Here is a 144,179-nt window from a genome sequence, read left to right on the forward strand (position 1 = left end):
TAAATATGTCTAGTGAAAGAGCATTGGAAAAAGAGATCAGAGATATTTTCTTCACTAGTCCAACATAGAATGCACATTGAGGGTCCTTGGAAGCCACAGTTGCATAAATTATCCCACATAAGACATCAGTTATGGACCACCAACCACATAAAAAAATTACATTTGGGCCACGAAAACTTGTACCAGACTTGCTTCCACCAAGGCATTTGAATGTCCCCCATCGTCTACCAAAGAAGCTCAACATATCCTACAGACACTAAATTTTTTCCAGACAAATCTTCACTGTCCCAAGAAAGAACATCATTACCAACCAAAGTAGTACACTCACAAGACTGTAAAATCTAAAACAACTCCTTCCTATCGTCCTCAAATCCTCCTAGAGGCCATTCAGAAGGGTGTTTCCAATGAAAGGAGGGAGTCAAACCTCTAACACACCCTATCTTATAAAAATCAACTTTGTCCCAACCAGCAACACTAAAATTTTGATAGAGGGCATGTAGCTGAGGATGAGTGGTAAAAATAGGAGGGTGCCTATCCCAAGAGTCAAGCCAAAATAAAGCTTGTGATCCTAAATGAAAAATCCAGAAGAGACCATCTTTAACCAACTGAGCTCCAAATTTTAGTGTATTCCAAATCATGGATCCTCTCCCTTCTAGAGGAAAGCAGTGAACTTCCACCACATCAATATCTGGAAAATACTTATGGGTGAGAATACGAGCCCAAAGTTGATGTTGGTTAGTACACCAACGCCAATAAAGTTTTGTAGTGAGAACCTGTCCATTTAAAATAGCCGATTATAAGCCAAGGCCACCCTTCTTCTGAGGTCTACACACTGTTTCCCATTTAACTAGACTCCATTTAGAAGTTGAAAGGTTCCCACTCCAAAGGAATTGATGGGATAGAGCACCAAATTCCTGAAGAAAATACATAGGAGCAGCCTAAACAAAACACCTATAAATAGGAAGGGCTTGAATAGCTGATTTTAATAAAGTCAAGCGAGCAACAGTTGATAGCCATCGATGAGTCCAATGATTAACCTTTTGCTGTAGTTTATCAAGAAAAACTTGCCAGTAAGATCTAGGATGTCTACCAATAGTAAGATGAATACCCAAATAAATAAAGGGAAGAGACCCAATCTAAAACATCAAAATAGTAGCAATACGCCTTTGAATAGCCTTGGGAGTATAGAAGAAAAAAATGGAGGATTTGCTCTCATTAACTTTCTGTCCTGAAGCTGCAAGATACACATCCAAAGCATGCCTAAAAGAAGTAGCTTCCTAAAGATGAGCATGTCCCATAAATGAAGTATCATCCACAAACTAAAGATGCAAAATAGGAGGCAAGCCAACAACCCATTTCCACCCACGAATCAAACCTTGGTGAATACGAAGCTTAAGAAAGTGGTCCAAACCCTTAGCTAGAATGATAAAGAGATAAGGTGAAATAGGATCCCTTGGCGAAGTCCTCTAGAGGCACCAAAGGGCTTTAAAGGAACACCATTCACTAGATTAGAGAAAGAAGTTGAAGTAACACAACTCATAATCTAGTTCATCCACTGTTGGCATAAACCAAAGGCCAAGAGGCTCTTCTGGAGAAAACTCCATTTGACTTTGTCATAAGCCTTAGCCATATCCAAATTAATGAACATAGCTTGCTCTTTTGATGTTTGCATAGAATGAATAACTTCAGAAGCAATAACAATTCCATCAAGAATTTGCTTACTAGCCACAAAATTGCCTTGTTCCTCTAAAATCACAACTGGAAGGCATATCTTAAGTATGTGAGCAATCAATTTGGTGATAATTTTGTGCACAACATTACAAAGAGCAATGGGATGAAAGGATTCAAGATTATCAACACCTTCTTTCTTAGGGATAAGAGTCAGTAAAGTACAGTTCAATGCATGAAACATTTGCTTATTCTGAAGGGATTCCTTAACCACCTCCAAGAGATCCATATTAATAATTTCCCAAAATTCCTGAAAAAATTCCATAGGAAAGCCATCTAGGCCTAGAGCTTTACCTTTATTCACCCCAAACACAACTTCTTCAAGTTCAGATATCAAAATTGGACGAAGAAGAGAATCATTCATAGCATTGGTGATAAGAGAAGCAATGCATGAAAGAATTAAGTTCTCCTCCTCAGCTGCAGGCTGAGAATCCTCAGTAAAAAGGTTAGAATAAAATTAAAGGGCTTCCTTGGTCATAGTAGATTAAGAAAAAATCTTAAGTCCTTTAGTAGTAACAAGAGAAGAAATATACCCTTTATTACGACGAGCCTGAACATAATGATGAAAAAAGCAATTTTTCTATCCCCTTCCTACAACCAATCAATTCGAGCCTTTTGTTTCCAGAAAATCTCTTCTTTAAGTTCCCATTCTTCCACATCCCACATAGCCTGGGATTCGGCCCTGCCAAGAACCTCTATAAGCCCAAAGTTCCTAATTTGGCAAGTAATCACTACAAGATGATCTAGAGCATTCCTCTTTCTAAATTGAAGTTTCTCAAAGGACAAAGTATTCCATCTCTTAAGATGATATTTGACATATTTAAGTTTCTTCTCAAAGACAAACATAGCCGTGCCATAAGATGGGCCACCCTCTCTCCACCACTTAGCCACCAAATCATAAAGGGATGAGTCTTGGAGCCACATAAGTTGGGATTTAAAAGAAGGGTTCTTAGGGAGTGCAACAAGAGAAGAAGATAACTTAATCAACAAATGATCAAAACCTCTCCAATTAAGAATTTAAAAATGCGTAATTAGGCCACTGCCAACCCAATAACATGAAACAAGAAACTTATCCAAATGTTCTGAGATAGCTTCCTAACCATTTCGTCTATTGTTCCAAGTGAAAACCCCATTTGAAGGCTTAACATCAATAACAAAAAGAACATCCACCTAGGCTTGAAAAAGATTAGAAGCAGGGCCAAGCCTTGGCCAACCTCCTCTTTTCTCCTCAAGACTTAAAATAGAATTAAAATCACCTCCTAAAATCCAAGGAAAATAAGGAGCACAAGAACACACATACCTAATGTGATCCCAGAGATGAATCTTCCCACGAATGTCAATAGGGGCACAAATATTTGTCACAAGAATAGTCTCACTAGAGTCCAAGGCAGTAGCCACCATAGAGATTGAATAATGACTAGAAATCCACCAAAGGGGAGAAATATTTTGAGGGTCCTAGAATAGAGTCAAACCTCCAGAATTCCCTTGTGAACCAATACTTTGACAATGACCAGCATACCAAATGCATGGAGCATGTTGATGCATAACCTCAACAAAAACCTTAGTCTCTTGAATACTAAAGACATCTAGAGAATGAATTGCAATCAAATCATGAATAACTTTTTGACAATAGGTGCTATTCAAATCCCTCACATTCCAAGAGAGAATGATCATTCAGGGGTTTGAGAAAAGTGAGCATCAATAGGTTTAACAAACCCAAATTCCACCAATATATCTCTAATCAATTTTATATTTTCAAGGTTTGTCTTCCACCCTTTTGAGGAGCTATCAACAGGACCTTTCTTAAGGGGTCATTGTTGCGCTCTCAATCTATGAGATGAACCCTTATTTTGAGATGAAACTAAAACTTCTCTAGCTAAATCTGCCAAAACAATGTCATCCTCTATGGAATTATTTAAAGTCACCTGAGCCACTTGTTGTCCTTGAATAGCTTGAATTGGTTCTAGTTCAAGAGCTAGTACAACCTCCATATTGACCCCAACATTATTAGAAGTGACCACATGCAGGACCCCTTCTTCCAAAGCTAAATTCTCTACCACCCCAAACCTGTTAAAGCTTCCATCTATCTGTTTATCTTTGAATGGCCTCTTCTGACCTCATCTATTAGCCTTAGTTTCAAGAGGTACAAATCCTTCCTTGTCCTTTCCCTGATCTTTAGCCATCATGGGAGCTTTCCCTTTGTCCACTTTACCCAGAGAAGGAGGTGTTGAAGAGGGGAATGAGCTTCCTTACAAACTTTAGGACAATGTCGTAGGAGATGGCCATAATCATGACAAAACTGACATAAAAAAGGTACAGATTCATAATCTAACTGTTGAATCCATAACGAAGATCCCAAACAAATTTCCTTCGAATCTGACAAGGGGATTATTTAGATCTATCTCAACACAAATCCGGGCAAAATAAATAACCTTTTTATTAGGGTTTGTGTAGCAACTGTAACAGGCTTTCCCAAGAGACTAGCAATTTTATGTAAAATGTCTTCTTGCCAAAACTCCAAGGGGAGGTGAGGTAGATGAATCCAAATAGGAGCTCGAGAAGGCATCTCTTTAGCTAAATTAAAACTTGCATGCCATGGTTTAATAAATAATCCAACCTGATTATAAAAATATGGGCCACCTTCAAAAACTTTATTGCAATCTGCAATATTTGAGAAAATAACCATAAAATAGCTATTTGCTGCAAGCATAATGTCATATCTCCTTCAATCTACCAGGAACACTGGATCCAAGCCTCAAGAGTGGAAAAAGGAATACGAATACAAACTTATAAATTAGAGCATGTCTACTCCAATATGAGACATCTTCTTCCACCAAATTAGGAGGAATGACCAAAATTGGGCGATCCTAGGTTCCAAGAAGACACCCACTAACCTTCTTCATATTAGAACTAGCACTCATATAAAATGTATCTGCTTGTTGTGCATGCATGCTTGAAGAGGACCCATTATGAGCCTTGTCAATGCGAGAAAGATCCACAATTGATGCCATAGAAATCTCTGCCATGGAAAGATTGAAACCTAGAAAGACAAACAAAAACTAGAACAACTGCTAGCAAATTGAAAAAGTCCCCGCAAATGCCAAACAGAAACAAAACCCCTGCATGCAAACTTGTAACCAAGCTAGGGCACCTCCATCTCTCCCTCCTGATCAAGTTCCAATTGTCTCAAAAAGTACTATCATATTGGTTCCCCTATAGGCATGGATTTAATCAAGAAGAAAACATATAATATATTGAGAACTTATAATAATCAATGTTCTAATACAAAATTCATAATTCAATATATTAAACCTAAATATATAGAAAACACAATAAGTAGATTGATACGAGTGGATATATTCTCTTGTAAATGTATATGGTCACTTCTGTTAATATCCTTTTGGTTGATCTTATATGGGTAGGTATACTCATTGATTTGGGAATTTGGCATGGTCTTTATAAACACACTCCTTTTCATTATGATATAATGTTCATAATTAAAATTGATACACAAAGTTAGTAATATCTAAATTTTCTTAATCATACCCTAAATTTATATCTATTTACTACTTGATTCGTGGATTTATTTACTACCAAGATGTCGAGAAATATCTTTAGTAAATCTTATATGCAATTTTTTGTTATATGGTACTAATAAGGTTGGCAAGATCTTTGGAAGTTATCTTTTAGTCATATGCGAGAATTGGGAATGCCTTAAAAAATGGTGGTATATGAGAAGGTTTAATGGAGACTCCAAAGCAAGAAATAAAGAATGAGAAAGATGATTGTACATCATACCTCTCATGTATGCAATATATAGCAATGATAATTTTTCTACTTGTAATTTGTATAACCATCTTATAATTATATAACGGGTCCAAAGTAAATATGGATTTCTTTGTAGTTTGGGCAATGCTGAAAGGTTTCTTCACCCAATTCTTTCTTAGTGGCATGCATTTTTAATCGTGTTGTAAAAATTTAAAAAATTAATAAAATCAATCGACTATGACCTATTATCTAAAAAAATGCTTTATTGTTTTAATTGTTGTTTATTATTAAATCCCATTTCAAAATGGGGACATGACAACTTATTCCAAATTTTCAACGTCCTTAATCCACTTTAAGGACTCATTCAAAGAAATCATAACATCTCCATCATGACAACTAATGTGGCCACCAAATTTGTACCAACACTACCAAGTTCTGCCTAAAGTGAAACAAACATTTCCCAAAGTTTTTGTACCCTCTAATGTTTCAAGAACCACTCCATTTCTCATTCCTTGATCAAAGTTCATGTCCCAAATTGATTCTACTCCTATTTTGTTGGAGATCTACCAATAGAAGAGTTGTCGAGCGTGTCCCTTTTCAAAACCTTTGAGACATCACTGCTCAAATCTTGTTGACCCATTGTTGATCCCACATCTTCAATGACCTTTTGTACTTTTATGTTACATAGTATAAACCCCACTTAAACAATGAAGTAACATCTTCAAGAGCCTCAATTGATTCTCCATCATCCTCTTTTTCCAATGAATAAGATTGAGGGAAGACTTCCTTCCACAAAGTCACATTTTTATGGAATTTCTACTTCAAATAGTTTACACCCACATGCTTGGGCAAGAATATCTTCAACATTTAAAAGGTATTTTTTTTTTATCCATCGGTTGAAGCCACTCACAACTAGGAAGCTTTAGGAATAAATCTATTGGGAGAGCTTTGATCAAGTCCATCTGAACCAGATTGCAGGTGTAAGTAGTATGATAAATTCTTGGGGTCCCTTGTCCATCCCCAAAAATATAACCAAAGAATTTCCATTAGCTTCAAAATAAGAATCAAACCAATATCAAAGTGGGAGATCAGAAAGTCTTACCCAAAGAGGAATCTTGTCAGAGGACTATAAAGATGGATTGAAAGCTAGGTACCAAGGTTTCAACAAGAATAAAAACTTATTCTCCTAATTCGATTGAGAATTACTTATGATTTTCTTCCTATCTTGCTCATTGTCAAACAACACCACAAAGGAACTCCATGCTTCACAATAGATTTCAATATTCCCATAAAAAATGCCCCCACACACCTTTGATGTCCATTAATGTAGCTTACCTAGATTAGGCTAGAAACCCATATATCTCCCTATCAAGCTTGTCTAAATGAAAAAAAAAAAACATTTATGCTATCTCTTCTTCGATCTCTTCCAGACAAGCTGTTAGCTTATTTGCAAAGGGCTCAACCCATTTTGTGCTCATCTTCTTTACTACTTCCATATATAACCCTCACTCCTTTTCAGAAGTCGTCTTCTCCTTTTTCAAAGCTCTTGAGGTCAAAGTGTCATCCTTAATGACGTTCAAATTCACCACTATGGACACTCCAAAAACTATCATCCACACCATTTGCAAACGTATACAAACGACATTCAAACTCACCACTATGGACGCTCTAAAATCTATCTCCTCTTATGAAAAATCCACCATAAACATTGGGGTTTTTTTTGCTAGCCTTAGGAACAACTTTTATGGTCAATGAGGTCACCTTAGGTGTCCCTTGTGAATAACTGTACCAATCAACATTGCAATGTTAGAAGGCAAAAACCTCAACCAAAGAGACAAAATCAGAAGAGTGCTCCATAACCATCAAGGATGAATTTAACACAACTATATATCTATTTGTATCTTGGATAATCAAATTAACATCTAATTTATATAAAATTTATAATAATTTTAATTTGTGATAGTGATATCAAGATTCAACAATGTGATATTTTAAGTCAAACTCATTTACCTATATTTTATGAATAGCAATTCACACATACCCATCTCTCATAAGAATGAATAGAATAACACTCATCACATCTAAATGATATTCACACAAATAAGAAAATAGAACTTCTTAAAAGAAATCACCCATCAGTTTTAATTCTAATAATTATTATCCTAAAAAATACACTCTTGTAGTTATTCCTCTACTACCTAGAGTGTTGCTACCAGTCCGCAATGGTTAGGCCAGCTTGTAACCGTAGTAACCACCATACCCTTAGGTTAAGGTTCCGTTAAAAGTCAGAACTTGCGGTTGCAACACGCCGTTTCGTTCCGTCAAGTGCTTTCCTGGGGAACGTTAGGATTTTTATTCCAAATTTCTAACGGCAACTCCAACACAAAAACAAAATAAACTCTTCAAATTTTTTCCTCTCTATCCTGAAGACACAGCAGCCTCCATTTAGCTTCCAACAGGTCTAGAGATCGAAGCCCTGCAAAGCGCAGGCGGCCAATAAAAACTCAGGTAAGCTGGTTTTGGAATGGCTCGAGGGTTTGGAAAGACGTATCGAGTCAATTCATTAGTTAATTAAAATTGAAAACATTTGTTATTATTTGTCGAGGAGCTCAGCTAAACAGCTCGTGCATTGAAATTTGCCCTAAATTGACTGAGCTCTGTGCGTGCGTCGCTTTAAAAACAATCTGTGCTGTTTGTCTTGGAGCAGTTAATTTGGTCTGAGTTTGATGTTTGCAGGGTGCAGCTTGGCTCTCTGGTGTGTATGTACATTTTTTGAGGTGTATTTAGCTTGTTTATTTTGAATTATTATTTTTAAGAAGGATTTGGGTAGAGATGTATTTTCTGAAACTGTCGTGGATAATTTGGGCTGAATTATTGGTATTGTTGTTTGATTAGGTTTTGTTTCTTGGAAGGTGTTCTTGTGGTTATTTATATAGTTTTTTGGTTCGTTTGCTTTAGGTATTGTTAGTTTGGAACGAGGATTCGCACAAAGAGGCATATGTTGAAGCTATTCTGGACATTATGTTTTGAATTATTGTTATTGTTATTTGGTCAGATTTTGTCGCTTGGAGATGCTTGTGGTTTGTTTTTCGGATGTTTTTGGTTTGTTCACTTTTGATTATTGTTATTTGTTGGAGCTGTTCTTGATAATAATATAATTTAGTCAAATGATTGTTATTGCTATTTGATTAGATTTTACAGCTTAAAAGGTGTATTTGTGGTTCGTCTTGGTGCTCTTTGGTTTCTTGGCTTGAATTATTGTTATTTTAACATGAGGATTTACATGGACAGCCATATGCTGAAGCTGTCATGGATGATTTTGGTTGTATTTATTGTTATTTGTGTTTAGTTAGATTTTGCAGCCTGTAAGGTATGCTTTCTGTTTTGTAGAGATTTCATTCTGTACTTGCTGAATTATTGTTATTTTAGAATGAAGACTTTTGATGGAGTCTTTTGTTAAAACCTTTCTGCAATGATTTACTGCTCTTAAAATTTAGCTAGGTTTTGCAATTTGGAAGAGGTTTTCTTTACATTCGGCAGGGGCAGCTCAGCACCTAACACCTTTTTGGTTCGTTCAATGTTTTTGGTTTGTTCTCTTAAAATTATTGCTGTCTTTGAAGGATATTTCTGACAAGAAGGCATTTGTAAAAGTTCCTTTGGATCGTATGCATGTAATTATTGTTATCTAGTTGGATTTGACCCTTAGATGGTGTGCTTGTGGATTTTATTGTGAAATATTGGTATTCTAATATATTATAAGCAAAATTTTCTTAGGAATGCATTTGCCAAAATTATTTTCAATAACTTGGGCTGAATTATTTCTATTAGGATTTGGTCAGGTTTTTGTAACTTGAAAGGTTTTTTTAATTCAATTTCTGGGGGCATCTTTACATTTGATGTGTTTGTGGATGGTTTAGTGTTATTGGTATGTTTATTTTCTATTATTGTTTTCTTGGAATGAGACTTTTGCTGGAGAGCATGTGCCAAGGCTTTTATAGATTGTTTGCATCAAAATGTTGCTTTTAATGTTTTTCTGGTTCAGTCTTGTTGGAATTACTCAATATTGTTGTCTTAGAACAAATATTTTCACCGGAAAACATTTGACAAGTCTCTTGTGGGTGATCTATGCTGAATTATTAATATTGTTATATGTTTAGTTTTGCAAGCTGGTTGGTTTACTTCTGTTTCTTTTCATTTGAAGCGCTGTTAGTTTAAAAGGAAGGATTTGGCAGGAAGTTATTTTGAAAGCTGTTATGAATTCCATTGTATTATTTTTAGTGCTATTTTATTGGGTTTTTTCACTTCTGAATTGTCTGCAGCTGTGCATCTGGTTCTTTTGTATTTTTTTTACTCTAGAAAGAATATTTTTAGAAGAATACTTTTGTCATAAATGTATTTTGCATTGTGTTATTATTGTTAGGATTTGATCAGGTTTTGCATCTTGGAAGAGATTTGCAATTTGACTTGTGGGAACAGCTTAGCTTTTTGGTGTGTTTTGGTTTATCTTGTTTGAATTGTTGTTCTCTTTTTCAGGAAGACATATGCAAAATTCATATATGTGTTTTGTGTTGAATTATTTATATTTATATTGCTATTTATTTAGGCTCTGCAACTTGGAAGGTGTACTTATGCATCATTGACGTTCTGGATCATTTCTTTCAAATTATTGATAGTTTAGAAGGAAGGTACATGGAGAAGATACTTGTCAAAGTTTTTTTGGATACTTTTTTATTTGGCATTTTGCATAAAATCATTGTTATTGTTTATGTTATCTGGTTAGGTTTTGGAGCTTGGAAGAACGAAATGGCTGGAAATTGGGGTTTGGCTTTGAACTAAAATGATTTTATCAATTTCCACAAGAGTATGCTGGCGTATGGAACCCACAAAGCGAAAGATGCAGGCCATTGGCACTTAAGAGTAGGGAAGAGAGATTGAATTTGTTGCCATACAGATTCCTTTTGGAGGGCATACCTTCTATTGTTAATTTTGGTGTATGGTTAAATTTCAATTTCAGATATAGTTTTGTGTAGGTCAGTTAATATTTAAGAGGGCCTGTGTTTGACTCTGTTGACTAAGTTCAGTTGGAAATGAGAATTGAGGTGGCAAGGGGTAAGGGAAGGAGAGCAGAGATGGAGGTGGAACACGAACAGGGGCTAGTGCAGGCAGAAACGAAGAAAGTGGCAGCTGAATTGGACAAGCCACTAGTAGCAGCAGTGTTGAAGCCAAAGAAAGGAAGGCCGAGGAAGGGTAAAGAGCCAATGTTGGAGCAGGGACAGCAAATAAGAATGGATCATGGACAGAGATTGGAAGTAGGAAAAGAAGAATTGGAAAGTGTAGATGTGCACAGAGATGGTGAAAGCTGTGCTAATAATGATAAAAGTAATGGGGCTTCATGCTCATCTCAATCAGTGGAGAGTCTTGAGAGTCCTGTGAAGGGGTTGCCTCCAGTTAAAGGGTATGGGAATTCATTTACCACTTAAATGCAAGGTTCTGAATTCACTTTTATATGAAAGCCCCTGATTTCACTTTCATTTAACATCTTCTTTTTTGAAAAATGCTCTCTTATTGTACATCAAGAAACTTGATATTTATGCAAGGGAAACAATGGATGGACTAGGGAAATATTGTCCTATGAAAAGTTGCCTAGAAACAGGATTATCATGTCAATTGAATAACGAAGGTGTAATAAGAAATGTCCAATAACATCTGCTCCTGCCCCAAGAGGGGAGGAATTGACACTCCATGAAATTAAGCAAGTTGGGGTTTTTAAAGTGTTGTCAATTCCTGCTTTAAAAAGCTCAACTTTGCTAAACTAAGTGTCAAAATGTATTCATAAAAAATTTCCTTAGTTTTCATCTTCTGAAAGAATTAGTTTATTCATCTCATAGACTACTTGTCACATGCTTTTCTTAATGCTATTGATTTGCAAAAGGTAGCAATTCTTTTCATTTTTTCCCTTATTTATTTAGTTACTAGTGATAATTGCCAGAACATAATATTTAATGGCTGTGATAGCTGTTAATATCTGACATTAATAAACTTTTCTCCTGTTGTGGTATGTGTTGATAGATTGCCATAGAATTATGAAATCTTAATTCTATCTGGTATTGTTGTCAATATTCTAGTTCTGTTTAATGCATGCAGAATGCCACCGAGCTAGCTCTTATGATAGTAGCCATAGTTCTGTTTTATCAACTATTTGTTAGTGTTCTCAACTCACATTTCTTTTTCTTGGCACGTATATTTTTTAAGTATGGCTTGCCTTACAATGGTGATGGGAATAATAACTTGAGTTGTAATCTTTTGATATGATGGTTAACATCAATGGGCCTTCTTTTCTTTTGATTAAAAATTCACCATACTTGTGCTGAACATATTTGGCCATTTACTAGTGCTATTGCTGCCATACCCTTGCGTCTGTCATTCCTATCATAAGCAACTGGTTCATTTCTAAGTGTCCTTTTCTCTTATCCAGATTTACTATTCCTCGAGCTTCATTTTGTTAGTTTCCTAAATTTATTTTCAACTTTTTGTCTTCCTTCAGTTTTCATTGAGTATCTTTGCATATATATTTTTCATGAGTTGTGAATCAATAACAACCTTCTTAAGCTCTTCTGGAATTGATTATATTTTAGGGGCTTCTTTGAAGAAGCTTATTGTTTCATGAATGTGTCTGTGTGCATGATTTTCATGTTTGGGTTTATGTTATTATTAACATAAAAATTACTTTCCAGGCCAACAGGGGGTCCTCAAAGGCGGTCATCCAAGGGAGGCTGGACAGAAGAAGAGGTGAGGCATTGGTTGTCAAATCATTCTAAATATAGGCTTTGTTGTAGTTATTTGGGCGATGATGCTAGAATGCTCATCTGAATGGTTGTGTGCTATCAACCATCAAAATTCAACTACACATTGAGAAGAGTTTAGTAAACTCTTGAATGCAATCCACAGGATATGGATTTGTTAGTTTTTGAAATTTGCTGAAGTTTGTGCACACATGTTGATGTAATACAGGACATCTCATGTGGAATATAATGCTATAAGCAGTTTAGAAGGTATCATGTAGTGAAATGTAAGAGATCCCAAGTTTCTTCTTCTGAAGCATTTTGTTTTCACTTAGCTTATGTTTATAAAATTGCAGGATGAAATTTTGAGGAGAGCTGTTCAGTGTTATAACGGCAAAAATTGGAAGAGAATAGGTAGTTTTTCAATTTCATTCCCAAAATATACCTTATTGAATATATTATAATTATATTTGTTATCATTGCTTTACGTTCTATTTGAAACAGTGTGAAATATTGATAGAAGAATGCCAAACATTAAAAAGAAAGAAGTACATCAAATAAGAGTTTGCATCTGTAGAAGATAAGATTTATTGATTTGTGAGTACTAGGATAATCTAAGAAATCATTCTACATTAATGCAGAAGCATTGCTCTTGTAGATTGTAAATGATATGTTGAACTATTGAAGGTACTGTATCTCATTATTAAGACTCCTGTCACTGAGGTTTCAATATCTCACTAGCTGAACCGGAAGACCAGCTGAAACTAGCTTGAAGAAAGATGATTGTAGATGGAAGTGATAAAATACCTGACAACTTCAAATTTCCATTTGTAATGGTAGAATATTGTGTAAACTAATAGAAATGGAAGCAATGAACAATTTGATTATGAAGGAGGAATGCAATATCAGTGAAAGTCAATCATAAGAGTAATTGACCAAACCAGGCATACTAAACCAACCAGCGAACTACATTATGCTAAAATTAATATCTATACAAGAGTCGATAGATTATTAATAATTATATATGTATAATAATATTCTAACAATTCAATCATCATTACATCACCTTCTTAAGAGTACAAATCAACATCTGCAAAGCATTGAACTTCATGATGGTAAGTTGTTTGGTTAAGATTTTAGCACCGTGTTCTTGAGTGGAACAATAAGGGAGCTCATTGTGAGTGGCACTGAAACTCATGTTTTTAGTGTGTTCATAAAAAAATGGAACATGAGCAAACTTCAACACTCCTTGATTGCCTCAATACAAAATTTTAGGTTTCAATGGCACCCTTTTCTGTCAAGATGCAACATAAGCATATTGCTTCACAGATAGCCCCCCTGCAATACACTATTTTGCTTTTGTGGAAGAGCGAGCATCAACTGTTTGCTTTTTACTCCAAAGTCGATCTGAAAAGAAAACAAAGCTTGAAATAGACTTCTTGTCCTCCCAAGTTCTTGCGTAGTTTGCATCTATATACCTTTGCCAAAAAAAATCTTCAAATGTTTGGGTGCACTAGAATCAATATACCAGCTTGGTCCATTTAGGTCTTATTTAGTGGATGTTTGAGTCTCCACAACAGGCAAAAGACCTTCATCAGGAACACCCATCTATGTAACATTTCCATTTTGATCCTGCCTTTTTGGCTAATAGGGATTCTTCTCTCCTTTGAGGATTCCGATCTGGCTTTTTTTGGGTCACGGTTCATTATAGGCAAAGGAATTATATCAGTGTTCTTGGAGATTATGCCCCTATTTACCATAAATGAAATATTTTTAATTTTTTGTGTAGATGTATTGTCTTGTTTAGATATTGATGAAGGACCACTCTGATTTTTGGGTTTTTCCCCTTATCTTGAGATAAGAGAGTTTGATTGTGTTGAGTTATGAGGATCGCTGCAAATGTAGTAGCACTGCTTGTACAGTATGCGTTTTCCAAGGGCAACAATCTCTTGTATTTATATTGAAAAATGAGTTAAGACGAGACATGTCCCTTCATGGGACATGTCTATTCATTATTATGTGATTAATATAAATCATAAATGACAATCATAATTTTATATATATATCTCTTGAGTCATTATATTAATTTCTCTAATAGTTTCATAATATATATATATATATATGTATATATACATCTCATATATACTATCTTCACAAGTTTTGATTCATAGGTTAATCCAATAGAAGCTACCAAACATCAACACTCCCTCTTAGCTAGGGAGGATAAACACGACATTACCTCAATGTAAAATCATGAATCGCAAGTTTTAAGGATATTTTCGATTAGAAGATATCCACCATTTAGATATCATCTGATGATATCAAGAGTAATGGCCTTGGTATATCAAGTCACATGATATTGACCAAGTACCAAAAAATTCCATAGATAATGTATCCTCAATAATACTTATCATAGAAACATGCATGGTTTGTTTAAGGAACTTTATCAACAATGAAATATATAATCTATCATGATTTGTCTCAAACATCATAAGATGTCCATCACAATAGAAGGCCATGGTCTAATTAAGGATCTTAATCCATCATGCAAGTTATCATCTACCATGATTTGCTTAGACATCATAAGATGTCCATCACAATAGAAGGCCATGGTCTGTTTAAGGAACATAATCCACCATGTAAGTTATCATCTATCACGATCTACTTAGACATCGTAAGATGCTCATTACAATAGAAGGCCATGGTCTATTTAAGGAACTTAATCCACCGTGCAAGTTATAATCTATCATGATCTGCATAGACATCATAAGATGTCCATCATAATAGAAGATTAAGTTTTTTAAAGATCGTCACCTTTCAATAACCTATGTAAATACAAGTGATAATCATTTGGAAGTCATCACTTCCTTATGATGTACATAGGGGGTAGACCCATTAAAATCATGCAGTTACACACATGGATTTTCTAGCTCCCTCTAGATATCAATCTTCTGAGCTCCTCATCCAATTTTGTTTCTTGATGAAGTGTCAAATTCCCTCTGAATCTGATATCAATCTTCCTTTTCTTGTAAGAACATCCTAGGAGGAAAAGGTCAAGGCAAATAGCTCTTCTAGTACATATTAAAATAAAAAAAGAATGACTAGTATAATACTCAAGGATAATAATTTTGCATCAATCCAGTATAATATAGATAAATATATACTTTGAATATATATGGATATATTCCATATTCTTTAATCTATGTTTTTAACATATTAATTTCTTATTAATGCCACATATAATGATCTAAGATGACCAATTTCCCCAATCTATATTCACTTATATTTATAAGAAATAAGCAATTAATACTTATCTCCAATTGGTACCTATTTGGCTCCCTCCTCAAAGACAAGTCGTCAATGGCAAAAATGTTCGCTATTTCTTCCCTTATCATTGCTTGCATCCTTTGACCTGTATTTCATATCTCCTTGTGTTCAATGTTGACCCTGTTTCCCAATTTATTGGTTGACAATAATCCTTGCACTATTAAAGTAATCAATGCAAAAAATCATAGCCTTTCTCGATAATATTAATGCTCTTTGGACTTCGGCATCATTATAATCTCAAATCATTTGATCAAACTTTATATAATTAAAGTCCATCAAAATAAAGTCTTATCAGCTCAACATAATATCGAATGCCCATATTATAATAAAATGTTCTATGCTATTTCCTATCTTATATATCTATGTGCCTTGTGGGGTCCAATAACTCCCCCTTGAAGTGACCTCCGCCATCTGTCAATTCAAAAATCTTTGACAATGAAGTTTATTACTATCCCAATGCATTTCCACGTTAATGTTTTGCGATTACCTCATTTGATCTGCTTTTCCACTCTACATTTTGAGATTGCCTTATTTGTATTTAATGTCTCATCTGTGCCTATTTGATTTATGTCCGTATCGTTCCCAATAATCTTAATGAAACTCTGCCAATGTTATCAGTTACTGAGCAGTAACAACTTGCCATTGAGCTAGTATTATTGGGGTTCAACGTGGATATTCGGATCACATGTTGACTGTTTTTCATACTGTAGATTCCTTTTTTTTCCCACTTTACTGTCTGTAGACCGTTTTATACTTGGACTGTAATACCTCTTCATAATTCAAATAGGATGGTTGGTAATCATAATATTAATTGTTTTAATGATCATCTGCCTTGTATTGAATGTATATGAAACTTGTTGCAACTATCAAACATGATAGATTGGAGCAATATCATACCTACCTTAACGTTCTGTATATAATTCTCATATATATCCCTCCTTTAAAATTTTTTCTTACATTTGCAGCTTGGCTTTGATACCATGTTGAGTTATGAGGATTGCCGCAAATGTAATATCACTGCCTGTATGGTATGTGTTTTCCAAGGGCAGCAATTACTTGTATTAATATTGAAAAATGAGTCCAGGAGAGACATGTCCATTCATGGGACATGTCTATTCATTATTATGTGATTAATATAAATCACAATTATATATATAAATATAAGCATTTTTTTACATCTCATATTTACAAAATATATATACATATCTTCACAAGTTTTGACTTGTAGGTTTATCTGACTGAAGCTACCAAACATCAATAGATTGTATAGAAAATTCAAATTCTTATCATGAATTGCCTCTTCTTGTTGACGCAGATTCACCTAATTGTCAAATGATTCCTTTTTGTTAGCCACATTGAGACGAGACAAAAAATCAAACAGTAGGGGGCAATGCTATCAAGACAGTGGGTACAAGAGAGTTGTCTAAGTTTTTTCCTCTAACACTTGTTGGTGATGTCCTTAATATTACAATTTTTTGGAAACATTCCCCAATTTTTCACCATTATAATTGCAAACAATGTAATTGATGCTACAACTAGAGGAATTGATTTTGACTCTAGGATTAATATATTGTCTTCAGACAATCCCAAGCCTCTTTGTTAGTTGTGGTTGTTTGGATGTGAGGTTAAACCTCATTGGTAACACCAAACATGGTTATTATTTTGGTCATATTATATTGTGTTTGTTCATCTCCAGCTTGTGTGCATTAGGTAAATCTTCTAGAAATTACATCCCACAAATTGTCAAACTCAGATTCTAGTTTTCCATGATGAATAATTATCACCTCTTAGCATCCAGAATTTGAAATCAATATTTCAGACTTTGGGAAGCAATATTTCTTCTTAATATGAGGGGTCCTTAACTCTTCAAAAAGAAAATTTCAACTGTATTTCTCTGCAATGATTTACCGGTTTGATGCCACAAATGTCGTTGTTGGTGACATTTAATGTGTTAGATATAGTATTTCGGCATGACACAAACTAATATTAATAATGTCTTTCAAACATTTGGAAAAATTGTTGGAAGCATGAATGCTGATGATACTTCTATGGGGGAGTATTGTAGAAACATGATTAGATCATTATCATGAGGATATGTTACATTCATGACTGTGTTTGTCATTGATGTCAACATAGCAGTTTTCTGTGGTATGTGACAAAAGAACAACGGTAAAGATCAAGTTGGTACGAATAGATCGTTGATTATTTTCACCGAGTGAGGTTAAAGAGAGATACTACTAAGTGTCTAGTATATGCAGCTATCCTTGGAAGCATAAGATATTAAGTTTGGAAGAAGTTATGCAAGTTTTGGTGAAAATTGTTCTGAGATAGAGTTTACAGAAGCATGTTCTGGTAATCTTGTTATATCTCTTAGTAGAGTTACTATTATGAGAAGCAAGGTTAAAGACGTGTGGAAGACATGTTGGAGATGACGTGGCTAAGCTCGCTCGTCATAATATTACATGTATGGAAAGTTATTCAAGTTACAAGGCGACAGATTAATTTTATTGCTAAGTATAACGTGTTCTTAATGAGGTCTTATAATAATTAATTGAGAAGGTGTAATAGCCAACTAAGGGAATTGTTTTATGGATTCGGTATAAAGGAAGGACATTTTTTTTTGTTATGTATGAATGAAGGAACGATTGCAAGTAGTACAAAGAACATAACAAAAGAGAAACAAGTTGATATGCGAGGATAAGCAGAGCAGAGCAAAGTTGGAGAGAACTTCGTTGTTGAGGTTTTATTCTAAGATCCAAGTTTGATATTTGGATCCGAGGTTCGTGACCTAGTCTGCAAGCGTTGACAATTATTGGTCCGGTTGACAGGACAGAGGAAAGAGGTTAAAGCATAGTACAAACAAGTATTCTACAAGGAATAGTTGAGAGATCAGTTGTACAGTAAAGTTCAGTGGTTTTTCCCTAGAAGCTATTTGGACAGTGGGTCCTTCTGCCTTCTACAACTCATAATAGGGATTCATAGTCTCCTAACAGGGACTCTTATGTATTGAATGTGTTTATAGACTTCTAACAAGGTTCATCCTCTAACAAGGAATATATATATCAGTATATCTTTGTGGGCATCATTTTCATTGGGGTTTTCCCTCTGATCAAGGGTATAACAAATCTGGTGTAATTGTGTATGTGCATCTTGTTATGGTTGTTTATTTTGATTAGATGGTTAAGATTAATTAAGGTTGATAAATGTTTTAATTGGATAACTGATTCACCCCCCCCCGCCCTCTTAGTTATCTTGGTGGACTATTATTTCTAACAATTGGTATCAAAGCACCAGGTCCTTGAGGAAGCAGCAGGTCCTTGAGGATAAGCTTAACAACTTTGGGAGATCAGTGGCGAGTTATTTAGAAAAGTTAGTCTTGAATCCGATGGAGGAAATTTCGACACCCAGAAGATGGAGCTTCTTGGTGAGAGATCAAAATTGTGTACAGAATTGAGCATTGAGTTTCTGGATAGAGGCACAAGTAAAGATAGATCGAGATCCAAAGAAGATATAGAGATCAAAAAAGGTATTGATCTGCTTATGAATAGAGAGCTAGAAGGTATGGAAGTTTTTGCTTGTTGGACATGTAATGAGTTTGGTCATTTTTTATCTACATGCCCTAAGGGAGTAAGGAAAACTAGAAAGAGTTTGCTTTCTGATGAAGATGAAGAATTTAAAGCAAGTATGGAAAGATTCATGAATGATTGTGATAATGAGCTTGGATTGGTTAAGGAAAATGAAGTATTAGAAGTGATAGCTTTGGTAACTATTGTTGATGATGAAGAAGAGGATAATTTTGGAATTGATAGATAGAATGATGAAGTATTCTTTGAGACTAACAATGATTTGTAGAATGAAGGAGAGCTAAGGCAGGAGCAAAGTTTGGAACCTAGAACATAGCTAAGAGCTGAGATAACAACTCCTACTTCCAGTAAGAATATGACAAAGAATCATCCACCAGAGCATATCCTCGGCAGCAAAGATAAAGGTGTGATGACAAGAAGCAAAATCAATGAAGAACTATGCCTGATATCTCAAGTAGAACCAAAGAATGCAGATGAGGCATGTAAAGATGACTATTGGAAGCAAGCTATGAAAGAAGAATTGGATCAGATAATGAAGAATGAGACATGGGAATTGGGCCCTAGACCAGTTGACAAGAATGTGATAGTAACAAAATGGGTATTTAGGAACAAGATGAATGAACAAGGTGAAGTTGTAAGGAAAAAGCAAGATTGGTATGTAAAGGTTACTCACATCAAGAAGGAATATATTATGACGAAACCTATGCTTCTGTGGCAAGAATTGAAGCAGTAAGGTTATTCTTAGCCTATGCAATACATAAGAAATTCAAAGTGTATCAGATGGATGTTAAGTCAACATTTTTGAATGGAGAACTTGAAGAAGAGGTATACATAGAACAACCTGAAGGTTTTCTTTTAACAGATGACAAGGACATGGTATGCAGATTGAAGAAAGCATTGTATGGCTTAAAACAAGCACCCAAAACTTGGTATGCAAGGTTGGACATGCATTTGACAAAACTTGGATTTAGCAAAGGTATGGCAGACATTAATCTATACTGGAAAGAAATAGACAATGGATTAATAATTTTGGTAATATTTGTTGAAGATATGATATTTGGAGGAGATGACGATGAAAGTGACAAGTTTGCAGAAGAAATGAAGAAGGAATTTGAAATGAGTATGATAGGAGAAATGATATACTTCCTAGGATTACAAATTGTGTAGGATAAAGAAGGAATCTTTATTTCTCAGACTAAGTATTTGAAAGATCTATTGAAAAGGTTTAGTTTGGAAACATGTAAACCAGTTGGAACACCTATGGTAATTGGACACAAGTTATCTACAAAGGATGAGACACTTACTGTTGAGCAAAAAAAGTACAGATCTATGATTAGAGGATTGCAATATTTGACTCACATGAGGCCAAATATAGCAAATGCAGTTGGAATTGTTGCAAGATTTCAAGCTGATCCTAGAGAAGTACATTTTGCAGCAATTAAAAGGATATTTAGATATCTGAAGGGAACACCAGAGTTCGGATTGTAGTATGACAGATCTAATGATTTCACTTTATATGCTTATATTGATGCTGATTGGCCAGGCAATATGGATGACAGAAAGAGCACCAGTGGTGGAGCTTTCATTCTTGGAGGAAGATTGGTTTGTTTGTTAAGCAAGAAGCAGGACTGTACCTCATAGAGTATAGTAGAGGTAGAATATGTTGTAGCAACAAACAATTGTAATCAAATTGTTTGACTTTGTTGTCATGCATTGTGATAACACAAGCATAGTAAATATGTCTAAGAATCCGGTGTTGCATTCTAAGACTAAGCACATTTCTATCAAATATCACATGTTGAGAAAGAAAGTTGCAGAAAAGGAAATTAGATTGTAGTATGTAAGCACTAAAGAGTAGATTGCAGATATTTTCACCAAACCTCTTCCCAAAGAGACTTTTGAGTATTTGCGAGGTATGCTAGGGGTTATGCCCCTACCCACATCAGAGTAAATGATGCAAGAGTGCATTAGTCCAGTGATAGAGAGCACTATTGTTTGTCTAGACTGAATGCTGATGCTTCCTATATGGGGGAGTATCTATGATGGACAGAGTCATCTAGGACTCTTGATAGGTGTTGTTTTGAACAGTGCCTTCAGACGCTTGATCAAGTTAGAGACAATTGTTGTAGAGATAGATGATTGCTGAAACCTTTGACATTGATGTCAATAGGGGAGAGATTACAACATGAAAAACAATTTGATATAGAGTACATTGAGTTATATCAATGGGGGAGAATGATTGATGAGGAGGATTTGAAAAGAAAGGATAACAATATTTTACAATTGGTATTCTTGGAACTAGATTTTTTCATCTATGTGACCATCAATGCCAAGGGGAGAGATTGTCGAAAGCATGAATGTTGATGATACTTCTATGGGGGAGCATTGTAGAAACATGATTAGATCATTATCATGATGATATGTTACATTCATGACTATGTTTGTCATTGATGTCAACATAGCAGTTTTCTGTGGTATCTGACAGGAGAACAACGGTAAAGATCAAGTTGTGTACAAATAGATTGTTGAGTATTTTCACTAAGCGAGGTTAAAGGGAGATACTACTAAGTGTCTAGTATATGCAGCTATCCTCGGAAGCGTAAGATATTAAGTCTGGAAGAAGTTATGCAAGTTTTGGTGAAAATTGTCCTGAGATAGATTTTATCGAAACATGTTCTGGTAAACTTGTTATATCTCTTAGCAAAGTTGCTATTCTGAGAAGCAAGGTTAAAGGCGTGTAGAAGACATGTTGGAGATGACGTGGCTAAGCTCGCTCATCATAATATTACATGTACGGAAAATTATTCAAGTTACAAGGTAACAGATTAATGTTATCACTAAGTATAACGTGTTCTTAATGAGGTCCTATAATAATTAATTGAGAAGGTGTAATAGCTGACTTAGGGAATTGTTTTATGGATTCGGTATAAAGGAAGGACATTTTCCTTTGTTATGTATGAATGAAGGAACGATTGCAAGAAGCACGAAGAATGGAAGAGAAGAGAAACAAGTTGATATGCAAGGATAAGCAGAGCAGAGCGAAGTTGGAGAGAACTTTGTTGTCGAGGTTTTATTTTGAGATCCGAGGTTTGATATTTGGATATGAGGTCTACAAGGTCTGACAGTGATTGGTCCAGTTGATAGGACAAAGGAAAGAGGTTAAAGCATATTACGAACAAGTATTCTACAAGGTATAGTTGAGAGATCAGTTGGATAGTGAAGTTTAGTGGTCTTGCCCCAGAAGCTGTTTGAACAGTGGGTCCTTCTGCCTTCTATAATTCCTAACAGGGTTGGAATTTCCTAACAGGGATTCAAGGTCTCCTAACAGGGACTCTTATGTACTGAATGTGTTTATAGATTCCTAACAGGGCCCATCCTCTAACAAGGAATATATATATCAGTATATTTTTGTGGGCATCATTCCCACTGGGGTTTTTCCTTTGATCAAGGGTTTCCCTAGTTAACAAATCTGGTGTAATTGTGTATGTGCATCTTGTTATGGTTGCTGTTTACTTTGATTGGATGGTTAAGATTAATTAAGGTTGATAGATGTTTTAATTGGATAAGTGATTCACCCCATCTCCCCCCCGCCCTTGGTGGACTATTATTTCTAACAAAAACGACATAAATTATTGAGCCAGTTTTTCTCGCTCATAGGTTTGTAGAATTGGTAGTTTTCTTCACACATCAAGCTTATGAATTGTTAGCAAAGAGCAGCGTGTTGGACATTGCCACCAGACTTTCCCTCTTTTGTGCAGATGCTTTCTCATGTTTTTAAACCTGTTATTTGTAATTCTTTTGTCAATTGAATAGAATAGCACGGCCTATTTCCTTGATGTGTCAAGGTTTTAAATTTCCTTTGAGCAGCAGCAGTGAGAACGTATTGGCGGCAGGAATAATTCCTGTGCTTTGGATGGTAGGATTTTAGGAAGAATATCCTTCTATCTTGGTCTGCACTTTGAGAATGCTTAATGAAAAAACTTCCATATTCTCTTTGACATGAATACTCTATACAGCAATGTGTGGCATGGGCACAACACTCATCAATAAACTCTCTGGTGTGGGCTGCATTTTGTATTCTTCAATGAATCAAAGGAACTTGATTCTTCTGTGCTCTGATACCAATAATAGAAATGGAAGCATTGAGCAACTTGATTATGAGGGGAAAATTCATATATACAAATGAAACTCAATTAGAGGGGTTACTGATCAGGTCAGGCATTCCTGACCAACCACCAAACTAGCATATGTTAACATATTACATATTAACATTTACACAATGGTGTAATAAATTTTTATTTATGTATTAGAATGTTCCAACATATACCAAGAATATTGACAGAAATTGCGTTAACCCAATTCAACTGTTATAACAAGGCAGTAGTTGCTTCACTTGCCATTTATATGCATCTATATTAGTCAAAAGTCTTGAAGATATCCGTTTCTGAGACATCATGGATATGGGATTACTGTTGAGAACATTCCTAATTGAGAGTTTGAGAGAATTCATTTGAAAACTGCTTGCTTCATCTAGGAATGTATTTTTTCATATATTTGAAATTGGTATGTACTGAACCATAAGTTGCCGATGCGGGTTCCATGATGGATTTGGGTTTAAGAATCCGATTCATGGATTTGTGAATTTTTTCCCCCATTATGATTCGTAAGGATTCGTGCGTGTATATATATATATATATATATATATATATATATATATATATTAAAAAGAAGAAGAGAAACATACATAATTGTAAAACTAAATCATTACATTGTATAAATCTATGATACCTGATCATTGATCAATTCCAAATGTCAAAGATAAACATTATGATTCAAAAAATTATCAAATCGAATTACTTCAGTACAAAATGAAAATTCAAAATACACATAATTGCTCATTAATGTTTGAAACATGATTCAGTATTCACCTCACTTCAAACTTGCAAGATGGAGAGAGAAAGTGAGTGATGTAATGTGTTTGTGAATTCTAAATAAGTGTCGTTTTAGGGTTAGAGCAAAAAAAACAATAAAAGAATTGAATTTTCCAAGTTTCAAACACAGTAATGTTTGAACCTGGTAAAGATTGTACAATAAACTGTACTACAGTGCAGAGTTAACTCATGCTTTTTTCAGAAACTACTGTAACATCTGAAATGTGGTTGCAATTACTTTGCACACATTTTGGAGTAAGAGTGAGGTATAAATAATTCATATTTCTTTGGAAATGGCAGTTTGTTTTACATTTTGTGTAGCAGTCTTATGTATGTTGAATTAGTTGAGAAGCCTCTCAAAGTGAGTCATTTCCTGAACACTGAGTTGCTGCCCTATAACGGACTGAATGTAATCTGCTTTAAATCTGTATCCATGTTAATTTTCTATTAGGAATTCAGTGAAGGGTAGCGATTGATGAATAATTTTAGGGAAAGTGTCATGAGCATAGTTACTTGCCTGTAGGTGCTTTGTGCTTAATCCTTCTCCCTTACTTTCCAAGCCATTTTCTCTAATAAGATGTAATTTCATTCATGGTAACTAGAAACTTTCGTGGGAAGAAACTGGCAATCCCAAAACAAATTTTTTTCAATTATTGTGAAGATATTGACTTTAGGGGTTAAGGAAAAATCAGAAGAAAAAAATGTTCATAGATCAAAAAAATCCCAGAAAAATTCATCACTTTGTTTATAAAACTGGTTTAACTAATAAATATGAAAAACTTGTGATTTTTTAAAGAATGGCACAAAGGCTAAATGATGATTAATTCCGTTTTTTTTCTGTAATTATGCTTTCATCTTCTATTCATTGTGTCTGGCTTCTAGGCTCTTTATAGTTTCCTGATCTTCTTCTAGTTTATATATAACTATGCAGTTTATTTTAACAGTGCATATGCTATTATGAATGTGAGTTGTGCCTGGTGGATAAGCATTTGTTTGAACCTTTGAATTATTAACTCTGGGTACCCTTCTTTTCCATCCACAGAGACAGCACTAATCTCTTTATTAGATTTTATTGTTAATTGTGACATGCATCATGTGTTATTGCTAGGTAATATATGTTCTTATTGATATTTGTTTTGAATGTTTCAACAGCCCAATATTTTCCAAACCGTACAGATGTACAGTGCTTGCACCGGTGGCAGAAAGTTATCAATCCAAATCTTATTAAGGGACCATGGACAAAAGAGGTCTGTACAATTTAGTTCTCTCACTGGGAAGAGTGGACTCTAGATATATTTGTTTTAATTCATTTTTATAATTTATTGTATTTTGATGTCCCTTTCCTGTGTCTCTTGAATAGGAAGATAATAAGATAGTAGAGCTTGTACACAAGTATGGGGTAAAAAAGTGGTCTTTCATTTCACAGTTTTTACCAGGTCGCATTGGAAAACAGTGCCGTGAAAGGTATCATTTAATACCTATGTCTATTGCTTTCCTTTCCTTTGAATGGTTGTGGAGGCTTTGGTCCTGTCTAATTCAAATGCTATGGTATTTTATCAAAATATATTTGTCCTTTTCTTTAGTTCCCGCTGTTAGCCAACAGTTCTTTAGCTTCTTTTTCTGCATGAGAGATTGACCTGTTAATATTTGGTGGAATATGCCTTGCCAGAAGTGTTGAGCTTATTGTTTATTTTCTCTTGGTTCAATTATAAATATACTTTTGTAAAATACTCTGCAGTTAATGTTGGTTATTTTTTCTTTATAACTGAAAACTCTCATTATCCGAGAATATAGATTTTAAATAAAATACAAGGCTTTATGAATCCAAGAGTGTTTCGAAATCTTGGCACACTACATGTATGATTGAGAAACTGAAGCAGGAAAATGGAACCTCTTCAAAGGAATGACACAGGTTTCGAATCAGAGCTTATTGTTAACACAAATATTAGAATGAAAGTTATATTCTATAAAAGCTGAGTGGACAAAATCACAGATACTTGGAATTGTAAATGGACTAAAGCAAACAAATATAAAGAACATCTGAAGCCTTCAAAAATTTGAAAAAATAGACATAACCCTGGATAACTATAAAATGATATAGGGGAATGGAATCCACCACAAAAAAGAGGACTCTTCATGTTATGAGGCTCTTCAAACCTATATTATAGCAGTGACAAAGATATTGCCATAAATTGCCAATGGAGCTGCATTTTGGATCTTGACCATTGCCAATGACTATAGATAGAGAAGGAAGGAGGTGAGTACAAATGCCAAACTTACAAACATGATACAGATAAGGTAAGCTGCTTGGTAGTTTCAGGGAACAAAGAGAATAATATACAATTACGATAGAAATGAGAGGGTTGTCAAAGCATACCACTGAAAGTGCTAGCAGTATTAATTCTAGAAAGGGTATATTCTAATTTCTAATACATCAATTCAGGGGCTTGAGAAATAAGAGGGTATTGAACTGAAAAATAGATGAATCTCAACAATAAAATGCTTCAGTCCCAAACAACAGAGCCAAGTACTACCAGATCTCATTATCTTACATCTATATAACTGACCATTTTACCTGATGTGCTCCTGAAATAGCAGCATTTAGTACTGAAATGAATGAAAAACTTCAGGTAGTGGATAAGGCTGTCTTGATGTCAAGGTGATTATTTTCCTTTTTTTATTTATTTTTCTACTTTCTGTGTTAACTGTAATGTATTTCACTGTGCAATTGGGAAGTTATGAAAAGACATACGACCAGTTTTGCAACTTAATTTATGCAAGATTCTGACTTTTACCTCGCTGAATGTAGTTTTCAGTACTCTTTAATATATGAGATGTTTTTCTTTGTATGTATGTGCACTTACAACCTGACTGGTATTCTACTTTGTTGCAGCTATTGTTTTTCACTTCTTTGTAGTTTGACATTTTCATTAATGGAATGCATTGTTAAAATTAATTACTACAAAATATATCAACACATGCTTTGGATAGAATTTAGGCAGTTGCGTATACTTGCTTGGTGTTTATGGAGTGCATTGTTAAAATTAATTACCACAAAATATTTTAACACATGGTTTGGATAGAATTTAGGCAGTTGTGTATACTTGGTTTGTGCTGGTATTGATTGTCCGTCCGAAGCAGTTGCCTTCGTCTTGATTTGTGAATGCAAATTTCCTTTTAGGTTTGGGATCTTAGCATCATGTCAATGACTTCATGGTATGGTGTATCAATGTATGGATTTATTCTACCATGGAGTTTTTCACAATCACTGTGGCAAAAGTTCCATAATGTCTTGCCTAATTGACTGTTTTCATGTGAATTATGTAATCTGGAAAGAGAGAACTTGCTCCCTCCCTCCATGTGGGAGACAACTAATCTGGCAAAAGAGAACTGTACCCTCATAATGGAAATATTAGAAATTAATACATATATATACGCTTTGAGAAATCACTTGTAGAGTACATGCATATGGAGAAGAGATGTAAGCGGCACAATTATGAAATAATTTAAGACGAATAGGCAAAATATATTAATCTTATCTTAAGCGGCTACCTCTTTTGCATGAAAATTGCTCTAGGCATACACTTTCCTTTATATAAATATAGATCCTATGATAATCCTCTAGGATGCCTGCAGATGCTCATTTTTTAACACTTGCTACAGATTTCATTATATTTAAAAAAAATATGTAAGGCTTGAGAAACAATAGCTTTACGGTTTACCTTTTTTCATATAATAATTCTAACATTCTGTGAATTGATTGTCGTTAAAGTTAATTTTTTCTGTTGTTGGATGATATGCATTTCTGACCTCATACATAATTGTTTGGTTAATCATAGTTTATACTAAATAACATATTGAACTGCATGTGAATTTTGCCTCAAGTCAGAGGCTAAGCTGGGGCAGAAGAGAGGAGTTTTCTTGTCATCTAATGAAATATTCAGAAAGACAAGTAGATGGTTCACAAATCTCCTGCTCTAGCTCATCTGTATCTATTCAAACAACATATTCAACATTCCCTTTCAATTCACTTGCTGTTTCCCAAGCTACCATAGGCTGATTGCAGCTGGGGACAGCCCTTTCCAAAGGGCTATTGGCTTTCTCCCAAGATCTTTTCCCAGAAATTCCGAATCATAGCTTTTGATCTACTATATCCAGTGTACTACCACTGACAAGCAAGGACAAACTCAACAATTTTGTCTATTATTATTCACAAAGAATGAGAAGGCAGCCATCTTATCCCCCATGGAAATGACAGATATCTTATATCAAACATGTAATGTATTATTCTCTGTGTAGAATGGAAACAAGGCTCTGGTTACTCAAAGAGAATGCCTTATATGCATATTAATGGGTTCTTATTTGGGGCTAAATCTCAATCAAGTTCAATGGACCCTAGCTTGTTAACCCTGAAGTGTGAAACACAAGTTACCAAGTGTTCAACTGAGTTTGCAAGGTCAGAGACTTAACCATAGTCAACTGTCAAAAAGCTAGGTCCAAAATATAACTGAGTCCAGAGTCATCCAAGAATGATGTTAGAAAGAGGATTTGAAGTATATAGAAATTGAGACAATATTGCAATCACAAACCATAACGTGGTCTAATTACCGTTTGGGTCAAGAATCATTTGGCATAAGATTTTAAATTTTGAACCTAGAGTTGAGGTTTGAAAGGATATGGAGCTAAAGACAAAGTTAAACTTGGTTATAAACTAAGTTGCTGGTCTTGGTTTGGGTCCAGGATTAGATTTGAGGTTCAAGTTTGCAGGTTCAGTCAAAATCTTTTTGGGGGGTTTGGGTTTGTCTGTACAAAAACATATAAAAAATAAAAAATAAAAAATATATACATGTATGCAGCTGTAATTGAGTTCATAATACACCACTATGCTAATTGTCAAGTAACATAGAAAAACAAACCACCATATATATTAATGGTTTTGTTCAAATAACATGGAAAAATGCCAAAATACACCACCATGTTAATATTTTAGTTAAAAAGTATTAATGCCAATTGGTAACAATCTGCCATTACTGATCATATATCGTCAAAAATATCATTATCTGCCATATCAAAATACTATGTGGTAAATCAGAATTACCACAAATGGTGCCACTGCCAGTGGCATTGTCGCCAGCACAAGGATTGGCAGCAGTACTAGTGATCTTAGATGCAACTTCATGATCACTAGGTAGCTCATGGTCATCATCAATTCCAATTGCAGCAAGGCAGACAACCAAATCATCAAACTCAACATGCTTCTGATCAACATCATGCTTCTTTATTTCTGCTTTTTTGTAGTTATTTTCTGTGTGAGTAGTGACAGGTTTGAATGTTCATAATCCAAGTGTTTTTTCTTCTTGGAGTGTAATCTGTTTTGCACTTTATTGAGTGGATGGAGTATGTGCATAAATTCCTCTTAGATGACAATGAACTAGCAACCTATCAATATTTTCAACTTTAAATTAGAGAGTTATAGAGTTGTGAATAATTTTTTTAACTATAAATTCATCAACAAGAACCTCGAGAGTTAATTAGAAACTTATGATAAAATTTTGATGGCTATGATCCTCTGTGGAAGTACCACCATTTATAAGCATCAAGCTTACGCTTGTCCGAAAAAGCTTCCAGACCATAATTTTTTGTGCATGCAAAACTCATGATTTCAGCCCTCAGTACAGGTTGTATTTCTTCATGAAAGAGTCTATGATAGGCTTTGTACTCTTAAGAAAATTCAAGATCTCTATATGAGGCAACTTTTGTGTTAGTGTCATTATGAACCCGCTAATTGTTGTACTTGGGACTTAATGCAAAGGCCATGAGATGCAAAGGAGTAGTCATTTGTTTTACCTCTCACCATGATTTTTTGTAGTTCCTTGAAGAATGTTTTTTTAGGACCTTGCTCTTTTTCATTTATGATGCCTTTCATTTCCTCAATCATTGGGTCAATGCCATCATATACCTCACCCAAGCAAGGCCTATCCATGTTAAAATGTCAGATCGTGTTCAACACAGGCCTAGTAAATTATAGGAGGTATTCAATACGATCTCACAGAAGTAATCTAGTATTGCTGCCCTACTATTTGTGGCTCTTGTAGTGCTAGATTATGCTCTAGTTAGCATTGATTACCTTTCTAGAAAACGTCTCATGAACCTTCAGAAGGCATCTTAAAACAATTGTGTTGGAGGTAAAATGGCTTTTGACAACCAATTTCAAAATTAAAATAATGATACTAAATTAAAAAAGTATACTAAAGTAAAACATATATAAATAATTTTAACTCAACTTTAGCAGCTCCAGTCTCAAGAATTATCTAAATATGCCTTGTAACATATGTTGGTTGGTGGTTAACCATTGAACCTCGTGGGCATCGGCATACATCATTTCGATCCATTCAACTTTGTTCCTATTTTTTTGCAGCATTGGGTTGAGTGAGCGTATAGCACAAGGTGTCCAAAAAATGTTTGAATAGCGCTCCTCAACCAATAACCCAACAGGCCAAAAATTTAAGCATTGTCTGTTACAACTTGAACAACATTTCAAGGGTCAACATGCTAAATGGCTTGGAAAATAATGTTGGCAGTTATTGGAATGTTGTTCATCTGCCCTTCATAATCCATTTCTCTCAAAAACAGTGCCCCTTTTGTGGGCATTGTAATAACATTGATCAAAGTGCGATTTCTTGCATTTTTCCATCCATTGGATAGTATGGACACACTTGTTTTGATCCATGAATCCCTCATAAGCTTAATGTATCCAATATGTGTTTCATCTCTTTGTCCAATAAGGATGTACATACCTTCTCCTAATTCAATCCCTTGAACCTGTTTTGAGCCTCATTAATCAATCTCAACCAGTAACCCAACAGGCCTAAATTTTTGGCATTATTTGTTGCAACTTGAACAACATTTCAAGGGTCAACTTGCTTAATGGCTTGGAAAAGAATGTGACAGCTAATGGAATGTTCCTTATCTGCCCTTAATAATCCACTTCTCTCAAAAACATTGCTCCTTTTGTGGGTATTGTAATAACATTGATCAAAGCTTGATTTCTTGCATTTTTCCATCCATTGTATAGTATGGACGTACTTGTTTTGATCCATGAATCCCTCATAAGCTTAATGTATTCGATGTGTTTCATCTCTTTGTCCAATAAGGATTTACATACCTTCTTTGAACTCAAGCCCTTTAACCCCTTTTGAGCCTTATTAATCAATCTCAACTAATAACCCAATAGGCCTAAGTTTTTGGCATTGTCTGTTACAACTTGAACAACATTTCAAGGTCAACTTATTTATGGCTTGGAAAAGAATGTTGGCAGTTAATGGAATGTCCTTCATCCGCCCTTCACAATCCACTTCTCTCAAGAACATTGCTCCTTTTGTGGGCATTGTAATAACATTGATCAAAGTACAATTTCATGCATTTTTCCATCCATTGGATACTATGGACACACTTGCTTTGATCCATGAATCCCTCTTTAGCTTAATGTATATGATACGTGTTTCACCTCGTTGTCCAATAAGGATGTACATACCTTCTCTTGACTCAAGCCCTTAACCCCTTTTGAGCCTCATTAATCAATCTCCAATTATTTTCTAAGAAGGTGAACCAATAACATTAAATACTAATCCATTAGCATATATACATCTAGCAATTTCTTGTTCAACAATCCAAGAGTCCCTTTGCTCTACTATGTGACGTTAGTTGTTCTCGAGGAATATGCAAGAATGGATGGCCCTTGACAAGTTCAAGATGGGAAATTGATGGGAGGCTTTGGATAGTTTCTTAAACTTATTATTGTCCAACAAGAGACCACAAAGGCTCAAAGGGATTGCTAAGAACAACAAAAGGGGGCCAACAGCCTAGAGGAGGGACACCAAACACTAACAGTGCCCAAAGAAAGAAAGCAAAAACAAGTGAAACAAAAATAGAGAGGGGTCCAAAGGAAAATCCCTTTTGAACCTCATCAAGGTTTCAAACAACTACGAAGATCCTCCAAACTAAAGGATAAGCAATAGGACTAGTCAGAACTCTGGTCCTCCTTAGAGTGGTCCTGGAAGACGAATGTTGTTGCTGATAGGAGCCTGTCTTGGGCTTCATTGATCTAGAATAAGAGGCGGGGCCATGATAATCCTTGGTGTTGCGTGCTAATTGGAGCCCTTTGAAGGAAGTAACAAGATGACAGGGTAAAGGTATCACAAGATGCTAGTGTTGGAGTGTGTGGTCCTAAAGCTTAATGACTTCTCGAAGATAAAGGACAAAGCAACTTTGGTTTGTATATCTGAAGAAGGCGGAGAGCAAATGCACCTCCCTGAAGAGGTAAGAGAACCTCCCTCTGATCTTGTATTTTAAAGGGGAACGAAAGATGAAGTGCTCTTCCAACTCAACATCTCCAATGTTGCAAAGTTGACAAATCCCATGCACTCTGTCAATATATCGGTTGGTCTTGCATCGGGGTCGATGCAACAGTCTCAAAAAGAACCAAGGGGGAGGATGAGGTAATGAGACTAGTGGTAGGATAAGTAGGAAGAGCGAACAATGAAACTGTCTTTCAACTCCAAAATGTTCTCCTTGTAAAAGGCAATATTAGAGCGAAGAACCTTGTGGAAGTGAACCCAAATAGAGTGAATGAAGTGACTGTAAATCTTATCTTTGATGCACCCATTCAGCTCCTGGCAGGGAGGAAGAAGATGGTGGGCATCGAGATAATACTAGAAGGAAGGGAGGTGATACATTTCAATCCCAATAGGCCCAAGAAGGGTTGAAGTCTCAAAGAACCATCCATTTCCTTAGACGAAGGAGACAACAAAAGTAGTGATAGACTCCAAAGAATTATAGGCAAGGTAAGGCTGAATCAACATAACCCCGAAGACAGTAAAGGTACTAGACTAGATCAAAGATGACCTCAAGCTTGAAGGGACGAGTTCCAAACTCTGCAAGAGTAATGTTGTGCAAGATGGATTGTTGGCACTAGATGATGTGTTAGAGGAGGAAAATCTTAACCTACTCTGTAGAAGCCCAATTAGAATCCAACAATGAAGGACCCAACACCACTGAACCATACAAAACAATAGGTCTAATAAGTGTATCCATAAATGTCATCTTGGACATAGTGTGATGGAAGTGATGCAAAAACATTGTTGTTCAAGAAGTGCCAACAAATCATACCCGTTATTTATCTATGGTTGAAGAGGTGGTCTCATGGTAAAGTGGGGCCGAAAGAATTTGACCCCCAAGTATGTGTTCGAGGAAGATATTATCACTTCCAAACCTCTAAAGTAGAAATGGAGGTGAGAAGTATTAAGTGAATTGAAGACCACCACCTTGGTCTTGTGCAAATTAATTGCAAATGCCTCAATGTACAAAAGGACACAAGATCGTCCAATTGTCTTTGCAAACCCTCCAGAGAGGAGGCCAAAAGAACAACATCCATAAAAGCAGATTAGTGATTAGAACTTGGTGAAGAAGGAAATTGTCTCCTTTTCAATACAAGGGGACGATTAGGACCTGGTGAAGAGTATGGTTTTGAAGATACCTCTCCAGCTTGTCAATGTAGATAGCGAAATGAGTAGGAAACAAGGGGCAGCCCTGCTTAACTTCAATAGTGCTTCTTATGAAGTCCAAAATATCTGAAGGGGTCTACTTAAGACACGTCACCTCCATTTCTTCTTTAGAGGTTTGTAAGTGGAGATATCTTCCTTATACACATACATGGGGTTCAATTTACATGTGTTTTTGCCCTGTATTTTGGGCATGACATTTCAACCACATAAATAAGGGCTATGGTTTGTTGGTCCTTCTTGAGCGACAATGTTTCTAGCATCACTTCCGACACACTATGTCCAAGATGACACTTCTTGACACACTTATCAATTTTTGGACTTAATCAAGAGCACTATTGAAAATAAGTAGGATATCCTTTTGTTTCCTACTCTTTTCAATATCTACATTGATGAAATGGATAGGTATCTACAAAACTATACTCTTTTGAGGGATGCTTGCCTTCTTCACTTGGTTTTAATCACTATTTTGCTTTTGACGGATGATGTTGTTCATTTGGCTGTCTCCGAGAGGTTTGGAAAGACAATTGGACGGTCTTGTGCCCTAATGAGATAAAGAGATATGAAGAAATGTAGATATAAATATCAGTCTCGACTATGATGCTTAATGAGGTACTCATGTACAAAAGATCCGTTCAACTATAAAAGGAGAAAGCTCCCATGAGAGGATGAGTGGAGATCAAAGTGACCTCCAAGAAGATATTTTTTGCACCCCTTAGAGAGATTGGAGATGAACATATTTGTTCTCATGAAAGAGTTTGGTGAATATATATAACCTAACCTACTATAGGATAGTAACACCAATTAGTGACCTACTGCCGAATCAACTACGAAAGAAAATGCGTGTGGATCTCAATGTGGTTTGGTCCATTTATGATGAGCTTGACTTTTTTAGATTTGGATGGTGCTCTGGCTGTCATAGTAGATGACTAATGTCGCTTTTCAAAAGTGACGTCAAATTCAATGAGGATATTTTGAAGCCAAATATAGCCCTAGTGGTGGCATTCATCACCCCCAGTGTCCAACTTTAGCCGAAGATAGAGAAACATGTTGTTTCTTGCTCTACCAACAAATGTGATTAGAATTAAAGTGAAAATTTTAGCTAGATGTGGACTTGTGTTCATTAAGATCTAAACTTGTGCATGTGGCACAGTGGCACTCGTACTTGTGAGTGCCTTGAATATAAGTGCAAGATATGGTTGGTCGCTTCCCAATGAAGCTCACATGGCTTTATCATGAAGCATGAAACCGTGCCAACAAAAAGAGATGTCGACATGAGTACTATTCAAGTAGATGAGGCTATCAACATGTTGGAAATAAAAGTGGCATTAAGCCAGTGGCATGGAATGCTAAGCCTCAAGCTTGATTCCAAATAGAAGGGGAGTTGATGCAGACTTTGATCAGTCATATGAAATTAGTCCTAAGATCAAGACTATACTTGGGTTGTGCAAGAGATCCTGAAGAGGTCTAAGTGATCATAGTCCTAAGAAAATAGTGCAAGAGACTGAAGTTCTGATGGCCCCTTTTCAGGATTGCCCTAATTTTTTCCTAGAATCTCTATTTCCATTAAAATAAGAATTGTAAGATGGTTAGAGCTATGACTTTACCACTAAAAACACCTTTTTACACGGTGAACCTTGATTTATGTCTCACCACCAAAAGGGGAGAAGAGCACAAATATACTTTCGTAGACTAAATATATTGTTAGCATGATATAATCTATCTTATGTATTTATAACTTGATAAAGATAGTCACAATCCATTACAACATGTAATGTGTAGTTTTTTTATTTCCTAAAGGTTGATGGAAAAATTACAAAAGTGTGTCCTAGCGACACCCTAAACCCAAGAGCGGAACTCTATCCCCCTTGGCCCCACACCTCTTGGGGTCGGCATACATTGTGGGCCTCACCATTCCCCCTTATTATAACTTCCTCCATCAATGTGGATTATCGCTCACAGGATAGTGCCTTTGTATGAGTAGCCCATGGCCAATCCACCACAAGCATTATTAAGTGCCTTTTTATGATGGAGCCCATGACCATTCCAACACATATGCCTTACCTAGTGTATTTGTATGATGTAGCCCGGTCCATTCTACCGCAAGGCTTACCTTATCTTGTGAGTCAATAATCTTAGTGCAGTTAAAGTGTAGCTACACATAATACTTTATCTATGTCATTCATTCTTATATGATTAATTATGGCAGGCTGATGAACATGCCTTAAACAGGCAAATATATATGGCAACTAAAATACGCAGAGCCTGATTAAGATAACAATATTAATTTGTAGTACTATGATACGGTTATATTTAATGCATGACTGCCCATCGTAGAAATAGAATGAAATTAGTATGATCAACGAAACACATATCTTTTGCAAATACATATATATTTAGTATTTTCCTATTTTTCAGATATAAATTGTAATATTCTAATCCACAATATTCATGAATACCTATTTGTAGTCCCCATATATATATAATAATCTCCTATTTTGATTACAGCCATATGAAATCATAGACTTAAATTAAATATTCATATGGCTGTGTATGTTAAATGTCTATCTTCTATTCATATTTGTTCCTTAGTATGTTTACATGTGTCCAATAAGAAATAAATGTATACTTGTTTACAGTCAGATGAAGATACTTACAGAATTGTGTTGCTGTAGCAATATATGTTCTGACTTATTTTAACCTGGTGTTTCTGTAGCAATATATATCTTATAACCCAGTGATCCTTATAACGCTGATCACATACCTTTATTTCAGCCATAATATGAAGAGGGGATTCTGATTGATTCCTAATATTCTTTTGACACAGTGATATACTTTTACACTGGCTGTGTACTACTTTACTAACCAGTGATGACTGATGAGAAAGGGGAATAAGCAAGTGAAGTCCATGATGATTTTGGAATGGGAATTGATCCCAATATATATCAGAATTGATGCCTTATGGAAAGACTCATATCTCTTCCATACGGCAGTTTATAGATATTACTTACTATGGTCTTAGACTAATAACTACCAATCATGTGAGTTGATATTAAAAAAATATTTTTTATTTAGATAAGTGCTATCAATGGGAGTTATAGTGTTCCCAACACAAGTTTTAAGACTATCCTTAATAGTCTTAATAGTCTTAAAACTGCTATCTCTTAGCTCAGACATGTACAGGGAAATGACAGATGTGTGCCAATCACTCCCCTGTGTAGGTGACGGCATTGGTTCTTGAACGATTCATTCCTACACAGGCAGTTCAGAGCGAAATGATGAGGTATGGTCCGTCACTTTTAGAAATGATGAGCATTATTCTGTAATGTATAAGACATTATCTGTGTACCACTTCAGTTGTGCAATCTTAAGAGTCCCTGAAATTTCTGTATCTAATCTTTGTCTCAAATCAGATATAGCCTTTTGTCCTTCTGAATCTACTAGCAGTTCTTCCTTAGCATGGAATACTTGATAACAGTGTTTTGGCTGACGGGCCCTGTTTATCGTCCATCATAGCATTGACCAAAGACAAGGTGAGGACCATCCATAGACGTTCGTGCTCTGTTTCAGCCCTGTTCGACAATCCAATCCATACCAGTAGAGGACGTGGGGAACAAAACCAGCTAAGTCACAACGAATGCCACTTTGGTCTGCACAGATCAATGCTAAACTGGATATAACCTTCTCTTCACTGTCCACAATGCACTGAAGACCTGGCCATGTTATCATGTTTGAGTAATTGATGACTACAACCTCTTGCACTATTCCGATGTTGGCTAAAAGATATGCTGCCTTGCTCGCCTTGCTATATACATGGATCACAGAAATCCACAAAAGCTTCCAGCGATTCTATGCAATTCCTATCCAGTTTATTAACTTCCAATTTGAGGTGTCTCCCTGAATTACAGCCTGCACGCAGATTTGAGAATTGCCTTCGATATCAAGCATTCTAGTTTTCTTTTCTCAACAAAAACCACATAACCAGGGTTTGAACTCAGCTTAATTGTTCATAACCCGACACAACTTCACCTTTCCAATCCCAAAATGCAACCAGCACCTCCTTGCCCTGGTTTGCCTTTTGCAACCCCACCAAAATTCAGTTTCCATCTGTGAAGCTTGGGGCATTTCCAAACCACTAGTTTATGATCCACCACTTCCCCTCTTGAGAGTACGATAGGCCTCTTAAGATCATCCCGTTGTTTTTTGCGTCCATTTCCATCTTAAAAATCTACTATGACTGATTGTGGAAATTTGTTCTTGTTAATCTAGTATCCTTTTTGAACTTTATCCCAACATTGGAAGTCTCAACAATTTCCTTATTGATTTTCCTAACCACCCATTCCCAAGGTATCTCTGATTCATTGATTATCCTATGGTTCCTCTCCTTCTAGATGTTCAATATAATTTGTGATGGGGCAATTGTCCAAATAGACCCCACGAAGGGTAAACACTTAAGTCAGGGTCCCATCCATTGAAATGAGCACATCAACCAATCCCAACGCATGGACGCATAGTCACAGTTAAAGAAAAGGTGGTCTGCAGTTTCAGCTTCTTTTTTTGCACAACACACACCAAGATGGACCATGGATAGAAACATTATTGAAAATGTCCACAGTTAAGCACGTCTTATGCAAAGCAACACAAGAAAGCATTTGCTTGGGTAGTACAACAGGATTCCAATAAGGAATTGAGGGCCAATCACTAGAGTGTTCTTGTTCCTCTTGAATTTTGTAACCAAGCTTGGTCGCGTATTGCCTAGATTTAGCACCACACCAGACAATCTCATCCTCTAGATTGCTAGGAATATATTTGTGAACTTCAAGTTCATCCCTCAGCATACCTTCCAGTTGGGTAGGAGAGTCAAAACTTTTAATGTGAATCCGTGCCATCACAGCTCCATGAGTTGCATCATTCTTGTTCCAGTAGTTGCAAACCTTCAATCCAAACTTTCGAGATAATTCGTCAATCTGGCCTTGAATACCCAAAATATTAGCTAGACATTTGTATCCATTCCACAAATTATTCCAGAATTCAGCAGACCAACGGAGATGGGGAGCCCTATACATTTTTCCACACCAGCTCCACTTCCAATGCTAAATTTTGCTTCATTTTTCTTAAACCTGCCCGGACATCAACTTTTTGCGTGCAAACTGTCTGCCAACTAATTACCAGTATCTCCTTGTTTTCCTTAGAACCTTCCCAAAGGAACTTCTATAGGATGCTCTCAAGATTTGCTTCAATCTTGTGAGGTGTTGATAAACAAGACATAAAATAGATGGGCATGGTGGTGAGAACAGATTTGATCATCACCGAGCTCAACCAGAAAGTGGTCAGGTATAGATGGTGGAATAATTTTAGCTCCGACAGATACTTGGTTATCCATCCATGCCATTGAAATTAAAAATCTGTCAAGCCTTTGCTGCAATATTTAGAAAGTCCCTACTGTGATTGTGCCATGTGTAAATACCATTGGATGTCTGTACATGACACGAAGTACAAACAAATTCCCTAAGATCTTGAGAGGCTTGACTTAAATTCTTAATACCGCCAAGCTTCTTTGAGGAATTCAGAAAGGCATTAAAATCCTCACCGATAATGAAATTAGCATTCTTACTAGCTGCCACAATGTTCAAAATCTCTTGCCATTTAAATACCTTCTCTCTGTCTTAGAAGGCCTGTTGATGCAGAGGTATCAACACTCAAACTCTCCTTAAGTAATTAAACACTCAAGGGACTCAACAGTGGATTCATCTCTACAAATACCATGAAATTAAAAAAACATGAGCTCATATCCAAATCTGCAAACTTCAACTACTTTACTGTCAAAATATGGACAGAGAGACAACTCCATATTGGTACTGTGGCCAAAGTCTTCCAAGGCTTTTCATTTAAACATTTCTAATTTCTAATCTCATCAAACCAGCCTTCTATCTTATTTCCATGTCCCTCCAAATGGAATCCCAAAAATATTTGTAAGTATAGAAAAGCTGCTCATACAAAAATCAGATTATTCCACTTCAAAATGGTCACCGCCCAAACCATATCAAACCATACATAAACCTGAAAATTGTTTCCATGTTGTCGGAATAAAATATCGATTCCATGATCCACTTAGTCTTTTTAAAATTCAGAATTTGAATACCCAAATCTGCACTAAGAAACCTTCCAATATTTAGTCAAATGCATAAAAAAAATCTGTTCTTTTACAAAGGAAATCTACTCAAAAGAACTGAGTATTTTCAAATTAGAATCCTTCTTGAATGGTATAGAAATCTGCACTTAATGGCATGACAAAAGACTGATTTTATCAAACTTACATTTTTCCAAACCTTGCAAGTTGAATGATGCATGGCTTTAACTAACAAGGAAGCTAAAAAAAATCAGATTAGTTTGTTTCCCAATCTGATTCAAACATGTTAAAATCAGATTCCATTAAGTTCCATAATCAATACCGTGGTCAAGACTATTCAATTTCAAAAAAAAAATAAGAACTATTAGCCGATTCCTGGAATTGATACCAAGAACATGCCCAAAACAAACAAACAAAAATCTGCAATTTGTCCACACATGTTTGATGAAATGATTTTCATTCTTTGATAGAAGCCAATACTGATACTAGGTTTTATGTATGAGCAGATTTTTAATACTTTTAAATTTTTTTGGTATTTCATTTGGGGGGACATGGAAATAAGATAGAAGGCTGGTTTGAAGACATCAGAAATTAAAATTTTTTAAATGAGAAGCCTTTGAAGACTTTGGCTACAGGAACAATATGGAGTTGTCTCTTTCTGTCCACATGTTGACAGTAAAGTAGTTGAAGTTTGCAGATTTGAACATGAGCTCATTTTTTCTTAATTTCCTGTTATTTGTAGAGATAAATCCACTGTTCAGTCCCTTGAGTGTTTAATTCTGTAAGAAGAGTTCCAGTGTTGATACCTCTGCATCAGTAGGGCTTAGCTTTCCAAACAAATTTAGATTTTTCTTTTTGGATATACTCTATTTCCGTATGGAACCTGCATCAACATTTGAAGCAAAATTTGTTGTTCTCTTCTATCTCCGCCTGCTGAATCAACTTCAAGCCATTAACAAACAATGCTATTCTTTCTGGAATCTTCCTAACTCCTGCAATTTGGAACAGGACATATTTACCAAAGTCTTTTTCAATAAAAATCCATAACGATTTCCACCAGTGTACCTAGCGATTGACCGATTTTCTCCAAGCACTCCTCTGCCCAATAATCCAGAGGTAAATTATACAATTTTAACTAGACCAGCTTATCATAGGGATTTAAAATCGAGGGTTGAAATTGGGATGCCAGATCTGAATGTAGGGCAACATATCTTGCATCCACCAAATAAAATCATGCAAATTTTTGCTCTTTTGTTTCTTATTAGCAAAAATAACTGTGAAATTTGTAAGCAAACGTTTTAATATGACTTCAGTCTCCTATTCTGGAGTCTGGTTTTCCTCCAACAAACCTGCAAATTATAGCTTTCATTAATTCAATGTCTGGACAAACTAACTGTTTAACTTAAGGAATGAAAAGATACTAAAAATGATTGACTATTATATGTAACGCCCCCTTCTCTGCGGTAGGCCTTTTTCGCGCCTTGTTGGTCTATCTTTCCATCTAGATAGGCTAACGACATTAATCTAGAGGATGCCAGCCAGTCACAGGAATTTATTTGGTTTCGCTTGGGGAAATATTTAAGTTGAGGAGCCTTTCTATAGTTAAGTCTCTTTATTTTATAAACTGGATTTATAAAGTTACTTTATGACTTAGTCATTTTTATAATAAAAGTACACTAAGTGACTAAAAGACAAAAATGGCTTTTATCCCACATTCCCTAGTTGTTTGTACTTCCCCTCATATTGAGGTTATAAAAGCAATGAGCTTCCTTGGGATTGGCACCATGAAAATATAACAACTTATCGAAAGATGAATTTGGTTGCTTAAATGTGACCGGTTGCTCTTAGGACGAAACCCCTCGAGACAGTTCGATTTATCACCAACATGTCATTAGAAGTTTCTCTTAGATTCAGGCAGGAAATTGGCAAGGTGGAACATTGTGTTGGCTCCATATTCAGAAGTAAGTTTATTGACAATTTATGAATGTTGGTAATAGCTGAAATTGTATGATTTGTCTTCAGTACATCGAGAAACTAGGGAGTAGTAGTTACATCAGCTAGTTCTTCCTCCCTCACCCCCAAAGATACTTGTTTGAAAGAGGAACATGGAGAAGAGTAGTTTGTGGGTTTGAATCCATGACACTCACGTGGGTATAACAGGGATTGCAACAACTAGCAACAACATCAAGTTGTGGGTGCAATACGGGTCTCAACAACAACTTTTCCAGAGATTGCGTCAACGGTAATAAGTGCCTAACAAGTTCGTCTACCGTATGCAAGAACAATCAACAACATCTACTGCCAGCATTGGGTTATGTGGACAACAAACTCCCTCACGACGAATCTAGGTTCCACCATTAATACTAGTTCACATTTTTGTTGACACATCAGATTTATAATGCATTTTGGGAGCATTTAGTGAATATTGAACTATCTTTCCATACTTTTACTTTGTTGGCACCACTCGCTACATTTTTTTGCATTTGATCAGTTAGTTCTATTATTCCATGGAATTGGGTTCTTATAGTGGTATTAGAGCCACATGACTTGCCAACTTGTGGGTATACTATTGGATTAAACAGGAAAAATGTCTGATAGGCATAAATAGGGAGCCATATAATTTTAGACACATCCGACCTGAACAGGCAGGATTTTTAGACCAGATTGATATTGAGGATAGTTATACAGTTGATGAGGAGTTAACTTTTAAGACAAGCATACAGGTTGGACAGGTCGAACAAATACAAGTCACTCAAATGGCTCGTGATGCTAATGAACAGGAATGGGAAGCGAGGGAAACCTTGCGCACTATTAGAGATGGACAAAATAATATCTCTATTGCACTTCATCAACTTATAGGTACTATGAAACAATTAGCTATGATATACAAGAGAGCACCGAGTCATCATAGTGGAGGTGGTAGTGTGGCAGGATCACCTCAGGCTGCTAGGGCCCCCACACGGGACACTAACAGGCCATTGATGCCCATTTTTGTTGAGAATAATGTCGAGGAAGAGGTAGCCCAACCTGCAGTAGTATGCTTACTTTTGGATAATGTTATGGCTATGTATGATGAATGGGATTTGTTCCCTGATCCGGTTAAGCAGAATGACCTTTATTCAATACATGAACCAAAAAAGGGAGTCAGAGAGGACACAATAGGACATGGGGCCTAGGGCACATAATAGAGACTTGAAGCACACCATGAACAAGTTATCCCTCCCAACTTTTAATGGCAGGAGTAAGATGTTTGCCAAGGCTTGGATTCACAAGTTAGACACATTCATGACACTCAAACCCATGTTAGAAATAGAAGCTATTAGATTTGCCACGATGCATTTAGAGGGAGCAACATATGATTGGTGGCATCATGGACTAGTCACCCAGAATCATGGTCTCATTACATCTTACAAGACTTTCAGCTCTAAGTTGATCACTTGTTTTGACAGGAAGGATATTGAGGTCTACTACAGGGATTTGGCGTAGTTGCAATAGGGTGGACCTTTAGATGACTTCATTGATGAGTTTCAGTGGGTCTCGGTTATGGTTTCAGATATGACAGAACAACGTAAGGTAATGCTATTCATAGAGGGCTTACATGATAGATATAGAGATTTGGTCAAGGTCCTTAAACCAGACACCTTGGATGATGCTATTAAGATCGTGCATGATCTAGACTCACTTTCTTCGATACTACAGTCTCCTAAAAAATCTTATAAGGGGTTTACTTTGATTCAAAAGAACAAGAATCAACATAAAACTTTCCCCCCAAGTTGAACTTTGAGACATTGAATGAATTGAGGAGGAAGAAGCTATGTTGCATCTATAGGGAACTGTGGACATCGGATCACAAATGCCTTAACAAGGGTAAAATACATTATGTCGAGGTTATTTTGGAAGAGGAGGATGAGTAGTTGGGAGGCAACGATGTTGATGGCAGTGATGAGGAAGGAAGTGAGGAGCAACCTCCTAAAGGAAGAAAGAAGGAATCCACTACTGGACAGTCCTCTATCATAGCTTCCCTTTCTAGCGATCTCACTGGTCATCCCTTTTATTTGAAGGGCGTAGTTAGAGGGCAACGTATTGTGTGCCTTTTAGATACAAGTGCATCACATGATTTCATAAGCACACGTTGGATATCAAAGAGAAGGTTAGAGGTTAATGATATACCCAAGTTCGAAATTAGGGTAGCAGGTAGTGATAGATTAAGGTGCACAGGGAAATTGCCAGGGCTTTCGATTCACTTTGATGACTATCTTCTCGAGGTAGATTTTTATATTGTTGATTTGGATGGATTAGATGCCATGTTGGGTAGGCAGTGATTATAGACTATCGGCAAGTATACAGTTGATCATGGTAAGATGCAGTTGGAATTCTTACAGGATGGTCGACAGGTGATTCTCAAGGCCATGCCAGAGGGTGAACCAAGAGTGATGATTTCAGCTCACAGGATGGAGGCTATTATGAGGTATGATGACGTTGAGTGGGAAGCACATTGTTTCATCTCTTCTAAGGCTACATTAGGTTGAAGATAACAGTTTCAGTTGATCATGGTAAGATGCAGTTGGAATTCTTACAGGATGGTCGACAGGTGATTCTCAAGGCCATGCCAGAGGGTGAACCAAGAGTGATGATTTCAGCTCACAGGATGGAGGCTATTATGAGGTATGATGACGTTGAGTGGGAAGCACATTGTTTCATCTCTTCTAAGGCTACATTAGGTTGAAGATAACAGTTTCAGTGTGACATTCAGCCGATACTTGATAAGCACAAGAGGATTTTTGAAGACACACCTTCGGGTATTCCCCCAGATAGAGGGTTTGCACATATCATCGAGTTAGAGGAGGGTGCCAAATCTGTCATTACCACTCCTTATTGTCACCCAAGGCACTATAAAGAGGAAATAGAAAGGACGATAAAGGAACTCTTAGACATGGGACACATCAGAGCTAACTCCAGCCCTTTTGCTTCTTTAGTAGTTTTGGTGAAGAAAGATGGTACTCTTTGCATGTGTACTGATTACCGTGCTCTTGACAAGAGGACCATTAAGAATAGGTACCCTATTCCTCGCATTGATGAACTATTAGATGAACTACATGGGGCAATCTATTTCTCGATTTGGATACCATCAAATACGTGTTCATGAGGAGGACGTGCATAAGACAACTTTTTGATGCCACTACAGACACTATGAGTTCTTGGTGATGCCATTTGGGCTCACTAATGCACCGACCACATTTTAGTCATGTATGAACTATATTTTTAAAAAGCAGTTGCGCAAGAGCGTGTTGGTATTCTTTGATGATATCTTGGTTTTAGTAGGACTTGGGAGGAGCATTTGCAACACCTAGATGAGGTACTTAGAAGTTAGCATTATGGAGGAGCATCCATTGTTTGCGAAGGAATCAAAATGTGAGTTTGGATTGACTGAGATTCTTTACCTTGGACACGTGATTTGTGCAGATGGGGTCAAGGTACACTAGGAAAAGATACAAGCAATCCTAGATTGATTGCCTTCGAGGAACATATCAGATTTGAGAGGCTTCCTCGGTCTTTGCTCTTATTATAGGAGGTTCGCTAGAGGCTTCTCTCAGACAGTAGCTCCCCTCACCGATCTCACACGGAAAAGGGCATTCAGGTGGATGGATGATGCAAAGGCAGTGTTTGATAAGCTCAAGAAAGTGATGAGCACACGCTCGGGTTTGGCACTTCCTGACTTCCCTTGCCCTTTTTTCTTAGAGTGTGATGCTTCAGGGAATGGAATTGGCGCAGTTTTGATGCAGGATAGGCATCCTATAGCTTATGAGAGCCAGAAGCTCAAGGATAGTGAGAGATTGTACTCCACCTATGACAAGGAAATGCTAGCCATTATGCACGCTTTAACCAAGTTTAGACAGTACTTGGTGGGTGACAAATTCACGGTTAAGACGGACCACAATAGCCTACGATATTTCTTAGAAAAAAAGGATTTGAATGAAAGACAGCAAAAGTGGGTCAGCAAGATTCAAGCTTATGATTTTGATATTGAGTATGTTAAGGGTAAGAACAATATAGTTGCTGATGTTCTTTCTAGGAGTCCTTTAGTAGTAGAGTGTTGTGCCATTTCAGAGATATCAGCAGATTGGAAGTACCAGTTATTGGTTGAGTATTACAAGAATACTCAAGCTTGTTAGATCATGGATGAGCAACCCCAAGATAGTAGATACAAGGTAATCGGTGATATGATTTTTTATAAGGATAGTGTAACATATGACTTTTCTAACCTAATTCAAATCAAACTATTTTAATAATTAACTGATTTCATTTCACAAGACATTGATTTCTATTAATTGATAATAACTAAAGGAAAACTCTTTTCAATATATTTTACATAATCAACTGAATTTCCGGAAATGCAAAACAAGATATTTATGTAATGCTAACATTTAACTACTTCTAAATATTCAACTGAAAATAAAGTAACAACTATTCTTAAGTAAATGACTTCTTTATCTTGAAATGAAATGACTATCTATTCATTTAGAGGTTAAAGAACATATATTATAATTGAAGAGATTTCTTTAACTTGTTGTCCAAGTCTTGGCATTGGTGAGAGGAGAAGCATTGACATAGGCTTAACCTCCCAACCGTGGACCATTACTTATCCCCACATATTCTAATTTAATAGAACGACCCTCCCTACCTCGAGATCGGGCTTGGGATGTTCATAAGTCCAGCCATCAGAGTAATCGATTGGGTTGAAGTCCCAACAATTATTCTCCAAAATAACTGAAGCGTCTGGACAATCAACAAAGATCACATGTTCGGCATATCTACCTAATTCTACCCTGGACAAGGATTTCAAATTTGGGTCTACAAACCCGATCTCCACCAACTCGACTTGACAACACCTTACATGACTGGAACATGCATGAGCTAATGTAATATTTAACATGTTTATTTATTAATTCTGATGCCAATCTTATTTTGCAGATTCTCTACACTTGCTCACCATTTTCAGGCTACCAAGCCGGTGATTCTTAGGTGCTATCATATTAAAATCATAGTATTACTTCACACCTTCTTCACCATATACTGGCATCATTGCTTGGTGAACTCCTTGGTGTTCTGATTTTAAGATATCATTTTCCCCATTGTGAGATATAACTGTATGTAATTGTTTCTAAACTGAGATGATTGATTTTTACGTAATTGATAAACTTCCATGGCATGGATTACATCAATATTACATGTTGCAGAATAAATCTATTTATTATCCCATGAATTTGGATGAAACAACAAACATCATGTTATGAATTCGGTGTCACTAATACCATACTACTAAAGGAAAGTAAAAACAGAGGAACTAGCGGTGTAAAGGATATATTATGTTTGCTATGTATAGAACTTAGCATGAAAAAGAACATAAAGAATAATCGGGTTACAGCAGATGCCTTACGTGACTAGCAAATTTTGGAAAAAGCTTGCGCTTGGAAAGAAGACGTCAGATCCTATTTCTGAGACTTGTGGCTAGGTGTGAAGGAGAATGGTTCAGATAGTATAGTAATCGGAATTTGGAGCTTTGTTGTTTGAGAGATATCGGCAGTAATGAGTTCGAAGGCAGAATGGAAAATAAATGAGGTGATACAATTATGAAAAACTATATTATAGAAAAGAGCTTGACTCTATGGCTTCCTTCAGTTACAAGAATCCTTTCGAAAGCCATTCAAATCAATTTAAAAAGATAAAGAAAGATGGAGGGAAAGAATGAAAGAAAAATAGGAAGTTAAAAAGTTATTATTATTTTATTATTATTATTATATGTTCTTATCTACGTTCATGTGTACGTATTAATAAGGTGGCATCATTAGATTATAATTTATAATGTATTGGTGTTATCTTATTTTTATATACATATGTTCGCATTTGAGAATGTAAAATAATAGTTAAATAATAATAATATTTGATAATTCTTTAAAGGTAAGAATTTATGTTTATTTTACATTATTTATTATAATGTTCCTTTTATAGCTCATGCGGTTCCACCATGTAATATGTTGTCAAGTCCTAGTAACCTCGCCAAAATAGTTTTAGGTCAAACTTGTCGATTCTGATGATTGGACTATTCGACCATCCCCTTCCGATGACCCCATTTAGCAATGCTTCCCCTCTCTCTTCATTCTTCTTCCTATAATCATTCAAAACAACATTCTCGCCAAGACATCAATTCAAGATTTTATAAATTGTTAATTCAAAATCATCTAGTGACCATTATAGATTTCATCAGCGTTAGAATAACTAACTCTTTGCACATGTTCATCTTATATACAATGGTTATAATTAAATAACTCACTTTCACATGATCAGGAAGAAATAAATTGTTACAACGGCTAGAATTAACTAACTCACTTCCACATGATTAGGAAGAATTAAATTGATACAACAGCTAGAATTAACTAACTCACTTTCATATGATTAGGAAGAAATAAATTGATACAACAGCTAGAATTAACTAACTCAATTTCACATGATCAGGAAGAAATAAATTGATACAATGGCTATAATTAACTAACCCACTTTCACATGATAAGGAAGAAATAAATTGATACAACGACTATAATTAACTAACTCACTTTCACATGATATTGATTTGTTAAATCAACGGCTAAGTTTAATTTAAAATTTAGGGAAAAAAATTGGGATGTAACAGATAGGATCTACCTCGTGCCTGAGTCTAAGCTCAAGGTAAAAATTATGAATGCCCTTCATGACATGCCATCAGCAGGACACCCAAGTTTTTAAAAAAGCCTATAGATAGGTTAGAGAAAGGTTTTCATTGAAGGGCCTCAAGGACGATGTCCTTTAGCATGTCAAGGAATGCCAAACTTGTCAGCAAAACAAGTCGGAGCACAAGTTTCCAGCCAGATTATTACAGCCTCTTCCTATTCCAGCATAGAAATGAGAGGGTATCTCCATGGACTTTATTACAAGGTTGCCGAGAGTTCAGGGCAAAGATTCCATTTTTGTGGTTGTGGACATATTGATTAAGTTTGCTCATTTCTATGCTATAGCGGCAGACTGGTTGGCCTCTTAGGTAGCCGAGTTGTTTTTTTGAGAGGTTTTTCATCTACATGGCCTACCTCGAACCACTGTGAGTGACAGGGATAGAAAATTTCTTAGCACTTTTTGGCAGGAATTATTCATATTGGCAGTTACGGAATTGACACCCAGTACGAGTTACCACCCACAAACAGACAGGCAAAATGAGATAGTGAATAAATGGGTGGAGGTTTATCTCTGGAACTATGTAGGAGGGCAGCCAAGAGCTTGGGTTAAATGATTATATTTAGGGGAGTATTGCTACAACTTCTATCACATGTCCATCTCTATGGCAATGAGCCACTATCATTCGTAGATCTGGCCTTACAGGACAACAAAGCACCACTAGCTGGAGACTAGATACAGGACCAACACGACATTCTTAGATCTCTTCGGGAGAACATCCTACAGGCTTAGAATCAGTAGGAGATGTATGCTGACTTAGAATCAGTAGGAGATGTATGCTGATCACCACCAGATAGAGCGAAGTTTTGAGTTAGGTGACATGGTTTATCTTCGCCTCCAACCTTATAGGCAGAGCTCCTTGAAGAAGAGTGGATCTGAAAAGCTTCAGCCTAGATTTTATGGTCCCTATTGCATTACTAGGAGGGTTGGTGAGGTTGCTTATGAGTTGGAATTGCCAGATGACAACGGAATCCATAATGTTTTTCACGTATCTTGCCTCAAGAAGGTGATTGGTCAGCATATAGTGCCTATCATTGGATTGCCCCCACTTGATGTGGAAGGGAATCTGGTTTTGGTTCCAGTTGAGGTGATTGAGATCAAAGAGAGGAAGCTGCGTAACCGGTCCATTGGAGAGTATTTAGTTCATTGGAAAGATTTGCCATATGAAGATGCCACTTGGGAGGGTGAATCAATCTTGCAGCATCCGACATGGAGATTGCTTGAGGATAAGCAATCCCGAGAAGGGAGGACTGTAATGTCCCTTCTCCGTGCTAGGCCTTTTTGGCACCTTGTTAGTCTGTCTTTCCATCCGGATAGGCTAACGCCATTAATCTAGAGGATGCCAACCAGTCATAGGAATTTATTTGATTTTTTCTTGGGGAAATATTTAAGTTGGGGAGCCTTTCTATAGTTAAGTCACTTTATTTTATAAAGTGGACTTATAAAGTTACTTTATGACTTAAAGTGATTTTTATAACAAAAGTAACTTAACTGACTAAAAAACAAAAATGGCTTTTATCCCACACTCATATCGAGGTTATAAAAGCAATGAGCTTCCTTGGGATTGGCACCATGAAAATATATCAACTTATCAAAAGATGAATTTGGTTGCTCTTGAGGACGAAACCCCTCGAGACAGTGGAGAAGTTGGACGTAGCCCCAGCATCTCATTAGAAGCTTAGCTCAAATTCAGGTAGGAAATTGGCAAGGTGGAATGTTGTGTTGGCTCCATATTCAGAAGTAAGTTTATTAACAATTTGTGAGTGTTGGTAATAGCTGAAATCGTATGATCTATCTTTAGTACATCGAGATACTTGGGAGTAGTAGTTACATCAACTAGTGGTCAGCGTGAGCAACCGGGAACAAAACTAGGAATGCGTGGTCACCTTGTATCAACCGAGGGCATTGTGGAGGTAAATGTAGACCGGTTAGACAACGTTGGAAGTGTGAATATTAGGTTCATTATTTCAGGCCAAGGCCGTAACTTCCAAGGTCATCAGACACTCCGTTCTTAAGAGGGCACGTGGAGAAGAGTAGTCTGTGGGTTTGAATCCATGACACCTGTGGGAGTATAAAAAGGATCATAGCAACTGGCAACAGCATCAGGTTGTGGGTGCAATAAGGGTCTCAGGAGCAGCTTTTTCAGACGTTGTGTCAACGGTAATAAGTGCCTCACAAGTTTGTCCACTGTATGCAAGAACAATCAGCAACATCTACCGCCAGCATTGGGTTACGTGGGCAGCAAATTCCCTCACGATGAATCCAGGTTCCACCATTAATACTATTTCACATTTCTATTTACACAACAGATTTATCTATAGCTAACACATGATTTTTAATGCATTTTGGGAGCATTTCATGAATACTGAACTATAATGCATTTTGGGAGAATTTCACGAATACTGAACTATCTTTCCGTACTTTTACTTCGTTGGCACCACTCGCTACTTTTTGTTTGCATTTGATCAGTACTTCTATTATTCCATGGGATCGGGTTCTTACATTGTACTAAATATTGCATTATTACTTTGATAATTTTTTTCATATCAAATTTCCCAGGAACCTGAGTTTTGAGCTTGCTTATCACTGTCTCATTGTGTAACATACTATACGCACACATGATAAAGATTAGAATCTTATCATTAACTGACATGCACAAATTGATCTTCCTTGCTCCTAACAAACTCCAATTTCAATTTGAAGGAATAGTGATTTTAGTACCACAAGGTGATTGCTTGAAATCATACAATGTTTCATTCACTTAACATTGAATCATTAGGTTGCTCTTCTTCAAGAAACTTTATACTCAGCAATTTTTTTTGTATTATACTAAAGTTGCATGATTGTCATAGTAAATATTGCAATATTACTTCAATAATTTTTTTCATATCAAATGCCCCAGAAAGCTGAGTGTTGAGCTTGCCGATCATTGTCTCATTGTGTAACATACTATACGCACACATGACAAAGATTAGAATCTTATCATTAATTGACATGCACAAAATGATCTTCCTTGCTCCTGACAAACCTCAATTTCAATTTGAAGCAATAGCAATTTTGGTACCACAAGTTGATTGCTTGAAACCATACAGTGTTTTATTCTCTTAACACTAAGTCATGGTTGCTCTTCTTCAAGAATCTTTATACATTGCGAGAAATTTAGATTTTTAATATATAATGTATATCTAGGTTTAGCATGAGGCAACAACAATGAATCTAATGGAATAACAACTTGTTTTTATAGATTGAACATGAACTGGACCAAATACATCCAAATGAACAATCTCTTAGTTTTGGAATTCCTTGAAAAGAAATGCTCTACTCTATTTACCAAACACATAATGTTCACAAAAGTCAAAACTCTTATTAGAATTAAAAGAAAATCGTCAACCAACTTTTTAGTATTTACTTATTAGAATCCTATGCCCTTTTTCACTAGTGCGGCCTAAATGTTGGTGGCAAAAGAGGAGACATTCAGCCTAAACAATGGGCCAACATGTCCTTAAGCTACTAGTAGAATATCAAGAGTATTTACCTTCTTACCAAATTTTGATGTGACTTAATGAATATCATATGAATTCTCGACACTCAGTTTTGAAGGAAAAACAAAATTTCAGCTAATCCAAGAATATTCAGAACAGGAGTGTTTTCACCCTTCCATCATTGAAACACAAGTGTACCTAGGATTGCAAGGTTAATATCACCATCCTAATGCTAGGAGAGCTACATGTCTTGTTGAAGCTTTGTGGAAGGTCCAACTATTTCTGGAAAAATCTATCTGTGAGCACTAAATGAGAATAACTCATATTTTTCTGTAGTTTTTACCTGCAAAGAGTTTGTTTGAGCTGTCTTGGTTGCATTTGTATGGTGTTGAAACACTCACAGTCGGTTACTTATTTCAGTCATTCTCTCACATTCAAGCACTCCAACGACTACTTTTGACAAGCTAGATCAAGATTGTCCTTATCTTTTGTGAATAACCATGTTCCATGAGGATCCACAAATAATTGTGCTTCAGCAGGGTACAATCAGCAAGTATGGATGGGCCCTGTCAACATTGAATTCTTTCCTCTTTACTTCCAGCTGCAATGTGATGATCCATTCCCACCCATGCTTTCTCTACATAAACACCTATGTTGTTTTGAGTGTTTGTCCATAACAGGCCTTTATCATAGTTCCCTATGTTGTTACCATGGTTGCCTTCTCAGCTTGTAAAAAATGGCAGCAAATCTTTTCAACTTGTAAATAGTTTTGTGTGGCTTGTTATGTTTCCTTTTAGTACCAGTTGTAAATAAGTTTTTGTTTCTGTGATTGTGTTAACTTGTTGTTTCATTAGGATAACTGTTTGTTCAGGTGACTATGATAATCTTGGCTCCATGCCTATTGATAAGATGACAGTCTCCTCAATGAGGTAGAGAGCCGTCTTTTTGTACCCATATGGAAAATTTCTATGTGGAGTAATATTTCAAATCAAATTTAAGCCATTTATAATCTAGTGCATGATTGCAGTATTGTTGTCTCCCATGTTCTCGACTGTCAAAAGTTGGCAATTTTGATCAGTCCCAAAAGTATGATGGGGACCCACATATTCATCAATGAGGCAGATGTTATTTTGAAAGCATGTATTTTCAGTAGCAGGACAGCTTGGATTAGCCTATAGTAGCCAAATCCACATATACCACTTTATTCCCTTAGGTTTATGAATATATACATTTGTGTACATGTCTTTTTTGTGGCATCCATACTTCTGTATTTGTATTCTCTTTTTTCTCTAATGCATGGTTAGCATTTATTGTGAAGGTGGTTTAATCATCTAAACCCAGAAATAAAGAAAGAGGCATGGTCACAAGAAGAAGAGTTGGCTCTCATTCGTGCTCATCAAGTGTATGGTAACAAGTGGGCTGAAATAGCGAAGTATATACCTGGAAGGTATGTATTAATTTATTTTTATATGATGTATGTGAGAGCTTGTTACCTTTTTTATGGGATGCGTCTAAATTTCAGGTCCAAATGTTCTAAACTGTTATTAACATGAATATATATATCATTGATTAGAAAGTTTTTGACATTGGCTCGAAGTTAGACTGCTTTCTTTGTTGTATTTGATGCCTACGTAATTTTTGCAAAGCATGCATTTTTGTTGAATTACGTTTTTGAATTCTTATCATTCTTTAGAGAAATTATTGAGGCTATTGACATTTATTTATTGGTTGAAGCAACTAAACCTCAATGATGATTGTATTGAATTAAAGGAATTGCAGCATATACTGTTGGATTAGATTGTAGCATATATTATGATTCAACTTAAGTATTTTCCTACAAACATGATGAAAAAATAAAATAAATAGATGATAACAGGGACATTTTAGTCAAAGCTAAAATGACTACGTAACATGGGGATATGTTCCCAGCCAAAATAGGGAATCCCCCCAGCAGGAACTTTTGGGGACACAAGGATGGGTCAAAAATGTTCATGTGCAGCCTCCATTAAAAATAAATAATCCCAGAGTTATTTATGGAAGTTGCAGGAATGGTAGGGGATGGCGAGCTGCCCCCTAGAGCACTACATCTTTACTTCAGTTTTTATTTATTAAAAATGTCAAAGCAGCACAGATAAGGGTGTAGCATTAAACATTCAATACCAATGAAATAGCTCATTTGTGTCATTTTGCAAATTGTGAAGAGAAGAAAAAAGAAGAGTGAATGAATGATTAAGGGTAGTGACAGGCTCCAATTTCGATGCAGTGTTAGGAGATGCTGATTAGGAACAGCTAAATATTTCTAAATTTTTGTTATTCTATTGTTGAAACTTGCAACCTTTGGACATTTTGTTGTATTTGTCAGTGAATACAATCAAATAATTTTATCTATCTGTCAATTTAACTCCAATATTGTGTGTTAGGTCTGTGATGTATATGATGATTGCCTTATCAATGCTATTATTTGAACTTTGCTTTAAACTTTGATTTTTTAATAGCCAAACCTTGCTGTCTTCATCCCTTAAATTCCCCCCTACCCCCATTCCAGCTGTCCCTCTTTGCGAAGGGTGGCATAGCAAATGATGATTTTTCAGCCACTGAGCTGCAATTGTTTGAGGAATGATCTCAGAGTTTGTTAGTTGACTCATGGGAATGGTGGTTTGAAACAAATAGCAATAATGACATGCTAATTTCATGTATAAGTGAATTAATGGAATAATGTGGGGTTTATTTCCATGTCAACCTTGTCACAGAAATGAAAGCTGAGAAGCTATTTCAGAGTCTTTAGAAGACGAAAACTAGCTGAATGAGACAGCGATGGCCAATCAACAGGGGTAAAAGTAATTCTATCAACCAAAAACTAGCTAAGGTTTTCAAGCAATAAAGCAAAGAAGGGAATGAAGTTAGTGCCTTGTTGACACCCATTTTCAACCCCCTTCAAAATAGGACCAGGTAAAATGAATCTCAACAAAGCTTCAAAGTGGTAAAGTTATTGGATAATAATAAGTAAACTATCTATAAACAAGAGTCTAATTAAGTGATATTCAAAGGTTGGTAGGCTTTTAGGGGATTAACTTTTGTAATAAAAAGATATTGAGTCCATTTCTCATCATTTAGGCCCATCAGCACAGGCTGAGATTTATGTAAAAGGTAAAATTTTTAGTGATGTATGTAAAAGATAGGGCATGATAGATATTTATGTGGAGTTGTTTAAGGTAGTTTTGTGTGAACTACAAGGGTGCTCTTTGTGAGGCTTAACATAATGTCTTGATACCTTTGTCTAATTCTTTTGAAGCATTAGATGTCCCATAGCATTAAAGGTGACAAATTGCAATTCCTTTTGTTTAAATTAGGGATGACAAAAAACCCTAAATAGCAGATTCATTCCTTGCAAGCCCAAATGTAGGTTTGATTAGAGCTTGTTTCAGATTTTGGGGAATTCTAAACAAGTGTTTTTCTGGAGGCATGACTTTTCTTTGGTGAGTTTGATGAAATTCAAAATACCCTCGTTGAAATTGTCATTTAAATTTTTTGTTGCTACTAGGCCTTTTGCACAAAATTGGAATAGGACTTAGATTACTTGAAGAGAGTAAGGATGGCTACTAACCTTTACTAGGATTTGAATCTCAAGTTATTTATTGAAGACTATATGATTTTTAATAATTATTTTGCTAGATCAACCTTTTAGAAAAAATCCGTATAATTCCTGTTTTGATCGTAATCCAAAAATGTGCTAAAAAAGTTTTAAAAAGGTTTTAGTTTTGAACAATGAAAATTGAAGTTGCATCAATGATGTTTCTGACATTTGGCATTGATCAATGATGAAGTATCATAACATTAAATGGTTTAGTTATGCATGTTTGTTTAATTTTTTTTTGTGAATACACACACACACACACATACATGTACCTACATGCATCTACCCCCACCCCCACTCTTCCCCCCCAAGAAAAATCATGTACCACGAATTGGGTTCTTGTATGTGCATTGCATCCAGATTCAAACTAGTAACTTACAACTATAATATTATGAATTGAAAATATATAGTGAAATCTTATGATGAATTGAATATGTAATGTAACTTAGCATTGTGTATCTTTTCAATATGTTTATTTGAATGATTATAACTTCACCAATAAATAGAAGGGCACTTTATAAAAGACCCAATCATTAGATTTGTACTGAAAATTATCAATTGTCAAACCAAAGTATTCCATCAAACACAAGTCACACCATTCCATGCATGATATTTGGTGTTTCAAACTTGATTCTTGATTTTGGGATATATTTTATGATATTTGTATGTTTTTTGTATGGATGTAGCCACACCCTCAATTTTTGTTTGTTTGTTTTTGAACTGGCATCCGGTACTCACATGGCTGTATCCTCATTTTTAGGATTTTTGTTTGGAAATTGCTAGAACATATCCACCCTAAAAAAACATTGGTTGTAACAACATTCTTCTATAACCATTTACCCGTGCTTCTACCAACTACTCATGTTTAAATATAAAAGATATAGTTGTTGGGAAACTCCATTAGAGGTACATGGGCCATGTACCCAAAACGTTTTTTTGGTCAATAATCCCCAAAAATTTTGTTGATTACATTTACATGTATCCTACTTTCATTAGCGTCCTTGACCTCATGCCAACACAAACACCCCAATATCTCTTGGTAACTATGTTGAAAACCTAAGTTGCAGAATTTTTTTTTTACATTTTTGGGTATGGATGCATTTGGAGACGTGTACGTGTGTGTGTGTGTGTGTGTAATATTAATATATATGCAAAGAATTTAAGAAACTTATAAATACAAGAAACTTAGAAATATACAAACATACATCATTGGATAGTATCATAATATATATGATACGTAACTTCACCATTGATCAAGAGTCAAGATATTTCATATGCCATTTAAATAGTTCAAACTACAAATTAAAACTTCATAGGCACAAATATTCATGTTCTAGACTCCATTTCCAAACTACAAATAAAAACAGAGTTTATGATTCAATGTCATTGTTAACTAATCAGAATCATAAGGATTCTCAAAAAAGTCTGCATGCTCCTCATCTCCATCCACTGCAAGGTTGATATCATTTGAACCAAGATAGGTTCCACTTGTGCTAGATGCAAACAAAATGAGAATTGTAAACCCAACTGCAAACAAAATGGAGATTAAATGATTGAAAGGCCTCTATTAAGGCTGTTTTAGGGTTTGGAATAAAAAAATATAATAAAATGTGCAAAGAAGCACATGTCTTAAATGGTTTTTAACCAGTGTTACCCCAGTGCGGCGGTGCGGGGGGACGTCGGGACGAATTTCGGGTGCGGGAAAAAAAAGCCTCAATTTGGGGACGGCAGGGGTGCGGCGGCGGGGGAGCGGAGGGGGGGTTCAGGGGAGGGGGGGAGGAGAGGGAGTGGGGGGAGGGGGTTGCATAGTATATATATAATATTATTAATATATATGATTGAAAATGCTAATTATGAAATGATACTTCAATATATTATATAACAATGTAACATTAACAGATCAAATATAGTTGACTACAATGAATAGAGAAAATTAAAATGTGATTCACAAACCATAAGTTCAAACTTGAAACTTGAAATTTCATAACCATTACTATTACTAATGACCATTTGACAAATTAACTTAGTTCAAGATGCAAGATTCAAAATTCATTGTTCAAATATGATTTTATGAATATCATATATCATAAAGATGCTCATGATGACAATGAGCTGAATAGCATGAAACAGTGAAATAATAATAATGTATCATAGCCATATCAAAGTGAGTATAATCAACAAAATGACAAAATGCCAATAATGAGAATGGATGATTCTCAAGTGCTCTCTAATCATCCCCTATGCCAAAGTCCTCATCACTGGAACTACTAGACTCCTCCTGGGTAAGATCCTGATCCTCTAAAGGAACACCAACTACCCCTACATTGGCTTCTGCATCGGCATCCTCATCAATCTGAGCTGGATCCTCTGGCTCCACATCCCATCGTGCTGCAGGGCTCTCTTTGTACTCGCGTGTCTTGCAATCTTTGAGCCGCAAGTGACCATGTACAGCAACCAGCTTCTCTGCTCTCTTAGAGGTAAGTCTATCCCTCTTAACAGAGTGAATGAAGCTATAGGTGGACCAATTCCTCTCTGCAGCTGAGGAGCTAGACACCTGGGATAACAAAGTTGAAAGTTACAATTTACAAGTTACAAACAAATGTTCATACAATTTGTAACAAATGATAAATGGTAAATCGATGATTAATAATTATTGAATCAATGAATCATAAATTAAAATCAGCAAGGTAAAACTCTTCAAGTTAAGATTGTAAAGGGCTGGAATTAGTTATTAGTATTACAAACCTGAGAAAGCAGTCGAATGGCTAGTGAGGTGATCTTTAACTTTTGTGACCCATGACATTTCCACCACAAAATGGGATTCTTTTGTGCCATGGTTTTGAAATTCACCTTTGCAATATTCGAGTATCCTACAAGTTATAAGTTTTAAAGTTTACAACATAATATTAAAATTATAAATAACTTAAATAAAGTTATAACTTATAAGTAACAATTAATTATTAAAAGAACTTATAATTATAAAGAGTTTAGAGCACTGAATCAAGATTTAAGGATTACCTGAAAGACTAGCAAATTCGGACCACTCGGTACGGATCTCACTAGCAGTCTCAGTATCATACATTTTGGCAATGCATCGAAAGAACCCATTCTTCACCTCATCATCTTGAAGTGGTGTGACTCTACCAGGCCTAGGTATGTACCACTTCGGGTTCAATGCATAGGCAGCCATGTGCAAAGGAGTGTTCAACTTCTCCCACCTGCGGTGAATGATAGGCTCAATGTGCTTCGTATAGAATGCTAGAGTGGGGTCTCTCTCATGCACAACAGCCCTCATCTGCCCAAGCATGGAATCAATGCACTCATAAACCTCTCCAAGGCTAGGTGAATCTGCATCTCCATATTTGATCACCTGAAACACTGGAGTAATGATGGAGACTATGTATTTTGCATCACTCCAAAACTGATCACTCTTCACTGTCTCCTTTACCCTCTTCCCCTGCTCTGTTTTGGACTCAAGCCATTGATTCCATTCTTGTGTCATAACCATGAGTTGCAATGGCTCTTGCAACTCAATCATTCTCTCCAAGAGAATATAATATGATGCATACCTGGTCTCAACTGGTTTCAGGAATTGCTTCTTTGCGAAGCTTCTGAAAAGTGCATGTGATGTATGGTGATTGCAGATAAACATCTGCACCTCTCTCCCATCATTAACCACCTTTCTAATCCACTCTATTTTCCCCATGTCTTTGAGTGCATTGTTCATGGCATGCACACAACATGGAGTCCACCAAATATGCCTATAAGCTGCCTCAACAAGCCTCCCTGCAGCTTTGCACACATGTGCTGCATCTGTCACAACTTGGACCACATTTTGTGGTCCAACCTCCTCAATGGCTTCCCTAAGCACATGAAATTGAAAATCAGCATCTTTACGATGCCCTGAACAATCAACTGCCTTCAAAAAATATGGGCCCTCCATGCATGTAACCATAATGTTGATGAGTGGACGATAACTAATGTCTGTCCACCCATCCATGATAATGCTGCAACCTGAGTCCATCCAACATGCTTTCATTTGCTCCATCAAGATCCCAACCTTGTCATAGGCTCTATCCAACACTGTAGTCCTCAGCTTGTGGTCACCTGGTGGCACATATGATGGCTCTCCCTCATTCACTACCATGGTAATCATCCTCACAAAATAGGGAGATTGAGCCACATGTGTAGAGATGCCATTGGCAAAGAAGAAATCACCAACAGCATCATCTAACCGATCCCTTGCATGCATGTTAAATAAATGAGCAATGGGGTTACTATCAGTACCACTTGAAGTTGCTTTTCGTTTCCCCCTATTGCTGTCCCCAGCTGAACTGTGTGTAGGTGAGGAGAATGATGGTGTAGGTGACATAGTCCCTGCTCTCTGATGCAAGATACGAGTAGATGTATCTCGCTGCCCCTGTAACTGCTGTATATGTTGTACCTGTTGCCTAGCAGACAAAGATCTAGGCACTGGAACAACACTATCATCAGGAATGCCCCATAGTTTATTTACTTCAATTTTGTATCTGACATTCTCAGGATTTGATAAGAACATGCATGGGTTCACACCATAGCCACTCCAAAAAAGAAGGTGTGAATTAACTCTTGTAATGCTGCCAAACCATTCTGCTCCACATATATTGCACTTCCATTTGCGTGTGCCACCCCCTGAAGGTGTAGGGCGTGTAATTTTTGTAGCAAACTGTTTAAGAGGGGACTTTGGGTCATAAGGACCCCTAGCATACTTCCTCAAAATCTCTGAAGGGCAATCAGTAGAAGGCACCCCTGGTGCAACATAAGGAGGCTCTTCCGCAGGCTCAGATTGACCACCTACATCAGCCCCATGATCACTTCCTTCAGGCTCAAGTTCAGGCTCATAATCAGATGCACTTGGCTCATTAATTTCCACGTCTTCTGCACTTTGGCTGGATCTAGAAGCCATTTATAAAACTGCATTTCACAAAATGAAAGTAAAATTATAAAAATGATCATGATACATTTCAGCCCAAGTAAATATAATTTAAAACTTAAAACTTTACTATTTAATTTTAGCATTTACTATTTAAAAATTTAAAGTATTAAAAAATGAAACTAAATAGTAAAATACTAAAAGAAAATATTAAATAAAAATATGGCAATATGGCATATGCTGAAACGTTTTACTAAGTAAGTTACTCTCAAGTTTCAAGTTTTATTTTTGATTCTTGAATCTTGTTGATAGTTGAATCTTCTTAGTTCTATAAATAATAAATCTTGTTAAAAACTAAAAATTAATATAAATAATAAAATAAAAAATCATAGAACTAAGAAGATTCAACTATCAACAAGATTCAAGAATGAAACTTGAAACTTGAAAGTAACTTAGTAAAACTAAATACTAAATACTAAATTTAAAAATTATAAATTGATTTTTAAAACCAAAAAAACAAAGTAAAATAAAAAAAACCCTACCTTGAAGGCTCGAACTTGAGGAGACACTTGCCAAATCAAACTTTCTTGCTCCTTTTGCTCCTCTTGATTTTGCAATCCCTTGCAAAACCACCCACTAATCTCTCACAAGCTCCTCCAAACACTCTTTCTCACTTAGCTCCTTGCTGCTCCAAAATGGTGAAATGAAATGATGAAATGAATAAGAGATCTATTGGTCTTATTAAGCCTTCAAATAGACTACATGGGACCCACACCAAATTAGGGTTAGCATACTTCAAAAACAAAAACAAAAAAAAAAGTAAAAAGTATTTAAAAAAAAAAAAAAATTGGGCCTCTTCTCGACGCACCCCGCGCGCACCCGGGAAGCACCCTGCGAGCACCCGTGGCGCACCCGCGCACCCGGGAAGCACCCAAGCACCCGGTGCTCGACCGGTGCGGCGGCAAAAAAGCCGCGGGCGGGGGTGCTTGGGTGCGTGACGGACCCGCACCGGGTGCGCAAGGCTTTTGACCTGGGTGCGCGCACCCGGGTTACAGTGTTTTTAACTGAAATTTGCATTTTTTTGACTTCTTTTGTTTGGATGTTGATGGAATCCTGGGTTGCTTGTGGATGCCACTCAAAGGCACTAGGATGCATCTGGATGCCTCAAACAGGCTTTTGCCTGCATTTGGGTGCCTGTGAGTGGCATCTGGGTGGCACCCACAGGGCTTCCGTCCGTATCCACTTCCGGCTCCAGACATTTCCTGCAAGTATTGGTACCTCAGTTGAAAACATAAAGACCCTTAGGACTTATGGTCTACTATATAAGGTTAAAAGCCCCAAAGGTTTAGGGTTACCAACAAAATCTTGATTGTTATTGTTTAATGAAATGCAAAGCCCTCACTATTTAATGTTACTTACAAACGAAGTATAAGAGGAAAAGCCCAAAAGCCCTTTTACATGGATGGAAATTGTTGAACCATTGAAAAATTAGTTTTCCCTAGTCAATTATATTCTATGCAATGTGTGTTAATTCTGGCCTGTAGTATTATTGCTTTGACAAACTTTGAATGTGCTCTTGAAAAGTGAATTTTGTGGCGATCAAATTATTGACTTGTAGCAGAAATTGAGGATTTTTTTGCAAGATTTCATAGGAACATGTCCCTGCCTGTGGAGTCTACTTCCTTGTCCCCACTATTGTTTTGAGGACGTGGGACATTACATGGACGCGATCCCTACTTGAGACTTCGCAATAGGAGCCTGTTACTAAGTCTCTCCCTAGTCGATCTTCTTATCAGCGAACCACTTTCTACAAAACTTTAGATATGACCAAGCCTCCCACATAGTGATTTGTTTTTTTCTTTTTTGAACCTTCCTCAGATGTGTGTTGTCCTTTTTACTCAGTAGACACACCTTCGCCTTTATTGATGTTAGTAAATGCTTATTTTGGACTGACCATGTTGCTGCAACAATTTATTGCACAATTGTGTTTGTAGGAGTGGGGTAAACACCATGTTCTCTTCTTCATCTTGCGAACAGTGTCCTCCAATTGATCACGTATATCCTTGATCTTCATGAGATGCTCTTGTAGAGCCATCTCCTCATCCATCAGAAGGGAAGACAGCATGTTCTCTAGAAATAACACTCGACTCTTTTCAGACATCTCATGAAGACCCTTTAAGTGATCCCAAATCTCTTTAGCTGACTTGCCTACTGGCACTTCTGGAAGCTTCTCATTGGTGACTGACAATTTCAGTAGCAAGACAGGTAGTGGTACGTAGAACGACTGCATCCAAACACTGGTACTCAAAAATTGAAAGCATCCTTTGCTTCTAGGTATTATATTTGTCGTTGAAGCTTATAATTGCCTTCCAACATGATGTTGGTCAATGATGCCATCCCTCCCATTTTTCAATGTGGTCAACTTCTCCCGAAAGTGAAAACTCTGGCTTTTCTGTCAAAACCAGACAAAAACCTTCAGCAAACAGATAGCACAAACTTTGAGGCATTTCTTCGAAAACAAAATGCCCTTGTAGAAACAAATTAATTTTTCTCCAAAATCATTTTGAAATCAGAAACCACAATTTTGTTGTAAACCCCCAAAAATTCTGCAAACCCTAGGTTGCTGGAAAGTTGTCAGCAGAAGCCACAGAATAGCCAAACTTTTACATGGCAAAAGAAAGGACATCACATGGGTAGAAAACCATGGTTTTGTTAAAACCTTAGGTAATGTGAAAAAATCATGCAGGTAGAAAATCGTTTGGAAAATTGCTTCATGGAACTCTAGCAAAACCCTCCACACAGTATTCTCCAATGAAGATTTTTTTATTAAATAATCTCTTACATTTATTTTGGAAATTATGTCTAGGTAGAAGTACACAAAAATTAATACTGTGAAACTCTAAAAAACTGAATGAATTTGTATTACCAATACACAAAATAAATTGATTTTAGAAATGTTATAAAAAATGTCAATTAAAAAGAAAATTTGTCTTAATAAAAACGATGTCTAAAAATAGAACAGTTTAACACAATTCGAAAATAGAACCTAGATGACCATTAACTAAAATTTTAAAATAATGAGCTAAAAATAAAAAGAACCTAGGATACTAAATATATAAAGAACCTTGAATACTAAAACCAGTCTAATAATAGCCTGAGAGTCTGAAACAAAATTGAAAAAACAAATTGTCTTTGTAAAATTTCAAGTAAATACAACATCAAAACAATCTACTTTTTTTTCTTCCCACAAAATGGATAAACTTTCGCGTGACAAAAGAAAGGACTTCACATAGATAGAAAACCATGGTTTTGTTAAAACCTTAGGTAACACAAAAAATTACGTAGGTAGAGATTGTTAAAATTGCTTCACATAAATTTTAGAGAACATCTCGTAATTTTTTTTGAAAATTATATCTAGGTAGAAGTGCACAAAAAAATTAATGCCTCGTCGCTTGCTTTTATACCATGGAACTCTTAAAAACTGAATGAATTTGTATTACCAATACACCAAATAAATAGAATTTACAAGTGCTATAAAAAGCATCAATTAAAAAGCAAAGTTGTTTGAAAATAGCATAGTTTATATCATGGGTTTCCGGGATGGGGGGACAAAGGGCTTAAGTTTGGGGATGTTGGGGGGGACGATGACGGGGTGGTTGGGGACAGTGTTGTATATACTATACATATGGTACTTGTAATGCTAGTTATGAAAATATGTACAAGAAGTAAAATAATAAAATTGCAAATACCAAATACCTGAACATTGAATATCAATAGAATACTAGAATACAAAATACAGTTTCAATTTGACAAATGGATTTGTTGAATAGGCTAATGGAAGATTTCTATTATATAAAAAATATCATAAAAATGATTACAATTAGTAGCATGATATCAAAACAGTTACAAAATGTCAAAATGTAGTGAAAGGAGGCCTCTAGTCATCTGTCAATAAAGACACCTCATCACTAGAACTCAGCAAAGTGGGTATAAAAGTATCAACTTGATTCAATGCAATATCCCCAGACCCCATCAATTTCTTCCTTTGTTTTTAAATTAGAAAGTTGGGGACTGGGGCAGCAGCCCTGGATGGGGTAAAGGGGCAACGCCCTGGATGTTGTTCTTTCAAATGTACTTCAAATCTGCATGAGCTTGGGAGGCTGTTTTGTCTCTTGAGCAGCAAGCAAAATGAAACAAAATGATTTTCTTCACTTTTTCATGATGTTGGGTATCTTATACAACTTGAATTTTTAATTTGGACTTGCTGTGTTTTGCGAAAAACCAGTGAGTTTTTGCTAAAAACCAAGTTTTAAAAAAAATGCTAAGTTTTTCTTTATATTTGCATAAAAATTGCAAGTATGACTTATTGGTGAGTATTTACATCTATGTTAATTTATATATTGAAATATCAGTTATTGACCTCTCTGTGTGTTGGCATCCCCGTCATCCCCTAAGAAGGCCCTTGGTCTACCATCCCTGAAATGTGTCCTCCAGTCCCTGTCTGAAAATGCTGTCGAACACAGACTTTTTGGCAAATTTTACTGCTTAGGATATATGTGTTTTTTTTTTAAAATTTGGTGATGCAATCTGAATTGGATGGCACATTTGCATGAAGTATATTGACAATGCACATAATCAATGTGATTTATTGGTGTTTATTGACAGTTTTTAGTATGAAGTATATTAAATGAATTTGGTCTCATCTGTATTGTAAATACCATTCTAGGAAGCTGAATATGCTTGATAAAGAGTGTTTTAATTGATCTCCCTTCTTATAGTAGGAACATAATAATGTCATCACCTTTCAGAAAATGTCTCTGCAATGGCGGTTGAAGTGTAATATGAATTCTGAAACATTAGTTTGATATTTTAGTAATTGATCAGTGGAAGTTGTTCTTTCTGTACTTGGGAATCAGTTCTGAACTATATGTGGTGCTCTGGATGTATAGCCTCTGAATGCAGAATGTCTTTATATAGAGCTTCTCTGTTAAGGAAATCCTGTATATTTTGGGGGAATCAGACATTTCTATTTAATGTGTAGTCTTCATATACATAATTGTGCCAAAAATCTCAATGGTGCATTCTGAAAAATTTCAATATCTTACCATTTCCTTTAGCCTAAGTCAGACTACAATATTGAAGTGTATTTTGGGCATTACTGCTTATCAATTATCCTAACGAGTATTCTTCCTCCAAATGATTATCTTGCAAATTCCATTGTTTTATGCTTCAAGTTCATGTCATCTGGTTGTAAAGCTGAGGAATCAAAACCATTACGAGTTTGAATTTATTTTCATTTACAGGACTGACAATGCAATAAAGAATCATTGGAACAGCTCAGCTAAAAGGAAGGTTCCTTCATATTTGGCATCTGGTTTGCTTACGGAGCTTCCTGAACTACCTACTTTTGATTTATCATCGGTTTCTTATTCAGGAGTTGAAGAGGTGTCTACTCCAATTTCAGCAGCTGTAGGATCACCATGCAAAGATCTTAATCTATCAGGTTCAGTGAATAGGGATTCATCTGTAGCGAAACTAAGGCAGAAAAGGTCAGACATGCATAAAACCTTAGAGACCTGGAAATTTTCTAATAGATTAGACACTTTGTTCAATTCTACCATCTCACCCAGCTCTAAGGCAGACAGTACTATGTTGTGGGAATCAGATAGGGTGCTTCCATCTACCTCTCATCCCATGCCTGACCTGTCAGTTTGTGCATCATCTTACCGAACCAATGGGTTTTCAGACATTGCAAACACCTGTTATATTAGCAACCACAGAAAATGCAGTGGCGATGACAAAATCCCTGGTAAGGGTGCACCGCAACCTGTTGCAGAATGTAGGACATCGACTTCATATGCATGCCAGCCGTCAAAATGTATGGAGCCAGATTTAAGCTCCTCTACTATTTGCACATCAAAGGTTGCAATTCATGGTTTGAAGAATAACATGCAGGAAATGAGAGCAGGGAATTTTTCTATAGGAGCCTCTACTGTAAATGAAAGAGGTGCATTAGATATGACGTCTACTTGTCATTTTGTTCAGGATAAGTCTCTGAATTGTAGTTCTCTGTATGGTGAGTTACCGAAACTATATAATGGTGGTGCTTCGTTTATCACTTCTGATGCTGCAAGTCCACCTGGCTGTACTTGCCAGACATGTAATTTGTTTGATGCTCAACAGATGGAGATATCAAGCAACAGTTCAATTCGTTTCAATCCATCACATTCCGTACGTGAGAAAGAGCCTGAAATGGTGTTAAGAAATGCAGCAAAGAGCTTTACAAGCACTCCTTCCATTTTGAGAAAAAGACCACGTTATGCATCAGCCTCTTCGCAAATAACTAATAATGAGAAAAAGGCAAGTAATTTGAGAGAAAGTGAGAGTTTCTGCTCATCTAATGGCCTGCTTGCTTTGCAAGATGAACAGTTAAAACTGTGCAGCAATAAAAATAATGTCAGTGTCGCATCTGTATTTTCAAGTGGAAAGAGTACTGATATGACTCAAGCAAATTGTATTAGAAAAAGCAGCTCAGTGTTAAAATTGACAGAAAATCAAGTTTTGTGTCCTGAATTATCCAAACACATAGAAACCAATGAAGATTTTAACAATCTTGGTGTTGCAAAACACACTTTCATTGGCAAAGGTGATGATATTCTTGTGCATACTGCCAGAGAATTAGATCCACACAAGGAACAACCAAATGGGGAGCTAATGACTGAGAATGAAAAAGTTGAATTTGCTTTGCCGACAAAGAAACCAACTCGATTAGAAAATGTTGGTAATCGTTTCATCTTTTGACTTGCACAACTTTCCTGCTTTCTGCTCTTTACCCTTTTTTTTTGAGTTTCTGTTCATGCTAACTATGATAGTAAAACAGATCATGATGAAAAAAATTTAAAAAAGTTTCTAGAGAGATATGCAGTACATTCTAGGTGCTTTTGTCTATTTGATTGGAGATATGTGTATGATATGCTTCCTCTGAATGATTATTTACTTGAAGAAGCATTCCTTCCTGCTTGAATTTGCTAGGAATATGATCTCATATATCTGTCCTGTTTGAAACCTTATGAAGATGTAATGAGACTTCTCTTGCTCATGTCTCTGATCTTAGATTTCAGTTGCATCTTATAACTCTCTGTGTTTGTATGCCTTTTACCTTTCTCAATATGTGGGCTGCTGGCTTTTTCGTTTATATTTGGAAGCTTATTTTGATTTTGGGAAATAACTTTGCTTTTACAGTTGCAAAGCTCTGAAGTCCTTGAACGGAATTTGGAAGGTCAGAAATATTTCTGTCCAGGTGAAGACAAAGCTGTAAAAAATGACCTTTTAAATGCCTCAATGACGAGTTCAAGTCCTCTTTCTCAAACAGCAGGAGTGGTTTTTGATAAATTAGTGGAATTTGAAGTTTCTCCTGAATGTGCTCCATCAAATTTTTGTGGAAAGAAGGATGCAGGTGTAGCTATGGCAACATCAATGACTCAGACTCCTATGACCACAATTTCCTCAAGTGCTATCAATAACGTGTTTAATAACAATTCACAAAATGGAATTTCTGATCTTGACAACTGTATTGGGTATGTATGTGATCATTACTGGATTATAACTTCATCTAACATACTATTTTTAAATCTATGCAATTTCTGTATGTCTGTGGGTATGTATGTGATCATCACTGGATTATAATTGTAGTGGGTATGTATGTGATTAATCTTTCAATGTTACACAATAGAGTAATGTGTACAGTAAACTCTTTATCAAATCATTCGGGGGCTTCCTTTGGCAAAGAATCTAAAGTAAAGCTCTCTTGTCTTTTTTCCAAGGCACAATGGAATTCAATGCTTTCACACTAGACAAGATTTTGTGAACAAAACTATTTTATTGAAGAAAATAACCTGACACAATAAAATGATACTTATGATTATCAATAGAACTTAGAAATGAAAGATAATAAGTGAAACAGCATACATAGAGAGTAACACAAATAAAATTTAGGTATATTGATATGTTGATTACAGAAGTGTTTAATTTCCTTGTATAGAAGTTCAAATATGTAGTTGAACAATATCTTAATAATGTATTTTTATAACATAACATTAAGCCATCAGGGTGACTTTATTACAAAATGTAAGCCTTATAACTTACTTTCACAATGCAATGCGAAAAGGAAAAACATGTTAGTTGAACACTAAACACATTAAAATAGAGAACCACACATTCCTCAGAAGCATTTCTTTGAAAATAGTTCTTGGATAAGGTAGAACTCCATTAAGCTAACTTGCAATCCTTATAATGTGTAGCTCTTGAGCTAGATTCCTAAATTATTGACAGTTATCTATGCTGAGCTACGTACATTGTGCTCCGTTAAGTTGTCTCATGAAACTCAAAGGTATAATTACCAACATACACAAACATCCAAACTATCTACATAACTATTGCTATTGAATTCCATCTACACTAGATCCTTTCCACATTCAAAGCATGAACTTCTTTATATATGGATTCTCAATCAATGAATTATTTAACATTGTCAATATCTAGTGGGGCTTCAACAATGGCTATATTAGTTACATTTAGCTTGTTTAGGACCATTCCTTTGAGAATACCATTGGCTTAAGTTCTACATTTATAGGCTATGTGACCTATTTTCTTGCAGTAATACAATCAATCTCTCATTTTTCTTTATTTGATCTTCTATGATTGTTCTTGAATATCGAACACTCTTAGCTTTAGGACCATATATATATATGTATGCATGTATCTCTATCTCTCTCTCTCTATATATGTGTGTGTGTGTGTGTGTGTGTGTGTGTGTGCATGCATGCATATATATATGTATGTGTGTATGTGTGTGTGTGTGTGTGTGTGTGTAGACCTTGCAGTTAAATGTAAGAGCAAAGAGAATTGAAATCATATATAGTAGAGTTTGAGAAGGCATTTGATAGAGGGTAAAATGATATTGGAATATTGACATGGTGGAATACTTTAAGATAATGGATTTGGCATCCTGGATTGCTTATGTGGCTAGATAGAATGACTTAGTCAACAATCTTGAATTTGGATAACTAAAACTTTAGAGAAAACTTTGCATTAATTGCATTTGCTCTGAATTGTTTACTTAAAATTCTGAGATTTCATTCGATGATTTTTCTAGATCTATAAGGTCTAACCGAAAATTGAAGAGTGCAAGATCGATGATGACTTCTTAGTTTTGCCAAGTTTTTGTGGGGTCTCAAAATTTTGTTTTGCCATGTCTGAGTTAAGTCCAAGTTCTCAAGTATAAAATGAACATTGGATTTCTAGAGACTGGTCATAAATTCCGTCTTTTTTTCATCTAATCTGTTCATTAGTCATTACCAATTTTAATTCGGACCCTTCAGTATTCTGAATTGGCTATGTGAGTTTTGTAAACTTTCTTTTAAAATAATTATGCTTATGTTTGTTGATTATATAGATGAAATCAATGAAACTCATTGTTTGTTATTTTTCCTTCTAGAGTGAGGGATAAAGTAGATTTTGACAATGGTCTTGGATCCCCTATCATATTAAAGTCGTCTACTTGTGACACTTCTTTGTTGGTGCAATTGGGCTCTTCAAATCCAGTGATTGAGGTACTAAACTTGCTATGTTGCCTTATTCTCCCTTTTATGTTGGAAATAGTAATCTTAATAACATGCTTGTAAAGTAGTCTATAGGAAAGAAACAACTAAACTATTTTGATGTCTATCAATGGCCTAAGTAGGTTGGTGGGGCTCAAAAGTAGAATCAGTAATGATAGCAAGACAATTAAAAATGAGATCCAACACTTTTATGAATGAGAGGTGCAGCCTGAAGCTAAAGCATGGAAACTCATTCTAGCAAGTCTTATTTTGAGTCTATTCTTTTTATGCTTTGATTGTATAATTGTAAGTGTTGGAGGTGAACATTTTTTTAGATATCAAGATTCAAAAGTAGAATCAGTAATGATAGCAAGACAATTAAAAATGAGATCCAACACTTTTATGAATGAGAGGTGCAGCCTGAAGCTAAAGCATGGAAACTCATTCTAGCAAGTCTTATTTTGAGTCTATTCTTTTTATGCTTTGATTGTATAATTGTAAGTGTTGGAGGTGAACATTTTTTTAGATATCAAGATTCAAAATATATGAAAATGAAAAAAAAGGCTAGAGGATCGTAGTTTTTTTAAACCTTTTTAGTGGTCCTGAGATAAAGATGGATTAATGTTGTGGAGCATATAAAAATTCTTAGACCAGATAACTATATTAGCCAAGTCCCAAGTTATAAAGGAGGGTATCAATTTGTAATACTTTTGGAAAAGCTACCTATTAGTAATTTTTCTGCTCCTGTTATTGACAAGTACCACATTGTTTTTGTTTTACTGATAAGAGATACAAAATGATATTTTACTTTGTGTCTGCAGACTACGGACATGTTCTAGCATAGCTAGCATAGCTACTACTAATTACAAAAATCTAGCATAGTATTTCTGATAATTGAATGGAACGTTCAGGTGTTAGAAAAACCAGGAACACACAGCTTAAAGATTTGAATTGCAGGTTGTGGTGTTCCAGAGATTTGGAAGTAAAATTATATGCAAGAAACTTTTGAATCTCTCACACTGCCTATGTTGTTTGGTAGAAGAGGAAGCTGGAAGCATATTGACAGTTGGGATATTTGAAGCATTAGATCCTGGAGTCAGAAACATTGCATATTGCGCATGAACTCGTTGTTCAATCATTGACCTTAGCAGGAGGAGGTCGATATTTTAAATAACTTCTTTCAGTTCAAGCCCCGATGACAATATGCATGCCTGCCAGCACTTTCCCAAATTGCATTGAAATTTTTGTATCTCTAGTTGAACCTTTTGACTCATCTTTTGTAGACATTGCCAATTCCAGCAAAGCTGTAATCGTGGAATTAAAACTAAGTGATGCCTGTGAAACAATATTCGGGCTTCTGTAGATGCTGTATCAATAATGATTGGAGGAGCTGCAAGAAAAGACTGGTTAAGCTGTGTTGGAGTCAAATAAGGGTGGGTGAAAAGGTTATTCAAGATCTAGTTATATGGAAACACATTTCCTGTCAATAGCTATGGATGAGATTTTGCATTCTGTCATTCTAAAGTTGTTGAGCAAACTTTTGGCATATCTCGATTTAGATATAAAAATACCACCAACCATTTACATTTACCAAATTTCTAGACCTAAGCAGCAATGTAGGAGGCTAAACTCAATCATGTCAAGAGCTTTACTCAAATTACATTTGATTTGGCCTCACTACTTGTAATGATAATATCATCTATATGAACAACCAGTAGAATAATCTCTTGGTTTCATGCCCTGCCAAACCAGGGTTGGCATTCCACATTATAATAAAATCACATTCTTATAATCCTTCATCTCATTAATAGATCAGAGCATTGGGGTAAGTTATGAAATCATAGTCTCTCTTGATATTAGATTTAGGCATTAAGAATTAATAGGAAGGCGACCCAAAGTCAAGTGAATAATAATCTATTTTAAGAAGACTGACCTAGGTTAATATAATTAATGAAGGCAGTGATTTCTACAGTAAAAGATTTTATAATTAAAAATCTAATTAATGTTCAAAGGAAGAGTTGCAACTCTTTAAAAGGGAAGCCAATAGCAAATGGTTATGTCCTTTCAAGACAAAAAGTTATGCCCCTCCCATTATGGAGGGTATAAGAGGAAGGAAGCCTCATTTGTGGAAGGCATTGAAGAAGGGAAACAAACAATTGATCAAGAGACTTGCAGTCTCACAACCAAATCTAGTCAGCAGATTTCTATGCTGTTCAGGTGTTTGGTATGATACATTAAACATGAAATGCTGATATTGCCAGATCATAATCTTGTCTTCTGAAAAGGATGGAATACATAATGAGGGATGCAGGTGGCACATACTTTCTGTTCAAGTACGACAACCTACGGTGAGGGCCAGGAGGCCAAACGGTGGGTTTCATTTCATGTTCTTAGGCTTGATGGAAATGGCTCAAGTAGATGCGCCTTGTATGTTTTTCTATGGGACTCATAATGAGGACAGGTTGTTAGGGACAATATTATTGAGTCTCACATGTACATTATGTAAATTATAGTATGATTAGTATTCTCTTTATAAAATTTACTGATTATATGTTTCTTCATCTTTAATGATGGTAATGAACCTGGTTGTAGGCAAATCAATATGTAAACTTAGCAATTTACATTCCAAAATATACTCCACACCTTTTTTGAGAATTTATAATATAGTAAAATTCCAATAAGGAACTTTACAATTGCTGACACATTATGATGTAAAATTTGAAATTGAAAGGACCTCTACTTAATGACATACAAATTTGGATTCAAAGGACTTCTCTGAGATCCTTGCTCAACCAAACACATGTCACTTTTAATGTACCATGCCTTGCTTGTCTGCTTAGGCTGTTACAAGCTAGGGTTGTTGCACTAAAAGATCAACCTGTCAATGCTTGACACAACCACTAGACTTATAGCACATAGCAAGTGGTTAAGCCATGTCACGGATCCGAAAGGGGAACGTTGGTGATTAGTCCAACAAGGCCCCCTTTAGTGTTACCCGAGGAGATGTGAATCTATAACCAAGTTTTGATACCACTTGTTAATAAATAGGGTTGCGTTGCACCAAAAGATCGACCTATCAATGCTCGATACAACCACTAGACTTATAGGACACAGAAGGTTGTTAAGCCATGTCACGAATCTTGAAGGGGAATGTTGATGGTTAGTCCAACATAGGCCATATAGAGTTTTTTTTCAATCTACATTCCTTATGTTCCTTTCTTGCAACTTAAAAATCTTGATACACTTTTCCCCTAAATCACCATTGAGGAAGCCATTATTTATTGGGTATGATTTGACTTTGTAGGTAAACTAAGATGCAATGGCTAAAACTAATCAAATGGTTGATCATTGCAAAAGGAGCAAAGGTCTCCTCATAGTTAATGCATTCTTTTTGTGAGATCCCTTTTGCAACCAAACATGTGTGATGCAAGAGCATCCTAGGGTAGCTAGCAATCCTATATGCAAGAACATTGGGCTTGGATTTGTGGACTTATGGTTTACGCAGTTGGGGATGTGTTCGAGGCACATTTGGGAACCTTGTCCTAAGTGTACATAAAATTTGGACTAATCGTGTTGGAATTAGAGCCATTTTGGTGGCTATTGGTAGCATGTTCTTGATTTCCTAGACAAACTTTGGAGATTGTCTCTGATCCGTGGGAGTTGGCTTATGCGTTCTTGGATTTGGATAGTTTGATGACACGTGGACCTAATCCTAAGGGCGCGTACTTTGATGTTTTCATATGAGTTATGCATTGTAAACTTGGGGCTTATCCTAAGTATTTAGTTATTTCATGTATTTAATGTATGTTGCCAAGCTGACTTGTGGTTTGAGGGTGTATTTAATGTGAGTGTTTATTTAATGTAACTTGCTAGGCAAACTTGTGGCTTGGTTTAGTATAAGTAGAGGGTCTTGTCTTGTCTAGAGTCATTCATTCAACATTCAATTCAACATGGAGTAGCTAGGAGGAGAGAAGATTAGCAGAGCTAGTAGCTAAGTGTGGGTTTGGGAAACAAGAAGATTGCTTGGTGGCTTGTGAGCACAAGTTTAGATTCTTCTTTGAGAACTGTTATTGTAATTGTTGATGTATTTGGCCTTAACTCGGATGGCCTTACAACCGGGCATGTTAAATGTAAATCTTAAGATTCTATTATGTGAATTGGCATTGTTGTGGGTCGAAATCTATGTGTTTTTGTTTATATTCTGTTGTGTAGTTAATTGCTGGGGGCTAGGATATCTTCTTTTGGGATTCTCCTGCCTTATCCTAAGTGCACATAAAGTTTGGAGTAATCGTGTTGGAGTTAGAGCCATTTTAGTGGCCGTTGGTAACATGTTCCTAATTTCTTGGACAAACTTTGGAGATTGTTTTGTCGAGCTTCAATTTGTGGAAGTTGGCTTATGTGCTTTTGGATTTGGATAGTTGGATGGCACATGGACCTATGCCTAAGGGGGCATATTTTCATGTTGCCATTTGAGTTAGTTATGCTTTGTTAACTTGGGGCTTGTCAAGCTGACTTGTGGCTTGAGGGTGTATATATAATGTGAGTGTTTATTAATGTAACTTGCTAGGCCAACTTGTTGCTTGGTTGAATATAAGTAGAGGGTCTTGAGTCATCATTGAGCATGGAGTAGCTGAGAGGAGCAAAGTTTAGTAGAGCTAGTAGCTAAGTGTGAGCTTGGGAAGCAAGAAGGTTGCTTGGTGGCTTATGAGTACGAGTTTAGATTCTTCTTGGGGTTTTCTACCAGATTGTGGTTCTGGACTAGCTAGAGTTTGGATCTTGAGAGGTATTGAGGAACTGTTATTGTAATTGCTGATGTATTTGGCCATAACTCGGAAGGCCTTACAACCGGGCATGTTGGATGAAAATCTTAGGATTCTATTATGAGAATTGGCATTGTTGCGGGTCTAAATCTTTGTGTTTTTGTTTATATTACATTGTGTAGTTAATTGCTGGGGGCTAAGACATCTTCTTTGGGGATTCTCATGCCTTGCATTGCATCTAGTGGTATTAGAGCGAGGTTGATCTTGTGGATTTGTTGCTTTGGGTTTGCAAAGATCTTGGAAGATGCCTCTGAGAAGATTGGACCCTAGCGCAATTGTAGATCTCTATGATGTTGTGGAGTTGAGGATTACGGAGAAGGTTAAAGCAGATTTCAGATCTCAAATGGAGCTGCGGAAGAATGATATGGTCATTGAGATCATGAAAGCTGTAGCTGGTGTACCAAGGAATGTGGGTACTGAAGATGGCTATGAGGAAGCTGCTAAAGACTTTGCATGTGTTGGATTTAGTGGTGAAGACAAAGCTGATCAGATGGAAAGACCTATGGAAGGCAGAACTGGTCAATTGGATAGATTTGGAGCTTAGTTGAAATTGAAGCACAAGATCGAGGTTTCTACTTTCTTAGGTACTTCGAATCTTGAAGACCTAATTAGAAAACTACTTTGAGTTAGAAGATATTGGTGATTTGCTTGGAGTGGGGTTGACACAGACTAATTTGTAAGGACATGTTGTTTTATGGTGGAAAGAATTGCAAAGAGATAGAGAAGAGGAGGGTGAAATGAAGATCACTAGGTGGAGATTGATGGTGACCAAATTGAAGGCTAAGTTCATTCTTGTTGATTATGAACTTGAATTATTGAAGAGCTTGCAGAATTTGAAGCAAAAGGATATGATTGTGAAGGAATAAGGAGTTTTACAAGTTGACTATTTGGTTTGGACATAGTGAACTTTCGAAAGAAAAGGTGGTTAGATATATTAATGGTTTGAGATTCAATATTCAGGATGAGATTGGTATGTTGAATATTGCTTCAATTGAGGATGCTTATCAGTATGCTTTGAGGGCAGAAGAAAAGTTGAAGAGAAGACCATCAAGCTAATTCTTGGGGGAAGGAGAAGGAAAATTTGGTGAAGGATAAACAAATTGCTGAAGATGAACCAAAACCTATTGAACAAAGAAAGAGAACAGATAGAGATGCATTTAAGGGTACTTTCTACAAATGCAGTGAATGACATAAACCTTTTGAATGTCCCAATAAAAAGGAGGGTGATAAGAGTTGTTGTGGTGAATGAGAATGTGGATTCAGTGAATGAGCCTGAGACAAAGGGGGATAATTTGCTGATTCAAAGAGTGTTGCTTGGTAAGAAAGTGTTGGAACCTTGCCAGAGAAGGAATTTGTTTAGAACTCGTAAGTCTGGAGGTAAATCTTGGAATGTGATTGTGATGGTGGTAGTATAGATAACCTAGTTGCTGAGGAGATGGTTCAGAAACTTGGTTTGAAGAGAGCGAGACATCCCTGTTCTTATAGGATTACCTGGTTGCAAAATGAGCATGCTTTGGAGATGAAGGAACAATGCCTTGTTAAAATTCAGATTGGACAATATGTTGATCAAGTGTAGTGTGAGATTGTGGACATGAGTAGTTGTCACATATTACTTGGTAGACCTTGGCAATATGATTGCAGGGTAGTGCATGATTGTGTCAAGAATGTGTTTACTATTGAGAAGGGTGGCAGGAAGCATTCCTTGATTCCTATGTAGAATTCAAAACTTGGTAGGAGGAATTTGAGTTTTGGTAGCCGAGTTGAGTTGAAGGATTCTCAAAGGTTTAGAGATCAACATGGAAAACCGACTTATGGTACATCAAAGACAATTATACAGATGACAGTTGCAGGAAAGGAGTTGCCAAAGTGGAGCAAAGACAAGTTGATATCTTGGAGGACATGATGTGAGGACTAGTTTGGGGTTTATGTGTTGAACCCTGAAAGATGTTTTTCTAGCTTTTAAGAACATCTTTTCTTCGCGCTTAGGGGGTTTGATGTAGGAGCATCCTAGGGTAGTTAACGGTCTTTTATGCAGGAGCTTTGGGCTCAGATTTGTGGACTTATGGTTCACGCAATTGGGGATGTGTTTGAGGCACATTTGGGAACCTTGTCCTAAGTGCGCATAAAGTTTGGAGTAATCGTGTTGGAGTTAGAGCCATTTTGATGGCTGTTGGTAGCATGTTCTTGATTTCCCAGACAGACTTTGGGGATTGTTTCGGCGAGCTTCGATTCGTGGGAGTTGGTTTATGTGGCTCTTGGATTTGAATAGTTGAATGGCATGAGACCTATGCCTAAGGCCGTGTACTTTGATGTTGTGATATGAGTTAGTCCTGCATTTTAACTTTGGGATGTGTTCTAAGTATTTATTTATTTCATGTATTTAATGTCTGTTGCCAAGCTGACTTGTGGCTTGAGGGTGTATTTAATGTGAGTGTTTATTTAATCTAACTTGCTAGGCAGACTTAATTTAGTTTAATTTAGTTAAAGTAGAGGGTCTTGTCTTTTCTAGAGTCATTCTTTCAACATTCAGTTCAACATGGAGTAGCTGGGAGGAGCGAAGATTAGCAGAGCTAGTGGCTAAGTGTGGGCCTAGGAAACAAGAAGGTTGCTTGGTGGCTTGTGAGCACAAGTTTAGATATAAATATAGATATAATGAAATATAAATATTTTCAAGCATAATAAATTAAATTTTCAGTATTTGATAGTTGATATCTATTGACATTTCTTTAGATGGATTTATTTAAGATATCTATACTAGTTTTGTTAAATTGATAATTATTTATAATGTAATCTATTGACATCAAATCATATTAATTTTTTTAAAATTATCATGCGCATACTTACCGACATTAACTTTTTTTTTAATAATACATTGTTTAATCATGGATCATTATCATGCAATAGCCATCATTTAAAAAGATAAATTGGCATGTAGGGCCAACCGTCGAACTTAACATAATGTTGAGCACTACACATGATAGAATTCAGTGCTTGAATTTGATTGTCGCTTATGTCTATCATATTAAAGTGAACCTTTCATGTGGACACTCAGACACCTTCAACCTTCATTGTAGAGTCTTTGAAAGATGCTCAGAATACTTTTATGTTCAGTTTCCATTGGCTTCTCCCATTCAAGTTTTTCTTTTGCCTGTGCAAATTCCTGTTGCTCATAAACTGGATTCAAAGGACCTCTACTTTATGGTGTACAAATTTGGATGCAAAGGACTTCTATGGGATCCTTGTTCAACCAAATACGTGTCAATTTTAATGTACCATGCCTTGCTTGCCTACTTTAGGCCATAGAGATTTTGTCAATTTCTTGATGCTCATTTCATGCAAGTTAAAAACTCTAAGTTTGAGACATATACACTTCTTCCCCCAAATCATCATTGAGGAAGCCATTATTTATTCAATATGATGGACTTTCTGGGTAAACTAAGATGCAATGGCTAAAACTAAACAAATGGTGTTGATCTTTGTAGAAGGAGCAAAAGTATCCTTATAGTCAATGCCTTCTCTTTGTGAGAACCCTTTTGCGACCAGTTATGTTCTTTTTGTTTGTCTAGTGTACCATCAACTTGTTGGTTAACAGTTTGTTCCTCCTGGTTTTGGCTTATACCTTGACCCTTAAAATGCCCAATGTGTGGAGAAACAAAAAGGATGTTAGCAACAGACTGGGTTAGTGCATCTTAATGTTACTTCCCCTTGAATTAGAAGGTACAACTCCCTTATATTTGCAAAGATTTGAATCCTGAGAGCATTAGAGGCGAGCCAGATTACTTGTAGACACTAGCAATCCAGGCGGATTTAGGATTTGGATAGCTCAAAACACTATGGCATGGCTGGTCTGAACTGTCTTTGAGCTTTTCGATTTTCTACTCCTACTCCTAATGCTAATCTAAGTGCAAGGATGCCATGCAACCTAACCTATCCGAATGCAAGAAGCAATTAGAAAGTAAGAAAAGCTTAATGAAATGATTCAAAGCCCACCCTGCCAAGCCACTGCAACTCAAAGTTTGCCCCTAACCTAACAGTCCTCATTAAACAATTTACTTTCAATTAGTGATATGAAATACATATGTAGAGCTAAGGATAAGAAACAAAAGTGGACCCAAAAGGTAACACAAAGTCTACTTTAACTGAGAATATTGTGCCAACACAAAGTCTAGCAATCCATTAACAACTTTACGTACATTCGTCCTTCAAATCCCAGCCACCTAACTAAATGCAGAAAGAAATGAACGATAGAAGTTCTATTGCAAATACTTCAAAAGTTACATATATAGGCCCTTGGGATATGGCCGGTTACATTTCATGATTACATATTATAGCATTTAAGTAAAACAACTCAAAATAGGATAGACATATCTGTCATTCGTTACAAAAACTCGCACATGAAAAAGGAGAATGCCGCGCATGGCTTACAATAACAAAGAGAAATAGAGAGAGAAGAAGAACAGGAAGAACTGATAAAAATTGGAAGGTAATGCCCCTTTGCTTGGTCAATTCTTCTTGGCTACAACCATAGTCTTTTCTCTGTGCGTTTTCATGGCTTTTATAATTGTCTTCCTCTCTATGATTACCCAATGATCATGGTTGTCTGTCAATTCTTCTGTCTTGTTGATCATTGATTGGAGTTTATCAGATGCAATCTTCAAGATAGCATCCACAGTTGTGAGCTTCGGAATCTTTGAACTCTGGGAATGGGCAGCCCAATTGTTTCGTCAATGAACTCTAAGAACTTGGATTTCATTCATTCTATGTACACCTGCTGGCCACTCTTGGACACGTAGGATTCAATGTGCAATTCCTTTAGATATTGAAATAATTTATCTATTACACTTTTGACCTTTTTATATAATGTCTTTAATTCCAGCTTAGACCTTTCTAAACTCTCCAACTTGAATTGAATGAATTGCTTCAATAGAAGCAATGGCTCTTTACCAGTTCTCAGAATGCCATTAGCAATTGCTGCATCAGTTTGTGATCTCATTTTGCATTGAGAGTTGATGCTTAGATATGGCATCTCTCAATTTATCAGCATCCAATATCAGAACTCTAAGGTTCTCAATTATTGGGGGTCCTCTGATCTTTAAATCTTCAATCCAGACTCTAGCAATCTACCCTGTGTGTCTCTCTGTTTGCAATTTTGTGAGTAGGTTCTTGTTCTCCTTAGCTTTAGGATCAAAAGTGCTTACAGAAGCACTATCATCTGGCGTCATAGCGAGTGGTCCTATTGCTACTCTGATATATTTGGTAAGTTCTTTGTTGACAACCTTCAGAGTAGCCTTTGCCAACTTAAGCTCTTCAAGTCTATCTTCAATCTTCATATTAGTTGATTTCCATATGTTCACCATTGTGTCATGTATGGGTTGCCCTATATCAAATGTTTTTACTTGGAAATCATTAAGAGTTAACTCCTCAATCCTCCCCTCCTTGTAGGGCTCAACAATTTACACGAATATGTTCCCAGTGCTTGCATCAATAGCTAAGGCCACGCAAGTCTTTTGTTTCTTTAACTTAGGACATGAAGAAGATTGTTGCATAGCTTGAGCAATTAAATTGCTGGGTGGAACACTATCTTCATTTCTCCTTTTCTTCCTCTCAATGGTCTCTTCAAGCCACGACTCAGTAGATACGACGTTCAATGATGACTGTAGGGTTGTAAGATCAAACAATTTCCTAGCCACCGGAGGTGTATCCTTCCTGTTGACAAAAGGAAATGTCAAACTCTTTGTAGATTGAGCAAGAGGAATACCTTGCTCTATATTTCTTGGTTGTTGAGGTATTTCTTGAGCTTGTTCATCTCCTTCTCCATCGAAAGGATTCTTAACATCCAGGTTGATGATTGGCACTATAGAGGAGGCATGCTCTGTTTTCTTCTCTACTTCCTTACCTTTCTTTGCATCTTTCTATGCCTCTTCTTCTCCAGTTTTACTAGTGTCTTATAGAGATCCTCCTCCACAAGTTGGAGGGATTTGTACATTCTTTTCAGGAGGCTCCTTTCTTCCACCACCAATAGATTGGGATGGGCCTATAGATGTCGATGTTGCTACGGATGATGATCCTACTGCTCAAGTAGTTTGTGCAGCACCTAAGGTGGTTCCACTTGCAGAAGCGGATGTCCCAGTCCTCTTCCTACTAGATCTCTTCCATTCAACCCATTTGCCGGTTCTTCTTATGATTCCATCCATATGAACTTCCATTTTATCAATTACTGTGTCTTCTAGGGGAGTTGCCACTATAGGAGTGTCCTTGATCTTCTTCACATAGGTAGAAGTTGTCATACAAGAGCCATCCTCATCAATATCACTAACATCAATATTAACATTGTATAACTTGACCTCATTCACATTCAACCTAGACCAAAACTTCTCCCTAGTATGGATCTCAGAAAGACAATTGGCCCAAAAGTCCTCAATGTTAGGACATGCCTATGGCTAGAGCCTAACTGCAGATGATTCTTCACGTAGTCTACAGGATCATATTGTGGCCTAATTACTCCGTAATCTAACAATTGCACTTTGCTCTCAAAAGCTTTAACTAAGTTCTTGGTATCTGATCTAGATGCACATGCGAAAGATCCTACTACGATTGGAAAGGGAATACCAGTAATTTTCTTAACAATAGAGTACATGGTATTCACTTCTAAGATTTGTCTACACAATTCAATTAGGACCACTCTATCCTCTGGATATTTAGGCAGTCTCTTGGGGAAGCCATCATATGCACTAATTTTGATATATGAAAATGAAGGAAATTGAATAAAGTAGCAAACAAATAGGCTTACCACTGAAATTGCTTCAGGTGAGAATCTTCGTTCAGAGCATCCCTGTAGCTCTCTACATAGCCTCATTGTAAAGGCATCATTCACCTTTACATACTCTTCATAGCTTTTCTCCAATTGTAGACAGGGATAGAACTCATAGACCTTACAGTTCTTATCAAAGTCGTCAATGCAAGGCAAACTAGGCCATAAATGATGAGTGGCAAGAGTATACATCAAGTAGGATGACATGTAGAATTTCTTGAAAGCTTTAGCATAATTCATCCATGAAGCTAACTCATCACACAAAATCTAAGCCCAATCTATATATTGCTCATCAACACAGATAGCTTGAACTAGGAAGAAATTATGTTCTATAAAATTCAATACCTCTTCTGCTCCTTTTAACCTCAGCAACAGAGCGAGAATGTCCACAATCTCTTTTTTAGAATGGTGCCAAATAGAGTCTTTGGCATTTTGCTCTTCTTTCCTCTAGGAGTCTGGAACCATGAATTTGGCATGTCTGCCCTTTGAGAGCCTTCTTTTCGTTGAATGTTGAGGCAGATGACCCAAAGTCAATGTCACAGTACTCCTCTCTTACAGAGACACCAAAGGCTGATTGCATTAACTCTCTGCTCAAAGATATCAGTATGGAATCGTCAAGAATCATGATCCTCTTTGTTGCTGGATCACACCTTTCAATGCATTCCTTTACAAGTTTTGGTGCTTGAACTGCCATTGGAAATCTAGCAGCTTCAACAAGTCCACTTTCTTTTAGTTTGAATGTCACAGGATGAATGGGCTGTGAATTCAATTGTCTGTGTAAATCCCTAAGGTTGTAGAATCTGAAAGAGGTATCGGTGTAATCCTTCAACTGACTCTCAAGTCTTGGTAACCTATCAGTGCCTCCAATTCTTCCATCCATTAACTTTACAGTCCTTAGAGAATGGACTGAATTGCAGGAATTTGATTGTTGCAAGGTAAAACATAACTAACTCATGAATCCAAATATATTGAATTCAAATCCGAACATTTGGCATTGAGTTTCACGCGTCACATGAGTGAATAACGACCCAAAGGCTGAGGACATTCTGTGAGATTGGCAACGAGAAAATTTACAATTACTCTGGTAGGTTAACGACTAGTTTGCAACTCAATTCGACCATTAAAGCTTAGTTGCAAAGTGTATTTCACCTTATAAGCGCCAGCGTAGTGGATATCTTGATTTTTTGCCTCTTTTCTTATGGCTCCGAAAATGTCGCCTTTAAAGTGCGATTCCAATCCTTTAGGGATTCTTTGTATTTGTTCACATTCGAAGGAGAAGCCTTTTAACTTACTTTTCAAGCCCATCCATTTACTTAGTACAGCTGGACCCATGCTCTTGCAATGAAAGGAAGATCGACAATCGTTGTGCATCAATGATGATCACGTGTTGAATACTTTATATCAATGGGGACACGGGAACCATATGATTAAAACTGGCTTTAATTGAGGCACTTCCGTTGTTCGGAAAGGTAAGATAATAGGTGCACTTCCAAAGCTGGGGAAGTTGCGAAGTGAAATTCCGGAAGCTTAATGCTACTAAGTAAATTGATCTATCTCTTTGCAAATCTTTGACATTTATGCATGCACACTGACCATCTCCATTCTCTGGTTTTGTAGACTAGTGGCTTCACTTGTATGACTTGAAATGGATAAGGAATTCCTCCTTTGGAAAACTGAGTAACGGGCTACGTAGAGTAGCATCAGAAGTCTTCTTCTAGCTCAATAAAGAAACTAAGTCTAGACTTAGTTCAGACCATTGTTTGGGCATTGACTGACTTCAATTTGTATGTCGATGTTTACCTTAGTTGGAATCACTAGATGAAGTAACCTATAGATGCAATTTGACTCATTTGCTTTCCATTCATTGCCTGGAGCACCTCATAGGTAGATTTTCCAATTCCAGTATATTGAGCACAAAACTGAAGTATTAACGGAGAGATGCTTTCTTCTCATCAGGGAATATGCTTAGGACCACCCACCCATGCCCCTACATCACCTAGTGATTGATTTTCAAAAGTTCATGCATGGATAAGCCTTAGGAAAGATGAGAAGACAAGCAACCTAGGGGCTTTCTATACTAGATCTTTGACAATATTGCATTGATTTGCACCAAGCTAGAAGCCTCAAAAGGGGGAGACTAAAAGTCTGGCAACACAACTTCATACTAGCCTTTATACACTAGTGAGTTTCTTCTCTAGTGGAATATTTGAAAGAACCCAATCTTATTTTTTGTAACACTTTTATGTTCAGTTTTCATGGCTTTTCTCCATTGAAGTTTTCCTGTGGCCTTTGCAAATTCCTAAGGCTCATAAACTCCTTAAAGATCGGCCATAGAGTAAAGTTAATTTTGTCTTGCCTTTGGATGATGTATCCTTGATCATTCCATCGTCCTGAACACTAGCAATGGCTTTCGAATCACTTTGGTCTCGTTAGGAACCTCTACATTCAATTCAGCATTGCTAGTTGAAGTTGAACGTCTGAATCCTTAGCCTTAATAAGCCAATCTTCAATAATCTTGATAGGAAGGTTCGACTTAGTGGTCACAACATCCTAATCTAAAGTCAAGTGGATAGTGTCAACATCAATCAGCTTCTACGCATTATGATTTTCAATATATCTGTTCGGGTTAATTTGGTAGTCATAAACCTGCTATAACAATAATATTTCAACCACAAGAAGATCAATAATAGTAGTTAGAATCCCTATGTCAAAAGAGGAAATGAAATAAGAGATTTGCATACAAAAATCAAGATATTAAATTTAAATAACACAAAAGCATATGCAAACTCATAATGCCTCCTTTGTTGTTCTCCTTATTAATGCAATGTTGAGCTCGTAGTTTCAACCTCAAGGTGTGCCAACATAAGAATTCAAAGTGCGTGGTTACCAAAATAAGAGCATTGGCTCTCTTTTTATAAGAATTTTAGGGGTTTCAATCAAGATTCCATGATTGAAGGGATTGATTCTGTGATTGGTGAGTTAACTTGGATTGATTGGGGAGTTAATTGGTTTGATTGTTCTGTCAACAGGATAGATTGATCTGTTAATAGAATAGGTTGAAAAGATAACATAATTGATTGGTCAGAAAACCGATTAGATGGAATAGAAGACCAAATTGATTGATTTGATAATTGATTAGATTGATCAGTTAGGGAGGAGTTACAGAGGTTGATTGATTTTAGTTAGAAATTCAATTGATGAGTGAACTGAAATCTAGTATCAGTCAGAATTGAAAGAGTAAATATGATTAAATAAATATTTGAACTCATTTATTTGCACATGTGAGAATCTAGGCTTATGTAGCAGAATCGTTTTTAGTTGTCTACACTATCTTGTAAGCATGAAGTTCTTACTATAGGGGTCTAACTTGGTTCTCTTTGCGTGTAGAATCTAGGCCTATGTAGCAGAAATGAGGACCTTAAGATGAATCACTTTCGGTTTTCTTCAAAACCAAGAATTCTCTGGGGTCTTCTCCTTCATTGTTTGTATCTAAAATGTGTTAAGAATATAAATCAGTGTAAATTGCCTTGGCCTAAAATTTCTTGGGAACAGTCATATTCTTGAGATACACAATGCCATCACTTTATCTCTCAATTGCTCCAGTCCTATGGAGTGCAGGGTGTATATATGTTGCTTCTTGATTCCGTGTTTAGCACAAAGGTTATTGAATTCATTGTAACATAATTCGGTGCCTTTATAAGATTAACAGCTAGGATGTTACATCCGGACTTTTTCTTTTCAAATGATTTTGAACTTTTAAAAATTCTTAAACAGATCTGATTTTGACTAGAAGGAAACACAAACATTTTCCTACTGAAATCATAAACAAACAAAAGACTGTACGTTGCAATATTGACAGATATTGACAGTTGTCGCATTCTTGCTTTATAAACATTTGCATAAATCAGTTGGAGGATTGTTGAGGCTCACCGAGCCTGTATATCTAGAAAAGGAGTAATGTGTTTCTTCTCTGCTTGGAAAGATCCAAAAACACATTGTATGTGTTGTTGTATATTAGGTAAATTGCCCACCAAATTCTCTCAAGCTACCTAAGAGAACTAAGATAAGGTGTCCATGCCATTGATGTCCGAATGTATTTGATATCATTGGCTTCTAATGCATCCTCCTGAAGCTATCTGATATCAACAAATTGATGCAAACCATGATTTTTGATATCAGCATGGTTTTCTTGGATTCCTTGCCAACTATATAGCATGTTTTGTAAAATATGACATCCAAATTAGAACAATGACACACAATTCAACCCATAGAGAGAAACTTGAGCTCCATTCCCAACTCATTGTACACATTGATTAAGAAAAATTTATCCTTCCAGACGATATCTGCTCATTTCCATATTAAAAGCTATGTTCTCACAGCGACTGAAGATCATTGAATCTAAGGAATCTATGTACTCTGTGAACCGATCTTTTTGTGTGAATGTCGAGCTTCTATAGAATCAATGTAACACGCAAAAGACTTTGACTGATGTTTTAGTTGTTTGTCCAAGAAAGTGTACAAGGTTTATTCTTGCTCAATATGCAATTTACCACACCAGTGAGGTGTGTTTGTTTTTAGATTGTTGAAGTATCTTCATTATTCTCTTGTCCTTTCTGCTGAGGCCATTTGCCTCTGTCCTTTTTTTAGTTACAAATTGTTGTTTTACAATGTCCGTGTCAGTATAATTGCATATTGTTTGCTTCCATTTATCACATTGAGCTTATTGCACAACTCTTTGGAGTTTAGGTCAGCATATGGTAGATGTGGTGTTGAGTGTAATAAAATGTTTATAGGAGTGTGGTAAGATTTTCAGCATGATGACCACCGTGTTTTCTTCCATCTCACAACCTATGGCTGACAGCTTGTTATGAATGTCTTTGATCTTCATCAAATGTTCCTACAAAGACAATTTCTTATCCATTATTATTGAGAAAAGAATCATTTTGAGGAACTTGAATATATCTCAGACATATCATCTTTGTTTCTAATATTGCAAATTTCAAGTTTTCATTAGAGAAAACTCATCTCTTTGATAATAGTCACATCATTTCTTTTATCCATCTCCATCTCCATCTTTGGATCTTGTTCAACACTAGTCTTTACAGCATTCTGGATTTGCATCATCTAATTCTAACTAGTAGATATTTAAGTTGTTTTTAGAGACAGTTGGATTTGGAGTCTCTATTTATACAGCTTATGGGGATTACTTTTTCAATCAGAGAAATAGTTTTTGTAGGTAGTGGATCATATTCTATCTTTAAGATTTCATCATTGGCACAAGAGCTACTTGTTTATGAGGAATCAGCAATCAACTTTTAATGGAAATTCACTCCTATATTTTTCTGATAGGGGTTTGATCTTCTTTCTAGGAGCTGAGGGGTTCAACAATCAACTTAAAAATTTATGCCTTTTAGAATGTACATTTAGGAGTCATAGTTACTTTTGTGGTCATTAGTTTACTTTCCACGAATGCATTGAAACTTGGTTTTCATTTTTTCACATTTAAAACGAAAAGATACAATGGGTAGAGATTCAGATCCCACTGGATGGAGACCACCAAACCCTAGTCAAATTTGGGAAAAAAATCCATACAAGAGAAACATGCTAGTCAAAATCGTAATGCTGACAGCTATATCTTCACTGGTGCAGTGCATACTGTATGCCTCCAGGCTCCAAGTATGTAGCACAGAGTATGAAAGTAAAGTGTGAATAAAAATTGAGATCCATCAAGTGCTCAATCACATGACTCTTTGATATGGATTGGCAGTGCCACAGTTCTACAAGGCCTCTCTCCAGTGATTCAGATGCGATCAGTAATTTTTTCTGGAAATGATTTGAGATTAGCTATTATCATTGTCCATTAAATAAATATTCCAAAGAAGATAACACTTAACCATACAAGTACGAGAATGAATTGCCTTTGAGAATTTGGAAAATCAGTATTCCGCTAAAATAAGAATAATAAATATTATTGTGAATTTAGTTACAGACTTTCATTTTTCATTATAAAGTTTTTGATATGATGAATCTTACTTTCTCAAGATTTCTTTAGATGCTTAGATATCTTGTTTATTTTGATTATGACTTCAGGAGGGAGAGTTATCTGTAAAGGTGGAGGAGAAACTAAATGATTATGCTTCTTCAAGATACAAGGAGGTGGAAAAGCATCTGATCGCTGAAAATGAAAATCATTCAACAGTTGTCTCGTCTTCATGCATCACTGAGAATGAAAGTGGTTGGAAAGGAAATTTGCGTATCGCCCTACAAAATCTTGATGGTGAAGATTCTACACAATCAATATATCAACTGGTAAGTTTGAAACTTCTAGCAGGCTAGTACAATATTTTATTAAAGGCCTGACATTCCATAAAGAAAACAAGCTTTTGGGAAAACTTTGTAGAAATAAAAAATCTCAACATTTTGGACCACACTTTGTGATCACATTTATTGTTTTTCCATTGTAATGATGGATCACAGAGCATGATCTGAAGTGTTAATGTAACAAACACCTTTTTTCCAGATGTTTGTTTTTTTGGTATATTTTATGTTTGTTTAACATTATAGATTTCATTTATATTATTATGTTTGATTTGTTCCCTGGTACAGCTAAATAATTAGTCTCATATGGTGATTATTGTTGGGTATTACATCTGTGCTTAAACCTTATCTTGGTTTTCTTTTATGCATTAATGAAATATCTGAAAAGCCATTTATTTTTCAAACAACTAGAACACAAATGTTGTTTAAGCAGACATACATAATAATTTCATGAAAATCTATTTGGGGTCAGGTTTTGACACCATCGTCCCATTGCAAATTGGGACCCAAGGGTTTTGCTTTGAAAGGTTTATGTGGTAGAGCAAGTTGGCTTTGCAAGCCTTTTCAAAATCAAGTTGTCCAAAAATGTGCACCTTATCTGGTGGTTATGCCTATACTATTTTCTCATTGGTCCGTATAATGCAATATAATTTTTCTATTGGCCAACATGGTGGTGCCTAATTGCAATTGGGTGGGCTTTTAATATTTGTAGCTATGGTTAATGAAACCCTTGTGTCATTGATCTTGATTTATTCTTGGCCATTCATGTAATTGAGCCCCTATACAAGGCTTGCTCACATAATTTGTAAGAGAATTATCGGCTAAGATACTACCAAATTTGCTCTACCATTCATTGTTGTGTCTAACATTGTGAATAATTGTGATCTATTTGGAATATTGCATGGTTTCTTTACTTAGGATAGATTTCAAGTTGTCAAGTTAGAATTTGCTTGAGTAGCGTAATCAAATAAGGGTAATAGTGAATGCATCCTTGTTTGACTTGATCATAGACCAAACCAGTAGCTACATATTGATTGTGGGTCTTGCCTTGCATGGTCAAATGGCACGTGAATGCACTTAACTTCAATCCATTCTTGATCTTTGATTTGCATCCATAGATGGGATTGAAGAAATGGTATTTGATTTTTTGAAAATTATTTGAAGACAACTTAAAAGTTTGCACTAGGTGAGTGGAGTCGAGGACAAGACTGCATGTAGTAGAGTCCAAGAGTCCAAGTGTATCACTCTATCTTGCATCCTTAGGTAGAAGTAGATTTACATTATGCTTGTAAGTTTAATCTCATTCCATTCATAAGTCGAAAAGAAAAAGTATATTTTCATTACACATAGTTGAAGCCAAACCAATCGAATCAAGTTGACAAGTCTTAGACAACAGCTTAAGTCCCCTCGTGATACCAACAAATCACATCATTTCAACTGAGCAATTATCCACAATAAGAGGGAACCTTGTAGTCACCTCATGATCTTTCATCCAGTCTTAGCTTAAGAAGTGTCTTTATTCAAGAGAGGATTTGTTATTTGATGTTCATCTTGAAAATTGTGTGTTCTATCCTGTATGTTGTAGTGATACAAAACTTACACCAACACGTTATATTTAAAAATGCCTTCATATGTAACCCAACCTTCAAATTATACTGAAAGCGAAAATAACTTTATATGGTATGTGATGAATTACGACTCTGATACCACTGACGAAGGGCCACACCACCCTTACCAACTCACAACCAAGAATGCAACAAGATCTCTCAAGATCCAATCCAAACCCAAGCTAGCCCAGATCCACACTCTGGTAGAAACCTCTGAGATCTCAACTTGTGCTCGTAAGCCACCAAGCAACCTCCTTGTTTCTAAACCGCAGTCACTAGCTCTTCTCCAACCTTATCCAAGATTCAAGTGTAAACTGCCTCACATTCGGCGCTCTGTCTACACACTCACAACTCTATCACAATCCTGCTGTAAACTGCCTAACATTCGGCGCTCTGTCCACAGACTCAGGAAAACTCACTCTTTACTTCCTCCTCCTCTCTCACACCTTCTAACTTCTACTTCTCAAGCTTCCACTTCTCAAGCTTCTACTCCTCAAGCTACTCCTTGAGCTTCCACTACTCAAGTTTCTCCAAGCTTTCCAAGCTTCACCTTCCACAACTTTCACCTTTCCAAGCTTTCCTTCCAAAGCTTCTACTTCCCAAGCTACTCCTTCTTAAGCTTCTTCTTGAGCTTCTACTCCTCAAGCTTCCCCTTGAGCTTGATTTAGAAATGCTCATATGCCATGCTTAAATAGGCACTTACCACCCCATGCATGACTATCCACAACCTTCTAGAATTCCTCCACAACCTTCTACAACTTCCAAAACTTTCTACAATATTCATAACTTTCTAGAATTCTACCCACTCACCTCGATAAATGGAATGACAACCATTTATTTTTAAAAAATTTTTCCAATTTTTTAATTTTTTTTTCAAATTTTTTTTTTTTTCAATGCAAGATGCTCCTGCATTAGACTCCCCCGGTAAATAGAAAAGTGTGTCCCACACTTTGATGCCAAAAGAAATATCTACCACCATCTTCATCTTCACCAAAGGTTTCCACCTCAATAGGGACAACAAAACCACCATGCAAATCTTCCGCATCTGCATCTCAACCATCCAATCAACATGCTCATTCCCAGGAACAAATTGAACATAGTGCTTCATTTGAAAACCCTCATCCACATCAGCAACTAGTGAATTCGTACCCATAGCAACAAACCCCACATCAACAACGACATGTGGATCTCCATCAACACATGCCAAACTCTCAACACCAACAACCTCATTGCTCACAACAAGATGCTCTGCAATACATAACTCACCTCCAACAACTGGATCATCCACGACCAAGTGCTCTGCAACATACAAGTTACCACCAACACCAACTAGATCATCCACAACCAAATGCTCTGCAATCTCCATGTCAGACTCAACCAACTGATCATGAAAACCAACCTATGTCCCAACATCAACAACATTAAGAATATCTTCAGCAACAACCTGTAGTTGCTCTGCAGGTTTTGCATCAGGCTCCACAAACTGATCAGCAAAACCATCCTCTTCCACCTTGACCTTCTTAGCTTTAGCATCCAATCGAGCAAACATCTTAGAAAAATTCCTCTCCACTATATCATGGATTTTCGCAATCATCTTAGGGTCCAATCCTCTTGGAGCCATCTCCCAAGATCTTCGTAAACCCTCTGCAACAAATCCTTCCCACGCTCCTTGTGACAACCAAATTATTTGCAAGTCAGATCGCAACCTGCCACCTCGCACGAACAATCAGGAACCACATCACAAGTCTAGGACAACGGATTTGCAATCCACCAGCTCTGATAAACTTCACCCAACCAAGGTCATGGTACAAACTGCCTCACACTTCGGCGATCTGCTTGTACACTCAGGAACTCCTGCTCTGATACCACTGATGAATTACGACTCTGATACCACTGACGAAGGGCCACACCACCCTTACCAACTCACAACCAAGAATGCAACAAGATCTCTCAAGATCCAATCCAAACCCAAGCTAGCCCAAATCCACACTCTGGTAGAAACCTCTTAGATCTCAACTTGTGCTCGCAAGCCACCAAGCAACCTCCTTGTTTCTAAACCGCAGTCACTAGCTCTTCTCCAACCTTATCCAAGATTCAAGTGTAAACTGCCTCACATTCGGCGCTCTGTCTACACACTCACAACTCTATCACAATCCTGCTGTAAGTTGCCTCACATTCGGCGCTCTGTCCACAGACTCAGGAAAACTCACTCTTCACTTCCTCCTTCTCTCTCACATCTTCTAACTTCTACTTCTCAAGCTTCCACTTCTCAAGCTTCTACTCCTCAAGCTACTCCTTGAGCTTCCACTACTCGAGTTTCTCCAAGCTTTCCAAGCTTCACCTTCCACAACTTTCACCTTTCCAAGCTTTCCTTCCAAAGCTTCTACTTCCCAAGCTACTCCTTCTTAAGCTTCTCCTTGAGCTTCTACTCCTCAAGCTTCCCCTTGAGCTTGATTTAGAAATGCTCATATGCCTTGCTTAAATAGGCACTTACCACCCCATGCATGACTTATCCACAACCTTCTAGAATTCCTCCACAACCTTCTACAACTTCCAAAACTTTCTACAATATTCATAACTTTCTAGAATTCTACCCACTCACCTCGATAAATGGAATGACAACCATTTATTTTTTTATTTTTTTCTATTATGCCACCTATGCACCTCGAAAATAGAAATCACCTTTTCCTTTCTTTTCTCCTTTTTCCCTTTTTAAATTTTTTTTTATTATTTCTCCTCTAATTTTCGTCACTTTCTCTCTCCTCCAATTTTTTTTTTTTTTTTTAAATTTTTCCAAAATTTTTTTTTTTTTTTTTTTTTCAATGCAAGATGCTCCTGCATCAGTATGAAGACCTCTTTCCAGTCATAGCTTATCTTTGGAATTTGTTTTTCACTAACATGCCTGCTATGCAGTTCAAACTTTTCAAAGCTTACAATATTCAACAGCTTGAAGCTCTTGGTGAGAGGCAGACATTGAATTTGTGAAGATGATAATCTTTTATCAAGGTTCATTTTCTGGTTCCCTATCCAACACCACAAATGGAGGGTTCAGGAATAGAGTAATGATGCCTTATTACATCCCTTATCTGTCACTTAACCTCCTATATCGTATGTTAGCAAGTGCTGAAGGAGTAGAGAGGAAGACTTAGATTTCAAAGAAGAATGTTTTGTTTAATATCATGTACCTTATATCAAACCTTCTTTTATTGTATCTTGCAAGGTATCCTTAGTGCCTCTGGTCCAATCTCTAAGCATAAATTCTTTGAAGCAGCAAGGACGAAGGAAACTAGATCACAATTCTAGTAAAAGAGAACTTTTCCTATATTGTATGTTAGCATGTGCTGAAGGAGTAGAGAGGAAGACTTAGATTTTAAAGAAGAATGTTTAATATCACGCACCTGATATCAAACCTTCATTTATTTTAGCTTGCAATGTATCCTTATTACCTCTGGTCCAATCTCTAAGCATAAATTCTTTGAAACAGCAAGGATGAAGGAAACTAGATCACAATTCTAGTAAAAGAGAAATTTTCTGATAGCAACACCGATTGTTGTTATAAATCTCATTCTATTGAAGTGGCACCTCATTTCGTTTCTTATTCTTTTCAAGGTTGCAGCCTGGACTGAATAAGCCAATCATGTTGAAATTACATACTTGTTTTCAGAATTACAGTAATTGTTGCTTTCACTAGTATTATCCTCTCTCTGTAGCTCTTCTACAACATATTAATGGCTGTACAACCAATCCTTATTAGACTGTACTGCTACAACTAAGAATATATTTAAATGTTTTTATCTCCAAGAGTTGAGTTTGCTGCATGCACTTGGGAAATGACCTGATATCCCCAGTTTAAATATACTATATAATAAAGGCTGGGATGTGATCGAGTTCAAAAGGTGAGGCGATTTTTTAGGTTCCGACCTATTCAGCTCCTCTTGGGTGTACAAGAGCTCTTGTTTTCTTCCTTTGTGGCAAGCTGCTTCATTTTACCTGTTTTGACCTCATCACTAAAGATAAGCAGCAAATGAACCTTGTCAATCCACCAAGACCACGTGAACTAATTAATCATGAATAACGCATGGCTGTAATGGGAAGTCATAAATTATATAAATATTTAATAGAGATGACATTAAATATTCAGATCATTGTTCATAACAACTAGATGTAAGAGAATGAGAAAATCAAAAAATACTATTATGAAGTGCAAATGATCAAATGTTGATTTTGTGAGGTGTAAGCCATCCCACAATGCATTCTAGCTTTTGCTTTTGTCAAGGACTGAAGAATTGTTTTCTTCATGTAATCTTGATGTTCCAGATAACACTAGCTTTCCCTTTTGACTATCCTCAATTCAATATTTGTAAATGCAAACAGCATCAGGTGTTTAGAATGTTCAATGATTTTCAATGACAGTGAATGGCATCAATCTGAAACAGCTATAAAATTCACTCAATTCCGAGCACGTGTGTGAGTCCACTTCAGTATCTGTTAGTTTTCTTGCCCAGTACTAGAGATAAGTTACCTGATTTGAAGTGCAATAAGTTATATCAATAGATCCCTCTTTGTGGTGGCATATTCTCTATTGCTTATTATTAATTGTAATAGTGGGTAGCCAATACGTAGATTTTCTTTGTAGTATTCATTTCATTCCTTCTTAATGTTGGCAAGCAATTTGCTAGCTTGTCATCTTGTCACTTTAGATGGTCGGTATATAAGCCTTACAAAAGCATAACAAGCCACAAGAGGATTTTACATTAATATCAAAATGGTTGATTTGTGAATTTTTTGTGAGGACATAATGCCAAATTCAGATTTAGATTTTCTCCATTGGAGATTATATATTATATTTTCTTAACACCCTTTAAGACAAGTAATCTAAGCATGAAAATAATTTCACTGTTCACTGAGTCAATCTAATTCCAGATTGCTGATTTTCAAAGTTTGTACGCAAATTTGCCAACAATAGAAACATATCAAAGCAGCTACTCACAAGATTTCATCAACTATGTTTGATAAAATTAAAGCAGGTAACCAAAGCCAAGGCCAAGGTTGAGATCTTAGAAGCAGAGAATGCAGAGTTGACGGCAGCCTTGAAAGCATTGAAGGAACAATTATCTTCATATGATGGGTTGATTTTATATCCAACATATTCTAAGAAGTTGGCAGCTTATCCTGTATCTCAACAGCCTATGCTAGAGCTAGCTATGAAGGCTAATTTTTACAAGAGTCGGCATGAAATACAACAGAAGACTAAGGCAGCCATGGCAGTAGCAACAGGAAGACCAATTGATAAATCTGAGGAGGACTCGTCACAGACACAATAAATAATAAATGGCAAATTCTTGTGCAAAATCCTAATTCTGACACTGTAAGTTTGACCTTGCGATGCAAACCGTTTTTGAGATTTCTGATGTTATGGAGAAAATTGCATAATAATTTAGTTCTAGCTTCAATACATTTTATTGTACTTTTGTGTTCATTTTGACCCTTTCTGATGATTAATGCCACTTTATCATATGTCGATCCATGATATGATTTAAGTTCTGAATGCATTCAAATCTGTAACGTCTGTTTATTGTCTGGCTTCAACAAATGTAATGAAATCATTCAGTTCTTTATTTGTTTGGTTTCGACTTTTTGTATTAGAGCATGGTAACTTTATTCAAGATTCACTTCTGTAAGAACAGTTCTGTACTTTTCAAATTTTACAAATAAGGAATCTTCAACATTGGTTTTTATCTGCACTTAAAAAATTGGATCAATCATGAGCTACATCCTGTATATGGCTAAAGGACACATGATGTCTCCTTTTTTGTAATAATAAATCAACTATTGCAGACATTTTTGTAAGATCTTGGGAAAGAAGACATGTATTCATTAAAAAAGTATCATTACAGTTGTAGGATATTTCTGTTTCTTATGCAGTGTCTATGAATTTGGCATACGTGCATTAATACAAAATTAAATTACTCTAGATGCATCGTCATATCTTAATGCTCATTCTGTTGGAGTTTGCATTTGCAGCAATTTCAATTGGAATCTTTCCTTACATGCAGAAAAGCATTCAGCATGCTTTGATCAAGTGGCTCAAAGTTGAGAGGAGATGAACCAATTCATTGGCTTGAATATACAGTAAGTTTCTAGCATTCAGTGTATCTATGGAGAATTGCTGTAATTCTAATTGTGTTGGTCTCGAGAATGCAACAACTCCAAGCCTGTTATAGTGTAAGATTATATGCCTTCTCCAAGGCATAGTCAAACCTTAGAAGCTTGAAAAAGCTAGGATCTTTTTCATGTATTAGTGTCACGTTTGTATTCATGGTCCATTTTGGATTACACAAAAGCATGTAATTGATTGGTGCAAATTTTGATTAAATTTGCTTTATGTATGACTTGTAGAATGAATTGCTGGCTGAATTTCATTTATCAGCTGCTAGAAATATACACTCCTAAGGACTTGTAGGAAAGTGGATTTCCTACAGTCGTGTAATATTATCATTTTTTTGTTAAGAATCATTATTCTTTAACGTGTTCTTCATTTTGATGCTGCCAGCAGAATGTTTAGTTGTTGAAGATAATCCTATGGCACAAATTCCTCCAAGTGGGTTGAACTTCATCAAATTTTGCTGGAGTGCATTTACTCATAAAAGAAACAGGCCCTGTACTTTTATTACTTTGATTAACACCATTTGTTTTGGAATTTTAATGGTTGAATTTCAGTTTTCTTGAAGCTAAACAACCATTTTTATAAAATTCTATTATTTTCAAATAACTACCGGTAGTATCCATGTCTGGAAAGTCATTTTGCTGTAGAACAAGTTACTTTTTACCTTGGATATGAATAGATTTGATTTAGCAATGCAATGTAATTTGCAAATTCTTTAAGCCAATGCTTATACAGGTTTAGGAAATCATTTTGATTTGAAGTGACGGCTATTTGGTAAATGGGTTGATTCCTTCTCCTATTTGGAGGGTTCCTTAGGTTGGGGCATTGAATGTCGGAAACTTTCATGCAACCAATGCACTGGTGTTTTTGAATGGTGGTGGAGCTTGGAGAGCATTGCTTATTGTCAGGGTTGCAACCGTGAGGAATGAAGAGCAAGTATGGCTTTAAACTCTCTAGATGGTCCAAATGAAAAGTACTGTATATGAGAGAAAAGATAGTGATTTTGATTTTATTTTTGAGTTGGAATCATCCAGGAAAAACAAAGCAGGGCACTAGGAACCTCAAAAAAGAGATAGACATCCATATGCGTATTGGTTGGACTGGACTAACTGCCTATCCATGATCCAACCACAAGATTTTAATGGCCAATGATTCATTATATACCATCAAATGTCTCCCTGTTGTTTCAATACAGGAGTACCTTTTGTATATCATTGTCATAGCATTCAACTGCAGAAAAGCACACTTCAAGGAGACATAGATTTGTGCAATGGTTTACTGTAGTGTTGTCCCCATTTTTGTGCCATTCTAAAGATCAGTTTTATTCGAGGTTAGCTTATTGGTAGAGGTTAGCTAATATGTTGATTAGGGGGCCCTATTAGGGTTATTTGGCTGACCATTTGAAATCTATTTCAATACTCACCATATCAGTGCATAGTTTTTTTTAATGGTTTGCCTTTTGGGGTCTTTTAGGATCTGTTTTTATACACCATTTTCAGTAAGTCGCTTGGACATTTGGAAGGCATCTAGATGGTCAGAGGGCACAATGGTTATATAGGATCACTTGTTTGTTTGATATTTGACATTTAATGGGTTTAATGATTTAATTCATTAATTAAAATCTAATCTAGCACTAGCTTTAATAGAAGTAATTAAATTAAATATATCTATGATTAAAGGGGATGTAAGTGTACATTTATTATATGAAAAGTATTTAATTGTTGTGTCAAATACTATGCAACTTATGCAACATATGCGAGTTACAAGAATTTGAAAGTGATTTTATATTAATAAATAAATAATATAAAAGGGTCTCTTGATTATTATTTGCCATGTGCAAGTTAATTATTAAATTATTAAAAAATTGGAATTGTTAAATAGGGTTTTTGGAAATTTCATGAGAGGAATATAAAGGGGGACTTGAGAAAGACATTTAATATAGTTGGTTTATTTTATTTTTCTCCCCGAGGAGATTGGAAGCATGAGTTTCAATACAGGATGGAAACCCTTTAAAAGGTTTTTGGTGGGTTTTGGACATGTTACCTATTCATAGACCCATTGTTCTTTTTGTTTGTTTGACCCATTTTGTTTAGTTGTCTTAGTAGCTCTAGCTCTAGTCTACTATGGTCCTCCACTTTTCCAATGAAAGTGGTGGTTTGACTAGATCTAGGGGGGTTTCTCTGTGTCTTTTGAGGTTTCAATCTTGAGGCATTTTCGTCCTAATAGAGCTTTTAACATATAGGGAGGAAGATTCAAACTCTATCAAGTTAATAATTTTTTAAGTATTAGTCAGAAAACATGTTGAAGTTGGTTGAGAGAGCTGTAAGGAACAAAAGGTAACTAGCTCGTAAAAGATCCTTCATAGGCACTAATATATGCCGAAAGGAGTATAGATCGAACAAAGTGCATTTGATGATCTCAAAATGTCAAAGACTCTTGAAATGAATCACTATCCATTAACACAAAACCCATGATCAATGAATGATTTGGCAGGAGAAGGTAAAACCTGAAATCCAAAACCAAAGAAGTTATTTAGGAGGACATACATTAGGTGGTCTTGTCCGAATCTTGGAGCTTTTCTTGAGAGTGAATAAGTGAATTTGTTCGTGTCGAGAAATTTTGTGCCTTTGAAAATGTAACATATCTTGATTTCACACCCATGAGTATTATGTTGCCATGCCCAAAAGGAAAGCATTGCGATTATATTAGTTTGTGCAAGTACAAATCTCACAATAGCTTGTAGTGTTGTCCAAGGGAAGGTCCAACTCAAAATCTCTGTTGTGCTTAAATACCACGTTTAAATGCAGTAAAGATATGCAGGTATTGAAACATTTCGTATGTTGTTAGTGACCATGGTAGCAACAAGATGGCAATTGAACGTAAGTAGGAGGGTTGGCAAGTCTTTTGACAACGCAAAATCATGGAGTTCATATTATAAGCCCACACTCGATATGAGGTTGAAATACAACAATATGTTTTTTGTATTTGAGGTTGCAACATTGAACCATTGCTCTATCACTGTTTTGTTTGCAACATTGTATCATTGTTGGACAGGCAGTCCTCAAATAGAGTAATAGGTGTGGCGGGTGATAAATGGGGGACATAGAACATTTTGGCCACGTTATTGAGTCTTTATCCAATCTTCACAATGGCTATTGTGGGTGGTGATGTAAGAATTTGGTATAGGTCTGATACCATGTAAAAATTTGCCTAAGGCAATAACTCAACTCCAAGATCAAGAAGCTCAGTAGATAGCACAAGAGAGACAAATAATGATCAAATGAGAATGGATATCGGATCATTTATTACACACTAGAAGTGCCTATATATAAAGGCATCTAGAATGACTAGGAGTTAGCAAAAAGATACGCCTCACAACAAAGCACATGTCCACTAAGAGTGGATTATCCTCCATTAGCACAAGTCCACCAAGAGTGGATTATCCTCCATTAGCACAAGTCCACCAAGAGTGGATTATCCTCCATTGAGCATAAAAGTTTGTGCGATGATGAGATGATAAGCTTACATAGGTGTATCTTGTAAAAAGATGTTGTAGACACTATGTGCTTAATTAGAGTGCGAACAATTGTGTTATCTACATGGCAACTCAGTTGAATTTGCAAACTCCTGTGTTGTCAACAAGACAACTCATATGACTACGCATGCTCCTAGGTGTCGATATGACAACTAATAAAATAATGCATTTAACCTAAGTAAACTTGAGTAAAGTGTAAATAGTAATTAATTATTTACACTAACAGGTGAAACAAATGATTTCCTCTTTATGACAATGCAACATGGAAAGGTGCATGAAAATTTTATTAAGCATTTCGATACATGAACTACAACATTAATCATTTGTAGACTTGTGAAATCTCTTTCTGAGAAAACAATTGCTACAAAATGACCTCTAAATGTGATCTAAACCGGTTCTGAGCATTTTGGAATTGCAACGAATGGGGGAAGGCCTCATACGCACCCAATGCATTTTACATTGAGGCAAAGAAAGTTTGAGAGAAGTAAAATCCTTGACATAGTCCCATTTGTGTGTGATTAGATGCAAGTCAAGGAGGAGATGACTACAAGGTGTATTATTAACAAAAAAAAATTTGAAAATATCATGAATTTTTCTAAAAAGTGTAGCATTTTTCTTTCAAAATTTGCATATTTTGTAGCTAAAAATGGCAAACATTTGAAAAAAAATTGCTGTATTTTCAAAAAAAAGAAATTTCTTAATTTTTTTGATTTTGGTACATTTTGGCTGGATCTTAGCTAATACCCCTAAATTGCGCTGGTAGGACCGAAATAACGGTGGTGAATGGAAGATTTGTGAGGAGTCTGCCACAAGCTTCAAAACATGCAATGAGCTCGTATGTGGTGGTGAAGGAATTTAGAAAGAAGAAAAATCGGCTGGCAAAGGGTATGGAAAATATTTAGAAGTTCTCGTACATGGACCAATGTAAACGGAGTGAGATGTTTGAAAGTCCTTTAACCGGGTACTACATATTGAGAGGTTAAAATGATTCTAACCACGACCAGTAAAAAAATGATTAAAATTTCCCCATTATGGTCAATATCTGTTTTATGGTGAAGGGGATGAGGATTTTTTTAAAATGGCGGGTTAGATGTTGAGTCTTTTGCTTTGTCGAAGTTAATTTGCAAGAGAAGATAATTAAGGTTTCAAAATTCTAACGGAGAATGAAATTTTATTCTATTTTTAAATTTATAAATTAAATTATAATGATGGAATTTGAAATTACGTTGTGATGATTGGGATTATAATTGAAAGATGGAGAATTAAGGTTAATTTTAGATTTGAAATGAAAAATATTTAATATTTAATTTATATTTAAAATCTAATTAAATAATTTTTAAAAAGTAAGAAAATAGATAGAAATAGATTGAAAAAATTATTTAATATTTAGTTATGAAAATAAAATATATAACTCGTTCGTCTATGTACATATGAACAATTTCATTGACAAGTTAAATCACTCAAAATGTCATCTTCCAAAAATGGACAAATGATGTATTTTTTAAAAGAGAAACCTCCCCATAATAAAATCTTGCAAGCAAAACAATAGCAACTGCCTAAAATTAGCTTGCACACAATGTAGTAGCTTTGTAGTCGAATGTCTATATAAGAGAGTTATTCTCATTTCACTCTCACATTTGAGAATTAGATGACAAGTCTAGGAGAAGATTTTGAGAATTTTGGTGAATTTGTGAGGTAATCTTGAGGTATAATGATAATTCTCAAAGAGAGAAATCTTGGAGAGAATCTTTTCTAGCAAAAGGCAAATTTGTTTTGAGTTCGAAAAATTAGAAAGAAGTGAAGCTTAGAGAGAAGACATACTATTAAAAGTTTGAAAAATCAAAGGGAGTGGATTTGTTCTCTTTCTAGAGGGAGTGTACATTTTATACTTAAAAATTTCTCTTCTTGGAAGATAAATTTATTTTTTAATAATTTTTTTATAAACAAGGAATATGATCATTTTTCATTTATTGTATCCTTTTATGTTGTTTAAATTTTGTTTTGCAAGAAGGAGAAATTATAGAACCAAGAGGAACAAACTTGACCCCAGGGATTATATCCTAAATCAAAAGTTGTGTCAAAATATGTGAATGTTGCTGACATGAATCTCAGATGTCTAGACATGGATGAATTCAACAGAAGGATGTCCAGGTACAAAGACCATAATTCACTACACTTGGGTATTTGGATTTTCAAAAGCAGGTTCATGGATGCAACTAGTTTTCTTTCAATTTTCTAGTATGCAAAATTGATTGTAGAATGCTCAAGGCATTATAACTCGATTGAAAGAATAATCAAGGATTTAGATGGAAAAACCATAACAACTTTGCAAGCAATTTCAAAGGCCTTTGGGATCCCAACATACAAGATAAGGATAACAAAGTCTAGGGAGCAAGAACTTATGAGTTTATACTGCTGGGGTTGAGCATTGTGATGGCATGATTAACCATAAGTGGCTATGGTTAATGATGTAGAGTAGAATATCTGGGATTCCACAATCCTGTCAATTGGAGGTAGGGATTGTTATTTCATTGAGTAGGTAGTTAAAGGATTGAACAACATGGATTTAGTTGAGATGATTAGAGATGTTCTAAATGAGTAACTTGTGAATCTAGAGAAGTTAAGAACCTTCTAGATGAGTTACTATGTCATTTACATGTTGGTTGGGATGTCACAATATGACGATTAAGATTCAAAAGAACATTAGGAAGTTAATCTCACCACTTAACAATATATGAATGCTACCCTTGTATGCACCTTAAAATGGTCGCCTAGACTATGGGCTCCCATTATTCAATTTATCAATTTATCAATTTTCTGAATCAATGGTTTTCAATATTTTATTAAATCAATTTCCTTGATCAAATTCAATTATTTATTTTTCTAAGGTTTGATCATTTTATCCTAAGTCTTATTTAATTAAACGAAAATTTCTCTTTTAATAAAATAAAATAAGTCCATATTTAATTAAAGAAAAACCTCTCTTTTAATTAAATAATTCATTCACATTTAATTAATTAAGAGATAAACCCCTCTTTTAATTTAATTAAATATTTTTTATTTAATTAAAAGAACTTGCTCCCTTTTAATTAAATAAACTCCCACTTGAAAAAGGAAATTGAATAAATAAAAATTAAACCCACTTGAAAAAGAAAAGAAAAGAAATTAAAATTATTTATTTATTTATTTTCTTTACACTTAAATGCACATATCTCTAAGTGGGAGTTCTTTTAATCCTCTTTCCACTTTCTTCTCAAACACTTATATTTTCTTATTGGTGAAATTTTGTCTCACATGGATCAAACTCTATTATCCCATATTAGCTTGCACACAATGTAGTAGCTTTGTAGTCAAATATCTATATAAGAGAGTTATTCTCATTTCACTCTCACATTTGAGAATTATAAGACAAGTCTAGGAGAAGATTTTGAGAATTTTGGTGAATTTGTGAGGTAATCTTGAGGTATAATGATAATTCTCAAAGAGAGAAATCTTGGAGAGAATCTTTTCTAGCAAGAGGCAAATTTGTTTTGAGTTCGAAAAATTAGAAAGAAGCGAAGCTTAGAGAGAAGAAATACTATTAAAAGTTTGAAAAATCAAAGGGAGTGGATTTGTTCTCTTTCTAGAGGGAGTGTACATTTTATACTTTAAAATTTCTCTTCTTGGAAGATAAATTTATTTTTTAATAATTTTTTTATAAACGAGGAATATGATCATTTTTCATTTATTGTATCCTTTTATGTTGTTTAAATTTTGTTTTGCAAGAAGGAGAAATTATAGAACCAAGAGGAACAAGCTTGACCTCAGGGATTATACCCTAAATCAAAAGTTGTGTCAAAATATGTGAATGTTGTTGACATGAATCTCATATGTCTAGACATGGATGAATTCAATAGAAGGATGTCCAGGTACAAAGACCATAATTCACTACACTTGGGTATTTGGATTTTCAAAAGTAGGATCATGGATGCAATTGGTTTTCTTTCAATTTTCCAGTATGCAAAATTGATTGTAGAATGCTCAAGGCATTATAATTCGATTGAAAGAACAATCAAGGATTTAGATGGAAAAACCATAGCAACTCTGCAAGCAATTTCAAAGGCCTTTGGGATCCCAACATCCAAGATAATGATAACAAAGTCTAGGGAGCAAGAACTTATGAGTTTATACTGCTGGGGTTGAGCATTGTGATGGCATGATTAACCATAAGTGGCCATGGTTAATGATGTAGAGTAGAATATCTAGGATTCCACAATTCTATCAATTGGAGGTAAGGATTGTTATTTCATTGAGTAGGTAGTTAAAGGATTCAACAACATGGATTTAGTTGAAATGATTAGAGATGTTCTAAATGAGTAACTTGTGAATCTAGAGAAGTTAAGAACCTTCTAGATTAGTTACTATGTCATTTACATGTTGGTTGGGATGTCACAATATGATGATTAAGATTCAAAAGAACATTAGGAAGTTAATCTCACCACTTAACAATATATGAATGCTACCCTTGTATGCACCCTAAAATAGTCTCTTAGACTATGGGCCCCCATTATTCAATTTATCAATTTATCAATTTCCTGAATCAATGGTTTGCAATATTTTATTAAATCAATTTCTTTGATCAAATTCAATTATTTTTCTTTCTAAGGTTGATCATTTTATCCTAAGTCTTATTTAATTAAAATAAAATCTCCCTTTTAATTAAATAAAATAAGTCCCAATTTAATTTTAAAAAAACCTCTGTTTTAATTAAATAATTCATTCACATTTAATTAATTAAGAGAAAAACCCCTCTTTTAATTTAATTAAATATTTCCTATTTAATTAAAAGAAATTGCTCATTTTTAATAAAATAAACTCCCACTTGAAAAATGAAATTGAATAAATAAAAATTAAATCCACTTGAAAAAGAAAATAAAAGAAATAAAAAATAAATTATTTATTTATTTATTTATTTTCTTTATACTTAAATGCACATATCTCTAAGTAGGAGTCCTTTTTTTTCCTTTTTCTACTTTCTTCTCAAACACTCCTATTTTCTTATTGGTGGAATTTTGTCTCACATGGATCAAACTCTATTATCCCATATTAGTTGTGAGAAGCCTCTCACCTCCACATTTTCCTTTATAAGGAGCCCTCTCATTCTCATTTAGATATAGAGCAATAGAGAAATATATAGAGCGATAGAGAGAGATATAGAGAAAATAACTCTTTGCTATAGTATTGTTATGCTACAGGTTTGGAGAGCGATTTTTGGAGGAGTTTGAGCATCAAAAGTTTTTGCGGAGAACTTCTATCTTCTTGTCTTATTCTCTCTTGCATCCATGGCTTCCATAATGAGGTTTTATCCTTGCATTTTCATATTATCTTAGAGTCATATTTATTTTAATAGATTAATATTGCATTGTTATTTCCTTTCATAGACTAGATTTTCCTTTCTTGCATTGCTTTGTATTGTTATCATTTAGATTAGTTTGCATCTTCATTTGCATTCGTATTTTTATTCTTGAATCTCTTGTTTCATGGTGTACTTGCATGGGCACAAACTAGGTCAAACTAAGGGTCTCCATTACAAACCCTTGAACTCCATGAATAGAGAATTATGAGCCACCATTCGAGACCTCATTCTTAAGCAATCTTGGATATAATGACTCATAGAAGTGTGCTCACATTTTAGGCATATAGTTTTTGGCACCCACTGTGGGGCAACCCACCTTTACTTGCTGGTTTTGGACATTTTCAAATCTAACCCCCTTGTGCAGATTTGTTTGAAGACAAAAAATTCGTAGATCTGAAAGATTCGATCATATCTCCCAAACAACTAGGTATTTTGATTTGAATTTTTTTGCAAGGTGGTGACATATTAGACAAGCTTTAGTCCAATTTTCAGATTTTTTAGAGGTATTTTTGATGTTTTATAATTTTTTCTTTATTTTTAATGAAAAATCATTTTTAAGGAGAAAATTAATGAATTTTTTGGAGAAGTCTACATTTTTGGAAAACTCTCTGAATTCTAAACATGGTTCTTTATGTTTTGATTTTAGAGATCATATTAGGGCTCAATAATTTGATTTGCAAAAACTAGTCTATTTTGACAAAATGGCTCCCTAGAGCACAAATGAAAAGATATTTTCAAAATTCTGACATTTTTGGGAAGCTCTCTAATTTTTGATAGGGATCACTTTTATGCAATTAGGGTTTTAGATACGAATTCATATCATATAGATCCACTCATGATGACTAGGTCAAAAATCAATAAAAAAAGGGCATTTAATGAATAACGTGCATTCAGTTTTTACAATGGATCAATGCATGATGTGAGTTTTCATTTGAGTTATTTGTTGATTATTTTCACTATTAAAAATTAGATTTTCAGATCTAACCCTAGTTTTGTATAAGTTGGGTATATATTGCATATCTTGTGTTTGCTTGTTTTGCTTGTTGCTTTGTTCCTTGCAAGTGAGCATTCAAGCATAAATGAAAGGTACAACAGAGAAAAGACGCGTTGCAAGATTTACCAGGTATTTTGTTGGATCTCTATAATATTTGGATTTGGAAATAAAATAAACATCTCATGTGTCTGGCTTGAGTGCTCTTACATGCTTTCATAGATTCACACTTCATTTGGTGCTCTAAAATTGAATCTATATTTATTTTCACGCATCTATGTTTTACATAGTACTTAGGCCCTATGAACACTATTTGGGAGATCTTGAGAGACTGAAGCTTAGTCTCTCAAGATCTCAAGATCCTAGTTTGGTACCAACGTTTCTTAGGGTTATCCTATCAACTAGTACCTTTTCTTTCATGCTGGTTACAAGTGCTATTATATGTTGCTCAACATTCAAATGAACTCAAATGGTATCAAATTTTTCAAAAGGACTCTTGGTCTTCTTTCTTCTTCATCTTTCGTGTCTTTCTAATCTCCCATTTCCATTCTTCCTCTTCTTCATGTCTTCTTGATTCTTTTCCTCCTATTATCATGTAGTTTACCTTCTTCTATTCATTCTTTCTCTTCTTCCATGCTTGATTCTTCTTTTTCTAGAACCATGGATCTTGAATATCTTGTTAAGGACCATCATTTGAGCATAGATGAACTTGACCTCCTTATTGAATTTGAAAAGTGTTGTTACTCCAATAGATATATGGATGCCAACCTTGTGACAAAAATGATGGAAAAGGGGAAGAAATCAGATGTTCTTGCTAGGATCATATGCAATATCATATCACAATATCCCTCTTCCAAATATTTATTATCTTCCAAGTCTTATCATTATTCTTTTAAATATCATTCAGATTCCTTATCTTCCAAGTTTTATCATAATTCATATAAATATTGTTCAAATTCTTCATCTTCTAAGTCTTATCATGATTCTTCTAAATATTGTTCAGATTCTTCATCTTCTAAGTCTTATCATGATTCTTCTAAATATCATTCATAATCTTCATCTTCTAAGTCTTATCATGATTCTTCTAAATATCATTCACATTCTTCATATTTCAAGTCTTACCATGATTCTTCTAAATATCATTCGTCTAGGTCTTCACCTACCTCTTCTTCATGATATCATTCTTCTTCTACTTCTATCAAGAGTCTTATTCTCCTTATTCAGACATACCATAATGAACATGAAAAGTCTTGTGATATGCCTATCTATAATGCCTATAATGACAATGATTATGATGACGATTACTATTATATTCCTACAACTTCTAAGAATCCTCCTAGTCCTATGCTTGTGCTTAAATAGGATAAGTCACTGATGGATATTGATGGTAATCCATATGACTTGAATTTTGAAAACAACATTGATAAATTTTGTGAACAATACCTAAATGATAAATTTGCATTTTTTGAAGAAGAGAAAGCATTTTTTTGTGCTGAAATAAAACATCAATGGTATAAGAGTTCCTCTTCTAAGAACCCTCATGCTGAAAATAAAGATCACACTCTTGAGAAAGATCATGTTAATGTTGAACTTTTGTCTTCTAATGCTCTCCTTCCATCTTCTACTTCCTCCACTATCCATACATTTCCTGGAGATTTTGAGTCTCTCAAATCTTCTATCAATCCTTCATCCAACAAAGATCCTAATGCTTTTCATGCGGTTCTCTATAGTATCCTCAAAGGCTACCTCTTAAAGAAATTCAAGCTAGCCTTCGCTTGGCTACAAACACTTTTGATAATGCTAAACTTAAAGAGCCTAAGCCTTCATGCGCTATAATGCCTACTTCAGCTAGTCCTTCATCATCTATTCCAAAGTCTTCCATACAATTCCAACATGCTTCCTTTTTCTTAGGAGTGGTTTCATGTCGAGAGGACTCTAAAAATGATAAAGAAAAGAATATAAAGAAAGATCAAGATCAAGAACCCTCCATGTCATACAATTACTTTTACAATGTCTCTGATCCATTTCATGGTCCTTTTGATCCTCTATGCCCTTTCTCATTCATTCCACCGTGTCTTAAGTCTTCTTTTAAGAAAGATCAAGGTACTACTTACACCATTGAGCTTATTGATAATCAAAATGACCTTAATACAGTTGTGCCTTCTAAAGATGATTCTTCCATCAAGGTTATTAAAAATAGTATTGTTACTTCCAATGTTGAGCCTATTGAAAATCAAGAGAAAAACTCTACACTTATGCTATCCAAAGATCCTTGTCAAGATGAAAGTCTTCCATCTTCTTGTTCTACCACTCCATGTTCCCTTCCACTTTTTGCTTTTCCTAAGTCTTCTCAAGCTTTAGGTACTCCTATCAAAGAAGTTGCTCCTATTCAAGATGTTCATGATCCTATTGAAAATCTAAATGCTCACTCTAAAGATGTTGATGTCCTTGATTGTCATGTAGATGTTGATGAGCTTGTTGATTACCCTTCTACGTCTTCCACATCCATCCTTGGACCTCTCCCACCGATACTAAATGCTTCACATCTTCTTTCCATCTTGGGTCCTTATGTCCCTTCACTTTCTCCTCCCAACTCTCCCAATTCATCATCCATCTTGGTTCCTTATGTCCCTCCCTCTCCTATCTTTTCTCAAGATCAACATAGATGCATATCCTTGAATCCTTTACATCCACCCACTCACCTAAACCAGTCATATCATCCTTCTTCTTCCACAAGTCCTAAGTCTTTTGGAAGTAACCTGCATGTTCAATACATGAAAAAGAAGCAATTCAAGAATCCATATAAAAAAGAAAACCACCATGTCTCCTCTAATTGACATGGGGGCATAAAGTCAAAAGAGATATCTAAGAAAAAAATTATAAGACAAGTATGGGTTTCAAAATCAATCATTGAAGATATTATCTCTAAATCATCAAAAAGAAATGAAAAGAGGTCTATGGCTATATGGATTCCAAAGTCTCTCTTGAGAGAGTCTAATGTTGAACAACAATTGAAGTTGATGTTCAAGCTTCCAAATAATTCCACTCCATCTTCTTCCAAAAGCATTCTTCCATTCCATGCACCTAAACCGCAACTTCTATCCACTCACCATATTCTTTCATTCATGTTTTCTCCATCCTCTCGCCACCCTTCAAGGTGTGTGTTGACGTTGATCTTGCATTCATTTCCATCTTCCAATCTCACTCGCTTTGCATAAAGCCATATCCTCCATTTTTGTCTTCCATCTTTCTTTCCCTATCAACATCTTTGAGCATATCATTTCAACTCCTTTGCATGTCATGGTTTAAAATTTCAAGGAGCACTATCTAAAAAGCTTGACTTCTTCCAAAAAAATAAAAAAGAAAAAATAAAAAATTTGGAAAAAATAAAAAAGAAAAAAAATGAAAATTTTGAAAATGTGCCTTGGTGAAAACCTGGTAATAGGCACTTTGGTAACAAAAGTCAAGAGAAATAAATTTGTCCTATGGTGAAAACCACTCCCTTGTGGCGCCTTTGATAAGTACCATAATGAAAATCTGACAATCAAGCATCAGGTGTAATTCTTCTACATCTTTCATCCATTCCATCTTTTCTCTTTGATCTTGACAATGTTGACCTATACACAAACATTTGGCTATCTTGTGAGCTATCTTATGATGATCTTGTTTTCATTCCTTTCATGTTTAACCTTCATATCTATTTTTCTCCATTCATTCTAGTCTTTCGCTATCCTTTTCCCATTTACCCCTTTGGTCTTGATCTAATAAAAAAGAGTAAAATACGATGCTATGAAGCCTCTTAACATGTCTACTCTTTTGGATCGCATCTTTCCCACTTTTACATTATGCTTTCATGAATTATCCTATGCTGGCCTTTCATTTCTTGTCCAAATGTGCTTTACACGACAATTTTTCCTTAGCTTGGGTACTGTTGAGGAGTTTTCCCTTGAAGATTTCTTCCCTTTATTCTCTTTCATTCTCTTGTCTTTCATTTCTTCCACCGGTTTGCCCAATCATATCCTTTACCTTGCAAGCCATTGGGACTGCACGATGTAATCTTGCTTGAGATTTTGGTCCTTGTTTTTGTCTAGGGGCATTGTATATTATTTGTATATATTTATTGATCCTAAAAAAATATTAAAAAATCATATATTTCAAAATAAAGTAAAATGATATATTGTGAAAATTCTAAAAATTGGAAAATGTCCTTAAAAAAATGATCATCTTAGTGAAAACCTAACAATAGGCACTTTGATGTATCTCCAATTTTTTTAATAAATGGTCTTGAAAAATAAAAAAATCCAATTGGTGAAAACCTGGAAACAAGCTCTACTTGAGGCCTTTGCACCCATGTTTCTTAGTGCATGCCCTCAACACTTGGCCTTTCTCCATCATGCCTTGTCCTTGTTGCCTTGGTTTGGAATTGGTCTTTGTTTAGGGGGACATAACTGTGTTAGCTTCAATCTCTTGGCTGCCTTAGTCTTTAGGACACCTCGCAAATGGTGTTTTTTGATACCACCCCAATTGTATTTTTCAATACAACCCCTGATGTCAAGTGTTTTTCAACACTTATGGGTTTGGTTTTACCCAGTTTTGTCTTGTAATCTTACCTATTTGCAAGCATTTGATCCTTATCTTTGGAACTCGGTATCAATTAACACACTTAAATTTTTAACACAACACTTAATGCTTGACTTATGTCATGATCTTTTCTTTGTGTGCTACTTGTTATTGATTTTTGTTGAGTGTCCTTGTCTAATAAGTCTCTCCGGGATGCATAGCTAGAGGACTTGGGGCAATGGGGCATGTTTTTATTTATTTTTTGCTTGTGGATGTGGTCTTGAAACTCTAGAGTGTCTCTTGTTGTCCCCTTGAAACACTTAGGAGATTTGAGGCATCATCCTTGACTATTTTTGCACAACCATTCTTATGGTCATCCTGGCATCTATGCCTTGATGTGAGCATGGTTTTACTACATTAAATTGGGTAAGCTAACATCGAAGTCATCTTGACTTTTATGTCTTTGATGCTTATGTTAGAATCTTTTCACATTCCAATCCGATATAAATCACATTCATATCTTCATAGTTGCGTTTGTGACTAGTGATGATCGTGCGATTTTCCAATGTCCGTTAATAATGACCCAATGATGAAAATAAGTTCTTTTACATTCTCCAATGAATGATGAACACAAAATCCTATGTTACAGTTGCTCTATTGCAAGTACACTATTGCATTTTCATGTAGCTTGCATTATTAGAATTCATGCTAGTTTACATTTTTAGGCTGCATTATGAGTTTGAGAGGGTTTTCCCTTCATCTTTCTTGTGGATTTTTAATCAACTATGTTCACATTTTGATCTTCATTTCCTTATCTTCTTTCATGATCTCAATCGAAATTTCTATCTTAAATAGTTGATTGATTTTGGGGCATTCTATTTCTTATGAAAAAAATTATATTCTTCTTTCTGTTTCTTTTCATATCTTCCCAATTTCTACCTTCCATTCATTTTCACTCCACTTCTTTTTTTCTAATTCATCTTTGAGGCATAATAATTCATGCTTGATGATCTACCTTGGTTCTGTGATTCTTATATTATTCATCTTATATCAAGAACTTTATCTTTTGTTTGATTTGATCAAATTTATCAATTTGAGGTTTCTCCTCTATCTCATTTCGACTTCGATCACGAGGGAGTAGTACCTATCGACTTCAATCCTTGATTCAGTTTTATCAATTTTATCCTCAACTTTTTTAAGTCCAAAATTTATTTGTATTCTTTGTCTTGATGTGCTCCCGAATCAACCACACATCTGGGTTGTTTTGTGATCCCAAATCGATCTCACACTTCAATTTCTTTCTTTGACTACATGTGTTCTCAAATTGATCACACATTAGTCAAAGAGGGACAAATGTATGCACCCTAAAATGGTTACCTAGACTATGGGCCTCCATTATTCAATTTACCAATTTCCTAAATCAATGGTTTGCAATATTTTATTAAATCAATTTCTTTGATCAAATTCAATTATTTATCTTTCTAAGGTTGATCATTTTATCCTTAGTCTTATTTAATTAAAAAAAAATCTCCTTTTTAATTAAATAAAATAAGTCCCAATTTAATTAAAAGAAAACCTCTCTTTTAATTAAATAATTCATTCACATTTAATTAATTAAGAGAAAGATCCCTCTTTTAATTTAATTAGATATTTCTTATTTAATTAAAAGAACTTGTTTCCTTTTAATTAAATAAACTCCCACTTGAAAAAGGAAATTGAATAAATAAAAATTATATCCATTTGAAAAAGAAAACAGAAGAAATAAAAATTAAATAAATAATTAATTTATTCATTTTCTCTACACTTAAATGCACATATCTCTAAGTGGGAGTATCTTTTTCCTCTTTCCACTTTCTTCTCAAACACTCCTATTTATTCATTGGTAGAATTTTGTCTTACATGGATCAAACTCTATTATCCCATATTTGTTGTGAGAAGCCTCTCACCTCCACATTTTCCTTTATAAGGATCCCTCTCCTTCTCATATATATATAGAGAAATAGAGAGAGATATAGAGAAAATAGCTCTTTGCTATAGTATTGTTATGCTATAGGTTTGGAGAGTGATTTTTGGAGGAGTTTGAGCATCAAAGATTTTTGTGGAAAAATTCTATCTTCTTGTCTTATTCTCTCTTGCATCTATGGCTTCCATCATGAGGTCTCATCCTTGCATTTTCATATTATCTTAGAGTCATATTTATTTTCATAGATTAATATTGCATTGTTATTTCCTTTCATAGATTAGATTTCCCTTTCTTCCATTGCTTTGTATTTTTATCATTTAGATTAGTTTACATCTTCATTTGCATTCATATTTTAATTCTTGAATATCTTGTTTTATGGTGTACTTGCATGGGCACAAACTAGGTCAAATTGAGGGCCTCCATTACAAATCCTTACACTCCATGAATAGAGAGCTATGAGCCGCCATTCAAAACCTCATTCTTGAACAATCTTGGATATAATGACTCATAGAAGTGTGCTCACATTTTAGGCATACAATGCTCAGTTGGAATTGCATGCCAAGGATGATTTTGTTAGAGTCAACAATGCTTTTGTACAGTGCATTCTTAGGACTCTACAAAAGAGATTGCATGCGAGACTGTTAGTTGAGGCAAAAAGTGTAGTTTGTTTGGTTTCATACCTTCTCCTATATTGGAGTACATGGATTTTCCTCACAACCATATAATCTCACAAGATATCCAACTAACAAAATGATCTTGTTGGAGGTCACTAGGCAATAAATAGTTTATAACAAGGTTCAAAAGAGGAAGAGGAAGTTGGGATTTGAATTCCCAATGTCCATAGGGAAAGATGTTGAGATGTGTTCATGTTTATTGGTGATTGAAAAATCATCAGAGGAGTTAGGTTTCTATTTTTTGTTGCTTTTTTTGATGAGGTTGGATTATGATCTCTACAAAAAGATCAAAGTGGTGGCAGATATGAAGTACAAACACAAGATGCACCTTAGGGATTTTTTGGGACAATGTTGCAGATAAGAATGAGATTAAAAAAGGATTTCTTCCAAGTTCGCACTCAGTGTGATCAAAGTGTGCAAGATTATCCAAGAACCTGACCAAGTGGAAGAGGATATGAATATGATCCAAAATGGATAGAGCCCAAAAAGGGAAAGGACCATCCATCCATATGATTGGACCCAAAAGGAGGTACTAGACATCTATTCCTTATCTGCATCAATCTTCAAATTCACAAAATGATGGGTTGAGTGAAGAAATCGTAGGTTTAAGGTAACTAAAGATTAGCATAGCCTATAACTTGATAGGTCCTCATTTATTGTGGGATGCTAGACTAGGGGAAAAGTACAAACCCGTGTCACCCTTTTACAAAGAAAAATGGTAACAACATAAAAACTATTAAATTCAATGACATAAAACTGATATTTGTGTTTGAAATTTGAAGATGGTGTAAATTGATGAAATGTGGAGAAATGAATGGAGTTTTTACCTAGTATTTTTTAAAGAAATTAAGAAAAATGATACATTTATTTAATTTTAATGCCCATTTTTTAGTTGCTAAAAAATATTGCAAATCAGGGGGTCTAGTTTCCACCACAAAAGTATATCTAAATAAAGGTTTTTTCATCTAATTTTAAAATATGCTTTAGATGCCATATATAGCTAGTGGAAGAAATAATAAGATTGGATTTCAATGCATATTTTGTATGTTATAACTATTCAAAGTAGAGCTTGGCAAAAATTAATTATTTTCATCCCCTGTTATATTTCTCACTCTCTTCTCTATTGCAGTATATAATTCTTAATTTTTTCTAATATTACTTAGTAATTTTTTATTTTTCAAATGAGCATCTACTTGAATGTTGAATACCTATTTGTAATATATCGTAGTTATAGTAAATTATATCTACTTGAAAGTTGATACAATTTATATGAGCATAATCCTAACTTCGAGCTCTACAAAATAATATTTTGACATATTTTAGAAACTTAAATTTTTATGTTGAGATGGGTTGCAGGAGTCTGCACTTCTCCAAATTTTGCTGACTTGACTACCACATGACATGCTACATTGACTGTTTTGGCTGGACTTGTTTTGATTGAAAGTTGTTCAACTGAACCATGTTCAACCATAACTATAGTTGGCCTGACAGGTCTTGTGAGGGACCAAATGCTTATGTTAAAGTGTTTTAATCATTTAAAAAAAAATTAAATCAATTATTTGATGTAAATTATTTTCTATGCTTTAAATTTAAATCAATTGTTTGATTTAAATTTAAAAATGAACTTATAATATGTATTGTGTTTTGTATTATATCTACTTCCCTGGATGTAGGTGGATTGAAGTCTTCAAAAATTTATTCTTTTGTATGCATGTGAATTGAAGCTCTCAATATCAATTTTCTAAGCAATGGGGAATCAAAGAAATATAGGAAAATAGTATAATTGGGAAAAGAGATGTCAAGATGCAAGGATAGAAAAATCATATTGAAGAGCCATTGATTGAAGCTGAAGAAGATTATGTTCAAGTCCTAGAAGGTGGTAGTTAGTCTAGAAATATTACTTTTGGCTCAGAAAATTTGATAGAGATAGATAAAGAATCACTTTTAAGTCAAACTTCATCTGGACACATGGTACTCGAAAGCACAATTAAACTACGTCTCAAAAACACATGGGAATAATATTTTGAAGAAAAAAAATTCACTTGGAAAGGCACAATTATTTGTCAAGTTAATTAGGAAAAGAGAAATGACTTTTCTTATGGAGTTGTTGGGTGTCAATAGTAAGAAGAGCTTAGGAGGTCATTTAAAAAGAATAATTTAAACTTTAATAGATGCAATAAAAGCTTAAGTGTTCCATGTAGAGAATTGATGACTATGATTACTATAATAGACTCATCATAGAGAAAGTAATTTCGAACAATTTATGAGTTACTCAATGTATCTAGAATAATTGTTCAGAGATATATCAATAGAATAATTTTTTTAGATGTAAACATTGAAAATAATTGGGTTAATAGTTGTAGGCTTCCTCGAAAAGATATTTTTTTTTGAAGAAGCAAAAAGATAGGTTGTTGAGTATTGGACCAACCTCTCTCGTGTTTCTTCCAATAGAAGGGATACTATATAGATGAAAGATGAAGAAACCAGTATGAAAATTGCGCATCTAAAGCACTTTGTAGATACAACACAAAGTGAATTTTCTAAAGCTTTCAAGTAAGAAATTTCAAATGTGAAAATTTGTTCGAGAATGTTTGAGAGGTTGCACCCTTATTTTGTACGAATAAATAAAGTACATAAAACTTATTTATGTCAGAATCGTGTTGAATTTCATCTATACTTGCAATCATATAAAAAAATTATGACGACACTTAAGCTGAATATGGTTATCCCTAGAAGTATGACACAATTTGTGAAGTCTATTTTATGTGATATCAACACAATGAATTATCTAAAGCTTTCAAGCAAGAAATTTCGAATGTGACGAATTGGCTAAAGTTTTCAAGCAAGAAATTTCAATTGTGAAAAATTGTCAAAGAATGTGAGAGGTTGCACCCTTATTTTGTATGAATAAATAAGGTACATAAAACTTGTTTATGCCAGAATTGTGTTGAATTTCTTCTATACTTGTAATCATATAAAAAAGTTATGACAACACTTAAGCTAAATATGGTCATCTCTAGAAGTATGACACAATTTGTGAAGTCTATTTTATGTGATATATCAGAAGATTCAAATGAATTCAATGTACAATACATAAAAAGTGCATGTATTAATTGTGGGGATTTGTAAAAAATTGCATATCAAATGGATGATATTAAATATTTGATGTCAATTTTGTGGAAGAGATTTGAGTATGTCTCATACCAAACTAAAAGTGGAGATGAATCTAAAAAAATACATTGAAGGGGAGCAATTTATGTTACCTTGAGTTTATTAGATTATGTATTATGGCTTATCCACATATCCCACATTGTCATGGTTCAAGATGACAAGCTAAACAATTTCGCGATTCAAAAAAATATTTTCTACCTGGATGTGTCCTATCAATTGTAGATTTTTCTAAAAACTATACATTTTCCACTTAGTCAGAGATTTAAGATCAATATTATCATTCTAATCAAGTTGCAATATTTGTGTAATTTACTTATAAACATGAACAATTTGATTTGTATGGAACAAAAAGTACTGATCTAGATGGACACTTTGATGCAGGAGCATCCTAGGGTAGTTGGCTATCCTGCATGATTAAGGGATTTTTGTGGAGTTGAGTAAACCTATTTGGGTCTTGGTTAATTGTTTTTGATGTATTTAATAACTATTGTAAGTCTTTAAAGGAATTTGGTATTTAATTTTTGTAGGAGGTTGACTTGTGGCTCTTCAAGTAGTTAATATAAGGGATATTTAATTTGTACCTTACTAGGCCAACTTGTGGCTTAGTTGGGTATAAGTAGGGGTTGTGGTGAAGTCTTTAGTCATTATTCATTCAGTGGAGTGAGTCGTAGAGAGTGTGGGATCCATCTTGGAGAAGAGCATGGAAGATGGATTAACTAGAATTGGGATTGGGTCTTGAGGGATCTTGTAGAATTACTATTGTAATTGCTTATGTGTTTGGCCATAACCTGGAAGGCCTTATAGTCGGGCATGTTGAATGTAAATCTTATGATTATATTATGAGAATTGGTATTATTTTAAATCTAATTATCTATGTTATTATTTATTCTTCTATTGTCTGGTTATTTGTGTTGATCTCAGAATGGTTTTGACAATTGAGTGTCAACACACTTAAGCTATTTGCTAAGTTCATACCGAGCTAGCAATATATGCCAAGTATAATATATGCAAGTGCCAAGTTGCAATAGGTGTCGATTCAAAAATATAGTAAGTGTTGAATCACTCAAGTGCTGAGAAAATAGATAGTGCCGAGCAAGTTTAAAGTGTCGAGTGAACAATAGATGCTGAGAAAGTTTAGTTATCAAGCCAGACATAATTTTAGGTAGTGCTGAGCATCAGTATTTAACAACTGTCGAGCAACACAGAATTGACATAAGAGTTTGTGAAGGCACAAAAAATTATGTAAACCATTTGCATGCCAACTCATGGATAGATCTTGAAGCTTAGAGATAAGATCGAATCTATTTGGATTCCCTATGTGATCTACATGCAACCAATTAGAAAAATGGAGGGAATTGAGTGGGAAAGTTGGATGAATTTCAATCATAAATTCATACCTAACCTTAAGCCACCAAAGTCTTTTTAAAGGGAGATGAAGCCCCATAATTAAGTGTGAAAGAGAGAGCATTAGCGAATGCATATAGGAAGCTGATGATATCAGTGAAAGGGGTGAATTGATCAGTATACAATCGAGGTGACTTAGATGAATGACTGAATTGTAGAATTAGTAGCAGACCAGAGGATCAAGGTTACAACAATTTCATATCAGAGCAGAGAGGATCAAGGAACTGAATTGGGATATGAAACCAGAAATACAAGATTGTAAGTGTATCAGATCAAACATTCTACTGTACTTTCTAACAATTGTATCAGTAGGATGAAATCCTTGTATCAAGGTTGACTTAACAGTCATAGAGAAATCCTTTAACAGGGTGACATTCCAAGTGAGTGTTCTAAAGTCCTTTAGCCAGACACACTTTTGATAGGGTGTTAAAATCTTTTAATAGGGTAGGATCTAACAATCCTTTGTAAGCCTTTAATAGGGTAGACCTCTCACAAGAAAAATGATGAGAATGGTCAAATTATGTAACCTTAATAGGTGAACTTTATTGCTGCAATAGTGAAGAATTGTGGCTGTCATCCCCACCCCAGTTTTACCTTCTCATTGGAGGGTTTTTGGGTAATCATATCTAGTGTGAAGTGTTTATGTGGATGCATTTGCTTTACATGTTATTTCTATATGTTTATGCATGCAATGTTTTAAAGTTAAAAGTTTTATTGATTAGAGTTTAGTACTTTTGATTCACCCCACAGCCCCCCCCCCCCCCCCCCCCGCCCCCCTCAGAAGTATACATTTCCCATTTGTAATCCCAAAAATTATTATCAAAGCTAAGTTCTCATCAGGAGAAGCCTTACAACTTGGATAAAAGATCTTGAGATGGAGGTTTACAAGTTGGGAAAGACCATTGAGAATTAGGAGATTGAGATACATCTCTTACTACAACAACTGGATGAAGCTAGAGATGCCTTGAGAAGTTCACTAAAGAGAAGGAAAGAGATTGCCATAGCTAAAAATGACACTCAATACAAAGAGATTGACACCACAAAATTATTTGCAGATGGAAAATCCTGTGTATTTGATGTAGAAATTGCAGACCTCATGGACAAGAATAGAGCACAAACTAAGGAGATCAGAAATCTCAAGCTGAAGCAAGAATCACAAGCTATACTACTATGTGAGGTGACTGAGAAAAAGAAGAAAGCTATAGAAGACAAGGCCATGATTGAAGAAGAAAAAAGAATCTTGTCAAACAAATTGGAAGAAAATTCAGCAGAGTTGTCTTGGATCTCAAACATGCAGTTGGACACCCTAAGCCAAATGATGAATGTCCATCACGAGTTGAATGTTAAGGACATTGAGATAACTACATTGAAGTTAAAAAATGAGTAGCTGCAGAATGACCTAAAAAGAGAGGAGTTTGCAGAAAGTTTCAACAAATCTAATGAAGCTATCAAGTACTTTGAGCAATTACTGAAATCCCCTAGATCCAACAAAGACACATCAGGGTTGGGCTATACAAGCACTGAAGAAGGAGAATCATCTAAAGCTACTGAGGAAAGAATTAATAAAGGTAAGAAATCTAAACCTATTTTTCATCATTGTGGAAAGAAAGGACACACAACTAATGTTTGTAGGAATACTAAGCCAAAGAAATGACACATTGTAACAAGTGTAAAAAAAAAGGTCATTAGGCACATGAATGCAAAAAAAAAAAAACAATGCATGCACCAAGATTTGAAGGACGTTGCTACAACTATAAGAAGTTTGGACACAAAGCCTTTGAATGCAGATCCAAGACCACATGGTCATCAAACAAGGGAATAAATCATGAAAATACCTACAATTGGGACTACAACACAATGCCATTATTATCAAGAGTATGGACACACCCATGAGAATTGCATAAGAACACATTTCAGTGGAAGCTATAATAGATGGTTGAGTCAAACTACATGCTTTAGTTGTTTGAATATTGGACATATCAGTAAGCACTGCCCAACAAGGACAAAGACACCTAATTCAAAACTAAACAAAGGAAAAGGCAAGGTAGATATTGAGCACATCAAAGGAGAGATGAATAAGACATGGAAGAAGAAAGATGGATGCATCACATCAAATGAAAGGATCACTTCACCTAAAGGGTTAAGTGGTCACACTTCATCAAACTAAGCAAAAGGAGGTATGTGGGACTGATTTTCAAATTTCTTCATCTTACATTAGTTCCAAGGTAAGTTAGTGCTAAAAGGGTAAATTAGCATGAATAAAGATGCAAATTTATGAGAAAAATCCAAAGTTAAATCTTTAAGTTTTCACATTGTTGCCAAGTAAGGAAAGTTTCCTTTAGATGTTGAGTGAATGATCATGAGTGCTACGTTGTTAGCCAAGATTAGTTGGAGTCGAGTGAGTAGTTGCTACCAAGAAAAATTAATGTTAGTTGCTACGAAGTGAAGGAAATTCCTATTAGAGTTGAGTAAAGGAATTCTAATAGTTGTCAAGTGATGGAAAACTAATGGAAGCCGAGTGAAACAAAAATTGCGTAGGAGCCAAGTTTACAACTATATAAGAACCAAGCATTAAATGCAAAATATTGAAAGGGTATAAGGCAGACTTTTCACTCATTTCTCATCATTAAAAAAAGAGAGCAAAGGCCAACATAGTAAAGAAGAAAATTTCAAGCGAAGAACAAAGCATTTGAGCAGATTCCAACGGCAATCGAGTGTGATTTCATCGATTCAATGTATTTCTCAAGTGTCAAGTTACGTAGTTTTGAAGTTTCTAAAACTCTAGTTACAAAGATGGCCTCTAGTTCTAAAAACCCTAAGGATAAAGAACTATTTGAGGTTCAACTAGTTAGCAATGAGGTCAAGCAACCAGATTTTAGGCCAATTCTTGAAGTTGCATACAAGAACGATCCAGTAGGAGCTTTATCTATTATTCCACCAAAGGTTGTGATGGTACAAGATGTTAAATGTTACAATTGTAAGGTTGGAAGGATTGGACACATGGAGATTTTCCAAACATATGAAAAACTGTGTGAAAATGGAGTGTTGAAAGAGGAATTCAACATTATTGAGAAAAAGGGGACTAACGCGTGCCCTAGATTTCTGTACGATCTTCAAAACAAAGTGAATTAGAATAGTTTTGAGCAGAATTCACAAGGATGCTTATGGTTGGAAGGAGGGCCTATTAAATTGTCAAAGAGAATTGTGTATAGGGTTACAAGATATCCAACCCTAGGTCGGCCAAAGACCCTAAGGAGTGACTCAAAAGAAGCCATTAAGAAGAATACAGGGGCGAAGTGGAACAAAAGGGGAATGACTATTGGCACCATCAAGGATTCACTTCTAGAATTTGTTGTGAGGGTCATATCTCACAAATTCTATCAGTCTAGCTCACTAAACAATGTGCCATGCATTACGGTTGATGTTGGGTACAAAATTGTGAAGAAAGATCATACATATGATCTAGCAAAGCTTTAATTGCAACAAATGATGGAAAATCTAGGAGCAATAAGAAAATCCAAAAGTTCTCAGTGTAAGTTTGGTTCAATTTTGATATGTACATTCTTCTATGTTTAGAATGAATTTCCCTCATTTGGAAAGACAGGATGGAAGACCAATAGGTCTATAGCTGTACAAATTAATGAGTACATAGAGCAGATGGGAGCCAATTTTGAAACCATAATGACTACCTATTTTGAGGACTTTAAGAAGTCCATGAAGCAATGATTGAGAATTCTAGTTTTCCTAGCAGAGCAAGACATCAATGATATTTTCTTTCTAGTTGATATTGATTACACCTATATTCAAGCAACAGTGCCAAGATTTAGATGGCTAAGGCCACTAGGATATGAAATAAACATTGATGAAGCATCAACATCAATCACAACATTGTTAGTAGAGGAAATTGATGAAGCAACAAAACCTTTTGGTACTTATGATGTTGTGAAATCAAAAGTAGAAATGGAGTTGAAAACAACATCAACATTGAAAAATAAAGATAATCAGTCAAGAAACTCAAGGCTAAATTTGGAGAGGGAATTGCTGAGGAAGAAGAAGATGATGAAGATGAAAAAGAAGAAGAATAGGGCTAGGAGCCACTTGCCTTGACACAAGGAATGGGAGAAGATGTTGAAGAAGAAGAAAGTGCTGAGGAAGAACAAGCCAAGGAAGCACCAACTAAACTAGAGCCCAAGAAGAGAAAGGCAAAGATACAACCTACTGCTCAGCCAAAGGGTAAGAAAGTTGTGAAACCAAGCCCTGCAAATCCTACTGCACTAGTTACAAGAGCCAACACAAGGGCCACAACTCAAAAGGCTGAGGAGCAAGAAAAGAAGAAGGTTACCGAGCAACAAGGTCCAAAAAAGAAGAAATTAAGAAGAAAGTATGTTGCATAACCTTACTCTGATGAAGAAAGGACCGAGTTAGATGACAACAACCAATTTAGAGTGGTAAGTCATGCACCCAAGTCCAATATTGATAATATTTGTGAAAATATTAGGGATAATGTAGACTTGATTGGTTTGAAAACTATTGAATTCAATAAATTGAATAGAGAGGATCAAAATAAGACTAAGGAATCAATGTATGCCATAATGGCTAAATTCAGAAATACTCCACTTGAATTTGACACTACTATGCTTAAGGATTTATATTCCATTATTGAAAATAAATGGCATGATTGCCTAAACATGGAGAAGGAAATAAGGGAGTCCACATTGGCACAAGTGATGCCAGACTTGTGAAAAGGCCAAATAACAAAAGCAAATAAAAACCATGGTAGTAAATTGGCACCTAAATACAAAGCCTTTAGCATACTTCAAAATAAGATTGAAGATGTTGTAAAGAAGTCCACATAAATGTGGAAATTGATATATGGGCTAACTACTATCAAGGAAGGAGAGGAGGATCCCTTTGATGGAAAAAATAATGAAGAAGAGGAAGACAATGAAAAGGAAGAAGTTGAGCAAGAAAAGGTAGCTAATACAGTGGAGGAGGCACAACAAAAGGGAGAAGAAATGGCAACTGTTGAGGAGAAACAAACAAATCGAGTGTGCAAGACACACAATTACCACCACTAAGCCCTCCACATGACAACAACACACTTGTAGAGATGATCAAAGTAAAGTATGTTCCTAATAGCACAGTTTAGAACATCAACCCACTCACTATAGAGGATCTAAAGAAGATCCTTGACGAATCAACATTACAAGCAAAGTTATGTGATAACCCTGTATTGGTCAGTGTAGATGAGTTGTAGAAAGCTATAGCGAATTTAACAAGGGACAAGGTGAATACACAAGAACCACCTTCTATAATCCCTATAGCTAGAAGTGGACAACCTATAGCGAAAACATCAATAGATACATCTTCCAAGGTTGATAAGATAGTCAAAGTCATGATGATTGAACAACAAAGGAAAGAGAGCCTACAAAGGAACAAATAAGATAGATGGATACTTTTGTACCTATTGCACAAGTGCAAGGTGCACTACCACAAATAATCGTAATTGATAAAGACAAATCAAAAGAGGACAAGGATAGCCCAAAAGAAAAGGAGCATGAAGCAATTCAAACATTGGTAAATCTACAAACTATTGGGACTCCTACAAGAATGCTTCAGAAGTTGAGCATTGATGTTATGCCACCACAAATCTTTGTACTAGGCTCGAGCTCCACAAGATTTGCAAGGGTACTTCATTATGGAGACCCTACATTAGATGAGGAAATAGTCATTCCAAAATATGACTATGACAACATTACACTTGAAGAAATAAATATCATGCAGGAGGTAGTGGAAAAGAAAAAGAAGCAGGAGATACTCAAAAATGAGTATAAACAAAAGCAAGCATTACATGAGATTAAGGAAATCTTCTTAGATGCCTTCAGCTTGCAGCCACTTGATGAAGCAAATAACATATTAGAAAAATTGTCAGATATTGTTGAGCAGGTGACAAATGAGGACCAAGATGTAATGTTAGACTTATAGAATGGTCAGAAAAGAAATTTCAAGCAAAGGTCAATGAGACGATATCTCAAGTAGAGCTGGCAAATAAAATTCAAAAAGTGAAGAAGGTACTTGAGAATATATTCTCACTATACACTAAATTGTGTGACCCATCCATCTTCACACAAGAGACCAACCAGAGGTTATTGAGCCTAGAGAGAAATCTAAAAGTATCAAGCATGCAATTTCCACAAGACCCAGCTTAGAGTGAAAGGCACTTCAATACCATGCTACACACATAGAAAGAAATAGTTGTACTCACAATAGAAGAGGCTAATACTAGAGCCAAGCTAGTACAAATGCAAGCCACCCTTACCGCTCACATGGAGATACTGTAGAAGGAACTAGCCTATGCTGAGACAGTGTTAAAAAAAGATCCTAATCATTCAACATTAGACGATTTAGTTCACCTTGCAGTAGAGACAACAATAAAAATTAAATCCCCAGAAGTTTCTATACAAAACTAGGATGTTGCTCTGAAGATTGTCATGGAAGTTAATAAGAACTTTCTAGCTAAATATAGCGTATAGACCATTTGACATAAGTGTCAAAAAGGGGGAGATAAATAAAAGGGAGATAAAAGAAAGGGGGAGACAATCTGCAAGGGGAGACATGTGAAAGAGAAGACATGAAAGAGAAGAACAAACAAAAAAAAGGAGAAGTAAACATCAGAAAAGCAGAAAACAAGGCATATCAGACAAAGAGTATCAGCATAAGGCAAATCCTCTCAAAGGAGTAAAATTTTGGATAAAAAACAAAAAGGCACATCAACTTAGGGGGAAACACGAAATTTTGAGGTATATAGTCCTTCACAAAATTTTAAACAATTTTGAAGTTTTGTATATACCGAACTATAATTGTATTATACTTAAGGGAGATAGACTCATCATGTATAGTTAAGTGTTTTTGACACTCATGTCAAAGGGGAAGATTGTTGATCTCAGAATGGTTTTGACAATTGAGTGTCAACACACTTAAGCTATTTGCTAAGTTCATGCCGAGCTAGCAATATATGCCAAGTATAATATATACAAGTGTTGAGTTGCAACAGGTGCCCAGTTAGAAATATAGTAAGTGTTGAGTCACTCAAGTGCCAAGAAAACAGATAGTGCCGAGCAAGTTTAGAGTGCCAAGTGAACAATAGATGCCGAGCAAGTTCAGGTGTTGAGCTAGACATAATTTCAGTTAGTGTCAAGCATCAATATTTAACAAGTGTCGAGCAACACAGAATTGACATAAGAGTTTGTGAAGGCACAAACAATTATGTAAACCATTTGCATGCCAACTCATGGATAGATCTCAAAGCTTAGAGATAAGATCAAATCTATTTGGATTCCCTATGTGATCTACATGCAACCAATTAGACAAATGGAGGGAACTGAGCTAGAAAGTTGGATGAATCTCAATTGTAGATTCATACCTAACCCTAAGCCACCAAAGTTTTTTTAAAGGGAGGCAAAGCCCCATAATTAAGTGTATATGAGAGAGCATTAGAGAATTCATGCAATAAGGTGATGATATTAGTGAAAGGGGTGAATTGATTAGTATACAATCAAGGTGACTTAGAAGAATGACTGAATTGTAGAATCAGTTAGCAGAATAGAGGATCAAGGTTACAACAATTTTATATCAAATCATAGAGGATCAAGATGAACTAAATTGGGATCTAAAATCAGCAATACAAGATTGTAAGTTTATCAAATCAAACATTCTACTATACTTTCTAATAACTATATTAGCAGGATGAAATCCTTGTATCAAGATTGACTTAACAGTCATAGAGAAATCCTTTAATAGGGTGACATTCCAAGTGAGTGTTCTAAAGTACTTTAGCTAGGCACACTTTTGACAAGGTGTTAAAATCCTTTCATAGGGTAGGATCTAACAATCCTTTGTAAGCCTTTAACAGGGTAGGCCTTTCACAAGGCAGATCATGAGAATGGTCAAACTATGTAACCTTAATAGGTGAACTTTATTACTATAGTAGTGAAGAATTTTGAGTGTCATCCCCACCGCAGTTTTACCTTCTCATTGGAGGGTTTCTGGGTAATCATATATGGTGTCAAGTGTTTATGTGGATGCATTTTCTTTACATGTTATTTCTATATGTTTATGCATGCAATGTTTTAAAGTTAAAATTTTTATTGATTAGAGTTTAGTACTTTTGATTCACCCCCCCCAACTCTCAGAAGTATACATTTCCCATTTGTAATCCCAACAATTTGCTAGGCACTAGGACATCTCCTTTGGGGATTCTCCTACCTTACACTACGTCACACTTTGTCATCAAGGAGGTTTATTTTTGTATCAACAATGATAGGGTTCATGATAGGAGCTATGTAGCTCATTGATTTACAATATTTTTTGAAGATCTTATGAATTATGGAATACATGCTTCCGAACATTAGATTTGGTTTGATTGTTGTGCATGTAACTACATTCAAGTTACTTTTAAATTGTATATATTTTAATGAGCAATTTGTATTTTGATTAAATAGATTTTATAAAGTCTATTTAAAAATGTTGATACATGTAGATTTGTACTTGAATTTATCCCAGGGCAATTTAATTATGAAAAAATACTAAATTGGTTATCCATGCAACATGTTAAGTTAATTTGGAACTCATTTGAATGCGGACATGGAAAAGGAGAGCATAATGGGGCATGCTATATATGAAGCATGCACTTCACCAACATGAACTTACAAGTACACATTTGGTGTTTACTATGAACTTGATGTGTAAGTATATTTTAAAATCAACTTAGAAGTTTATTTTAATTTGATAACTTTAATTTTATGTACATGTAACAATGTGGAGAATGCAAAGAAAGTTGTTTACTGGTACCAAACTCATTGTTCTAGTTGGGACACAATATTTAATAAACATTATTTATGGGAAGTGAAGGGTAAAATAAGTTTTACCTGATTCAATTTTTTAAAAAAATCACCATTTGCTTTTCTATTTTATCATATTGTATAATTATTGATCTAAAAATGTGCAAATTTCACATGTATTGAATATTTGTAATAGACATTGATTGATCTAAGCCATAAAATTGTCAATCAATTATTGGTATTAGAAATTTACATCAAGTGATTATTATAGGACACCACAAATCTCCTTTAATTCAAGTAAGAGAAAAATCATTTTTTTTGTGTTGGCTGCATTTAGAACAATGCAATGAGTCAATGTTAGAATATTGAAAATGGTTTTGTTTCATAATGGGATATGAAAGAGATTATCAGAATGTCTCCTTATGAAGATGATGATAGTGGCATAGACATTCATAATCTTATATATCCAACTGATTATGAATGTGCTTAGGATTTAGTTGTTACAAGTGCATTTGTGCATACATTGTTATAATGATTTAGAATAATTGAGAGGGGGGGGGATTGGTTATCCTCGGGTCCAAATATATCAATTCAACTTTCAACAACTTCACTCAACTTAATCAATCTCATAAAATAATTATGTATGTACAACTTATCATCAACAAATCAACTTTTCATGCAACTACTTAATTCTATGTTTCCTGTATGTGTCGACTACCAGTAAAATAAACAACTATAAAAATAACATGCATAAAATAACATCCCCACATGTAAATAACACTTTGACACCTGGATTTAACATGAAAGCCCAATTTGAGAAAAAACCACCAAGTAACATGCTACCAATTATTCACTCTTGTAAAGTGAGCTTGGTTAAGAGTCAACCTTGTTAAAAGTTATACAATACATTATTAAATGTAGCCTTGTTAAAGGATTTCATCACCTTGTTAGGAGTGGCCTTGTTAGAGGACTTCGGAAAATTTCATTACAATGTCACCTTGATTAAAGGATTTACAAGATGACTATTAAGTCAACCTTGATTAAAGGATTTTGATTGCCACAATGGTTAGAATGTTAAAATAGGTTTTTTCTATAGAATACAAATCACTTTGTGAATTTAGATCTCCATTTGCTCATATGTTGGTTCATTGATTGGCCTCCATTCACATTTCCATCACTAATCTACTTGGCATCTCCTCAAGCAATCACTCTTCACCAAACTCTTCACATTTCTCCTCTTTTTCTCTTTTGTTCACACATTTTTCTTAATATCCCCAATCAACAATGAACCAACCTTAGAAAACATCTCTTATGACTCCTTAAATAGGTAATTGCAATCTTTTGTCGCTTAAACATCACCGTTGATCTTAGAGTTAGGTCAAATTCATTGAATCCTTCAATCATTTTGTTCTCCTCCTTTCTTGATACTTTTAGAAACTTTTGATCAAATCATTGCCTTTGATCGTATAAAAAAATCTCTTCATGCATTGAATATGCTAGCTTATCAATCCTTATAATCCACACGCTTTTATTAATCCAAAATTTCAACTTTGTCAACCTCAAATTCAATTCTTTTGCAAATTGTAACTTTTTCTATCACTCAAAAATCAATATGTTCTTCTACTCGATCATCACTATGTAGCTTGACATTCACTAGCTCGTTCGATCATTACTATGCTCGATCGCTACTAACCTTCCTTCATCAACTCGCTCGGCAATAACTATCACTAAGCTTGAACTATTTTGTTCATCTTCTACTTAAGTTCCTTAATCTTCTGTTTTGACTACTTCATTGATCGACCAACTCTTACACTTGGTCAAGCTTAGAGTTTAACTCAACTCTTGTCATTTCTCTTATACATCAATTTTAACTTTCTTCTTTACTCCATGTAGTAATTAAACAACACATTATCTTGTCAAGGACTAACTTAATAAGTTCCCATTATATTTTCATGATACTTTAACTTCCCATAACTCATCAACGTCACTAGCTCACCTTGCTATCTCATCTTTTCAAATCATCTTCATCAATAAATAGATATGAGACTCATTATTAGTAAATGTCTCTCGAGTGATCAGACAATGTATTTCCAGTAGGTTTGACATCAATATAACATAACAATTATTCCAACTATAGTTTCCAAAATATATGTTTCCTTATTTTCAATATTTTAATTCAATAAATAAGTGATGCTCAAATTTAGTAAATATTGTACATTATTATTAATGGGATTCATTTGTACATCTAGGTGATATTTTTGTTGTGTTTGTAGATCCCGACAATGCATAAGGTGTAGATTACTGTCTACTAAGATGCACAAAAATGAAATACAAGTTGCTAGAAGTAACTATAGGTGGTGATAATCAGTCATATCAAACTAGTTCAATTTTTATCTAAGGTATGGACTATCCCCTTAATGCATTTCCATAGAAGTAATTAGTATATATTGTAAATTAATAATAATTTATTAATAATTAATTCTTATCTAGATTATTAAGATATTAATGAATACAATCCCTACTAATATATACTTTAAATTATCGCATGCATGCATACAATAAATAAAATACTTATTTAAGAACAATTAACTAGACATATATTTACAAATTTACCTATGCCTCATGTTTCACAGGGTGTTAAGGTGTGTCTAAATCTCCATATGCCACTATAGTAGCTAGTATATGTCTCCCTATCTCGTTAATGTCATAATCATCTAGTGAGACAATCAATAGATCAAAAAGGATCCCTATAGTAGCTAGTATATGTCTCCCTACTTCGTCAAGGTCAGAATCATCTAGTAAAACAATCAATAGATCAATAAGGATCCCTAAGAAATTCATTAAACAATGATTGTTGTTCCACCTGAGAAAGGGGATATGAAGTTGATTATGCAGTGGGAGATATATTCGCCCCAACGAAGGTCTATACTAGAGATGTAGGTGGTGAAAATATATCCTCCTTCCCTTGTCCATCCTATGTATCTACTCCACTACTGATAAGGTCAGTGACATATGATGGTACCCTACTAAGAGGCACCCCACTCAACATATGTATAGCTTGATATGCCAAAAGGAGGTCATTGGATACAATTTTGTTTACGACCTATAAATGATCCAGTAAAGACTTACAAAATCTAGTGGAGATGACATGTTTGCATCCTAATAGAATTCTCAAGAAGAAGAAGATGCAATATCATGACCACTTGGAGTTGCAGATCATGATCACATAATCTATTTGTGTGCATGATCAATGGAAATCTCGTGGACCAAATGTTAGGATATTAATGAGACAAATAAAAATTACATGCAAATATATCCAATATTAGAAAATGATAAATAACACAAAAGAGAACACAAGACACAAATATTTAATGTGTGTCACCTAATCCATGGGTATGTCCACCAAACAACTCCATTTTTTATTATCCAGTGATTACAACCTAATTACAATTTGTAATCCCTTATAGCTCAATACTATTGCAAGAAGCTACAATCTCATCATACATTATAAAATCCCTAACACTAAGGATTTTTATACAAGATTTTACTACTTACACAATTAGTTATAAAATAAGATGGCCAATAGAAAAAAATATAACTCCTAGTGCCTTTTAAAATACTAAATTCATTTTTGGCTTTAGGGGCACTATCTCTCGACCCTACCTAGGGTGGTACCCTAGGAACCCACAAGGAATTTTTCCCCTTGACTTTTAGAGCTTGGGGGCACTGCCCCCAAACTCTCATAGTAAAATATGGGGGGAAACTACACCGAATGAAGTGGGAAAAAAAAAACCTCTAAGTTTGATTAGGCTCCACACCACAACACCTAAGTTTTGATATTCGTGATCCTCTCTTAAATATATCTCTGAGTTTCATTTGGGACACTCTCTATAGTGTATAGCTCCAAAGAAATTGGTATTACCAAAAGGTTTGGACCAACTATTGCCTTCTTTTTAGTTGACATCAGGGCATCAGGTTGTTGGAATCTATTTTCATAATAAATTTCATGATGTAATGAAATTCTATAAATAGTTATTTGCATAAATAGAGTGGGAGATAATCCTTTTGGGGCTATGTGTGATATGTAGCCGACCAATAAGGATATATGAAGTGGGTCATCGATGTTAGCCCCAACTGATGATGTTGAAGATAAGGGAGATAATGTATGCAAAAGAGTCATATCAATTGTTATGTTGTCATTTATGTCAAACTTGAATTGATAAGACATTATGCTAATTCAGTAGAGTTCCAAATCATCTAAAGGATTTAGTTTTTATTAATGAAGAGGATTTGAAGAAAGTAGAATGGAAGAAATTATGTGAATTTCAATGGGCACTTGATGAGTTAAAGTATAATATTGGTTTGATTGTTTTACATAATTTTATTAAGTGTTGAGATCATGAAGTGTAAAGATAAAGAAATAATTAGTTGCACCAAGCTAGACAATGAGGTCAATAAATGAAGGACTAATGGTAATCGAACACATGTTAAGAAAGTGAAGGATGAACAATATTAATTGAGAAAGATCAATGTTGATTGAGCAAGTGTAGTGTTAATGGAGTAAGGGAAAGAAGAAAAATTCCCAAATTATTCAATTGAAGGCCAACATTTGATGAAAACATGGATTCATCAAGAAGTTTTGAAGATAAGGACACTGTTTGTTATGAGATCTACAACTGAAGAAATTTTAAGAAGTTCAAGGAGATTTAATGATTTGAAAAGGAGATTAAAGTTCAAGGAGAATGTGACATCCTATATTTTCACCATTTTAAAATTCTGAGAACTCATTATGAAAATTTTGGTTAAGTTGATAAGATTAGGGTTTGCATTTTCATGTTGTAGAGATCCTGATTGAAAAGCCCTAATTTTATGCTATATGCATTTTTTTAAAAAAATGTCTTAACCCTTTTGTTTTAAATAAGTGTGCTAAGGGTTTCCACACTTTAAAAGAAACATTGAAATTTAAAGTGGCAAAGTCATGACTAAAGCTTATCTCTAAACTCATTGTAAAAGGTTGGCTCAAGAAATGAAGGTGTGACATGACTAAATGGACAATTTTCATGACTTCTTCATGGTTAAGCATGAGGGTATTGTTTGATTAGTGACGATGTGAAAAACATTCACTGTGGATCTGCAACCTCATAATAACATATGAATATGACACATGGAAGTGATTGGAGATGACATGCTATGATACATCATGAAGGATAAAGTGATAGAATAAAGATCGATGTTAGAGAACACTATTGGAATAAGTATATGGTAAACAAGATACTGAGAGGGGGGGGGGGGGGGGTTGAATCAAGATCTTAAACTTTTATATTTAGAACCAATAATACAAAATCAAACCTAATTCATCTTACAAATCTATAATTAAAACTTCAACACATAAATGAAACACATCACATCCATATAAACTTCAACACATAACATAATGATTTGGTAACCTAGAAACACTTCAAGATGAAAATAAAACTGGGGTGGGGATGAAACCCACAAATCTTCACTATTGCAACAATAAAGTTAACCTATTAGGTTTACAATGTTTGATCATAAAATACAATCTACCCTATGAGGGTTCTGCCTTATTAAAAGATTAAGAGACTATTAGGTCTCACCTTGTTAAAGGATTTTACACTCACAATGAAGTAAGGAATCTATTAGGAGATTTACATAGGCCTATTAGGACCAACTTGTTAAGAGATTTACCTTGTCTCAATTAACAATAATTGATTCAATACCTTCACTGCTATATCATTCATCTGATTCTCCTAATCTAATAACTCTGTTTAGTCCTTCACTGCTATGATTTCTCTCTATTTCCTTTTCTCTCAAACATTACCCTTTTCATACGCTTGCAATCTCTCTCACTCACTCTACATTCTAGGGTTAGAATCCACCTTAAATAGACTTTTTTGAAGGTTCTAAATCTTGATCAATGATTTAGACTTCACCATCTTTTTCCACTTACATCCCTTTTTCTAATTGGTTGAATCAATCACCTAGAGATCATTACCTTTTGTAATGATGTGTAATCAACATCTTAGTTGGCTCTTCAAATATTGAATACCATAGAAAAGTCGGCCAAAAAAGTATACATATGAGTTTATGCCATTACAAACTCCCATATCAAACTGAACTACTCGACACTTGAGTGTTTTGATGCTCGGTTATGCATAAACCTTTGTGTTGTTACTCAACTTCTATTTAACTATTTTCTTTGCTCTTGATAACTTTTCAATATGCTTTATCTTCATTGTATTTCTTGGCTCATACTATATTGCTCGACTGATATCTCTTCTCGACCTCTATTGAATACTTGACAATCACTATTCTGCTTAGTATATGTGTTGTATGCTTGACCTTTACTAGATAACTCGATCATAGTGATGACCTTGTAATCTTGCCTAGTAAATGATTAAGTTTTTAGACACTAATCGACAACATAGGCTTGGAGATCAACGATCTCCCCCTTTAACATTAGTGGAAAAAACACTTTGTCATGAAATTATTTCATTTAAAAATGTATACTCCCCCTAAGACCATAATGTGATCTTGTAAAATCTAATATCTAATCTTTGATTTGTATATTGACTTTCCTTGTCTTGTTCTTTCATATCCTCATATTGCATTCTCATTCCCCCTTTATATTCTTTCCCCCTTATTTTTGTCATTAATGGAACTTGGGGCTTTTGGGGTTAGCTGATACTTATCAAAGAATTGTTTATGACTTCCCACAATATTGGCATAGTCTTTATTCCATCTCTCATGTACCTATTCCAAAACTTGAAATTTAATTTCTAGCTCGACAACTAGATCAATGAATCTTGTAATATTGGAAAAATGTGTCTCTTTCTTCAAAATATCTCTAGCAATAGAGATTACCTTCTGAATTATCCTAATATGTGGTAATAATTAAAGTTGAATCGATGTCAACTTGTGCCTTAGTTGTGAGCTTGGCTAACCTCTTTTGATTAGATGGCAGTTCACAATAAGAGGATGAGCTTGAACTTACATTCTTTCCTAATGTAATAGCATTATCTCTTATATCCACATGCAATAGCTCTAATAAGCGTGTAGTTTCTAATGTAAATAAAACTATATCACACAATATTACATATAAAGAATTGAGGGTCTTCAAAATTATTTCCAACTATGTAATATATGTAGAAAGCTTGGCTTGTCTTTGTACAAGTTCCTATGAAACTTTCTGTAACACTTTATGCTCCATTCTTCTTTCAGACCATTATAATAACTTCTCATTTGTCTCTATGACATCTATTTGAATCTTATCAACTACATACACTAGTTGATCTACAATTGTATGATGATTATTCACATATGTGATTCCAAATGCATCTATAAGAATATATTTGATAATATGAAGTAGTTGTCTTCTCTTCTACTTTCTTCTTAGTTCTTGTTTTGCCTTACTGCTCAACAAGATTTTCAATTCTTGCATTTTCTCTAGCGTAATATTATTTAAATCATATGTAGGTAATATAATTACCTCATCAAGGCTCACCAACTCATCATCTTCCTAGTCTACATGAGTCACATCCTGAGACTGGAGGGTGTATCACTTGGTAGTGATAGTTGCAATTGCTTTCCCTTTTCACTTGATCTCACGTTCGGCTGCTACACTGATGTAGAAATTATCTATTGCATAGGTGTCAAATTTATTGGTTTTTTAGCCTTTACACTTGGAAATTTAATAAGAGCTTGAGTAGCCTCTTGCTCTTTTTATTTTATTTCATCTTCTACCAATTGAGTATCAGAATCTTTATCAAAATTTACAACCTTTTGAAAAATTGGCATATAAGTTGGTGGTGTTTACACAATTAATGCCTTACCAAGTTTCTTGACACTTTTAGCCTTTACAACTAATGTGACATTAACACAACAGTCTTCTTGACTTCAATCTTTGAATATTCAATTATCTATAGAAAAATTGGGTTATTACAGAGTTTTTTTGAGTCCGTCTTTAAACTTTGAATATCTTCTTCTATTAGTATAAAACCAGACCTTTACTATCATGTATTATACAACCTGTGTCTATTTAGGATTGCCTCTTGATGCCCCATCAAAGTTTATTTTATGTCATCTTTCTCTTGGGAGTTCCCATCTATAATTTTTTTATTTCCTCTTTTATGTTATTACCTTCTTGTATCAATTAGGGGGGATTATCAACCCTGTTCAATTTTTATGGATTAGGTCATCCTGTAAAGAGAAGATTCCTTCAAAGTGATTTGTGTTTCTCAATCTACTGTTCAATGTTTGAACTATGCTTGCTTCTTATTCACAAGGGATTCTATAGTCATCATTTTGTCTCAAAATAGCCTTCTATTTCTTTCTTTCCATGATTCCCATACAATTATTGAAGGGGCAAATTATCCAAATATCCCTATATAGACAATTCGCCATTCTAGTCAGTCATTATTGTTAAAACTCCTTTAGGTTGTTAGGGGATGTTGTGGACCATTTTAATTTATTAAAAATATTTTCCCAAGAAGTGGTTGTGTAGGGGGAGTAAAGTAAATTATGATTAACTATTTATGATTCTTGTTTACATAATACACATGTTGATGGTCCTTCATATCCAACATTCTAGAACTATTTTGTTTTTAGTATATGCTTTTGCTTAGTTGCCCATAAAAAGTTGTCTGCTTTGGGTGAACATGCATTATGCAACATAGTTGTGGAAGATAATCATAATTTTGTTGGTTAAGGAATTGAAAGCATGATTATATCCTTCTTTGACCTTATATTTACCATCATTGGATCCACACCATATGATTTTATATTTTCTTTCTTTCAATACGAAAGTTCTATTTTTTTGTTGTTCATAATAATTCATTTTTTTATCCTCTAAAAGGTTTATGCCATCCAATGTTCTACATTTCCATCCTAAAGTTGGAGATTTTTCATCCACATCAATGTAAATATAAGGATCAATATGAGATAAGCAAAGAATGGTGTATCCTCCTGATGAATTTTACCAAAATAGGGCATCCCTCTCATTTCCAAAATTCCAAGTTAGTTTAGTGTTTATCATCTCTTTGCATGATAGGATGAAATTACAAATCCTTGGTCCATTAGGATGGTTTTCACATTTGAAAATGTTTTGGGGATATGCATCTAAAATGTATTTATCTAGAAGAATAGCAACCCATTTCCAATGGGGTCCAAACAACATATTCCAACAAAAATTTTCTCCAAGAGCTATGTTTTGCAAAGACAATTTTTTGATGCCCAGACCCTCTTGATCTTTTGGTTTACAAATGCTTTCCCATATTATCATTGGTATTTTCTTAATATCTGAGGTCCCCTACCAAAAGAAATTTTTGATTTCAGATTCAATTTTCTTACAGACACTTATTGATATGGGAAGAATGGACATTTGGTATATGGGGATTGAGGCTAGTACTGATTTAATCACTATAGTTCTATCTGCATTAGCGATCCATTTTCCTTTCCAACTATCCATTTTGTTATGTATCTTATTTGCCACTAGTTCCCAAAGGTTATTACTCTTTTTTCCTATATCAATATGGACACCTAAGAATTTGCAAGAAAAATTGCCTATTCTAAATCCCGTTATTTTGCAAATTTCTATTTCTACTTTAGGTTTAGTGTTAAAAACTTCTAATTTATTGGTATTAAGCACTTGTCTTGATGCAGACATATATTTCACGAGTATTTTTTTAATATTGTTCAGCCTATCTTTTGGTTGTATTGTTCAAACAAATTTCTAATCAGTGATATAGTTTGTATTGTAATGCCTACCCCTACTTGACTTTTTTGTTGTATTGTTGGATTCTTTTAGGTCAATTTTCTAATTATGTTTTATGATTATTGGTACTTGGTTACTGGATTAGATTAGATGTGTTTTATATTCAGTTGATTATATGTGATAAGTTACTAGTTATTTAATGTGTTTATGATTATTTCGATGATGATATATGTATGTTCAGTTAGTGATTTCATGATGTTAATTAGAGGAATGATTTATATGCAGTTCTATGGTTACTTACCCCACACTTGCATGTGTATGGTGTACACGTATGTTTTCTTTATGTTTGATGTTTATGATGTGGTTTAGGAAGGGAGTCATAGTCACTTGCTAGTTGGGATCTACATGATGTACCACTTCCTACTATTATCTATTTAGTTTAGAATATATGTGTATGTACATGTGTGGATTTTATGCAGATTGTAGGTACCAGATATCAACTTCCCTGAATTGCCAGGATGAGTGTACCCTATCGAAGTATCTCAATGGTATAAGTGGGGAGATAACTCTTGAGTCCAAATCCTAACCTAAGCCAATTGTCCTAGAAAGTAGGACAAGTATCTGAGTTAGTTTCACCTTTCCAAATTTGTCAAGTGATGTGAATTTGTGATTTTGACCCTAGAGTTTGATTATGTTATTTGACTTTCAGTTGAGTTTTCATATTTGGTTTTGTGGGTCTGAGAGGATTTTTTGTTATAATTAAATCAAATTAAAAGATAATTTAATGATTTAATTTAATAGAAATTTTATAAAGAAATTCAATAGTTAATTATATTTAATTAATTGATAAATTAATTAAATAAAAGAATTAAATTTAAAAGATTTTATTAAAGTTCTAATTTAGGCATATTTATATTTATTTAATTTAATAATTATTATTTAGGAGTTTTATTATAATAATAAACTCTAAATAATATTATTAGTTGAATTAATAAATATATTATTAAAGCATCTCGTAATTAACTAGAGAGAGAAAATATAAATTTAATAAAATTTATTTTAATTAAATTGCATAAAGCTTATGCATGAAATTAAAATATAATAAATTAATTAAAGATAGAAAGAAAATTATTTAATAAAGATATTTTAATTAATGGCAAAAAGGTTGTGCATGAAATTAAAGTATAACAAAAGATAAAGATCAACGAGTCTTCTCGCATGATTGCACAATCGAAGCCCCAAATTTAGGGGAGAACTCTTTATCAGAGATATATAGCTCATTTTGTAATAACTGAGGTTTGGAGGAACTGATTTTCGAGAAGAGTGTTTTCGAAAGGAAGAAAATTCTTGCATGTTTTGTGCCTTCGTTGTTTTAGCATCAGACCTAGGTAGGATCTTGTGGCTTTGTGTTGTAGTGGTCCATTCTTGATCTCTCTATCTTCTCCATGCTTATGAACCTGTTTCCATAATTGAATTGAATTTGAAACCCTTGTATGTGATTTTATCATTTTTCATTTGAGAAACCTTTGTTTGTGATATTATTGTTCTTCATTTTGAGATCATTTGTATGTAACTTGAAAAATTGAAACCCTCATGTTGAAATTATTGCTCTTCATTTCTTGAAAACATTTGTGAACAAATTTTATATTTGAAATCCTCGTTTGATTAATTTGGTAATTTTCAGATCGAATCAGTTAAGAAATCTGTGTTTTTGAGATAGGGTTAAAAAGGATAACTAGATTCAATTTATTATTTTGGTTGTTTTAATATTGATGTCCTATCAGATCTATAGTTGAAAATACATTAAACACACACACACACACACACATATTTACCACAGTAATTTTCTAATTATTGTGGTAATTGCAAATTAAACATAGAGTGATTTCATCTATTTGGGGAGTTCTCGCATTTAGTTTTATAAAATTAATTTTCAAAAAAATTATATATACATATATATATTAGAAAACACATCTTGTGGGAGGGAGGGTGCTTTGTTTATTATTAAAAAAAAAATTATGTTTGGGTGGGCAGGGGCCACCACCCCCCTACCCACCTTCCTCCCTTCTATTTTGCAAACATACGGTGATGATAGTGGCTGTCAGTGGCCTTAGCCTGTCGCACAAGAAACTCTATTGCCATAGCAGCATAACAACCCACTAGCTTTAAAAGTGAAACATGTAAGTTTAAATCAATTTTGTTTAGTTTATTTAAATTTTATTATATGTTAATTAAAATTATTAAATGTTTTAAATATATTTAATTTTATTAATTATTAAATATTAAATGTTATTTATTAATAATAATAATAATATTAATTATTATTAGATCAATAATTATTTTATTAATAAATTAATATAAGTTATTTTATTGATAAATAAATAATTATTATCTATATATTATTTTATTTTTTGGAAAAAGGGGTAAAAATTTATTCACTCAAATCCAGATTACAAAGCAAAGGCCAGAGGCCCACAACAACACTATATATTCCTATCTTCCAATATTAGCTGATCAACAATCTCACAGTATTCCCAAGGTAACTCATCCCTTCCATTAATATCCCAACTATCCACGTTCTCTGAAGCCCACTTCGCCAAACAATTTGCAACTCTGTTCCATTCACGAGGGATATGACGAAAGGAGATAAAGTCCAAGGAACTACATAAGCTCAGTATTTGTTTGGCCAAAGAGGCTAATCTCCAATTAACATTCTCCAAGCTCTGGTTATTCAACATATCAACAAAAATTTGCGAGTCAAACTAACATATGATCTTTTTCTAGCCTAAAGAGCATCCTCTCTCCATAACAATCTTAATAGCAAGGGCCTCCATCAGATTATTAGAATGTTGACCCTTATAAATGGACAACATAAAAACCTCACCACCATCATTATCTCTACCTATAGCTCCAATACCAGCATGACTAGGATTTCCTCGAGAAGACCCATTAGTATTAATCTTCAAGATTCTAGCTGGGGGAGGGGTCCATCACCCATCTCTAAAAACACGCTACTTGCCATGGCAGGATCATTTTCCAAGAGTGCATCCTTGATTATTGCCATCCAGGTTCAAATTCCTCACAATAGTTTGTTCCCCAAGATCTATACTGTCGGACATGTCACACTTAGCAAAAATAGTCTCTTGCAGCCTACTAAGAATCTTCCTCCACAATTGCAAGCTATCTAACTTAGAGTCACAAAAAATCCTGCACTTCCTCTCCAACCAAAGGTTCTAGAGAATAAAAATTGGCCCAACCATCCAGGCACTCTGCAAGAAAGAAGTCTTCGCTGGAGGTCTGCCCAAACTTTCCAAAAAGTCAATGAGAGAAGTTGCATGAATACAACCATGACTCCAAGCCTCCCACCATTTATGCCAAATTTCCTTCGTAAAGGGGTAGAGAAAAAACAAGTGAGAGATACACTCCTCATTATGTGAACATAAAAAACAAAAAAAAGGACCCTGAAAGCCTCTTTTGCAAAGATTCTCCCATGTAAGACATTTCTTCTGGGACAAAAACCATATGAAGAAATTACATTTGGGCCAAGAAAAGTTATTCCAAACTTTCTTCCACTAGTGCACTTCAGCTGTACCATGTAGGTTCCTGTCCAGCATAGCATAGCCTTGAGCCACAAAGAATTTTCCTTTTGGACTAGGATCCCAAGCTAGAACATCCCTCCCCTTAAGAGAGCTACAAAACCTATTCTCCAACACATGAGCAAGAAGAGCACGATCCTCATCAGAGCCACCGATAGGCCACTCCTGAGAATCCTTCCAGCAAGTCACCTCCACCTATCCCAAATGCTTGACAGTCTTAAAATGTTCCACCTTAAACCAGCCAGCATTAGTGAAAATGTGACAGAGAAGCTAAAGTAGGGGAAAGCTAGAGATCATGGGCGGATGGCCATCCCAAGAATCCTGCCAAAACAGAGCATCTAAGCCTCCATTACAAATCCAAAAGAGGCCTTCCTTAATCAGTTGAGCACCCTTCTTAAGGGTATTCCAAACACTAGAACCTTTACCCAACAAACCAAGGTGGAACACATCTAAACTATCTGTACCAAGAAAATACTTGTCAGTAAGAAACTTGGCCCAATTTGAGTGTTGATTGTTGCACCACCTCCAATACAGCTTAGCAGCTAGAGCCGTGACAACAAGTGCCATGGACCTAAGACCTAGGCCCCTAGCATACTTTGGCCTAAAAACACACTCCCACTTAACTAAACTCCACTTCAATGAGAGAAGTGTACCAGACCAAAGAAACTACCGAGAAAGAGCATCAAAATCCCTAACAAAGGTGGTAGGGGGAACTTGCACACAACACCTGTAAATAGGGAGAGATTGCACCACAGTCTTAAGAAGAATTACTCTGCCAGTAGAAGAAAGCCACCTATAAGTCCAATGACTGACTTTACTCTAAGATTTATCCAAAATCCCCTGCCAATACACTCTATACTAAGATTCCAAAACCAAGGGGACTCCAAGGTATAATAGGGGAAGAGAACCAATCTAAAATCTGAGGATCCTATCAATCCTGTTTGGAATAGGCTGAGGGGTATTGAAGAAGAAAATGGAAGATTTGTCATCCTTAATACATTGACTTGAAGCCTTCAGATAAATGTTTAAGGCTCTCCTAAAATTTATAGCTTCACTAACTCTGGCCATGCCTATCAACACAGTATCATCCACAAACTGAAGGTGAGAATAGGAAGGGAGAGAGTCATTCCAACTCCAACCTTGAATAAGGCTCCACCCCACTTGAGATTTAATAAATCTTTCAAGACCCTCTGCCATGATAATGAATAAATAACGAGATAAAGGATCCCCTTGCTGAAGTCCTCGAGAAGCACTAAACAAACCTGATGGTTCCTCATTTATAATGACAAAAAAGGAAGAGGAGGTCACACAACTTAGAATCCAATTAACCCATTCCTCAACAAAGCCAAACGTCAAGAGAACATTCTATAAGAATTCCCAACTCACCTGATCATAAGCTTTAGCCATGTCAAGCTTTATGAACATAGCCCTCTCCTTCGAATTAGCCATAGAATGAATAGCTTCCATTACAACCACAACACCATCCAAAATTTGTATTCCCTCAATGAAACCCCCTAGCTTTGGGGAGATTAGAGTGCTAAGGAGCGACTTAAGTCTCTCTGCAATCAGCTTGGTGATGATCTTATAGACAACATTACAAAGTGCAATAGGTCTAAAATGAGCCAACTAATTAGCCCCCTCTTGCTTAGGTATGAGAACCAAAAAAGTAGCATGGACTTGAGCATCTACTTATTCCTATGAGACTCTTGTACCACCTCAAGGAGATCTAACTTAATAATTTCCCAGAATTCCTAAAAGAACTCAATTGGAAATCCATCAAGGCATGGAGCCTTACCTTTTTTCATGTTAAACACCACTTTCTCCACTTCAAATAGCAGAATAGGACATAAGAGGGTCTCATTCCTCTCCACAGAGACCAGGTGAGGAATGCAATCCAAGATTTCCCTCTCCTCAACCCTAGCATCAAGATCCTCCTTAGAAAAGAGATTTGAAAAATAGTTGACTGCAGCCCTGGAAATATCAACATTGGAAGAAAGATGAATCCCTTCAGGCGAGATCAAGGAGGATAAAAAATTCCCCTATCTCTAAGCCTTGACTGAGTTATGAAAGAATGTAGTGTTCCTGTCCCCCTCCTGAAGCTAGTCAATACGAGATTTTTGCTTCCAAAAGATCTCCTCTCAAAGCTCCCACTCTTCTAATCCTTTAAGAGCCAAGGACTCTACTTCACTTAGATCAAAGGTCCTCCCTTGATCTCGAATCAACCGAGCGATGTTGTCTAACTTAGCCTGAGCAACTATTGTTTGAGCTTGTAGGTTCCCAAAACATTGTTTATTCCACTTCTTAATCTTGTACTTAACATGCTGAAGCCTCTTATAGAAAGTAAACATTGCCATCCCATGGGTAGGCATCCCCTTATACCACTAATCCATCATAAGATCCTGCAAAGACTGATCTCTTAACCACATTAATTGAAATTTAAAAGAAGGGTTCTTGGTGACTCCATAAGTAGTAACCAAGAGCTTGATAGGCCAATGATCAGATCCTCTCCAATCAAGAATTTGACTTAGTGATCAACTTGTTGTTCACCCAATAATAGGAAACCAAAAATCTATCTAGCCTTTCTGAGATAGCCTTAGCACCGCACCTCCTATTATTCCATGTAAAGACACCATTAGTTGGCTTCACATCAATGAGATGCAAGGAGTCAATCATATCCTTGCAAAGATTTTCAAAGGGGTCCAACCTAGTAACTTCTCCACATTTTTCATCTAAGCTAGTAACAAAGTTAAAATCACCAGCCAAGATCCATAGGAGAAATGGGTCAATGGCCCGAATGTAGCTAATATGAGCCCAAATATTTGAATTTCCTAAAATATCCATAGGAGCATAAATATTAAATAGAAGGCACCTTTCCCCAGTCGCCAAATAGGATGCAACTAAAGAGATGGAGGATCGACTAGAAATCCACCATAAGGGAAGAACTTTTCTTGGGTTCCAGAAGCAAGAAACCCCACCTAAACTATTTCGAGCTCCCACCCCCTACCAATTTCCATGGGGCTAGATATGCGAAGCACAACTAGCCAAACCATCCACTATAAGCTTAGTTTCCTGAATAAAAACCACATTAGGTAACTGAGAATCAATTAATCTACGAAAAACCTTTTGTCTAGGGATGTTGTTCAACCCCCATACATTCCATGATAAAATAATCATTTATGGGGGTGGGTGAAATGGGAATCAATGGGTTTCACAAACCCAGACTCAACCAAAGTATCCCCCATAATCTTGACCCTTTCTTGATCAATCTTTCTGCCACTTCTAGATGGTTTCTCTAGAGACCCCTTTTTGAAAGAGTTTTGTTGTAACCCTAAAGTAGGATGGATTTTTCCGCACTTGGCCAAATCTGAGGCCCCCTTAGGAGCAGGGGGATCTGGAACCACCACAATTGAACTCATCAGAACCTATGATCCTTGGGGCTCCTTGGTATCTTGAACCTAAGGAGGTAGATCCATATCAATCTATACACTCTAAGGATCCTCTAGTGATAGTAACTGATCCTCCCCCTTTGCCTCTTCTTCTTGAACTTCATGCAAACCCTTATCCCTAGAAGAAAGCTCAACCGAAATACCTTCATCCTATACTAGGTCTTCAAGAACATCAAATTTGTTGAAAGTACCATCATTGTGTCTCTCTTGCCAGGTTCTCTTCTTACCCTTGCCTTTGTTCCAAGTTTTAACTTGAGTAAAGCCCTCATTAATCGTAGGTCCAGTAGATGCAGGAGCCTTCCCCTTGTCCCCCATAAGAGGTCTGGAGGCATGCAAAGTAGCAGGCTTAAATCAAGGACATTTGCGAAGCAAGTGACTATATTCATGGCAAATTCAACATCTAAAAGGGAGGGTCTCATAATCCAGCTGTTGGATCCAGGAAGAGGATCCCAAGCGTATTTCCATAGAATATAATTATTATCTATTAATAATGTTATGATTATCGATTTAATTTTTAATAATATTTAATTAAAGGGTTTTAATTAATATATTATTAAAATGTATGTGTGTAATTTTATTGCAAATTGTAAATTGGGAAAAATGGTTATCTTTAGTAAACTTGGATTTTATCTGATAGTTTAATTTAGACATAAAAATGATTTATGAGTATTAAAACATATTTGAAAAGTAAGTTGATAATTAAAATTTAGAAAATAATTATTTTAAAGTAAACTCAGATTTTACTTGATGACGTCTTTATGGATATGATTTCTATTATTTTGGGAGATTGATTATATCTTTTGATTATTCAAAAAACCTTAACAAGTATACTATTTTAAAAAAGACGAAAACTATTATGTGTATGTTTACTGAACTCTTATGTTTTGATAATGAATTGAACTATGAAACAATGTTTAATTGCAATGGAGGTTGAGGCCCTAAAGAGGCT

At 35.3% G+C, this 144,179-nt stretch overlaps 1 protein-coding gene across 6 annotated transcripts; it reads left to right on the forward strand.

Annotated features, from left to right (window-relative positions):
- The first annotated feature begins 7,806 nt into the window (after positions 1 to 7,806).
- On the forward strand, positions 7,807 to 96,283 carry LOC149554581 (uncharacterized). 6 transcript variants are annotated; one of them, XM_089828636.1, is made up of 14 exons: positions 7,877 to 8,004; positions 10,100 to 10,181; positions 10,277 to 10,951; positions 12,231 to 12,285; positions 12,635 to 12,692; positions 25,273 to 25,367; positions 25,481 to 25,584; positions 53,374 to 53,502; positions 65,905 to 67,378; positions 67,844 to 68,178; positions 70,098 to 70,212; positions 87,922 to 88,140; positions 94,781 to 95,124; positions 95,781 to 96,283. In XM_089828636.1, exons 3-13 carry the CDS (start codon positions 10,584 to 10,586, stop codon positions 95,078 to 95,080), a joined length of 3,252 nt encoding a protein of 1,083 aa, XP_089684762.1. In that variant the 5' UTR covers positions 7,877 to 8,004; positions 10,100 to 10,181; positions 10,277 to 10,583; the 3' UTR covers positions 95,081 to 95,124; positions 95,781 to 96,283. The 6 variants fall into 6 exon arrangements, 4 of the variants coding, with proteins under 4 accessions (XP_089684761.1, XP_089684763.1, XP_089684764.1 ...); XM_089828635.1 differs by lacking the exon at positions 10,100 to 10,181 and having other exon boundaries at positions 7,807 to 8,004; XM_089828637.1 differs by lacking the exon at positions 10,100 to 10,181 and having other exon boundaries at positions 7,807 to 8,004; positions 94,784 to 95,124.
- The last annotated feature ends 47,896 nt before the right edge of the window (positions 96,284 to 144,179 follow it).

This window comes from Cupressus sempervirens, chromosome 5 (assembly GCF_028749045.1).
Source record: "Cupressus sempervirens isolate cs-2001-9-10 chromosome 5, ASM2874904v1, whole genome shotgun sequence".
Taxonomy (NCBI): Eukaryota; Viridiplantae; Streptophyta; class Pinopsida; order Cupressales; family Cupressaceae; genus Cupressus; species Cupressus sempervirens.

Bases quoted from the DNA above. Each gene is read 5' to 3' on its own strand.
- LOC149554581 (XM_089828635.1), top strand. From the start codon at position 10,584: ATGAGAATTGAGGTGGCAAGGGGTAAGGGAAGGAGAGCAGAGATGGAG. The intron at 12,286-12,634 runs GTGAGGCATTGG...ATAAAATTGCAG, and splicing joins GAGGCTGGACAGAAGAAGAG to GATGAAATTTTGAGGAGAGC. The intron at 88,141-94,780 runs GTAAGTTTGAAA...ATAAAATTAAAG, and splicing joins CACAATCAATATATCAACTG to CAGGTAACCAAAGCCAAGGC.